This window comes from Rhinolophus ferrumequinum, chromosome 18 (assembly GCF_004115265.2).
Source record: "Rhinolophus ferrumequinum isolate MPI-CBG mRhiFer1 chromosome 18, mRhiFer1_v1.p, whole genome shotgun sequence".
Lineage (NCBI taxonomy): Eukaryota > Metazoa > Chordata > Mammalia > Chiroptera > Rhinolophidae > Rhinolophus > Rhinolophus ferrumequinum.
Window position 1 is genome coordinate 60,592,741 of NC_046301.1, and position 126,366 is coordinate 60,719,106.

Consider the following 126,366-nt stretch of genomic DNA (forward strand, 5'->3'; position numbering starts at 1 on the left):
TCCCCACCCCACTTATTTTATTTACAAACAATGAAAAAAAATTACGGTTTGCAAAAAGTATTACCCTTTTGTAAAAAATTATCCTTTTGTAAAAAATAGTGCTTAGCGGATTAGCATGTATAAAAGAGGCTTCCCATTAAAAATGTATTACTCTTATTTATAAAGTATTTTAAAATATAGCTATTTTGGTTTTCTAAAATGAATGGCATTTTAAAAAAATCAGCCTGAGCCTTAGAAGTCTGCCTTAAAACTCACTCCTAGCATATCGTCTAGCATTCATGTCCACTTGCCCCATGCACCCCTAAATTCCAATTATATTTGTTTTTTGTACATAAGGTTAGTATTTATGTAGAGAAGCAATTTCAATTCCGTATTTTTCTTTTTTCTCTTTGACATATAAAAAGGTAACATTGTTTACACATTGATATGCACTTTGATTTTTTTGTTCACTTAGAAATAAATCCTGGGTGGCCGGTTGGCTCAGTTTGTTAGAGCACAGTGCTCATAACACCAAGGTGGCCGGTTCAATTCCCACATGGGCCGGTGAGCTGCGCCTTCCACAACTATATCGGGAAAAAAAAAAAAAAACGACTTGACTTGGAACTGAGCTGCGCCCTCCACAACTAGATTGAAAACAACGACTTGACTTGGAGCTGATGGGTCCTGGAAAAAAACACACTGTTCCCTAAAATACTGTTCCCTAATATTCCCCAATAAAAAAGAAATTTTTGTTTAAAGAAAAGAAATATGTCCTGTAGCTCTTCTCATACAATAGCTGACTTCCATAATTTTTATAAGGGTGTACATGATGAAATTTTTATGTGACCAACTCCATCTAAATAGACACTGGATTCATTCCCAATCTTTTGCTACTCAAATCCTGCTCAAATTAATACAAATTTAATAGATCCAGTATAAAAGACTAGAGAATCCCTTCCAAAACTGAAATCAAAACAGTGTAGGTGATCAGATAATGTGGTAAAATAAATATTTTTAAATTGTACATTTTTTCACGTGTAAATAATTCTGTAAATGTTTGTGGTGAGGTATATCATACTTAGAAAACATTGTATGAAATGTTTTATATTAGGGGACAGCTTGTTAGCTCAGTTGGTTAGAGTGCGCTGCTCTTACAACAAGGTTGCTGGTTCGATCCTCACATGGGCCACTGTGAGCTGAGTCCTCCACAACTAGATTGAAACAACTACTTGACTTGGAGCTGATGGGTCCTGGAAAAACACACTTAAATAAATAAAAATTTTAAAAATGTTTTATATTGATTTCAAATAATATTATACAAGTACAAACTTGTAAGCTGGGCACAAACAATAATCAGAAGACTTTGGGCAGATACTAGACACCCCTGTGTCCACTCTGACTTCATTTCTCTCCTACTTCCAGATGTGAACACTATTGGGAATTTTACAGTTATTTTTCATAGCTTTACCATCAATTATCACAAAGTAGTGTTTTGTTTAACTTTTCCTCTTGAGATTTTTATAAAAGGATGTTAATAGAATTACCCTAACCATGGTCATCAGTGGTTTCTTTGCCTCAGTCTGTTTCACACATGCTGGGGTCTGAGGTTGTGGGTCAGCCAATTTATTCATACATTCCAGCTCTTATGGTTTTGGGCTGTTTCAAGTTTGGGGAGATTTTTTGCTCCTGTGAAAAATACTTCTCCTATCATCCTGTTTCAGTTTCCAAGTGCCCATGCATAACCAATTCTTTACACACTGGAGAAAAGTTGCTTAGTTGTAAATTATGCCAATTTCAAATTTCCAGGAAATGCCCTGGAGAATGTGAATTTACCTTCCCACCATTCCTGCACAAGTTTATTTATCCACAAGATTGATATTGGAATTGTTCAACTGATTAATTTTTGATTAATGTATGTGAAATGGAATTGCCTTGTTATTGTATAATAGCAAAGATACTGAGCACTTTTCATAAATGTCTTTCATCTCCTATGAAATTTTTATCATTTAACTTCATTTTTGTATGCTTACTGGTTTCATCTGATTTCTTTGTATTCTCTGGACATGAATCTTTTTCAGTTGTAGGTACTGCAAATAATTTCTCTCAGACTGTGGTTTATCTTTGTAGTCCCCTTATTCTATATTTCATTGTACTATTCTTAGTTTTAAGAGTTGAATTTCTCAGTTCCTTCCTTTTTGTTATTGCTTTTTCTTTTCTCCCTATTTTGAAGTCATAAAACACTTGCTGTAGCTTTTAAGACTGTTCTAGTTTCCTCCTTTGCATGTAAATCTTCATTCAATAAGTTGATTATCATACATGGAGCTGACAGGAAGAAGATGCATTATTCCCTGTAGCTAACCATTTGTTACTGTCCATGTGTTAACATATTCATCATTTCTACCACTGCTCAGTAATGCCTGCTGCCATCTTCTTGGTGGAATATGGCGATATTTGTATTTCATAACATGGAAACATTTTTATCCCTGAAATGAGCTCCACTCTTTGATAGGTGTCCAATATATTGGGAATTCTACTGTCCAATATTCCATTTATGACTTATTCGTTATTCAAAAATGAGATTGGTCTTTCATTATGATCACAGGGATGGTTTCATGGACCTATAACTTACATATCTGTATTTTATTATTTCAGTTATTACTCAATAAGTTAGCTTGATCCCAACCTATTTCATACAGTATCAAATTCATACAAACTTACTAAACATAACTGTGAAGCATTTAGTTTTTTTCATATATACTGGAAGAATTTAGTAATATGATAATTGTGTGCCTCTTGAAGATTAAGTACAACTCAGTTGTAAATCTGAGACTGCCACGCCCTAATATTTTATTACACAAATACTGGGAAACACACACATAGACACAAAAACACCACAGTTGTGCAGTGAAACACACTCTTACCTGGACACAGGTACCACCACTAGGACACATGTAGCCTCACAGACATACTGTGTCTCCACAAACATACATGTAGGATCACCCAGACTTTTGTTACTGGGAAATATAGGTGGACATTCAGACACACATCAAAGACACACCCTCAGAAATAATAGTCCCAGAGGCAGTAAGAGACTCTCCCACAGACACACATACTGTGTTTCCCCGAAAATAAGACCTAGCCAGACCATCAGCTCTAATGCATCTTTTGGAGCAAAAATTAATATAAGAACTGGTATATTACATTATATTATATTATACCCATTCTTATATTAAAATAAGACTGGGTCTGATACTCATTTTTGCTCCAAAAGACGCATTAGAGCTGATGGTCCGGCTAGGTCTTATTTTTGGGGAAACATGGTATATAACTTGTTTGTTGTATCCTAGAACATCAGCTTCAAGGGAAGTGATCTTTGGTTTTTCTGTTCACTGCAGAACCTAGAACATAATGTGTTCCACAGAATATCAAGAAATACTTACTGAATGTCTGGACTCAACAGATACACACATACAGGAGTTTGTCCACAAACATCATCATAGAGCCACATTCACTGGAACTTCAGAGAATGAATTGTTTTCGCAATGAATTGTTTTCGCACCCAACCCATGTGGCAGAAGGCTAATCCCATGCTCCAAGCCCCAAACGAAGGTCGTTCAGCCGTCCTGGTGGAGAAAGGCCTTACTGAGCTGTCATCAACTACACAAGAACTACAAAACAGGGATTCTGAGCCCCTGAGAGTCAGGAGTCAGACATGACAAGAGTTATGATGCCCCAGTCTTCACAGTACTTTTGGATCTCTTGTGTCTGTCCCTTTACTCAGCCACCATATTCTGCGTGGTCACCTCTGACGCCATCATCTCCGCTAGTCTCATCTACCTGCCATGGAGACTTTGTTGAACCGTCAGGGCCTTCCCCCTAAGTTGCTGCTGCTGGAACACAGAAGAATGTGGGAGGCCTCAAGAGCTCGGCCCACCGAGCTAAGGCAGCAGTGAGAAGGCGGGGCTTCCAACACTTCCGTTACCGCTCCCGCCATGTACCCCTTCTCACGGCCTCCACCTCGTGTTTGTGCGCCCGTGCACTTCAGCGAAGGAACAAGCTCCCAGGTGTCTCCTGGGCACAGCTAATTTAGACGCAGGCCCTTGTTGGATGCTGAGAACAATCACGCCTGGGAGTCCCAGCGACTGAGGGGCTTCTCTTCGGAACTACATTTCCCACAGGCCAATGGGCTGGGCTCTGCGCTGGGTCTCCACCCAGGAAGAAGCGCACATGCGTAGCGGCTGGCGGCTCGGAAGACCGGTCCTGGAGCGTGCGGTTGAGGAAGGCACTGAAGTCAAGTATCTGGCGCGCGGTTGACGTCACAAAACTGGGTTCAGAGTTTCGCGCCTGAGCGTGCTGGCAAGTCGGTCGCGTGAGTCGGTCGCAGAACAGTGGTTGGCAGTGACAGTAGGCGTTTTTGCATCGTCAAAAGCTGTTTTGAGAGTCTTTGGGGTATGATTGTGCAGAGCAGATGCTTGTGCGACAGAAGTTGCTATAGCTGAGGGCCCTAAGTTCCCATGACATGGGTTCTACCACCGCTGTGTCTGCGCTCACCTCACAGCCACGTGGGGCTGCCACAATGTTCCCAACAGCGGAAGGGGTTGTTGGCATCCATAATGACATTCCCCGCAAGAAAGCAGAGGACGGGGCTTTCTGGAACTTTAGAGCTGGAAATGCCCTCAAGACAGGCACTGGAAAGACAATGTTGACCCCAAAGGATTAGGACGCCCCAAGGAAGAGTCCACCTGTAGGTTTCAGAACCAAGGCGTTGCTAAAAGTCTGACCTGAAGAACCTGGTGGAAAATCAAAGATTCCAGAAGAGGTCTCACTTCCCTCCAAGTATGCGAGGTGAGGGCGATAGAGGGTGTTTCTGACTACGAACGGGCTTCCAAAAAGGGTGTTCTAGGGCACAGGTCTTTCCCAAGCCCTGTAATTCTTTAAGAATTATCCCAACGTGATGGGAAGAAGTCTTGTTGCACACTGAGACATCAATGCTCAGGAGAGTTTTAAATTTCCTTAACATGAAAGGGTTTTGGTGGTTGTTTGTATTCTATGAATTCATTTTTAATGTACATAGATAAAAATTCATTATTCTAAGTGTTCTATCAGTTTTCACAAATGCATAATTGTACCATCAGTCAACATCCAGAACACTTGATCACCCCCCAAAAACATTCATGGTGCCCATTTATAGTCAACCCCCGACCCTTAACCCCTAATTTGTTCTAAATCTCTACCTTTGTCTTTTCCAAAGAATGTCATGCAAATGGAACACTATGTTGTCTTTTGAGTCCTGTGTGCAAATTTTGATGCCATATTTGCAAAATTGTGTGTACTTACTTTGCAGTGTTACTCTTAGTTTGAAATTTTTTGACAATGTCCAACACTGGTGGTGGCCCACATTAGGTCTTCAAACTGACAAAGTCCATTATTATTATTGTGAGCCACATGAGCTTAGAAAAGACTCTGCTCCCTTTGCTTAACTTTCTTCATTTGTATGATGAAAGAGATGGTGGGGGGAATCAAATAATGTACTAATGAATATCAAATGACATTAATTTCTACACCATTGTGAATAAATAAGTTAACATGGGGCAAATGGACAAAGATTAGACTTTATTTATTCCTTAAGTAAGCAAGATGCTATTACATTTTTTCTTTTCCCTAAGATGTGCTGGAAATCTGTGTATATGGAAATGATACCTGAACAAAGTAAAATGGCATTTTTTAGACTTTGTCAATTAAAACAAAAAGTTTCCACCTTGTCCTCCTATAAAAAATATTATAATTTTCCCTGTTTAAGAATGTTAAATATACCTTCTTTTTTCCTAAATTGGAGTGCTACTCAAAATGGTACCCTCTGTCTGCAGCTCATCTCAGTTATTCCTTAGAAAACTGCCCCTCCGCTATAACTCACCTTGCTTCTAATAGAAGATTACATTTGACTTGCATTGACTCACTATACTCATAAGAAAAGACCATGATGGGGTAGAACTGTGCAGATGACCATAATGCTTCATAAAATTAGGTGCAAACCTGTGGTTTTCTGCCATACAAATTGTCAATAAGTCTGTAGCAGAAGCAAAAATATGTCAAATATATAAAACAGTTGACCATTTTTTCACAAGAACATTAAACAGCCACAGCCTATAGTCCAAATCATTGAGAAGGATCTATTTTGACACCCATGTCCAAATTCATGGAAACATGTCACATGCCCTAAAATAGTAAACATTACAAACATGAAGCTGAACCATGCCTATACTGTTATTACTTATTTTATTTATTTATTTATTAACTCCATGAATGCAGGACTGTCACCCCCACAATTTACAAATACCCTTGAGCAGTTCCTGAAACTGCTTATTAAAAACATATTAGATGATGATAATATAAACAAATTATTGATGAGGATAGCTTCACTGAAGTTCCCTAGCCTCCACAGAAAACAAGTATACGCTGGACTACCTGCATTCTCCATTATCTCCCTTGTAATTGTTGACTTTCCTCCAAAACCTTTATTCCCATCTTATAAGCCTGGTTTACCATTTGTTAACAATTACTTTTACCCCCACAAAAACGAGCACGACTGCAATGACCTGTATGTTTTATGTCTCTTTATTCAACATAACACAGCATAGAGTACATTGGTTACGTTTGACCATAATTAAGTTTTGAACCTAAAGTGCATGGCATCTCTGGATGCTCAAAATTAGCATCAATTAAATAATTTGCTCTCTGAACAGTAAGGGCTTGATTTGAAATCTGACTATATTTTTCCCTCGCTATCTTTGTGATCTCTGACAATTTATATAAACTTATATCCCTCAGGTAACTCACAAAAGGATATAATAAATCCCCTATCTTATAGAGTTTGAAGATTGACTGAATTTATATGTATAAAATTAGGAAACCACTAAAAACAGTGTTTGATGAATATTTCAGCATCTACATAAGCAGCCCCAGAGAAACCAGAGTTGGCCTGACACTCATTGCGAGGCTTAGTGTTCTGTTATGGAAAAGAAACAATTTCACACAACACCTGCATGAGATAATGCTACCTGGTGACCAGGATTAATCAAGATAAAAACAAGAGTACTCTAAAGACATCTAAAAAAACAAAGTCCAACAACTCCCCCTCTTCTTGCTAATCTGACTGACTGCTGCTTTAACAATTAGTATGATCACCACTCCATTCTACTTGCCTTCTAGATAAAAGCTGTTAAGATTCCCAATCATACAATTACATTCAATTCCTGATAGCACAGTAGAGAGCAAATCTCAATTTTCTTGAACACAACCCAAATCAACTAACACAAGCACAAATCGTGTATTTTTGAACGTGGTTTAACCCACAATCATTAATGGGGTGTTGCTAGAACTCAATCCACCCAACATCTACAGGTGTGATACTGGTGGTCTTTCTCTAGAGGCTGCACAAACCATTAACTTTTTACTATTATTAATGACTAAGAAGTTATCTTAATGACAAAAACTCAATGTATATAAAAATAAAATTTACCTGGAAGAAAAATGCCTAAACTTGTACGCATCTGGTAATACTGACTAGAACTTACAACGCTTAATTTGACAAAATCTTCAACAAAAATTCTGGCAAACTAAATCCAGCAACATCTAAAAAGGATTCTACACGTTACCAATGGGATTTACCCCCAGAGTGCAAGACTGGTTTAACATTGAAAAATAATGTAATACACCAGATCAACAGAATAAGAAAAAAAAAACACTACATGATCTTATCAATGGTCATGGAAAAACACATTGGATAAAATCTAATAACCCTTGATTAAAAAACTAAACGACCTAAGAAGGGAACTTATTCAATCTAATAAAGAAAAGTCCAAACCTAACATCATACCTAATGCTGAAAGACTGTTATCCATCTAACATCAGAAATATGTCTGCTCTTGCCACTTCTATTCATCATTGTAATGGAAGTCCTAGCCAGGAAAGACAGGAAAGGAAATAAAAGGCATCCAGATTAGAAAGGAAGGATTAAAACTGTGTCTATTTTGAGGTGGCAGGTTCTTGTAGGTGGAAAATCTTGTATATTAAAATAATTAGAACTCATATACGACTTCAGCAAAGTTTTGGGATACAAGATCAAAAGTCAAAAATCAGTTGTATTTTTCTATTCCCTTGTAAACCACATAAATCAGGGTTTGGAAATAAGTGTTCCTATTTACAGTCAACTGATTTTTTTTACAAAATTAGTGTCAAAGTAATTCAATAAAGAAAGCATAGTCTTTCCAACAAATGGTGCTGATCAATCAGATAGCCATATGTAAAAACAAAACAAAGCAAAAAAACTCTTATTCTGTTGCCTCACACTATTCACAGAAATTAACTCAAAATTTATAATAGACTTAAATGTAAGGCAAAAACAATGAAACTTCTGGATGAAACAAAGGGGAAAATTTCTTAGAGACCTTATCAGATCAGATTTATAGGAGATGACACCAAAAGCTTGGAATTCATCTAAATTAAAAACTATTTCCCCAAAGACAACATTAAGAATATAAAAGACAAGCCACAGAGCCCAACAAGCTATTCTCAAATTGTATATCTGATAAAATATTATGTTCAGAATGCATGAACTTTGGCAAAACAATAATGACAAACACTCCAAAAAGTGTTTGTGAGCCACATATTTGGAAATAGGATCTTTACAGATGTAATCTGCCATTGGAGTGGGTCCTAATCCAATAGGAATTGTGTCCTTATAAAGAGAGGATCGTTTCAAGTAACAACAAAGACACACAAGGAGTCCATGACAGAGGCAGAGATGGGAGTGAGGCAGCACCGAGCCAAGGGGTGCCAAGGACTGAGGACCCCACCAGAGGCAGGAAGTGGCAAGGAAGGGCTCTACCCAGTCTCAGGGGGAGCATGGCCTTGCTGTCACAGACTTCAAGCCTCTAGCCTCCAAATCTGTGAATAAATTTAAGCCACCAACTTCTTGGTTTGCCTCACAATCTGGAAATACATGCCCTCTTTTTCATGTAACTCTTCACAAGCGTTATTAATTCTTCAGATAATGGTCATCAAGGCTGACTTACACAAAAGGATATTCCACCTCCTTTTTGAGATTTTGGGCTTGACACAGGAAAAAGACATGAGCACAGTTGGCAGTAGCACACCTGAGCTTTATTCAGGCAACCCTTTGACAGGTTGGCATACTGGGGAAGTCCCTCATAGCATGAGACCGTCCAGAAGCAAAGGCAAGAGGGCCACACTACCCAAAAGGAGGTGGTAGTGCAGGGAACTTCCAGGGGAGAGGGGAATCAGAGAGGGACTTACGTGTGTAGGGGATGTTCCCCTGCAGCCCAGAGGGAAGTCTTTGGATCAGAGAGCTCCCAAGGGCAGCGGCAGCCTGCATCTTTTATAGCCACAGGGATTATTTTATTTATGGCTAGCAGCTGCTGGGCAGTTTCACGGGGTATGGAAACCAAGCAGGCTCTAAATAGCTATAAACCTGCTCACTTGGGCTATGTTTAAAACAACTAGATGGACAAAAATTTGAGTTTGGCGCCAGTGGGCTTTTGAACCCATGGTTTATGGTGAAGAAGAGAACCACACCGGGCCAATATACAGAGGCTGTCTTTGTCTCATGCATATAACACCTCCAGATTCTTTATGCCTCCTGCAGGAATATACAAACAACCGCTGAATTATTCTCATCAAAATATCGGACCTGGATATAGTCACACTTCTAGATCTAATTTGCAATTATCAGGTTGGTGCAAAAGTAACTGTGGTTTTTGCAATTATTTTTAACCTTTTTAAACCGCAATTACTTATGCACTAACCTAATACCTGCAAATAATAGGGAACAGAAAGATGTTAAATAAGAGCATGAAGAGTCAATTAGAAAATCTATGAACATTTCTGTGATTTAATATATTCTACATTACAAAGAAAAATACATTAACTATAGATTAAGTTAGATACAAAAGAGAAAATAAATTGAAATGTATCAATATTATTGGATCCTAATATGTACAACCCAACAGCAAAGATTTTAAAATTATGTAGACCTTTAGGGAAATTGGCCACTGCCTATATATTTGAATATGTTAAGGGATAATTGTTAGGTGTAAAGATAGCATTGGTTATGGTTATGTTAAGCAAATAATATATTCCAAAATATTCAAAGATGAAATGATTTGCTGAGAACTGCTTCAAAATTATTTAGAGAGAACTGGGTGTTGTAGAGAAGATAGCTGGTGGAAAATTTTTGAAGGCAGGTAATGGGTATATGAGATTTTCTTAAATCATTCTATTTATACAAAGTTTGAATTTTCCCAAAATAAAATATTAAACATAAACAATGGAGAACTACTTATGGATTTTTAAGTACATTCTCTATAATTACTCATATGCTGTGTAATGCAGTCTTTCCTAAAAGGGTATTCAGATGGTGTGGAAGATTGCATTATTGACTCAAAATTTTCAATCACCTGTGAAACAATATAGCAATGTCTCATGGTAGCAAGACTGTAATTCTCCCCCTTAATTATGAGCCACGTGACTTGCTTAAGTCAGTGCTATGTGACCAAATATTGTGGGAAAGACCCTGAAATGTGTTTTCTATACCTAAACTGATACGTCATGAGGAACCTTCCCCAAAGTGCTATTTATTCAGTTTCAGCCCCAGAATGGACAGACTTGGATCAGAGACAATTCAGCTTCCAGAATGGACTTGAAGACCCACCACTTGTAACAACCTACCCAAGCCAACCACCAGACCAGCGAGCATACAAATAAATGCTTATTGCAGCATGTAATGTAATAAGAAAATCTAATAGTTATTTACACAATTAGAATAAATTTAACAATTAACAACTTAATGTCAGACAAAATACGCCACTTATTAAGTAGAAATTATCTGTGCTCTGTGCTCTTCTACAGCTCTGATAAGTCAGAGAAAGAAGAGAATTTATAAGATTGACAAAGGATCAAGAAAGTCTTCATGCAGAGGGTTAGTGGGTGTTTGCATTTATTTATTTTATGCAAATGAGATGTAAATTTAAATATTTGGAAACTATTGAAATGATAAAAATTAAACTAATTTTTCAAAAATTGAATAAATTCAAACTGAAATGTAAATTGTGTTAATACCCTTGCCACATAGCAGTTTCTCTTTGGTGTTATACAGAAAAACCAACTAACAAGATAGCATTGTGTCAACCACATTACATTATATACACTTTGGAGAGCCTCTTTTTTTTTTAATTGGGGAATATTGGGAAACAGTGTGTTTTTCCAGGACCCATCAGCTCCATGTCAAGTCACTGTTTTCAATCTAGTTGTGGGGCGTGGAGAGCCATTTTGATGTCATCCATTCTTTTACTTTAACAGTTATCACAATCTAAAATATTAAACCATATGACAGTTATCATTCAAGAGTTTATCTGGTGGAACCAGTGTTGGTGTTAGAAAACTAGTAAACAATAAATATACAGAGGATGCCAAAAAAAATGTATACACATTTTAAGAAAGGAAAAAACTGTATTAAAGTTGTAATACTCAATATATACTGATAGCAAATGAATGAATACTAGTCACGTTTGACTTCTGCAATTACAAGAGGTGCTCAAAGTGGTTACCATTAGCGTAATTTTAATACAGTTTTTTCCTTTCTTAAAATGTGTATATATTTTTTCTGACACCTTCTATATCTGGAAAGAAATTTAAATGTGAGAAATTACAGAGGTCCAGATAACTGCTAGTGTGTGCCATGCTGTTACTGTAGGAGTGAGCATTCTGTGAAATGTTGGAGCTCATGAAAACCTACAAAAATAATTGTGAAGCTTTCCCCTTTATAATATTTCATTAGAATTTCATATTACAATAACTACTAGCCTCGAAAGTTAAATACAAGTCACTTGTAAATCCATCTTGGCTTACTGTTTTCTGGGCTTTCAGTAAACACTGGGGAAACACTACCACCCTGTAGTGAGACACATGAACAATCACAAACACTCCTGCCATGACAAGGGAATCACCACTCAAACACCTGAACTCTCCCAGACAGACACACGGGGTAGTGTGACACAAACTTTGTCACTGGGACACACATGTGGACACACTCAGACACAAACTCAGACTCACTGACCAAGATGAGGTCTCCAGACAATAATAAACTCCCAGAGACACAGAGCCAAGCCCTCTGCAACATCCCAACCCCCTCGCCCCTTAACAGCTCTATCTGCTTGGGACTAACCAATATCATATACGTTGTATATTTTACTTCTCCACATTTACATCTCCACTCCTGGAATGGGGATGTCACACTTCCTGAACCTGTGTAGTTCAAAAAGCCTCTCTCCTTAAGAACCACAACAGGCAGATCTGAGCAAGAAGTATCAGGGGCACAATGTAGCTGGGGTTGTGATGTTTCCACCACCTCCCACCCACCCACAGCTTTAGGACTCTTCCAGGAACTCACTCATCACTACTTCGACTCTTTGTCACTTTGCTTGCCAATTGGAAGCTAACTGAGCGCAGCGATGGTGTCCACCTTCTCAATTGGCGGTCTCCTCGGCAGCTCTCTCTGCAGCTGGTCTCATGTGCCCAAAGTCCCCACTCCGTCATCCCCAAGTGACCCCAAAGTCCTCACGGAGGCCTGAGGCTGGCCACCTCGGGAGCTGGGCCACAGAGATGGCTCTTGCAGGACCCGGGGTACAACAGGCAGCTGTCGAGAGTGGTGGGGGCTGAGCTTGCACATTTCCCTTGGTAGCCGCTTCTCTGAGTCTCAAGCGGCCCATGTGCACCTACGTAATTCCAGGAAGGCTGAGCTCCCAGGTGTCTCCAGGCATTTCTTAACAGGCGGCTGGGCATCTGCAGAGACTCTGAGGTGGAGTCTATGCACAGTCGCCACTGGGGTGGAGACTATGCAAAGCACAGGCCTTGGTAGAAGTATACATGCACAGTGGCAGGGTGCCTCTGGAGACTCAGATGGGCCATGTGGCGGAAATAGAGTTGTTGTAGGTACAGTTAAGATACATACAAGATTACGTCACAGAAATGGCAGCATGAGGAGTGCTTCTTGAAATGTCCCCTGGAAGTTACAACAAATTGAACAGCTATAATTCAAAAAAGGATAACTGAAGCAACACACAAGCATGTCTGAAAGATCCACAAATCACCTGAAGGTGAGAAAATCGGGTAAGCAGCGGAGGAGGGAAGTGGGAAGTGCAGAGACGTGGGCCATGGGCCACAGGACTCGAGAGAGGGAAGAATCCAGGCTTCAGGCACACTCCCTGTGGCCCACAGTCATGCCTGAGAGATCAGCATATAATATGGCTGAATACAGCATTCGGGGCAGAGACCTTGGGTCAGAACTGTGGTTTAAGCCCTCACTGCTAGGCAGAAAACAGAAAACAAAGACACAGAGCCTGGCCGACTCACCCCGCAACTTCCCAGAGCTTGCCCCACCTCCACTCTCCCACTGTTAGAAGTGAGCTCCAGTATCTGACTAAAGAAAACAATAAAAAAAATGTTAAAAGAAAGAAAAAAAAGAAGAAAAAGACAACTTGCTATTGCAACTCAGAAGTCAACTCACAGCATAAGTAGGGATAATTTGTGACAACAAAAACATAAAAGAGAAGAGAACAAAGGTCTGAATCTATGAAGTGGAATGGAGATAAGCATGTTGAAGAAAAATGACTACTGTATATATGAAACTTTCTTTTACATAAACTTAATGGTAACCACTCAAAAAAAAAAATCCATAACTGAGATATAACATACAAAAAGAAGAAACAGAGGGAAAAGAATCATAGAATATTACCACACTAAAATAACAGACAAACAAAAAAGCAAAGAAACAATGGAGACACCAAGATACCAGAAAACAAAAGACAAAATGGATATAGAAAATCCTCATATATCAATAATCACCTTAAATGTAAATGGACTGAACTCACCAATAAAAAGGCACAAAGCAGCAGATTGGATCAAAAAACAAAACTCAACTATATGCTGCCTCCAAGAAACACATCTCAGCTACGAGGACAAATATGGATTTAAAGTGAAAGGGTGGAAATCTATACTCCAAGCAAATAGTGTCCAGAGAAAAGCTGGTGTATCCATACTTATAGCACACAAAACAGACTTCAGAATAAAAAAGGTAGATAACAAGAGACAACGATTAACATTTCATAATGATAAAGGGGACAATACAACAAGAAGACATAACACTTATCAATATATATGCCCCCAATCAGGGAGCACTAAAATATACAAAGCAACTACCAACAGAACTAAAGGGAGAAATTGACAAAAACACAGTTATAGTAGGGGACCTAACTACATCATTGATAGCTATGGCTAGATCATCCAAACAGAAAATAAGTAAGGAAATATCAGCCCTAAATGACACGTTAGACCAACTGGGCATAACAGACGTTTATGGAGCACTTCATCCTAGAACAGCAGACTATGTATTTTCTAGTGTACATGAAACATTCTCAAGGATAGACCATATGTTGGAACATAAAACTAGCCCAGTATATTTAAGAAGACTGAAATCATACCAAGCATATTCTCTAACCACAAGGCTTTGAAATTGGATATCAGCTGCAAAAAGAAAGCAGAAAACACAAGTATGTGGAGATTAAACAACATGTTTTTAAAAGAATGACTGGGTCAAAGAAGAAATAAGAGAGATCAAAAGATACATAGGAACAAATGAGAATGAAAACACATACTATTTAAAATTATTGGGATGCAACGAAAGCAGTAATAAGAGGGAAATTTGGGGCGGCCTGGTGGCTCAGGCGGTTGGAGCTCCATACTCCTAACTCCGAAGGCTGCCAGTTCGATTCCCACATGGGCCAGTGGGCTCTCAACCACAAGGTTTGCCAGTTCAATTCCTCCAGTCCCACAAGGGATGGTGGGCTCCGCCCCCTGCAAGTAAGATTGAACACGGCACCTTGAGCTGAGCTGCCTCCCGGATGGCTCAGTTGGTTGGAGCCCGTCCTCTCAACCACAAGATTGCCGGTTCGACGCCTGCAAGGGATGGTGGGCTGCGCCCCCTGCAACTAGCAATGGCAACTGGACCTGGAGCTGAGCTGCGCCCTCCACAACTATGACTGAAAGAACAACTTGACTTGGAAAAAATCCTGGAAGTACACATTGTTCCCCAATAAAGTCCTGTTCCCCTTCCCCAACAAAATCTTTAAAAAAAAAAAAAAAAAAAAGAGGGAAATTTGTCTCATTACAGGTCTACCTCAAGGAAGAAGAAAAATCCCAGATAAATAACCTCATGTTACACCTTAAAGAACTAGAAAAAGAACAAATGAAACCCAAAGTCAGCAGAAGGAGGAAATAATAAAATTCAGAGCAGAACTAAATGAAATAGAGAAAAAGACAATAGAGCAAAAAATTAATGCAACAAAGAGCTGGTCCTTTGAAAAGACTAATAAAACTGACAAACCCTTGGCAAGACTAAGATAAAAAAAGACACAAACAAAATCAGAAATGAAAAAGAAATTACCACAGAAATACAAAGGATTATCCAAGAATACCACAAGGGACTACATGCTACCAAATTCAATAACCCAGAAGAAATGGACAAGTTCTTAGAAACATATAGCCTTCCTAGACTGAATCACGAAGACATGGAAAATCTAAATAGACTGATCACCAGTAAGGAAATTGAATCAGTCATCCGAAACCTTCCCAAAAGGAAAAGCCCAATACCAGATGGCTTCACTAGTGAATTCTGCCAAGCATTCAAAGAGAATCTAATACCTGTCCTACTCAAACTCTTCCAAAAAATTGAAGAGAGAATGTTTCCTAATTCATTTTATGAGGCCAACATAACCCTGATACCAACACCTGGTAAGGGTAACGCACACACAAAAAATTACAGACCAATGTCCCTGATGAATACAGATGCAAAAATCCTAACAAAATTCTAGCAAATCGAATGCAACAATGCATTAAAAAGATTATTCATCACAATCAAGTGGGGTTTTTCCCAGGGGCACAAGGATAGTTCAACATACGCAAATCCATCAATATGATACACCACATGGACAAAATAAAAGATAAAAATCATATGATTATATCAATAGATGCAGAAAAAGCATTTGGCAAAATACAACATCCATTTATGATTAAAGCACTTAATAAAATGGGTATAGAAGGAAAATACCTTAACATAATAAAAGCCATATATGACAACCACTCAGCTAATATCATAATTAACGGTGAAAAACTGAAGTCTTTTGCTTCAGGGTTGTCCCCTATCACCAGTTATTCAACATAGTCTTGGAAGTTCTAGTCAGGCAAGAGAAAGAAATAAAAGGCATCCAAATTGGGAATGAAGAAGTTAAACTGTCACTTTTTGCAGATGATTCTTTATATAGAAAACCCTAACGACTCCACCAAAAAGGTATTAGAAACAATAAACAAATACAGTAAAATTGCCAGCTACAAGATCAACATACAAAAATCCATTGCATTCCTGTATACTAACAACGAAATTTCGGGGGGAAAAAATCCTTTTGCAATTGCACCAAAAAGAATAAAATACTTAAGGATAAACTTTAACCAAGGATGTGATGGACCTATATACTAAAAACAATAAGATATTTGTAAAAGAAATTGAAGAACACACAAAGAAATGGAAAGACATTCTGTGTTCATGGATTGGAAGACTCAACATAGTTAAAATGGCCATGTTACCCAAATTAATATACAGATTTAATGCAATCCCTATCAAAATCCCAATGGCATATTTTAAAGAAATCGAACAAAAAATCATCAGATTTGCACAGAATCGCAAAAGACCCCAAAGAGCCAAAGCAATTCTAAGAAAAAAAAAAAAATAAGGCTGCAGGTGTCACACTCCCTGACTTCAGTTTGTAGTACAGAGCAACAAAAATCAAAACAGCATGGTATTGGCAGAAAAACTCATAGACCAATGGAATAGAATTGAGAACCCAGAAATAAACCCACATAAATATGGACAGATAATTTTCGACAAAGGAGCCAAAAACATACAATGGAGAAAAGAATGTCTCTTCAAATACTGCTAGGGAAATTGGACAGCCATGTGCAAAAGAATGAAACAAGACTGCTGTCACCGTGTACCAAAATTATCTCAGAATGGATCAAAGACTTAAACATAAGACCTGAAATAACAAACTGCATAGAAGAAAGCATAGGTACTAAACGTATGGACCTTGGGTTCAAAGAGGATTTGATGAATTTGACATCAAAAGCAAGGGAAGTAAAAGCTGAAATAAATGAATGGGACTATATCAAACTGAAAAGCTTCTGCACAGCAAAAGAAACCATCAACAAAACAAAAACGCAACCAAACAAATGGGAGAAGATTTGAAGGGCAAACAATGCCTCCAGTAAGGGGCTATATATGGAACTCATACAACTCAATAATAATAATAAAAAAAACAAAGTCCAATTAAAAAGTGGGCAGAGGACATGAACAGGAACTCCTCCCAAGACATACAAACGGCCAACAGCTATATGAAAAAATGCTCAGCTTCACTAGTTATAAGGGAAATGCAAATCAAAACCACAATGATATATCACCTCACCCCAGTTAGAATGGCTATCATCAACAAGGCAAATAATAACAAGCGTTTGAGAGGCTGTGGAGAAAAAGGAACCCTCATACACTGTTGGTGGGAATGCAGATTGGAGCAGCAACTATGGAAGGCAGTGTGGAAGTTCCTCAAAAAATTGTAGAATGTAATTACCATAGGACCCAGCAATCCCTCTCCTGGGTATCTACCCAAAAAACCTGAAATCATTTATCTGTAAAGATACATCTGCTCTAACGTTCACTGCAGCATTATTTACAGTGGCCAAGACATGGAAACCAAAGTGTCCTTTGATAGTTGACTGGATAAAGAAGATGTGGTACACGGCGGCCAGATGGCTCAGTTGGTTAGTGTGAGCTCTGAACAAGAGTTGCCAGTTCGATTCCCACATGGGCCAGTGAGCTGCACCCTCCCCAACTAGATTGAAGACACCGAGCTGCTGCTGAGCTTCCAGGGGGGCAGCCAGATGGCTCAGTTGGTTAGAGCACGAGCTCTCAACAGGGCTGCCGGTTCAATTCTCACATGGGATGGTGGGCTGCATCCCCTGCAACTAAAGATTGAAAATGGCAACTGGACTTGGAGCTGAGCTGCATCCTCCACAACTAGATTGAAGAACAACTTGGAGGTGATGGGCTCTGGAGAAACACACTGTTCCCCAATATTCCCCAATTAAAAAAAAAATGTTTACACACACTGAAATAAAAAAAAAAAAGATGTGGTATATATACACAATGGAATATAACTACCATTAGAAAAAATAAAATACTGTCATTTGCGATAACATGGATGGATCTTGAGATTACTATGCTAAACAAAATAAGTCAGACAGAAAAAGTCAAGAACCACATGACTTCATTCATATGTGGGATATAAAACTGAAAGCAACAAAGGAACAAGACAAACAAAAACTCATAGACACAGATAATAGTTTAGTGGTTACCAGAAGGAAAGGGTGAAGGGCAGATGGTAAAAGGAGGTAAAAGCGGGGTCAAATATATGGTGATGGAATAAGTGACTCTGGGTGGTGAGCATACAATGTCATATATAAATGATGTATTATAGAACTGTACACTTGAAACCCATGTACTTACTAACTATGTACACTTACTAACCATTGTCACCCCAATAAATTTAACTAAAAAAATAAATTAATACCAAGAAGAAAAAAAGATGAGGTCACGCTGGAGTAGGGTAGGACCTAACCCAATAGGAAGATGTCATTATAAAAAGAATGCCATATGAAGACAGGCATGGGCCAGCCCGGTGGCTCAGGTGGTTGAAGCGCCAAGCTCCTAACACCAAGGTTGCCAGTTCGATTCCCACCTGGGCCAGTGAACTGCACCCTCCACAGCTAAGATTGTGAACAACAGCTCTCCCTGGAGCTGGGCTGCCATGAGCAGCTGGAAGTTGGCGTAAACTGCTGAGTGCTGCCACAGGCTGCTGTGTGCTGCCCTGAGTGGCCAGCAACCATCGTGAGCTGCCGTGGGCTGCTGTGTGTGGCCATGGATAGCCGGTGGCCAGTGTGAGGGGCCAGCAGCCATCGTGATTGGCTGGCAGCCAGCAAGAGCTGCCGTGAGCTGCTGGGTGCAGCTGACCAGACGACTGGTGACCAACTGCCTCAGCCTGGGGGAACACAAGGCTCATGATATCAGCATGGGCCAGGGAGCTGTCCTATACAACTAGGTTGAGAGATTTACAGCTTAAACCGGAGTGGGGGGTAAGTGGAAAAAAGGAGAAAAACACACAGATTAGTTATGATGCCATAAGCCAATTTAGAATTTAGGACAGATCTGGCACAGATCCTTCCCTACCTAGCACTTTCAGAGGAAGTTGGTCCTGTCAACACCTTGATTTTGGACTTCTGCCTCCAGAACTATGACATAAAATTTTCTGTTGTCTTAAGCCCACCTAGTTGTGGTACTTTGTTACAGCAGCCCTAGGAAACAAATAATATACAAGTGATTTGAAAACACAGTAAATAGGATATTTCTAAGAAATATCTACAGATTTTCCTTGAAAATAAAATATAATGTTTTTAATGACACATAATCAAATACAATTAAACCCATGTCAAAAAACTGTATTTAGCTCTGAGTAACAGAAGTCTCCCAAAATCTAATATGTGAGGAAGGTATTTGTTCTCACATAGGACTGGGTCAGCACACTTATAAATGCAATAGATTAACAAAGTCCCATTTGTTGTTTTATTTTGCTACATTATAGTTTTTGTGGTGCGGTCAGGATCACAGTCACTGAAAGTACTGAGAACAAAGTGTTCACTACACACAGGAGACCTTTGAAAGTACGTTAACATCTAGATGAATCATAGCATCAGAGAACACTAACCACGAGTATGAAGTAGTGGTCTGGAGGACACCTTAGGTTTTGTAGGAAAATCCAAATTATGAGCACCTGACCACACAAGTGGATCTTTGATACCAAGCCCAAGGAAGTACCTGTGGAAGCCTATACCTCTGAGAAAAATGGAAATCAAGCACTTGGTGTTTCCTTTACTGATACCCTTGATTGATTGGTAGAGCAAAGAATCAGGAAAACGAGCTGAAAGCTGATGTCCAGAAGCACCTATGAATCCTTCTGTCAAACTTTAAAGTGATTCCTAAAACTTAGTAATGGCTTCTTCATTTCTGTCTTCCAAATCTCATGCCAAGTTAGGCTACTGGTAAATGTGAACACAAAATCACAAAGGGAAGGGATTCTGGGAAATATAGTTCCCAAATTTACCCAGGTTCACATAAACAGAAGCCAGAAAAACAATCTCCAACTCTGTATCACACAGTCACATCGTAAGTGTCTCTTAAGTAAATGCCTATTGTCTAATTCCCAATCACAAGCAAGAACAGTGATGGGCAAAAGTTGAAAACAATTCACACTGACTATACACTTTGAAGTACATAATTACAAATGTCTGCCAACTATTTGTAAGAAAAATGGAGCAAGTCTCCTCTGGTCAAAAATAAATACCCCTTCAATAAGAAAGGTAAAAAATATATGATGACTGATGGCCAGTATGTGCCACACTAAGCCAGTAAGAAAAATCCAACAGATACCAAAGGGTCATTGTTCCAATAACTCTGTAAAGAACAACTGAAAGAAATTAAAAGCTACTTACATGTTGAAAATACATTTCAAATCATCCGTTGAGTCCAACAAACTAATGGTATAAGTTTTATTTACTGAAATAAGAAAAAACACTACATGCAAATTTTACGTAGTATAGCTAAGAGTACTTAGTTACTTTCAGCTGCAATGTTTATTTGCAAAACAACTGGAAATACACTCCCTATGGGTCCACTTTAATGTGAGGTACTCATAAAGACAATACCGTATTTGCAACTTTTGTAAGATTCCTCTCCTGGTGTGAATTTTCTGAAGCACTATGCATGAATTCATTTGCAGGATTTCCCACAGTATATATGTAGTGTTTTTCTATACTATGCGTTCTCATATGTCTTCTTAAGGATGAGGAACAACTGAAGGCTTTCCCACAGTGCTTACACTCATAAGGTTTCTCTCCAGTGTGCATTCTCATATGTATTGGTAAAGATGATGGCCATTTGAAGACTTTCCCACATTCCTTACATTCATAGGGTTTCTCTGCGGTATGTGTTCTCACGTGCTGTTGCAAAAGTTCAGGCCAACTGAAGGCTTTCCCACATTGCTTGCATTCAAAAAGTTTCTCGGCAGTGTGCCTTCTCATATGTTTTTGTAAGGATATGTGGCAATAGAAAGCTTTTCCACATAGTTTGCATTCATATGCTTTATCTCCTGGATGCATTCTCACATGTTCTCGAAAGCAAGCAGACAAATTAAAAGCTTTCCCGCATTGTTTACATTCATAGGGTTTCTCTTTTGTGTGTGTTCTCATGTGTTTTCGTAAGGATATGGGCCAGTTGAAAGTTTTACCACATTGAGTGCATTCATAAGGTTTCTCTCCAGTGTGCACTCTCATATGTCCTCGAAACGATGAGGGATGGCTGAAGGCTTTCCCACACTGGTTACATTCATAGGGTTTCTCTCCACCATGAGTCCTTTCATGTCTTCGAAAGGACTGGGGATAAATAAACGTTTTCCCACACTGTTTGCATTCATAAGGCTTCTCTCCAGTATGAATCCTTTCATGTCTTCTAAAGGATTGGAGATAAATGAAGGTTTTCCCACACTGTTTACATTCGTAAGGTTTCTCTCCAGTGTGTGCTATCATGTGTCTTCGAAAAGCTGAGAAGTAACTAAAAGCTTCTCCACATTCATTACATTTATGTGGTGTCTCTCCAGTGTGTGATATCATGTGTCTTTGAAAAGTTGAGGAATAGCTGAAGGCTTCCCCACAGTCTTTACATTTATAGGGCTTCTCTCCAGTGTGTGTTATCATGTGTCTTCGAAAAGTTGAAGAATAACTGAAGGCTTTCCCACATTCCTTACATTTATAGGGCTTCTCTCCAGTGTGCGTTCTCACATGACTAGTAAGACTTGAAAAATCAATGAAGGCTTTCCCACACTGCTGACATTCATAGGCTTTCTCAGCAGTATGAATCCTGATATGCCGGTTGAGGGAAGAAGTACGAGGAAAGGTTTTTCCACATAATTTACATACGTAGGGCCTCTCTCCTTTGTGGGTTCTCACATGCATTTTTAGATGTGAATGACAACCATAGGCCCGCCCACATTCCTGACATTGATAGGGTTTGTGTCCAGTGTGAATGGTGACGTGACTCTTGAGGGATGAATGATGCATGAAGACTTTTTCATTCCCACTGCATTCATACTGTTTCACCCCAGTAAGAGTTTTCTGGTACAGATTAAGATTTGGAATCTGACTGAAGCTTTCTGCACATTGATCATTCCTTTCACAGAGTTTCTCCACTGCATGATTTCTGTTAAAAACGAAAAAAAATAAAGTTAATCATAGTATGATAATTTCTTAATAAGTATTAGAATTACATTTTTACCAATTTCAGTGAATGTGTAGGTTTTCTACCCTGACTTGTTCTAAAGCAGAATGAACTGAATGGCTCAAACACAGCCATTATGAAAAGCGTTTCTTAAACATGGGCTTTCCTCCCAATTGTTTAACTGTTTCTAACACTCAACATTTATGTCACATTTAAGGAAATTTTGTGGTGAACATCTCTGTGAATAAACAAACTTGATCTAGGCTTATGTGGGTTGTTGGTTTGTTTGCTTTATAGATTTCATGACATACTGATCCCTCCTGGAATACCACTTTCTCTTGTGGGTACAACTCACCTCACATGTCTGCCCTGGTTTGTGTGCTGATCTTCAGTGCTTAGTTGTTCCCACACTTTCCCTAAGATGGAGATGCAAGGGTCATTTCCAGAGAACTCTATTTTGTCTTCCTTGGATATTTTATTCCCATAAATATCCCGCTGAGAAACTGACCCATTGGCCTTAAATTGAGTCTCGTCATCTGAAAACAGAAAGGGAACAGATCTTGTAAGAAAGAAAGTGCCATTTAGCAAAAAAAAAAAAGACACTGAGGAGGGTGGCTGTGTTGGGATTTCACCAATAACAAGCACAAGAGGTCAAAATGGGAAGCAATTTAATAAACACAGTAAAATTCTCACAAAGTTACAAAAACAAACTTCACTGGGTCCTTAATAACCCATGAAACCTATATCCACTGATACCAAGGGAGCTTTCTTTACAAAAAGAAAAACTCAGTTTAATACACAAGATTCTTCTTCTCACAGAGAAACTGTTAAGCTGTGACCATGTCTTATTAATTAAGGTATTCCTTTTCCACATTCCAAATGTGGGAACAGGTTTGCTATGTAAGAAATGCATGTTCTTTTAATGACTAAATGAAGAAATGAAGCCGTCCTCACCCACTGAGGCCAGGTTTCTGAAATTTTCCAGCATCACTTCTCTGTAGAGCTTCCTCTGAGCACCATCCAGCAAAGCCCACTCTTCCCGGGTGAAGTTCACAGCCACATCCGCAAAGACCACCGTGTCCTGAAACATCCCACATGTTCTATTTCAGCAAGGCCGATGTGTGAGGAGGATGGGGGAGACAGCACTGAGTAACTGGACTTTATTCACAGGAAATTCAACGAGGTCCTGTGGTCGCCTAACATCTACTCTATGACTCAGTCATGAGAAGCTCTTACTCCATGTCCACACTCACGTCCTCATAGACTTATAGCACCGCTAACACACTGAACTTACCTCCACGGTTTTACTGTGACCATATCAAGTCTTATCTTTCTCTAACCAAAGAGTTTAGACCATATTAGAGAAATTAAAGAAATGCTACCAAATGAAACAAATAGTTGCACTTAAAGACACACCAATCCCTCATGACAAAAACTACTTTAGCTCTTTTCCTACTGTGCACATGAAACCCAAAGTCAAAGCTGGATGAGGTTTTGTTGTGTTTTTTTTTTAAATAATCTTCATTTTTTAATTACAGTTGACATACTCATACGGTATTATATTAGTTTCAGGTGCACAGCATAGTGGTTAGACATTTATATAATTTAAGTGACCCCCCCTGATAAGTCTAGTACACACCTGACACCATAGTTACTACAATATTCATTAGATTCCCTATGCAGTACTTACATCCCAATGACCTTTTTGTAACTGTCAATTTGTGCTTCTTAAGTCCTTCACCTTTTCAACCAGCCCTCCATCCACCCCTGCCCTCTAGCAACCATCAGTCTGTTCTCTGTGTTGATGATTCTGTTTCTGTTTGGTTTGTTCATTTATTTTGTTTTTCAGATTCTACATATAAGTAAAATCATATGGTATTTGTTATTCTCTGTCTAACTTATTTCACTCAACACAATACCCTCTAGGTCCATCCACACTGTTGTAAATGGCAAGATTTAATTCTTTTTATGGTCAAGTAATGTTCCACTGTATATATACACCACATCTTCTTTATCCATCGTCTATTGATGGACGCCTAGGTTGCTTCCACATCTTGGCTATTGCAAGTAATACTGCAATGAATGCAGGGGTGTGTGTGTGTGTGTGTGTGTGTGTGTGTGTGTTTAATATGCAAGCAGGGTTTATTAGTGAGGGACGAGAATGGGCCTGGCCGAGGTGGGGGAGAGGGAGAAAAAGAGGAAGGAGGAGGAGGAAAGAGAAAGAGAGAGAGAAAGAAAGGGGGAGAGAGAAAAAGGGAGAGAGAGAGAGAGGGAGAGAGGGCCAGAGCAAGGGGTCTTTTTGAATTAGTGTTTTGGATTTCTCATAAAAGCACCCTGAGGAAAAGGTTAAGAATCACTTTTTGCTACAGACGTAACTGAAGTCAAAAACATCTGATGGTGAACCTGCCCTTAATTTAAAAACACATAAGATTCGGCAGTACCTTCCTACAAAGGAAACAACCCATCTCAAATTCCAGGAGAAAGTGATTCCCCCAAAATCACCCCAGAGGCTGCACTGTCACCATCTCTCATTTCCATGTCCCTCTCCTGTTGGGCCCATGAGCATGTCAGGCCAACCCCTAAGCACACAAATCACTGGGCTGCACACTTCCCTAAGCCTAAGTTTTTAAAAAAAGAGTATCAAACCACTGACATCCATGAGCAAGGAACAGAGGAAATAGTCTCAGTCAACAATCTTGCTGCCAAAATTTAGTTATTCAACAGAGTGAGAGCACAACAGGACGATCCCTAGTCTCGGTACAGGGAACGACAGAGGCCCCGAGTCAGCTGAACTGCTGTTAGGACAACCGTCTGTAGTATTTCCTCTAGTCAAGTTCCCTTACCCAGCGTGCAGAAGAGTTCACACTGCAGGCCTGGGCTTTACCCTTAGAAATGACTGGCAGGGCTGCCTGTGGCTGGTGTCTGGGACCCTGGATACTCCTCCCGTGTCCAAACTGACTGTGCAGACAACAGTGTTGGTGCTTTCCTTCCGGGTCTGGGGTTTGAATACAGGCTGGGCAGGCGATGCTCTCGTCATCGCTGTCAGTGAAAACCCTGGGCACGGGGTCTCTAATGAGCCTCCCAAGTAGACAACATTTCACGTGTTGTCATCACTCACTGCTGTGTGTGCTCCGTGTAATGGCACCTCTTAACAGCTGGGCCCTGGTTTCCTGCAGATTTCTCTACATGCGTCTTTTCCCTTTGCTGATTTGTCCATGTCCTTTTAATAAATCATACTCATGAGTACAACTATATGCTGAATCATGAGAGTCCTACCAGCAGGACTTGTGGGTGGTCTTGGAGGCACCAGAAGTGGATTTGCTAGGACACCCGACTCACTTAAATATGGCAAAAGCACTGTCTGGGGAAGAAGGATGAAGGGAGAGGGGCTGGTGACTCTGGTGCCTGGGTGGCTATGGAGCTGGCCTGAAAAGGGCACCTGAGATGCTGTCTGGTGGGAGGTAAAGTTGACAGTGGTAAAAATGATAGATCTAACTCCAGGAGGGCTGGCTCACTGCACGGACAGGCTGATTCTGACCGTGCTGCTACGTGGAGAAGAAAAGCACAGCCCTGGTGAGACCTTTGAGCTTTGTTCTCTCCTCCACTCAGGAGGAAAAAAGGCGCCCAAGTTCCCAAAGGTAAGCTCTGGACGGGCAAAAAGTGCTAAAAGTTTGCATTGCATCAGCAGAAAATCGTTAAATCAGTTCTGAGGGCTGGAGCAAAACTCTAGAAAAAGCAGGGGGGTGGTGTGGGGAGAGACTCCAGCCAGCTGGGGCTGCTGTGGCCTCCTGACCCACCCTTGCATTCCAGCCACGACATTCCTTGGCAGCTTCAATTTTATCCTGGTAAATGCAGAATTTACAACTCGGGCCTTGTAAGGGGTTGAACTGTGTCCCCTAAAAAGATACGCGTATGTTGAAGTCCTAACTCCAGGTACCTATAAATGTGACCTCACTTGGAAATAGGGTCTTTGCAGGTGTAATCAAGTTATAATGAGGTCATTAGATATGGGCCGGATTCCAGTGTGACTGGTGTCCTTATAAGAAGAGCAAAATGCCCTGTGAAGACAGAGACATGCAGTGAAGATGGCTACCTGAAGATGGACGCAGACATTGGAACTGTGGGGCCACACATAACAATGTTCCCAGGACCCTAGAGGATTCTGAGGGAGCACAATCCTGCCAACATTGTGATGTCAGATTCCAGCTTCCAGAACTGTGAGAGAACAAAATTCTAAGCTCCCCACATATGGTAATAAATTATGGCAGCCCTAGGAAACTAATTCAGTGCTTCAGTGAATCTACAATGAGAAAAAAGGGAAGGAGATTTTTACTTAAAATGATTGTGATTTTTGGCTACTGCATCTGCATGTATGATAGAAACTGATACAAATGGTACATTGTTATAATTTTATAAATGCTAGCAGGATCATACCAATCTGGGCGAAGAAAAAAGCGTCAGTGAGACACAACTTCCTTGTTTTTTGCCACTGTTGCACGGGTTGGAATTTAAACTCTAAGTATTAGAAACAATATCAGGTCTCCATAACTGATGACTTCTTGCTATGATTTTTACCTTTTAGAGATTCAAAACAAGAGGGAAATAAAATGAAAAGACTGGCCAAAAAAAAAAATAGGGAAACAAAATGAAAAGACTGGCAATCTCTAAATGGGAGGTAGGCTTTTGGAATTTTAAGTAGAAGTTTCCAGTTTGCTAAAGAGCTCTGATGAAGACCTACTCCTGATGACCAGTGGAGGCTGACGATTGACCAGCCGTGTGAACCCTACGACAGACAGGACAAAAGGGCCTTACGACACTCTTACTTGCTACTTGCACTTGGAACACAGCTGTCTGCCCCTGCAGTGTCTTAACTTTGCTGCTGAGAAGAAAAGGCCCTACTGTTTGACGGCATTCTGAATTCACATAAGTTCCATTTACAAGGTTGGACAATTAAGTTTCCGAACGCATCCGAGAAAAAGTGATGAATACCTCACTGCTGAATATCACTATGGTCACCTTCAAAAAATATCACTATGGCCACTCCCCTTGGGAAGCTATGCACTGATGCCAGCACCTAGTCCACCCCTCAAAGCAATTTGGGAACTCTTTTTCTGGAATGGCCATCAGAGCTGTCGTCATATTACCCTCGATGTCCTGAATGTCCTCAAAATCTCTTCCTTTCAATATTTCCTTTATCTTTGGGTAAAGAAAGACGTCATTAGGGGCCAGATCGGGTGAGTGGGAGGGTGTTCCAACAGTTATTTGTTTACAGGCTAAAAACTCCCTCACATATGGTGCCGTGTGAGCTGGTGCATTGTCGTGATGCAAGAGCCATGAATTGTTGGTGAAAAGTTCAAGTCTTCTAACTTTTTCACGCAGCCTTTTCAGCACTTCCAATTAGTAAACTTGGTTAACTGTTTGTCCAGTTGGTACAAATTCATAATGAATAATCCCTCTGATATCAAAAAAGGTTAGCAATATCATTGCAACAAGTTTGCGAGCTTAATTGTCAGACATCATATACTTCCTGGACATGACTGTGAGCTGAAACCCAACAATATCCACTGTGGTGACAAGAAAGCAGGTGTGAGCCCCACGAACAGGACTTCGATTTAGAATGTGGCAGGCTGAGATCAGCTTCTGTGAAGCCCTAGACTGAGAAAGCCTCATGGATGCCAGCGGGTCCAGTGTGGCCACTTAATTACCCATGATGAAGGCCTATTCTCCGATGGGACCATCTTGAAATCAAGCTGATCATTTCACAGCTGTCACCTTCCATGCAGATCACCTCCAGATGTCATCCACACTGGTGAGGTGGGCGAACTGGTGTCGTAGATAAACAGAACTGAAGCTGACTGTCTCTGGCAGTCCCTCTGAAACAAGGACTAGGCTGAATTATTAGGTCTGCACTGAGAACACAGGCCACAGCAGGATCCCTGCTGACCTGGCTGCCTCATTAATGCACGTCCACTCTGGATACCCCAACTACTGTAAACTCTATGTCTCCAGGGGAACCAAGTGTGCCCTCTGGGGCTGTACTTGTCAGGTGTGTGTCATATCAGGACACTGTCTTATCCATGGAAGGCACGCACATCAGCTTCAACGTACTGGCCAGAGTTGTGCTGTGTGGGAATTGACACCTGAGGCCAGGTGAAGAAGAACAGTATAAAGAAAAACAAGAATACCTAAATTTGAAAAGAACCACCCCCACTGGCTTTCGAAGACCTTTATGGTGAATGGGATCTACTTAAACTGTCTAAGTTCAGGACCCTACAGGGTATAACCAAAACCAATACTCACCCTACTATACTGGGTCCTGCTGATAATTGTACTGTACAGATGCCTGGCCACAGCCAAGGGCATGAGCTGTGCAGAAGGTTAGCCGAGTAGGCCTGAGAATCCTTGTCCTTTCACTCCTGCCTGCAAGGTTCCCACCACCCTAGTGGGAGTGGCTCCCTCTGCTTGTTTATGCAAATACGGCTTCTGCCAAAGACAGGCTTTCCTTCTCAGAGTCTGGATTCTTGGTTTGGGCCAGGCAGAAGGTGTCTAAGTGACCAGCCCTCAATAAAAACCCTGTAACTGAGTCTCTCATTAGCTTCCAATAGATACTTCACAGGTGTTCTCACACATGGCTGCTGTGTGATGTCACAAGAGAGGACCCTGTGCCTGGTCCCCTCAGAACTTGGCCCCAGGCACCTTTTCCCTGAGCTGACTCTCTTTCTTCTCACACTGCAATACATCACGGCCACGAACACGACTCAGGCTGAGCCCTGGCGGTCCTCCTAGTCGACCTCTGAACCTACGAGTGGTCTTTGGGGACTGCTATAGACTGAAGGTTTGTGCCCCCTCAAATTCATGATTCCAGATATGATGGTATTTGGAGGTGGAGCCTGAGAGGAGATTAGATCATGAATGTGGGGCCCTCATGAACGGGATTAGCACCCTTGTGACAGACACCCCGGAGAGCTCCCTGAACCCTTCCCCATGAGGACAAAGCTATGAACTGGGAAACAATCTGCCAGCACCGTGATCTTGGAATACCACCCTCCAAAACTGGGAGAAATAAATGTCTGCTGTTTATAAGCCACCCAGTCTGTGGTATTTTCATATAGCAGCCAGAATGGACTAAGACAGGGACGCCCAACACACCAGCTTGAAGCCATCAAATAACACTCTATAACATTCATTTTTAAATGTGCCTTTGAGCCTCTATTATATGCAAAATACTGCAGAGTTTTCGCGTATGGTACACATTAGCTCATATGTTCATGTAATAATAACTCTGTAAAGCAGATATTGTTAAAACTGGTTCACACCAGAGGACTGTAAACAGTCCATGAGCAACATCAGGCAAACTCCTACCCCCGCTCGTCATTCACCTACACCTTACAGTTGTTTTGCTACTGTGACTGTTATTGCCCAGTGAGATCAAGACAGAAGCTAGGCTCTGCCCGGCATTATGGAGAAGAGCCAACAGAAGCAACCTGTTCCATGCTTACATCTTTATGCTCCTTTCCTGGCAAAGCCCTGCGTCTCTTGCAAGACTGCTTTGTTTGAAGATCTCTCCTCTTGTCTTTCATTCAGTAAAACTGATTTAGGTTACAGTGACACGGGTCCTAGTACTTGCCCACACTCAGGCTGCAGCACTGAACCAGAAAAAAATTCTTAATCACGTGTATCTAATTTCTTTTAGAGGAAAATAATAAAAGAGCAAATCAAATATAAGTACTAGGGAAAATGCAGCACAGCAAGGGGGTTGGGAGGAGATACATATGTTTACATGTGTATATGTGTATGTTTGTATATATCTATGTTGATATATTGACAATGCTATGATATATCTGAACCACTGGCTGAATGGCAGAGTAAAGGAGAACAGTAAAATAACCCTGAGATAACACTGCAAACTGATACCTACATTGCTTTAAAAAACATACACACATATATGCATACCTATACATACCTATACATATAAATATATATGTGTGTATATGTATACACACACACACACACACACACGTCTTTATATAATTCAACTCATTGGTTACACCCATCAGAGTGAGAGGGGGCCTGCTGCACTGGGGTTCATTTCAAGTGGGGTGTCTGGTGTGAAAGCTTGTTCTACATTTAGGGCTGAATTTCATTTCACAGAAGATTATTTTTTAATATTTCTGTTGGCTCTACACATGTCATATGCATTTTCCTGCACTGATGTTAATTATATAACAGAAAATTCTAAAATCAATTTATCTGATTTACCTGTAATCATCTTAGGAGTTGCTGAGAACTATTTTATAATATTCAACAGTCATACATCTTACCATTAGGGAATAGATGGTAACATGCATAATCTGATAAAGGAAAACTGATAATACAATGTTCAAAAAGCACAAGAAACATAAACGGTATGACACTGTTTTCTCCGAAACAATTAGATGCAAATCAGGTATGCTCAGTACCTCCCTCCTGGTCAACTTCATACTGAGAGCCAGCCCAGAACCAACAAGACAAACAAATGTACAAGAACTAGAAAAGAAAAGAAAAGAAAACACACCTTATCTTCATGCCTAACTCCAGCAACTGTATGTATAGGACACCGACAGAACAAAAAGATAATCATAGGATAAGATTTTTAATAAGAATCCGGGATAAAAATTCAGTATAAAAATACATTTCATCACCTTTCTAATTAACAGCAACAGCGAGTTGGAAAGCTCATTTTAAAAAGATAACACATACTATGGTAAAAAGCAAACTTAATTAGTACTAAACAAGTCTAATGAAGGCTATAAAATGAAACAAATGGAAAAAATTAAAAAATTTTAAAGATTAAGGATAGTAACAAAGTAAAATGAAATAAATGGAAAGATGGTACATGCTCTTCAGTAGAACTCAGTGTTACCAATATCAACCCTCCCAAGGGAGACCTAAAGTCTTCATAAAACTCCATTAAATCCCCAAACCAGATTTATTTTATTTTATTTTATTTTTTTAAGATTTGACAAATACTAATTTTACAAACCTAACAGGAAGAACAAATTCCAAAAACAGCCAGAATGTTCTGAAGAACAAGGCAGGGGCCTGCTTATCACACAGCAAGGATTGTATAGCAATAGTAATGCTGACATGACGGAATCAGCAGAGTAACGGGCAACTACAGCCACTGAAAGGGACAACTCCGGCAGCTGGCCCCCGTCTATTGATTCACCACGGAGCACAGTGGTGGCAGAAACGACAAACACTTTAATACCTGAGACAGCAGAGTAACGGGCAACTAACAGCCACTGAAAGGGACAACTCCGGCAGCTGGTCCCCATCTATTGATTCACCACGGAGCACAGTGGTGGCAGAAACGACAAACACTTTAATACCTGAGACAGGGACAAACTTATCTAAACAACGAAGATGCTTGTACTCCCACCTCTTCCATGAACAATAATCAACTCACTGTGGATTACAAATAAGTGTGTAACCAATAACAGCAAACAACAGTGTAACTTTGGTCACAAGTTCTCCACCCTGCCAAGGAAAAGAACTGGTAGTTTGGCGAATCTTTATAATTTACCTACGACACTTCACTTCTCTGCTGCCAATTTGGAAGGGAGACTGTCTGTTTCTCTAACATTCTTTTCCCCAGTGGGACTTTCAAGGCTAAGCCCTGGAATTCCATTCACAATTTTTATTTCTTGCAATCAACTTTTGTATCTTTCAAAGTCAGTTTGTCTTTTTAAAAAATTAATACTTCTTGCTCATCATACAATCCACCCCCTACCCCCAAGGAAAACAAACCCAGGGAAGGAGTAATTTAGGGGGCAGTTGAAATAGGTACTCTAGGCTCCTGACAAAGGGGACAAAGGCTGCTCGGCCCACCATCCTATACATATACAACAAAATGGCAGCACTCAAGTTCACCTGCATGAAGTCCCAAATTCCAGCCAGTGGTGCAAGTGAATGCCACAGGCTTAGAATTCCATTTCTTATCATGCAAAGGAACAGACCTGTGAAACTACTACACACTGGAGAGGATTTAAAAAGGTTTAACAAGTGGAATGAAAGTCATTTTCTTTTCTTTTCCTGAAATTCACTCTCTAGGAAATATTTTATCTTTCCTTTTCTATTAATTAAACATATTTTGTATCTGCTGAAAAACTGAGGTTCCAATAAGAGAATACATCTTTTCAAAGTGACGAACCCTGGGAAGGTCAGTGCTGAACTGGAACTAGATGACTCAAGGGTCAAGTGCAGCCATCCTACCACGTGGGACACCCCTCCCCCACTGCTCCCCGTCGAGATCCCTGAACAAAGGACACAGGCTGGTGTCCTGCTGAGTCCAAGTGCATGAGGCTTTGCAAGTGTCTGCCCCACCTCACTGGGTGGGCTTTCCCTGTCCTTTGGGTTAGTTTCTCTCCCTTCAGGGCACCCAAATCATTTTCATCTTTTCTCCTCAATACCAGCGTCCGGTCAGCTGACAACTGTGTCCCTCCGGTGCATGAGAACTGGGGTCTGGGTCAGTTAGGGACCGAACACTTACCAGGAGATACCTCCTAGCCCGGGGGCCCCAGGCAGGTCTCCCCAGTTCTCCACCCGCCCCGCAGGTTGTCCGCTGGGAGGAGTGGACCAGGGGCCGGTATTCCCCGACACCCGGACGGATGCAACTGTGCGCATCTGGGTCACCACAGGCCGTCCTCAGACCCCGGACCCAGCGCGGGCCGGACAGGACGCCGGGTCCCCATCCCGCAGACGAGGGCAGATACCCGGGCCCGGACCCGGGGGTGAGGCGCAGGGAGACCCGGCCCGCAGCCGGTTCTAGCCAGTTCCAACCAGACCTCAGCCCCAGCCCCCATGCACTCACCATCTCCGAGCTCTCAGGGCGTCTTCCTCCAGGATGGGGCCGGTGAGAGCGACCGGGACACGACACTTGTAGCCGCACAGGGCAGGTGTGCACGAACGCTTTGGCCGCTCTAGAGCGACGTCCAAGCTCACTCCCTTCCACGAGACCTCTGATTGGACGTTGCTCGGGACTTCTGCATTGTGATTGGACAGTGTTTCGGGCACTCCCACGTCAGGGGGTCATCTGATTGGACAGTTACCTAAGACCCGCCCCCTACACCTCTGATTGGGCAATGCTCCGGCTCCACGTGCCTGATTGGACAGCGCTCCGGACCCCGCCCATATTGTCCTGATTGTTCCCCACGCCCCGCCCCTGGCGCCGCGATTGAACCGTTCTCCCAGGCTCCTCCCCCCTGTTTTCTGAATGACAGGCCATCGGGACACTTATAGCTGACCCGCGCCTAGGATATTGGCTCAGAGTAGAACCCGCCCCAAGCCGGGCTGACCTGCATTTGTCCGCAGCTGCGCAGCCCGCCCGCGTCCTCTGGCCTGGGAAATCTTGACTCAGTTTCCCGCGGAGCGCCCTCATTGCCCAGGCCGGGCAGGACAAGAGGGCCTCGTGACCTCCAGGGTCAGGGGTAAGCCCAGGGAGAAGTCACAGTTGATCTGTGCCCTTTAAGAACAAAGACACTCAACAGTGCTGTCTCCGCGTTCAAGGCAGGGTCCGCCTTGGTTTTGACATGTGACCTTTGACATCAGGAGTTCGCCCTCCTTCCCGCCCCACCTTAGGGCTTGAGGTCAGCTACCCCGGCCCCCGTTCCTTTGCCGCCTTGAGAAGTGGGACCCTGAGGCCCCAGACTACCCACAGGACTCCTCTCAGCACAGCCACAGGAGTGACATGGAATTCTCAGTGTGCATGTTATACTGCAAGGACATTTATGTCAGCTCAGGTTTTCAGTCGTCCCCAGAGGAGTTTGAAAATGAAAAGGCTGATATTGCAAACAGTATGAATGTACCTAAACTGAACTGTACTGTTTAAAAATGGTTAAGATTATAAACGTTATCTTATGTGTATTTTACCACAATATAGAAAAAGGTTTTACTTTTTTAAAAGCTATAATATCCCTAAGGCAATTGAATTCCTATTTTAACTGGTACAAAACAACAAAAAGCTTATATAAATTTAGGATAGACCTGAAAACTCTTAATACACTTAATAGATGGGGGCTAATGCATTTAATATGCCTGCTCCTTTCATTAGAAAATGTTCTCTCAGGCCGGCTGGTGGTTCAGGCGTTGGAGCTCCGTGCTCGTAACTCTGAGGGCTGCAGGTTCAATTCCCCCATGGGCCAGTGGGCTCTCAACCACAAGGTTGCCGGTTCAACAAGTCGAGTCCGGCAAGGGATGGTGGGCAGCAACCCTGCAACTAAGATTGAATAGGGCACCTTGAGCTGAGCTGCCTCCTGGATGGCTCAGTTGGTTGGAGCGCGTCCTCTCAACCACAAGGCTGCCAGTTCGACTCCCACAAGGGATGGTGGGCTGTGCCCCCTGCAACTAGCAACAGCAACTGGACCTGGAGCTGAGCTGCGCCCTCCACAACTAAGATTACAACTTGACTTGGGGGAAAAAAAAGTCCTGGTAGTACACACTGTTCCCCAATAAAGTCCTGTTCCCCTTCCCCAATAAAAAAATTAAAAAATAAAAAATAAAAATAAACTACTCATTGGATTTATAAACTATTACAAAATAACATATGGTTATACGCATTTTTTGTTTAATATGAATTAATCATGATTGCCAACTTTCAAAAACTCAGCACAGAATTTAGAAGTCAGCCTTCAGACCGGGTCTGGCATTCCTGTCTGCTTGCCATAATGTGTTTAGAGATCTATCCTAGGACCATCACTCTTAAAGAACATCATTCCATTCATTAAAGAGAAAAATGAGGCTGGTCTCTGAATTCTTGACAAAACATTCATTGACACAAGAGAGGAGACTAACAACTATGGAGATCTGAGGGGGAAAGAGTATGATTCAAGATCCTCCGGCCACGCAGGGATGTCATTCATGCCCGGGGAAAAGAAAGTCAGTCTCAAACATGCAAGGAGTGAAAGGCCAGGAAGAACAAATCCCCTCTCCCTCCTCCAGCGTCCTCCCTCCAACGTCTCCCCTTAGCAGAGCCTAATGGGAAGCTGCTGGCAATGTCAAAATATGTTTTACAGCATTTCCATCCCACGTCACAAAGCAACTATAAAAGGATAAGCGTGCCAGCAGAATAACAGCCCCCTAAAGGTGTGCATATCTTAATTACTGGAATCTGTGACTATGTAACCTTCCATAGCAAAAGAGACTTTGCAGAAAGGACTGAGTCAAGGCCCCTGAGATGGGTACAACCCTGGATTCCAGGGGGCCCAATGTCATCACAGGGTCCTCATAAGAGGGAGGCAGGAGGCTCAGAGTCAGAGACATGGAAGAGGCTGCCCTGCTGGCTATAATGATGAAGGGGCCATGTGCCAGGGATCCCACGCCTCTATAAGCTGGAAAAGGTCAAAACAGTTTTCCCTGGGGCCTCCAAAAAGAACATAGCTCTTCCAAACACCTTGATTTTAGGTTCTGACCTCCAGAACCGTTATAAGAATAAACTGGTTAAGTCACTAAATGTATGGTAATCGGTTACAGTGACAACGGGAAACTCTACAGTTGGTCTCACGCAGAGAAACAAGAACTTAGTAAGTGGCACAAATAACTCCTGTCCCAGTCTCATCTTTCATGAGACAACTCTGAACATTCCATGTGCTCCTTCAACCTGATTCTGCTTCTACTACCGTACATCTCAGAGTGATATGACTATTTCTTCAGAGAACAAAATCTTTGTGTCTGAAACATAGGACTTTTTGGATAGATGATGTTTGACTAGAAATTTTATCCCAAATCAGAAGTATCCATTTGCAAAACATGAGAGCAGATTTTTGCATTCCTCATGGAAGCATATATTGGTAACCACAACACAACATGAAGGGAGGGGTCACTTTTAAACTATTATGAAACCTTTCAATCATGCAAAATATACTAGGAATAACATTTTGAATACTCATGTACCTACTGCTAAGCTCTATTACATCCTATCAGGTCACCATATTCTGTCAGATTTCATGAAATAACAAAAACATTATAGAGGTGACATGCCCCGTTTATCACCTCCAGGATCCTATTCTCCTCCATCTCCTCTCAGGGGAAACCATAATCACAAACGTGATATCCATTATTGCCATACCAAACATATGGGTCTACAAAGTATATATAACATTACTGTCTCTATATTCAAATTTATAAATATACCATTTTCTTATACATACTCCGTAATTTGACTTTTACACCCTTCAAAAACTGCTTAGTGTTGATAAATCACAATATAAAAGTTTAATATGTTTAATGTAACAAAATAAAATGCCAAAAAAGTTAAAGCAGGAAATACACCTTCCAAATTATCAGAAAAGAAATACACTCTTCCAATACAGATAATAGAGTAAAAAATAGAGAAAAAAACTTCAAAGATAAGAAAAATGACATAAAGTATGTTAGCAGAATTAAAGCCAACAACATTTATTACAGCAGTAATTGGAATAAAGGTAAGAATTCTAAAACAAAATCCATCTATGTGTTTAAAATGAGAGCTACAGGGGATTTAAAAAGTAGAAATTCAAAGGAGATGAAAAATTACACCAAAATCAAACAGACTGATTTTGTTTAAAAAACAGAGGTGGTGCTATTAATTAAAGCAAAGAGATCACTTCAAAGTGATAAAGGGTATAATTCATAATGAAGATCTATCATAAATTAATTTACCCCAAATAAAACAAAAACAATTTTTTTAAAAATGAAGCAAAATAACAGAAAACACTGAGGGAAATTCAGCACAATAGCAGTAGGAAACTGTAACTTAATTGTCTTGAGCTAATTATCTTTGAATCAGCAATCCAAGGACAATTAAGGACAAGCAACATTTCTCAAACTGTAATTAAAAGAGGAAATCACCTGGTGCCTTCAAAATGCATATTACTGGGCTCCAACTCTCGCTTATTAAATCCAAACCTCCTGACATGAAATTTGAGAGCCACTGATTAATCAGATTGATTTAAGATACAAGCCAGATTCCTAATCATAAAAGCAGAGAATACAGCTGCTTCTCAAGATCTATGAAATACTTCTAAAACTCAATCACATAGTAAACCTCAATAAATTTCAAAGATTTACAACAGTAGACACATTCTCAGACTGTAGCATAATTAAAGCAGATATTTAATAAAAAAGTAAGGATGAAGGGCATCTATGAAAAATCCCAGTTAACATCACACTCTCTGGTAGAAGACTGAATGCTTTTCCCTAAGATCAGGAACAAAGCAAGGAAATCTGTTCTCAACACTCTCAATCAACACGCTACTAGAGGAGTGAGCCAGTGCAATAAAACAAGAAAAAGAATTCATATTTAAACAGAGGTAACGTATTTAAATACCCAGAAATTTAAAAAATGTATTTTCTCTCAAAATACTTTTGAGTCTGAGAAATCAAAATAAAATTGTGAGTATTTTTTTAAAGTGATCATAAAACTATAGTGTGAAAACAGCTAAACCGAAGCCCTCCTTTGGTTAAATTCCTCATCTTGGTTGCTCCAATCATGCACATCTCAACTTAAATGCAGACCCTGAGAAAGGCCCTGTCTGAGCTTTGTCTCTCTCTTATTGTCTATTACAGCAATATCATTTTTTTGTGTCCAAAGAATCTACCAAAATCTGTAGTTATTTCAAGTATTTGGTTACTTGTTTAACATCTGCTCCTGCCCCTCCTCTATCATAGTTCTGGCTACACAACATACAGGGCTTACTGCAAAATGAGAATGCAGGGGGAACCCTTTGTTCAAAATTATTAAGAATATTGGGATGGATACTGCAGACTGTTAAAACCAATCAAAGGACCTTTCTGAGAGCAGAGTCTTGGGTGACCACACAGATCTCCTGCCCATGAAGCCACACTGCGTCTTCACCACTGGAATATATGTCTGTCTTACATACAGCCACCTGTCACCACAGAGAGTTCAGGTTCTATATAAATAATTGTTGGAGGGAAGGAGAGATCAAGACTGAAAAACAGTGCACTCATAACACCTCTAAGTCAACTATTCCTAAGAATATGGTGAAAGCACATCTATGCCCCAAAACACATTTTGCATCCAGCTCAAGGCTTACAGAGCCCTCAAAGAAAGCCATCCATCAACCCAGTGGGGTCTACACAGACCCCAGATAAGGGATCTCTACTTTAGGGTAAGGCAACCATATTCACGTGATCAGGTCCCACTCAGGTGAAAGATCTGAAAGGCAACTTTCCTTCTTAGCTTGTTAGGGAAAGGGGAAGACTCAGATGGAAGTTAGATGTCTTCTGAGAGAGAATTTAGAAAACACAGCTGTTTCCCTCCTTGCAAATGCCGTATTGTCTTTGTACAGGTTGCTCAAATCCTTTTTTTAAATTTTTTTATTGAGGAATATTGGGGAACACAGTGTTTTTCCAGGACCCATCAGCTCCAAGTCACTGTTTTTCAATCTAGTTGTGGAGGGCGCAGCTCAGCTCCAAGTCAAGTCGTTGTTTTCAACCTAGTTAGGGAGGGTGCAGTTAACTGGCCCATGTGGGACTTGAACCAGTGACTTTGGTGTTATGAGCATTGCACTCTAACAACTGAGCCAACCGGCCACCAACCAGAGGCTCAGTTCCAAACTCAAGCCGTTGCTTCTCACTGGTCCATGTGGGACTCAAACTGGCAACCTTGTTGCCACAAGAACCTGCTCTCCAACTACTGAGCCAACTGGCTGCCTGCTGGCAGCTCAGCTCCAAGCTCAAGCCGTTGTTTCTCACTGGTCCATGTAGGAATTGAATAGGCGGCCTTGGTATTATGAGCACCACGCTCTGTAGGTTGCTCAAATTCAAATCCAGATTCCACTACATTCTAGTTGTGTGACTTTGGGCACTTTATTTCTGTTTCCCCTTCTGTAATATGGAGATAGGAAAAGCTACTGTCTCACGGGGTTGTTGGGAAGGTTAAATGCAGACACGGACACAAGGGCTGGAGTGGTGCCAGTAATACAGTAAGCACCAATAAATGGGAATGGTGAGGACGATGACGAGGGTGTCAGCACTCTTGGCCTCTACTCTGGGAAGGACACCTTACAGTTGGGGCTTTTCCCAGGCCACCAAAGGCTGCTCCACCTCACCGTGTCCCGAGTCCTCCTGCACTCTATTCCCATCATCTTGGTATCCACGATCCTCCTTGACTGATTAATAAAACTCGGTATCCCTTGGCGTTGATTTTTAATTACTGTCAAGATGATTCCCACAACAGCAAATGAAATGGCAAAAGGCAGAAAAATCCCAATCAGACAACCCTGACTTCACTGGACAGAACGCACAGGCCACTCTGCACCCTATTTTTCATGTCACACCCGACGCACTTTCTTTCTTAGCATATGCTCCACACCACCATAGTAATGCACGTCAGGGCAAGTGAGGACCTTGCTAAGTAACCAACAGGGGTGGGAGTATTAAGAAAATATTGAAACAGATTATTGAAATGAAAATATTGGCGATTGAAACAAAAAGTTGAAACAGCACACCTTTTGATTCAACAACTCAATTAATGTGATAATTCTTAGCAAAATCCCATTCCGTATTAGTGTTCCCATTTACTGATCTTTTCCAAGAGGGTGGAGCTTCTCAGATCTAGACTTCAGTGTTTTCCTTCAAGAATGGGGCATAAGCCTACTTCTTTTCAAGCAGGACATCAGAGGAGCAAAGTCTAACATACTCATGGTAGAGTGCTAAAAAGTATTTTATAGGACAGCAAGCAAGCTCTAAAATGCAATAAAGTGGGAGCTCTGATAAAAAGCTTTCCCACAGTCAATGATTTTATAGGTTTTTTGACTAGTGTGAGTTTTCTGGTGTGTGATAAGGGAAGAACTCTGGCTGAATGCTTTCCCACATTCATTACAGTTATATGGTTTCTCTCCAGTGTGAGTTCTCTCATGCCTAACCAGGGAGGACCTCTGGCTGAAGGCTCTTCCACACTGATTACATTCATAGGGATTCTCGCCAGTGTGAGTTCGCTCGTGCTGGTTAAGTGATGAGCGGTCACTGAAGGCCTTCCCACATTCATTACACTCATAGGGCTTCTCACCGGTATGCGTTCGCTTGTGCAATATCAGGTAAGAACTCTGGCAGAAGGATTTGCCACAGTCCTTGCATTTATAGGGCTTTTCCCCTGTATGAGTCCTCTGATGTTGGGTAAGAGACGAAACCCTGTTGAAGGCTTTCCGACATTCATTGCATGTGTAGGGCTTCTCTCCAGTATGAGTTCTCAAGTGCCGCGTGAGGGTGGAGCTGTGTGTGAAGGCCCTCCCACATTCCTTACATTCGTATGGTCTCTCTCCCGTATGAATCCTCTGATGTTCACTCAGGGAATGCCTCCGGTTAAACACTTTCCCACACTGGGGACACTCATAGGGTTTCTCCACCTTATTAATTTTGTTGTGTATCGTAAGAGCCGTGCTGTGATTAAATGACCTCCCACTTTCTACATATGCAGAAGTTCGTGTTCTTTTGTGTTGAATAAGGAGACTGTTTTGGCTGAGGTCTTTCCCACGTTCATTACTCTCACTGGGTCTCTGGTCTGTACATCCCATCTGATGATGGTTTAAGAATGGATCAGCTACCAAACTCTCAATATCAAGGTCACAGTCACAGAAGTGTTTTCCTACAGCACCTCCCTGTGATGAAACAAAGTCTGAGCTCAGATTACAGTTTTCCCCAAATTCCTGCCAAGCAGTAGCCTTCTCTCGAGCAAATGCCTTTACTTGGAGGTATGTCATTTGACTCAGAAGTTTCTGGGGGTCTTCACGTTTCTCGTCAAATTGACCATATCCACAGTCTTCTCCGGGGAGCTTTATAATATTCATACCACTGGATGGTTCTTCCCTCAAAACCACCTTCTTATAAAGTGATTCTTGGCTTTTCAGTTTAGTCTCCCAGTCTGAAATAAATTAAGAGGGGGAAAAAAAATGAGTAAAACTTCTAACTTTCAAAGTGCCACCAAGGACCTCGGTCTTCTCCTTATACAGGGGGGACAGAAGTCCTTCCAACAGATACAAGGCACCTGTGGATTCATGTTCAAATGTCAGCTTTCAACATGGGGGAAGGATGAGAAAACAAGAGATGTATCAGTAAGCTGGTGTGCTGAGGACAGGATGACAATCCTGTTGATGCATACAACGTTTGACAATTCTGGAAAATGAGAAAATGTAAATGTAGAAGGAATTGCTCTACAAAGAAGGGGGAACAAGAATAGCAAAAAGGAGACAGGGAAAAAATATAACTAGAAACACAGGTAGAATGGCTTCAAGAAGGAAATGGAGTGCTCTTTTCTCTGCACCTAAAGAGGGGTAGGAGAAGGTTGCTGGAGGATGAACAGAAGGTATCTGAAAAAGTGCCACCAAGGACCTGGGCCTTCTTCTTATACAACTGGGGCCAACTGGGGAGAGATGTCTGACCCACAGTTCCCAAGACACTGCCCCCATCCCAATGGCTCACGTCTTCCTGGTCCTCACCTGAACGAGAGGCTTGGGGAATTCCTTTTCCCCCATTCCTCATGGCTTCTCCTTGCTCCAAGTGGAAAGACACCACTGGCCAAAAGAGTGAACACCCTGTCCATGGGGAAAGACTGGTGTGCTGAGAGGTTTGTGCCAGGGAAAAATGTACCATCTTCAATAACCATATTAGTACTTTGCTTCTTCAAGGGTTCTGAAAGAGACAAGGGCATGCTGACCAAACTAAAGACTTTATTTTCCTAATTAAAAAATGTGGGTCTTACATTTCCCCAAAGACATACAAGTGGCTAACAAGCCCATGAAAAGATGCTAATAGTCGTTAGTCACTAGGGAAATACAAATAGGACCACAGTGAGTACCACTGTGTGCCTACTGGAACGACTGCAACTGTTTTAAAGAAGAACAAAATATAGAAAACTACTATTGGAGAGGATGTGGAGAAATTGGAATCCTCACACATTACTGGTGGGAATGTGAAATGGGCAGCTGCAACGGAAAATAGTCTGGAGTGTCCTCAGAAAGCTAACCAGAGTCACAATATGACCCAGCAATTCTACTTCCGGGTATAGACTCAACACAATTGAAAGCGGGGATTCGAAGAGATGTTTGCACATCCATGTTCACAGCAACGTTAGTCACAACAGCCAAACATAGAAGCAACCCAAGTTTCCATGAACAGATGAACGAATAAATACAATGTGTTCATCCACACACCGGAATAGAACTCGGCCATAAAAAGGAAATTCCGACACCTGCTACAACATGGACAAACCTGGAGGACACGATGCTCAGTGAGAGAAGCCAGTCACAGAAGGACACACACTGTGTGATTCCACTCACAGGAGGTCCCAGAGGGGTCAGAGTCATAGAGACAGGAAGTAGGTGGTGGGGCCAGGGGCTGGGGGAGGGGCGGGGAGTGTGTGTTTAATGTAAAGAGAGTGTCAGTTTGGGGAGCTGGAAAGTTCTGGAGATGATGGTGGGGACGGCTGCACAACAATGTGAGTGCACTTAATGCCACTGAGCTGTGCACTTAGAAATGGTTAAGATTGCAAATTTTACGATTTATGTATTTTACCACACAAACTTTCTTTTTATCTGGCTCTTCACTTGGGCAGAAAAAGTATAAATGCCCTGACTCTGCATTCAGGAGGGATGTGGTAAGACTGCTTGTATTATTCGTTGTTTTGCCGCAGTTCCAAGAACCTATCCATGATGTTAAGTGAGGACTGACTGTACAGAAGAAATCAGGTTACTCACTGTGTTGGAGAAACCAGCAACTGTGAACCCCCAGATGAGCAGAACCATGGCTGTCTCGTCACCAGTAAAGTCCCACTTCCTAACACAGCTCTTGACACACAGATGCTCAGCAAGTGTGAACTGCCGAGCTTGTAAATGAATGATGCTCGTCTCACCCACGGAGGCCAGGTTCCGGCAGGTCTCCAGCATCACTTCTCTGTAGAGCTTCCTCTGAGCACCATCCAGCAAAGCCCACTCTTCCCGGGTGAAGTTCACAGCCACATCCTGGAAGGTCACTGACTCCTAAAAGATGACATCGGTTCTGCTCAACAAGAGACACCCCTATCACATTCATAGAAGGGAGTTGAGGGTGGTGGCACCAGAGAGGTAGATGGAGGAGGGCGGGAAGTCCAGAAGCCAGACTCTACTAGTGCCTGTGGGTCCCTGTCTTTGGCTTCAGGTCACAGGCACACACAGACCCTGTGTTAACACAGCATGCATGTCCGACAGAAATAATATGCCCATTTCTTATTGAACTGGATTCTAACTTCTAAATCTGAGTCTGACATTTCCCCTTGAGAATCTTCCTCTGCTGCTTATTCCAAAACTCTGTAGCCCCGTGGCTACGGTACTCCACGGTTATGGGACGGCAGCTATATCACTGGCCATCCCAGGGCACAGCCTCCTCATCTGGTCAATGGAGAGAACCATTTCTACCTCGGAGGGTGGTAGCGAGTTCATGTCGGTGAGGCATCTGCTCTTGACAGGGTCAGAGAAACTCGAAGCCACACCTAGCAATCCTGTGTGACCAAAGGGGCCCTCATCCCAAACCTGAGGTTGGGGAAGACCGGTTCTCTTTGCTGTCATGACTTGGAGTTGCATGTTGCTAGACACAGATGAAACAAGCAGTGGGATTTGCTGCCCTGCCCCTCACTGGATAATATGGCCAGAGCACTGCTTCGGAAAAGGAGGGACGAAGGGCTGGGTTATGACCGATGTCTGGTGCCTGGCTGGCTATCATGGCATCCGTGGTATGAACTGGCTGCTGGGCTGCGGTCTGTCGTGAAAGGTAAAAACTACCTATGGAATTTGAAAATAAGCAACCCAACTCCAACTCCAGGAAAGTGGGTGTGCTCGATCTGATCACGGCTGGTTTTGGCCATTAAGGGAAAAAAAAAAAAAAAGTGCCACCTCTTCTCCAGTGGGAAGAGAAAGGTCTCAAACATTCCCAAAGGTGAGCTTTGAAGTGGACCAAAAATATTCACCATTTCTGTTGCTCATTCCCCAGAGGGAGGAAAAAAGATTAACTTAGTACCCCGGGGTGGCAGCACGTTTTAGAAACAGCAGAAAAAGAGCAGCCTTTCCTAGAGGCCAGCAGCAGCTGCAAGCTCCATCCTAGGCAGGCCACCTAGCTCCACCAGTTTCTTCCCAGGCGCTTTGGTGTTAACCCTGTAATTGCTAAACTCACTCACTGCAAGGGTTTGAGTAAATGTGCAAGTAAATGAAAAGGGAAACAATTTTAATGGTTTTGTATTTTGTGGCTATTACACATGATGTATAATAAAATTACTATAACTATTATGGTTTTATAGTTATTATGTATAACATTTATAATTGTAATGATATAAATATATATTATTTCTTAATAGTGAGATCATTGCATTCAAGGAAAGCTGGGGAAAAAAAGTGTAGTGAAACACAACTTCTTTGCTCTTAGCTGCCCGGTGGGCAGGTTAAAATCAAAACTCTTGGGCTGGCCCGGTGGCTCAGGCGGTGAGAGCTCCATGCTCCTAACTCTGAAGGCTGCCGGTTTGATTCCCACATGGGCCAGTGGGCTCTCAACCACAAGGTTGCCAGTTCAATTCTTCAAGTCCCGCAAGTGATGGTGGGCTCCGCCCCCTGCAACTAAGATTGAACACAGCACCTTGAGCTGAGCTGCCTCCCAGATGGCTCAGTTGGTTGGAGCATGGGCTCTCAACCACAAGGTTGCCAGTTCGATTCCTCGACTCCCGCAAGGGATGGTGGGCAGCATCCCCTGCAACTAAGATTGAACATGGCACCTTGAGCTGAGCTGCCGCTGAGCTCCCGGATGGCTCAGTTGGTTGGAGCGCATCCTCTCAACAAAGTTGCTGGTTTGACTCCCGCAAGGGATGGTGGGCTGTGCCCCCTGCAACTAGCAACAGCAACTGGACCTGGAGCTGAGCTGCGCCCGACACAACTAAGACTGAAAGGACAACAATTTGAAGCTGAACGGCACCCTCCACAACTAAGATTGAAAGGACAACAACTTGACTTGGAAAAACAGGCCTGGAAGTACACACTGTTCCCCAATAAAGTCCTGTTCCCCTTCCCCAATAAAATCTTTAAAAAAAAAATCAAAACTCTCTAAATATTAAAACGAAATGAGTCTCTGTCACGTGACTTTTACTGTGATTCACACCTGCTGGAACCCCAGACGACAATATGAAAAGAGATGGAGACATGCATTTGGTGCTCTAAAGACACGGATCCGAGCTGCTAATGGGCTCTCCGGTGTGTGCCGCAGAGAGGCGGTGGCTTCCTGTGCTTCTGGGGTGGGTCCTACGTGGTCACTGAGACAGACACGAGCCTGCTGCCTGGCTTTGCTGCTGCTGAAAGACAGTGTGGGCTGTTTGGAATCCTGAATTCAGAGCCTCACTGCCTGCAGCAGCTCCAGGACGGAACCGGACAGTGTTGCACAGGCTGCTTCAGCCTCAGCAGCCACGCTGACCCAACAGCAGGTACAGGCGCGATGGCCAGGACCTTGACTTGAGGGACAGTGCAGATCTAAGACACCTGTCTGGGGGACCTGAACTGACAACATCACGGAGGCTGGCTGGTCCACCTGGGTCACCTACAAATGCCCACGCGGAAGGGCTTGTTCTCAGAGGGGACTGCCTGAAACCCAGCTGTCAATGAGCTCTGTATTTCTGACGCAGACCAATTGCGTTCCTGAGCTGCTGCCCAAAGCTGACAGACCTGATGTCCCAACCTGATAGCTGCTACTCCCCTCACCCTTCTCCTGATAGACACACCTTAGTAAGGCAGTTTCAGCCTTAACAAGGAAGGACATTCTGACACCTGTTATAACGTGGACAAACCTGAAGGACGTTATGCCGAGTAAAATAAACCAGACACAGAGGGACAAATACAGTATGATTCCACTCACGGGAGGTCCCCAGAGGGGTCAAAATCATAGAGACAGAGAGTAGATGGTGGTACCAGGGACTGGGGGTGTGTTTAATGGGGACAGAGTGTCAGTTTGGGGAGATGGAAAATTCCAGAGACGATGGTGGGGACGTAATGCCACTGAACGGTACACTCAAAAGTGGTTGAGAGGGTGAATTTAGTGATGTGCATTTTACCACACTTAAAAAATACCTTTTAAGAAGATGGTGCTTTCCTGGGTACCCCCCAACCCCCACTCCGTGGGGAAAGGTGCCAGGTTCTCAGGCCTCAGAAGGAAGCACAAGCATGGGGCCCTTGGAGGGAAAGGCATCTCTCCCTCCGCTTACAGATGCAGGAGGGCCTGGACCCAGATGCTCCTAAAGAATTCTCCCTCGTTTCCCACAACGCAAGGGGATCCCTTCTCTACCAGGGACCATGTTTCTGGGATGTATGTTCCCTCCAGACACACTGGGTGTCTTTCAGGAAAGGAGAAAGTCCCCACTCACCTGGGGCCAGGAGCGCAGGCAGCCAGCAGCCATCCTCGCCTCTTGGGAAAACGCAGGTTTCTGGGCAGACAGAACTGCGGGAGGAGAGAGGCTAAGTGAAAACCAGACCCAGGCCTGTCCTCAAACTCCAGAACCTGTGCCAGCCCTTTGCACAGTTGAAAATCTGCGTATAACATTTGACTCCCCCAAAACTTAACTACTAATAGCCCACTGTTGACCAGAAGCCTTACTGACAATGCAGTCGATGAACCCATACTTTGTGTGTTATATGGATTATATATCGTAGCTTTACAATAAATTAGAGCAAAGAAAACATTATTAAGAAAATCAGGAAGAGATTTTTCTGGAGGAAGAGAAAATACTTTTACAGTACTGCACGCATTTACTTTTAAATCCCGTGTATAAGTGGCCCCATGCAGTTCACCCCGTGCAGTTCATTCCATGGAAAGAGCTGACTCGGGGCCTCTGCTTGGTGACAGGGCGCCCTCCTTGAGCAAACTTTAGTCAGGCTTCTCTGAGCCATGGTCTCAACTAGGCCTCACCCTCTGGGCTTCCGAGTCCGTCTCTGCATGGCTCTGTTTAAGCAACAACCTGGCTACGTCACTTCAGCGAGAACCCCCCCACACACACTGGTCTTCAAATCTGACCCCTGGATATCTGAACAAATTCCTCATAACCCCCCGCTGTCCCTCAGGTGATGTCACCGGCCGCCACAGCAGGAATCCTGTTAGCTGGGATAGCCAGAACCCCCTGACGTGTCCTCTTAGCGACTTCCCATCCACTGACCCCGCTGCTCCTCGGCTGTAAGCCCCGCTGGTGCACCCTGTACTCAGAGGTGGGCCCAGATCTATACCAGCTTTCTTTTCCCCATTGCAGGAGCTCTTGATTTAAATCTGTTCCTACCGCTCTGACAACTGTCCGGCTCTGGTTCTCTGAGAAAACCCGAGGTTCAGTCCTCAGTCACCACGCAGGAGACGCCTGCACTGTAAAGTCCCTTGTAAACGGTTAACCTTCCACCTTATAGAGGAGACTCCTGGCAGGCCACACCTTCACCAGGCGACCAGGGTTAACATCACCAGTGACCTGTGACGGAGTCAGGTGCCCTCTGATGGCACTCAGAACCTCCGGGTAACCATAAGAAAACATCGAACACAATCCCTGGCCACTGCTCTACAAAAGTGTCAAGGTCATGAAAGACAAGGGGAGACAGAAAAACCCTCACAGGTTGGAGAAGCCTGAGGAGACGTGACAACTAAATGTCCAGTGGGATCCTGGATGGGGTCCTGGGCCAGAAAAAGGACATGGGTGGGAAATCTGGTGAGATCTGAGTAACGTTTGTAGTCTAGCTAATAGTACAGAATCCATGTTAGTGCCTTAGTAGTAGTTTTTCCAACGTTATCGTGACAGGAATGCCTCATAGCAAGTTGTTAAGTGGACGATACACTATTGCTGCATGTAGGTACAATGTTGGCCAGCAGATCTCATGGGCTTTTCACGACACTTTAGGCCTGTGGATAGACAACTCCCCGTCCCCAGCCCCCAGTTCCTGGCAACCACCATTCCAGTTAATATGTTAGTTTTGATAAATGTTCCATGATAAGATATTGACCTTTACAAATGTTACTACCTTACAGACAGCCAACAGACGTATGAAAAGATGCTCAACGTCACTACTCATCATGGAAATGCAAATTAAAACCACAAGGAGGTACCACCTCACTCCTGTCAGAATGGCATTATCAATAAATCACTGAACACAAGTGTTGGCGAGGATGTGGAGAAAAGGAAACCCTCGTGCACTGCTGGTGGGATTGCAGATTGTGCAGCCACTATGGAAAACAGTATGGAGGTTCCTCAAAAAATTAAAAATAGAACTACCTTATGACCCAGCATCTGGTTATTTATTCGAAGAAATCTAAAACACTGAAAAGATATCTGCAGCCCTATGTTCACCGCAGCATTACTTACAATAGCCATGATATGGAAGCAACCTCAGTGCCCATCAGTAAACAACTGGATAAAGAAGATGTGGTATATATACAGTGAAATATTACTTGGCCGTAAAAAAGAATGAAATTCTTGCCATTTGCGACACCATGGATGGACCTACAGTGTACCATGCCAAGTGAAATAAGTCTGACAGAGAAAGACAAATACCATATGATTTCACTTATATGTGGAATCTAAAGAACAAAACAAATGAACAAACAAAACAGAAACAGACCCATAGATGGCAGAGAACAAGCTGATGGTTGCCCAAGGGGAGGGGGTAGGGAATGGGAATAAAAAATATAAATGTTAACATTTGGGGATGCATTCCCCAGAGGGTACTACAAATGTGTTCTTGGAGAGTAAGAAAGAGGAAAATATAACTTGCTCTTTTTATGTGTAAAGCACAGATATACTTCACAGATATACTGTATATAAGCAGATACACAGTATTTCTATTATGGGCTAAATTGTGCTCCCCCACACACCAAAAACTCACATGTTGAAGCCCTGACCCCCCAGGACCTCAGAATATGGCTGTGTTTGGACATGGAGGTCTTTAAAGAGATAATTAAGGTAAAATGAGGTCATTGAGGTGGTCCCTAATCCGGTATGACTGGTGTCCTTATCAGAGATTAGGACACATACATACACACACAGAGGGACAACCACGTGAGGACAGGGAGAAGACAGCCATCTGCACACCAGGAGCGAGGCCTCAGGGGAAGCAGCCTTTGATCTCCGACTTCGGGCCTGCAGATATGAGTAAATGTCTGTTGTTTTAAGCCCCCCAGTCTGTGGTCTTTGTTCGGCTGCCCCAGGAAACAACAGGCAAGTAGAGAGGCAGCTCCTTGTTCTCCCCTTAGCTTGTTGCCCAGGGGCTCATTCAGGGGATTGTGTGAAGCTCCGGGGGTGGGGTGTTACAACCTGACCCCATACTGCAAGGGGCTCCCTCTCTGCTCTTGGGACTTCACCTTGCAACTCATGGCAATGGATCCAGGACCTCCAGCCCCTTCCTAGCATTTCCAGACCAACTCCCTCCCATTCTCGCGTGGCTCATGGGACCCTCCTCCCTGGTGGTTGATGTCAGCGACACCCTCAGCGCCCCTTATTCACCCAAGCCTGTGGCAACCGGCTCATGATCTTCCCTTTCAGTGTTCAAACCACGGAAACTCATCCTTTGCCCACAAGACAGGCCCGATGAGGAAGGACTTCCTCCCCCGGAAGGGGAGAGAATGGTGAGCTCCGTGTCAGCTCTATCTGGCCGAACGGTCAGCTGCTTCCTGCTGCGTTAGTCGGCGTGTCTGGGCATAAGTGGAGTGGTCCCTGGAGAGCACCAGACTCGCGATGCTGAGGTGTAAGGCACGGTCTCCTCCTGGGCACCGTGGGTGCTGAGCAGCACCCCAGCCCCCACACACTCGATGCCAGGGGCACCCCCAGTCGTGACAAGCACAGGTGTCGCCCAGAGGCAGCATCACCCTCACTTGCAAACCCCTGGCCTTGCTCAAGGAGCCCGAGGGAGTCTACCTTCTGAAGTCTGGGCGTCCCAGCCCCTCTCTGCCTTTAGAGGAAATGGGTTTCCATTTCCCTTTACTGTTCTGCCTCTGGGAGTTCCATGCACTTCATGCTAGGGTTTGCCCTCACGTCTGTCATCCAGGGGCTTTTCTCAGGCTGAAGGCCAGACTTTGCCATTCTGAGAGCTGGGCGGCCTTGGGCAAACTGCCCGGCATGACTCTCCTCTGCCCCTCCAGAGTGACAGGAGGCGCACGCACCCAGGGCCTCTCTTCCGACCCCCCATCCCGTCCACCTAACGTCCCACGCGGCGCCCGGCTCGAGGTCCGAGTAGCCGCCGGCCACTTACGGCTGCGTGGCCCGCTCGCGGGTATGCCGGCGCTGGGGCCCCAGGTGTGGGTGTAGGTGGCACTTATTGCGCAGCGATCGGGCGCCACCCGGTTCTGCCGATCCCACCGCGGGGAAGTCTGTGCAGCGAGTTCTGGGGACCCGTCACCTCCCGGCCCCTCAGCGCCGGAGGCGCACGCCCCCAGCCGACCGCTAGTTGACAACTCCCGCCGCAGCTGTCCCCGGACGCGCGCCCAGCACGTACTCGCAGGACGCCTGCGCACCACGAGGCGGCGAACTACAATTCCCGGAGGCTCCCGCGCGGGGCTGTTTTGCGTCGCGGCGCCCTCTCAGGGCGGGCGGTGTCACCGCAGGCCTGAGACGCCTTCTGCGGCTGCGCACATCCCCCGGCCCCAAGTTCAGGCACCGCCTATGCTTAAGAGGGACAAAATACGAGAAAATACCGGCAGTATTTGGCATGATGCCTGAGATATAAAGATTTGCCATTAAAATAATCATTATTATTACTATTTAAAAATTATAAAACCATGTAATCCATTTTATACTCAGTAAAATTGTTTTGATGATTATTACTAACATTAATGTATTTATATTAATAATGTTCTATTAAAGTTATGAAACTACCATAATTAGTATATTAACATATTATATATAAAATAATATATATTCTTAATATAATGATAATATATGATATAATTAAATACAATATAGTAAAATGTAATCATCTAACAAGTTATTGATAAATTATAAGTATATAATAAATTATATATTATTTATCCAAACCATATATGTTCTCTCTCTCCGTATACTATTTATCTTTCTCACTCTTTTTTCTATAATAGCCCAAGCCCTCTGCTACGTTTTCTATTAGACAAGAAATGGGGTCCTCCTGGGACAATGCTGACAATGCATCCTCCATTACAACAGAGGACCTCTTGGCACCTGAGATGGTGTTTTATGTGATATATAATTATAAATGTCATGATTGTGACTTTGCCATATGATCAACAGGTGCTCAGGCAAAATGGACTAGGATCTTTCTCCAGAGCTACCTCTGACTTGTTTCAAGCCTAGATTGGGAGTCACGTCCTCAAAGGGCTCTGTTAAATAGGATAAACATCAGGTAGAAGTTTCGGAGGGTTGGATGAAGTTGGGTACCGTATGGCCCAAGCCAGCTCAACAATAAACATGATGTGTGTGTGGACTGAATGTCTGTGCTCCCCTCAAATCCTAAATTGAACTCCTAATCTCCAATGGGATGGTGTTCGGAGGTGGCGCGTTGGGGGTGATTAGGTCATGAGGGTGGGGCCCCGTGACAGGATAGCATTCTTATAAATAGGACCCTGGGAGGCTCCCTCTCCCCTTTTACTGTGTGAGAATGCAGTGAGAAGTCAGCTGTTTGCAACCTGGAAAAAGGTTCCCACCAGAACCTGGTCATGCTGGTGCCCTGATTTGGGACTTCCAGCCTCCAGCACTGTGAGGAACAAATTGTGTTGATTAAGCTGCCCGGTCTACGGTAATTTGTTAGACTGGCCCAAAAAGGCTAAGACAATGTGTTGAGCAATTTTCCAAAACAACTGTTTCGGTCTGATTTTTTCAGCCCATGACATGGAAGATGTGTGGTGCTGCCCAGATTCGTCGTCCAGGACTGAAGGACTTTTTGTCCTACTGGTAACTGCCAGTCCTCAGTTCTCAGCCTCACACAATCAGAAATAACATCAGTGTATTGAGGGATCCGTAACAAGGCATGACAATAATAGCATAGAAAAGTAAAGGCTGTTAGGGGAGACATGGAAATGTACTATTGTGAGGTTCTTATACTCTACGCGGAGTCCTGTAATATCATGTGAAGGTAGACTGTGACAGTTACATGTATACTATAATCCCTAACGTGGCTAACTAGATAGCAAAACAAAGGGTTATAGCTAATGTATCAACAAGGAACTTGAATCATAAAAAATACTCGATTATCCCAAAGGAAGGCAGAAAAAGAGGGAAACAAGTAAACTGGAGTGAATAGAAAATAAAGTGGAATAGACTCAAACATAATCCTATTAAAAATCACATTAAACATTTCGTTTTGTTCTTTTAATTTTGTGTATGGTGATCTTTGCCAAAGAAAAGTTTTTAATTTTTATGTAGACGAAAGAGGGAGGATGGGAAGGGGTAAGAATCTGAAGTAAGACAGTAGCATCAGAAATGAAAAGAAACAGTGCATTTAAATATTTCTCTAACACAGACAGAAAAGGACAAGAACCATGATTGCAGTTATAGGTGGGATATGAAACAGAACGCATCAAATCAACAAACTCATAGACACAGACAACAGAAGGGTGGTTACCGCAGGCAAAGGGGGTGGGAGGAGGAGGAAGAGGGTAAAGGGGGTCAATACATGGTGATGGAGGAAGACTAGACTTTGGGTGGTGAGCACACAATGCAATGTGCAGGTCTGTTTCTGGGCTTCTTTCTTTTGCTCCATCCTTGTGCCGAAAGCACATACTTAATTGCTGAGGTTTTCTACAAGTCTTGTTATCTAGTAATACATGTCCTCTAAATGTACTCTTCTTCAAGGTTGCCTTGGCTATTCTAGCTTCTTTGCATTTTAATATAAATTTTGAGTTTCAGTGAAGAGTAGCTGTACATATTTTGTCCAGTGTATTCCTAGGTGCTTGATGTTTCTGATGCTGTTTTAAGTGGTGTTTAAACATATAAATATTTACTTTCCACGTACTTTCTGCTACTATATAGAAATGGATAAGAGCATGAACACTCCACCAAAGACACATGGACGGTAAATAAACACGTGAAAAGATGCTCAACATCACTTGTCATTAGGCAAAAGCAAAGTAAACTCACACGAGATGCCACCTCACACTGATTAGAGTAGCTAAACCACACTTCTAGGTCTTTATCCAATAAAGACAAAAGCATGTGTCCACACAAAGGTCCAAAATAGCCCCAAACTGGAAGCAGCCCCAAAGCGAACCAGATGAATGAAAAAAACACGTAGATCCATATAATGGAATACAGTTGAGAAAAAGGGACCCTACATGGACGCATCTAAAAATAATTATCCTCAGCATAAGAAATCAGACCCAAACCAACAAATAAAGAGGCCATCCTGTGACTTCATTTCTATGAAGAGAAAATTCCAACGAATCTATAGTGACAGAAGCGGATGGACAGGTGTGTGTGTTGCGGGGAGAACTGCAGACAGGCACAGGGAACAGGGAGTGACAAGCACGTACCCTCGCTTATGCTGATGGTTTCATGAATATATACGAATGTCAAACTTATCATGTGGTATCCTTTAAATAGGTGTCATTTTATGGAAATTTTACCTCAATAAAGCTGTTAAAAAAAAAAATCTACGCACCCGCTTCCAGACCTGGTCATTGTTCCCAGATCCTTCGACTCAGCATGAATGAGGGGCCCTGGGCTCCCAGCCCAGCCTAGATCCTGACTGTCACAGTCCTGTCCTGTGTCCCCTGGCTGAGGGAGGTGAGGGCCTACCCGACCACTAAGACCCTCCTAGACCAGAACACCACCGTCCCCAGTACTCCTGTACCCTCCCCCAGCCCTGATTACCTCAACGTCACCCCAATCCAAGATAGTCACCCCAGGGAAAGCCCTTGGAGGCTCCGAGAGAGCAGTTTGTCCTAACAAGCCTGCTTTCAGCTCCCGCCTATCTCCGCTGGGGTCGGCAGGGACAAGGTCAAGGGCAGAACTCCGGTTGCTGCTCAGTCTTGAGCAGAAAAGGGAATCTGCGGGCTCCTAACTGTGCCGTCCTGGGACGTGGGTCAGGTGCACACAGCGCCCGGGAGGCCGCGTGCAGCTCCGTCTCCTCTGGCCTGACTGGCCTCCCTCCGTGGGTGGCTGTGTTTGCCTGCCAGTTTATATGCCCCAGTTTGAAGTCTGGGAAAAAAAAACTTCTTTTCCTGAAGTTGCAACAGAAGTCACAGGCCCGACAGTGCCGGCCAAGAATACACTATTTGTCCACTTGTGAACTGAACTCTTGTGGCCAGGGAGACGGCCCCCACCATCTGCCATAACCTGGGCACACGACCTCCTCTGGGACTGAGTGGAACCCGGGCCTGGTGGGCTGCAGAAGGCAGGATGGGATGCAATGCTCAGGGAAGATCGGGATGTGGGGACGACAGCATGGCACTGCTCCACGGCCCTACGAGGCCAAGGTGAGCTCGGTGCCGCAGGAAGCCACGTAGGCTCCCACTTGGCCCACCCAGCTCCTGCTGGAAGCCCATCCCAAGGCCCCAACAGTGCACCCTGAGGCTTGAACCCAGACCCCTGCCACTCAGGCCTGGCTGAACCCACTCCTCAGTCCACCTGATAACATCTGGATTGATCTCAAGTCTCACAAGACGACGTCCCCATGCCAGGGGCAGAGCTGTCCTCACCAGGGAGGCCCCATCTGACCATCTCCTGCCAGGCTGCTGGCTGGAGCGGGCACTGTTGGATGAGGACACTGGGAAGAAGTAAATGCTGGCCCTGATCCTGAAGTGGACCACCTGTGACAACCCCACAGGGAGAGTGAGGATGAAATGGTGTGTGCCAAACCCCGAGCGCTGGGGGCCCCCCTCAGCCTGTTAGTCCCGTAATGTCCCACTGGCCTACCCCCTTCAGGGGTGACAAGTGAGGCTGCTCAAGGCCACCAGTGTCCTGACCGTCATGGGGCTGGATGCTGAGCAGACATGAGTGAGGAGTGGGCAAGACTGGCACAGATAGGGGCACAGAGGTGTGCAGTCAGCAGCCGAGCCCCTGGAGGAGCCCCATGGGGCTGCACAAGTGCCCCCCACCCCTCTGCATTCAGGTTTCATCAAAACCCAATGAGCAAGTTTGTACAGAAATGTCACAAACATCTCAAAACACACACACTCCGCCCTTTTATCTTTAGAATGTTCCTATTTTCCTTCACCGGGGAGCAACAGGGGGTGGGAGGGGAATGGTAACTCGGGTTGGCAGGGACCCTAACTCTAGGCTGTCCTCCCAGCCATCACAACACCAGTGGAGACGGGGTGGGGGATCCAAGACACCAGCAGTGCAACAGGCCCCAGGGGGTCCCCCCTCAGCCTCAGGGCGACAATGGCGACAGCTGTATGGCTGTTCCCTTCCTGCTCCAGGCACAGGCCAGTGTCCCTGGGATCAGAGCCATCAGTTCAGTCTCCGGGACCAAACATTTACAGGCACCGGAGTGGCTGGGAGAAGTAAGGGCATTCTGGGAGAAATAAGAGCATTCTAGGTGAGGCCATGGCTGTTCTGGTTGCCAGGGCAACCAGACACCAGCAGAGGTCCCCATGCTCACTGCCCCTGCCACCCTCTGGGGGCTCAGGGAATGACAGTCTCTGTGGGGAAAGGGGCCTTGACCCAGAACCTGTGCCCTTACTTCAAGTCTTTGGATAACCAGAGAAGCAGGACATGGGGGCCGGGGAGCCTGAGCTCAGCGCAGGCCTCTGGGGACTTACGTGAGGGCTGGGGCAGGGCCTTCAGCAGGGCACTTGGTCTGGGCCAGAGGCCCACTCAGGGCTCCCCTGACTGCCTAGTGCACAGCTGAGGGGGCCCAAACACCTCTATATTGCATGGGGACCAGGCAGCAGCCACCTGGGAGCCCAGTGCAGGGGAAGGAACCCCCAGCCCCCAACACAGCCCCTTTATCCATCAAGAAGTGCCCGGATGGAAGCCCAGGTGGTTTGTTCTGTCGTTTTTGCCTTTTAATTCCCAGGTATTTCAAGCATAAGCAGCAGCTGCCCAGATGCCGGTCTCAACCTCTGCCTTCTAGGCACTGCCCTCCCGGCCACATGGTGCCCACCAACTCTGGACAAGACCAGCCATGAGAATACTCGCCCCCTTGCCTCAGAGTTTAAAAGACACAGACATGGCGCAGGGAGCTCTGAGCTGGGTCTGCGTAAGGGGTCCTCACAGCCAGGCCCACAGCAGGACTGGCCCAAGGCTGGTGAGGACAGGCTGGTGAAGGGTGGGCAGCTGTGCCCACTGAGGACAGGCCACCTGGCCCTCAGGGAGAAGGATCAGGGTTCTGTTCGGTCCTTCGCTCCACTGACTCGGCAGGGACACACTGGAGGGAGCGATTCAGGGCAGGAAGCAGGCCCCCAAGGAGCTCAAAGCCCAGGGAGGAGAAGGGACTGTCCAGACCAAATGAAGGAGTCACGCACCCATCCTGCTCAAGTAGCAGAGGACGACCTTTTCCAAAAAACACTACCAGAGGGCCCAGGAATGCTGTCCCTCTGCCGTGGCCCAGACTTTGCCACATTGCCAGAGGGAATTGAGCTCCAAGCAGGACAGACTCCATCTGCCTTTGGTCTCCAAGGTCACAAGGACAAGCAAGTTCCCAGTGGGCTCCCAGCAGCTCCCTAGTCAGAACCTAGCTCTCGTCAAACTGCATTCCCAGACTTTGGCCAGGGAACCAGGAGGCCCGCACTGACCCCTGGACAGAGGGTAGGCGGCCTTGGCCTCACATCGGCCAGTGCTGCACAGGGATGAGATTTTCCCAGAATCCTGGGTGAGGCGTTGGCAGGAAAGACCTCTTGGTGAAAGACCGCAGCACCCCAGTTGCAGTGACTCGAACAGCTCAGCCGTCTCCCAGCAACCCCCACGGGTCACAGTCCAGAATGCTCCATCACCTCAGAGAACATGCCTGCGTCCCCAGCCTGAGGGCTCATGGCCAAGTTCAGGGCTCAATGGGAGCATCAGAACCCGAGCCCAAATGTGACAACCAGCCTTCGACTATCCTGCGGCAGAAGGGACAGGCGTCAGAGACCAGGCCAGCCGTCTCTCTCTTCTTTTCCTTGTTTTTTAATGGCTGCATTTCAAAGACATACCTGTCCCTTACCAAGACAACTCCCCAGGAAGGGGTTATGTTAGTGCAACAGAGAGGCAGCCCTGACAGGACACAAGTGCTCTCCAGACATCTCGAGGACGAGCTCTCTTCAGTCCAGGCCGACCACCAGCTGAGAAATGATCAGGGAGAGCAGCCCGTCCTCACCCCGTCCCACCCTCCCTGGATGCAGAGCTGGAGGCTGCCATCTCCTGCGCCGTTTCCAGGCTGGGAGCTAAGGCACCAGGGCACGGGAGCCGGAGCCCCCATCCAGGGCCGTCACAACCACGGCGCATCAGCAGGCCAGCGGCTCACTGCTCTCCACCTGCAGGCCTTTACTCAGGAGGAAGGCGTCCTGCTTGGGGTCGCGGCCCAGGAAGAGCTTCAGCATGACACTGGCATCCTGGGAGCCACCGGGTTTCAGGATGCAGCTTCTGTAGTCCATGCCAACCTGCCAAGGAGCAGAGGCGGGGCTGGGCGAGGGTCTATCCGCCCCTCCAGAAGGCTCGAGTGTCCCTCCCACTCCCAGAGGGCACCTGCATCAGCATCACAAGGGACGGGGTCTCAGAGTGAGCGTGTGTTCAGGAACCCCGTCCTGAAGGACGGGGCGGCCGAGCCTCTGCTGTGACTGAACAAAGGGCTGGGAAGCTGACTGAGCCCAGCATGGGGTGTTGGGGTGTTGGGTGGAGGCTGAAGGGCTGAGGGAGGCGAAGGGCGGCTGTTCCTGGTGCTGGGCAGTGGGGAGCACCCCTCGAAGGCCAGGACTAGCTCACCTTGCCGTTAAGGACGCCCTCCTGCTTAAAACGCGTGTGGAACATGTCCATGGAGAACACCTCGCTCCACAGGTAGCCATAGTACTGTGCATCGTAGCCGCCCGCCAGGTGGCCGAAGGTCGCAGGCATGTTGGTCCCTGGGCAGACACGGAAGGCTCTCGCTGCACCCTGGCCTGGCCTCTCGGTCTCTGCCTCATAAGGGGGCTTCGAAGCAGCCCCATCAGACACCCCCACCCGGAAGGGGGGAACTGGCCCAACACTTCCAGAAAGCAGGGCCGGGAGGCTCCATCAGCCTTTGCCTGTGACCTGCTTAGGGTTCACACTAAACATTTTCAACAACGCTGCTGCCCCCTCAGCACCAGGGTCCCACGTTGGGTGACCCCAAGTCAAGGCTCGCCCACACGACAACACGCATCGGTTAACGCACTTTTTGAAGGGTTTTTCAAATGCTCATGAAATAGTAAATCAGTGCGACACGACCCGTGTTGAATCCTGATCACCTTCACGCACACGTACCAATCGTGTCTGTGCCGATGTGCGCACGTGCACATTCAGAGGCCACACGTCAAAACCTCATGTACTTGTCATCTGCAGGGTACGAGATCACTCCTTCTGTGCCTCCCAGGCTTCTCACAAAGCAAAGTGTGGGAGGGCGCCCCGCGGAAGGGTGTGAGGCTAGGCGTGGAAGTGACATGCGCAGCCCTGCAAGTGGTAGGCCTGCCGGCAGGGGTGGAACCACCCACACCAACCAACGCCCAACTGCCCGGTGGCTCCGCAGCCAGAGCCAAGGGCCTGGGTCCCCAAAGTGAGGCCAGAGGCTGCCGGGTCCTCAGGTCAGCCAAACCCATGCACTGGCCCAACTCCCTTCACATGGCACTAGGTCTTTTGACCCAGAGAATGACAGAGACCCCCCCCCCCACTTCTAGGGGGCCCAGAACGTGAGCAGCTACCTGGTGTGGCCGGGACGCCAAGGACCTCCTGGCAGAGGCGGGCATACTCCTCAGCCGGGTCTGCAGCCGTCTGTGTGTGCAGAGCCTGATCCACCTTGGCCAGAACAATCTGACGCAGGTTGAAGAGACCTGGGCGGGGGGGGGAAGGAGATGGGAGCTGGCTCTGCAGCCAAGAGGGCCAGAGATCCCCGAGGGCACACAAGGCAGCATGGGCACCAGGGACCCCCTTCCTTCCCGGCCTCACAGAGACTCCCTGGCAGGGCAGGGCAGGGATCCACCTGTGTTAGCCTGCCGGGACCTGATGAGCTTCTCGAGCAGCTCCTGGGGGATGGCACTGCCCGTCCTGTAGTGCTGGGACATTCTGAGCAGCGGCTCCGTCTCCCACACCCAGTTCTCCAGCATCTGCGAAGGCGCCTCCACGAAGTCACGCTCCACATGCGTCCCACTGAACATGGCGAACTCCGCCTGCGGGAGTGCGGCAGAACCCAGGATGCCAGGTCCGCCTGGCCAGCTCCTGCCCACCCAGCCTTACCTGGCCACACAGGTCCAAGACACACACGCAGACAGGTGGGTAACACCCTGGGCTTGGGCCCTTCCTCCCCCCAGACCATGACACCTGGTCGCTGATGGGGACAATTAAGGCTCCTTGGACAGCTGATGGACAGGCTGTCTCAGCCCAGGACACACTGGGAGGCAGAGAGCATCCGTGTCCCGCTGGTCAACCACATTCCCCTCCCCCAGCCATGAAGCCAACACTCTCAAAAAGCGCCACACCCCGAAAGGCTAAGGCCTGGAAACGGTGGAATATGGATGACAGACGTTGGAATATGCACTACATTTTGTCCACTTTGGTGTGTCTAAAAGTTTCCTGAAAACAGCACAGCTAGAACCCAGGTCTGGCAGCTAGCCAGCCAAGCAGGCTGCATCGTAACCTCAGGCTAGTCCTTTAGGGCCAGAGTAAAGTGCGGGAGCTGGGGGGGGGCACACAGCCAGTTCTCCTTATTCGTAGACTCCGTATTTGTGAACTGCGATGCGCTAAAACTTATTTGTAAGCCCTGATCCAACCTCTGCGGCGCTCCCCTGGTCCTCCAACATCCTGCCTCCTGGTCTCAGCTCGGACTGTAACAGGTAGCCTTCACATAGTCTATTGAGTGCCCTGGGTTTTTTTTTGCACATTTGTGGTTTTGCGGGTAATTTTGCTGTTCAAAGTGGCCCCCAAGCGTGGTGCTGAGATGCTGGCTGGTACCTCCGAGCACTAGAAGGCTGAGATGTGCCTCACGGAGCAAATACGTGTTAGAGAAGCTTCATTCAGACCTGAGTTAAGTGCTGTTGGACATGAAGCAACGTTTATCACACAAGGGGGCTAAACAGAATATGACACACAATGTACTGCTCGGTTAAGGGAAGTGTTGGGAGCAGAGGCTCACAGGGATCACACCCTGCATTTCTCCCAGGAGCAGGGGCGCAGTGCCCGCTAACGGTGTTCTTGGCGACTTCATAAAACAGAAGTGCTACAAATAATGAGAATCTGCTGTATCAGGAAAGACCTGAAGAGGGCCAGCCTGGTGGCTCAGGCGGTTAGAGCTCCATGCTCCTAACTCCGAAGGTTGCCGGTTCGATTCCCACATGGGCCAGTGGGCTCTCAACCACAAGGTTGCCTTTTCGATTCCCGCAAGGGATGGTGGGCAGCGCCCCCTGCAACTAGCAACGGCAACTGGACCTGGAGCTGAGCTGTGCCCTCCACAACTAAGATTGAAAGGACAACAACTTGACTTGGAAAAAGTCCTGGAAGTGCACACTGTTCCCCAATAAAGTCCTGTTCTCCTTCCCCAATAAAATCTTTAAGAAAAAGAAGACCTGAAGAAACTTGGATGAAGCTGTGACAGTCCCTAGCAGAAGAACGTTTCAGACATGGGAAATAATCCGTGAGCATACTACACAGAGAGGTGACATGAAAGGACTGACGAGGTGGTCAGAAGTGGATGGGGGCACAAATGGCTTTGCCCTGAGCTGCGTGAGGTTGGCGGCTGAGTGGCTGACCCTTCCCTCACACCACAGACATTTAACTCACAACGGATGACAGACTAAAATGAAGAGCTAAAACTTCCAGAAAAAGAAATTAGGAGAAAACCTTAGTGCCCTGGCTTAGGAAACGATTTCTCCAACAGGACACAAGAAAGTGCAAACTATGAAACATAAGTTTCAATAGACTGAACTTCATCAAAGTCAAAAACTTCTCATCAAAAAACACCTCTAAGTGGCCTGTCCACACACGGGAGTGTCACTCGGCCGAGAAAAGGAGGGAGGCGCTGACACTCGCCACAACGAGGATGGACCTCGAACACACGGTGCTGAGAGAAGCCGGACACACAAGGCCACACAGTGTGTGATTCCACTTATGGGAAACGTCCAGAAGAGGCATGTGCACAGACAGGATGTGGGTTAGTGGTTTTGGGGTCTGGGGAGGAGGTAGAGAGAGTAAGGAGTGACAGCTAAGGGGCAGGAAGAATTTTTAGGAGGTGACGGAATATTCCAGAATTGGAGAGTGGTGACAGCTGCCCAGCGTGGCGAACTGACTAAAAATCACTGAGCACCCAGTTTCCACAAGCTCCCATTCAGCCTCTAGGCACATCCTCACCATCAGGACAAAGGGTTGGCCGTGTGTGAGAAAGAGGCCAGAGAATGAATGTTCTTGTACAGCTGGGCTCCTGTGGCCTGGACACCGGGCTGGGGGCCTACAGAACCCGGCTGAATCCTGTCTCTGCCACTGAGGCCTGCCTGGGGAAGTGGCTTCAACTTCCTGAGTCTCTGTATCTCCAGAGGGACAGCACCCTCGACCTCCTCACTATGCTCAGTGAGTGCTCCCTGGATCCAGAGCCGGGACCTATGTCTGTGCTCTGGCCGCCATCACTGGCTTTCATTGGATCGCACAGCATTTCTTACCATGAGCTAACAGGTGGGGGCCTGCACAAGCTCCTTTCTAAGCACGTTACACACACGTCACCTTCACTAATCCAACAGCTCTCTGAGAACTATTATGGGCTGAACTGTGTCCCCCCAGATCCCCATGTTGCAGCCCTGATCCTCAGGACCTGAGAATGTACTGGATTTGGAGACGGGATCTGGATCCGTAAGAGTGGATTAAATGAGGTCACAGGGTGGGTCCTAATCCAATCTGACTGGTGTCCTCATGAGAGATTAGGACACAGACATGCACAGAGGAACAACCCTGTGAGGACACAGGGAGAAGACAGTGTCTCCAGGTCAAGGAGAGGCCACAGGATAAACCAGCCCTGCCAGCACCTGGAGCCTGGATTTCAGCCTCCAGAACTTGGAGATAGAAGTATCTGTTGTTTAAGCACCCAGTCTGCGGAACTTTGTGATGGAAACTGATATGAGTGTTCTGTATCCATGGTAACGTCACGTGAAGAATCCAACGTGGAGGAACCTGCCTCCAGACCCACTGACCACCAGGCGGCGGGTGGGGCACCCCACCCTCCCTCCCAGCCAGCCACCACGCCCACCTGAGAGCAGAGCTGGTGCATCACGTGTCCAAACTCATGGAAGTAGGTCTCCACCTCATCGTGCTGCAGCAGCGAGGGGGCATCTGGGGTGGGCTTGGTGAAGTTGGCCACCATGGCTGCGATGGCCATCTGGCGGCTCCCGTCCTGCCGCAGGCAGCCCGGCTGCAGGCCGAAGCAGGCCGCATGCCCGTACTTGCCTTCCCTGGGGGGAGGGAGGCAGGTCAGGCCTGGCTGGGAGTTCACATTGCTTGTTGACTGGCACAGAGTGATACTGCCACTGACTGACCCAGCGTCCCTCAACCAACCATCTGCCAACCGAGGCACCTGGACACACTGGTTCTGAGCGAGGAACGAGCACCCACGTCCCCAAATGCTGTGGCGACTCCTGGCCCCTCACCCTGCCCTGTGCAGTGCCTGACACACATTCCCATTTCACAGGGAGAAGGCTGAGGCTCAGAGATGGGCTCCCCTCCCCCCCAGCTCCCACGCACCGGGGGTACAGGTCCAGGTAGAACTTCCCAATGACCGTCCCCGAGGCTGCGTCCCTCACTGAGTACAGCTTCACGTCTTCGTGCCACACGGCGGCGTGCTCCTCCAGGTCGAAGGTCAGCCCCAGCAGCTCCTGGTAGATGCCCAGAAGCCCCCGGGTGACCACCTGCATGGGGAAGTACTCCTTGAGCAGGTTCTGGTCCACGCTGTAGCGCGTCTCTTCCACCTGGTTCATGTAGTAGCGCATGTCCCAGGCGTTGATGCGGCCGTCGAAGTCCAGGCCCCGTGCCTCACACTCGGCCTTCTTCAGCTCCAGGATCACTGCCCGCTCCTGCTCCCCCAGGGGCTTCAGCTTCTGGGCCAGCTCGTCTGGGAGGACAGAGGGGACAGAAAAGGCTACCTCCCGCAGCGGGCACCCCAAAGCCACTGTGCTCACCCCCACCACGGCCAACCCCGACACGGTGGCCTTGGCTTTCTCCGGCCATGCACATCTGGGCTCCGGTGCCCCATGTGGGAAGGACAGGACTGAGCTGACGGCCTGACCGAGGCCAGCGCTGTGTCAACTCACAGCAACCCCGGGAGGCATCATCGGTCTCGTTTTCACCAAGAGGAAATGAAAGCCAGACATGGAGATGCTTGACCAGAGCCTCAGGCCGGGTAGTGCAGCCTGGGCCAGTCTCGGGCCTCGCCCCGGAGCCCTAACGCTCAGCCATTAGATTAGAGTCCCTCAGGCCAAAAAAAGGGGACAGGGGAGGCATGAGGATGCCCACCTGAGGGTGGACAGAACAGGGCCCCCACAGGTACCAGCACGTCAGTCAAGAACAGCCCCGTAACTGCTCCCGGAACCCAGGAGGTGGAGGTGGAGGAAGGCTGGGCTACCTAGGAAAGTGGCCACCGCCTGGCTGGTCTTGGCCATGTTCATCTCCAGGACGTAGTCGGCGTGCGTGCTGAATCCCAGCAGGCGGGACTTCTGGGCCCGCAGGGTCACCAGCTCCCTGAGGATGGCACAGTTCTCCTGGAACCGACGAGCGACCAGGCTTGTGGGTGACAGGTGCTACCGCCCACCCACCCCCGGCTCCCAAGCCAGCAGCCGCTCCCTCACGGGTCTCAGCAGCTGCGGGGCTGCTCGGGCCCTGTTGCCAGTTCTGGAAAGTCAGGACGCAGCCAGCTGCATCTGCTTTCCCTCCCTCCAGCTCGTGGCCCGGATTTCTACGCACTTAGTCCTATATGTGGGGCTTTATAAGCCCTCATGTCCTTTCTGGAACCACAAAGGGTGTGAATCATGAAGGGTTCGGAGGCCGAGTGGAACGCAGTGAGGGAGTAGGGGCTGTCCAGGACGGCCTCAGGGGGCACTGTGCACTGGGTTGCCCCTACCTCGCAGGGCCTGGCCCGGGCTCAAGACTGTACCCCGTCACCACAGGCACCTCTGAGCAGTCGACTCAGCCAACCAAGCTCACGGGGCCAGCACAAAATGAAACCCACTGGATTTATTTACAAGGAGACAGGCCAGTTCAGAGCAAAACAGAGCACTCCCTCCGGCACAACTGGTCCACAGGAAACCAAATTACAACTGGACGTCAAGTGAAGAGTTTTCACTGAGACCGAGAGCTTGGGGCTGGTGGCTGGCAGTGCTAACCACCGCACCGTGTGCCCGGGGACCTGGAATATGCCCAGCCCCGCTCTGCCCAGGGGTCAAGTCTGGGGCCAGGACAGGAGCGAGGACAAGGGGATGACGAGGTAGAGGCTCCAACCCCCACTCTGCGTGGTCCCGGGACAGAGCCAGACCCGATGAGGAGATCTCCAGGGGCAACCATGCTCGTGGGGGCCAGTCACTGGACCTGAGCCAGCAGACACGGGGTGACTCACACCAGCACTCAGCACACAGGACAGGCCTGACACCTCCGAGTTCCAGGCAAGACAGTTCCATGGGTGGACCCCCAACAGACCCAGCCTTCTCACCTCCTTGCAGCGACAATTGAATGCCTCCTCCACCTTCCTTCTGGTCTCGGGCACGTGGCATTTCTTCAGGAGGGGAAAATAGTGAGGGTACTTGAGGGTGACTTTGAACTTCTCATCCTCAGTCTTTTCCAGAGAGTTCAGGAAGTCCTCGGGGAGACCTCCTGTGGGAACGAAATCAGGGGGGCTTTTAAAGACCAACACACAGACGAGGCAGCGGGGGTGGGCTAGGAACAAGAGCTGGCAGGGAATGACAGGTGCGGCCTCCCCTCCATACTCTGGGACTCCGGCCTCTCACCACCCCCATGAACCCCAAAGGAAAGATATCAAGGACTGTCCCATCTCAGAAATCTGCTACCATCTGCATCAGGACTCTCGCAGGGAGGAAAAGCTACATTTGCTGGACGCTTGAATGACATGGGCTTCCCGGGGCTGCCGTCTCCTCCTACATCCTTTCTCGGAAAATGGCACCACGGCAGACACACCCCCACCCGGCAGCTGACTGCGCCCCCGCTGGGCAGCACCCTGCCCCATCCCAGCAGCCCCCACTACTGTGACGGCCTCCCACCTGGTCCCCTGCTCCTGACCCGTCCTCCCATAACAGAGATCTGGGTGCATCGCATTGGAGAGCACATCCGGGGGTTCCTGCCTCATGGGGAAAAGGACGGAATGGACCTGGAGCATCCTGTGTCAAAAAGAAGGAGCTCAAAGACTAACAGGGACACGTCAAGCTTCAAGGAACCCCTCAAGGTCAATTGGGCACAATCTGACCTTCAAAATAAATGACAGCAGTGGTCTATACCCACTGAATAAAATAGAATCTCTGGTCCACACTGATATAAATAGACAAATCAATCAATAAATAAACTGACTTACGAGAGAAAAACAACTAACAAATGTACAAAGAATGGCGTTAGTCATGCATGGGCGCTATAACTCGTGGGTGGAGATGTGATGAGCCAGGTCTCAAAGCTGCTCTAGAGCTACTATTGATCAGGAAGGGAAACCTGGTGACGTTACAGTGGAGACGCCTGGCGGAGGAGACTCACCCAGCCAACTGGTTAAGATTCAGGAAAAAAGATACATATAAACAGAGAGGTACACTGTCTATGTTTATGTAAAATAACACCAAGTATTTCTTCTGCAACCAGAAAAAAGTCAAGTGCCGCAATCTTGTTTAGCAGGACCTCCAGACAGGTCCCGGCCACTGCCACCACAGCCACCCCAGCGAGACGCAGCTAGGCCGGCCAGGGCTCTGCACGGTCATCCACTTCACATGCTGGGGATTCAAGCTGCCCACACGGGACGCCAGGCCGACATAGAAGGCCCTCAGGCTGGACAAACGGACCGCAAAGCAGGTCCATAGACAGTGAGGGTGAGCAGATTCTTCCGCTGATTCCAGACACCCAGGATCCCCCTTTAGCCAGGAAACATAGCAACTGTCCTTAAATGTTGAGAGCCACGTAGTGGGACTTGCTGCCCAGGACACGGGGGGACTGAACGAGAATGGGGGCAGCAGAGCATGCGGTGAGGAATTTGTAAGCACTTGCTCATGAAAACGCATGTCTGTGGATATCGCCGTGGTGCAGCCACCCTCAAAGGCCTCAGTGACAAGGGCCCTGCATCCCTGCATCCTGGCTGCCCCCGAGGCAAAGGCTATTGGAGTCTCGGAGCCTATGTCACGTAACAGGACCCCGCACTGCCTTACACAGGCTGGGGAAAACATGCAGCCTCAGTGGAGCCCCTCACAGCCTGCAGCACAGACACTGGCCTGGAGTTTTCAAAACTGTCAGTGTCAGGGGCCGGCCCGGTGGCTCAGGCGGTTAGAGCCCCGTGCTCCTAATGCCAAAGGCTGCCAGTTCGATTCCCACATGGGCCAGTGGGCTCTCAACCACAAGGTTGCCAGTTCGATTCGCGTCCCACAAGGGATGGTGGGCTCCGCCCCCTGCAACTAACAACGGCAACTGGACCTGGAGCTGAGCTGCGCCCCCCACAACTAAGACTGAAAGGACAATAACTTGACTTGGAAAAAAGTCCTGGAAGTACACACTGTTCCCCAATAAAGTCCTGTTCCCCTTCCCCAATTTAAAAAAAAAAAAAAAAAAAATTATATTAACCAAAAAAACTGTGTCAGGAAAGAAGGGAAATTTTGTGAAAGGCCAAGGAACCGTTCGACAGGAAAGGAGCCTGCCAAGCAAGACACGGAAACTGAATGTGACTGTGATCCCTAATTGAATCCGGGCTTGCAGGGCACCTTGGGGACAGGTGACATGGGAAAACCTATCTGCACTCTGGACCATGGCTCCTGAATTCGCTGCCCTGCTTCGAGAGTGTGAAATCTGTACTGAGGATGCAGAACGTCCCAATCCTAGCACCATTCACGCAACGTTCCTACAGATGTGAAACTTCAGAATAAAGGGGAAAAGAGAAGTAGGGAAACGAGAAAGGACGCCTAGGCCCTAACTCTTCAAAATGCCTGGGAACCGCTGATTCAGTCTCTCCCCTTCATTTTATAAGCTTTTAAAAAATAAGAAAGCATTGTGGGGGTGGGTATGGATCTGGGGGATGTCCGGCTGACTCGGGGGAACTGCGGCTGTGCCACAGCGCCCACATCCTTGCCCAGACTCCTGCCAGTGACCCAGGACATCTCCCGTCGGGGCAGCATCTCAGTGCAGAGTACAGCCCTCCCCAAGAAGGATCTAGAACCTCAGGCTCCAAAACGCCGAGCAGGCCAAATGCAAAATCGCCCCGGCCCAGGGTGGTAGGATACAATGCCTGGCCTCCGCAGGGGACGCAGGGCCAGGGTCCCCTTCCCGCAGAGCCACCACGTACCTAGCTGCTCCCGTGTAAAGGGCAGGAAGGTTGTGTCCTCGTTCAAGTTCTTATTGAAGTCGATGCACAGCAGACTCAGCTTCTTCTTGATGCCTTTGATTTTCTGCAGGAGAGAGGAGTCCTGAGGAGGGGAGCACTGCCGGTGAGACCCCTGGGGTTGGGGTCCCCCACAGAAGAGGAGCAAGGTGGGAAGAGCAGGTCTGTGGCCCGAGCGTCTGCTTGCCTGCTGTGCTGAGCAGCCTCACGGTCCGGGGTCCCCAGCCCAGAGCTTTGTGGAGTCACCCCCAAGTCTGCAGCCTAAGTTTTTGGACATCCTAACGGAGCTCTATTTCGTCCTTTCAGGGTCAATCTGGCTTTTAGAAAGGGTTAAAGATCGACCCAAGACTGGGTGAGGGGGTGACGTGGGAGCGCAAAGGAAGAGAGCACCTGGGTGCACCGAGGGAGAGTCGGGCAGGAGCCCGGGGGCTGCCTGGTACAGCAGGCTGGGCAGGCCCCACACTTGTGAAACACAGCACCCAGAGGCGGCACCCTGCCAGCCTCAGTTCCCCACTAGAAGACAGGGCGCTATCTGTGATTCTGTGACACAGTAAGAAATGTGTATTTCGTCTTGGCCCCCATTCCCGGCACACAGCTCCTAAAGCCCTTGGAATCTGCTAAGTGCAAAAGCAACTGAAGCAGTTCCAGGGGGACAAAGGTGACAAGAGCACCTGGTAACCACATCTGTATCTGTGTGAATGAGGCGGCTTTTGGAAAGCCCTAGACCCACAGGGTGGGGGGAATTTTCAGCCCCAGCCCCCACCCACCTCCAGCGAGAGGAGCGGGTACAGGGTGGACACTGAATCAGTTCCCAATGACCAGTGATTTAATCAGTGCGCCCATGTAATGAAGCCTCCCCAAAAGGCAAAGCTGGGTCTGGGCAGCTTCTGGGGTTGGTGAACACGTGCAGATGTGGGGAGAGGGGCACCACGGAGGGCACAGAAGCTCCAGGCCCCTCCCATGCCTTGTCCCCCATCTCTTCCATCTGCTGTTCCTGACTTACAACCTTTTACACTAAATGGGTGACCTAGTGAGTAACACGTGTCTCTGAGCTTGCGCCCGTCCAGCCAATTAATTGACCCGAGGAGAAGGGGTCGTGGGAACGTGTGACTTGGAGCCAGTTGGTCAGAAGCACAGAAGCCACCCTGGACTTGGAGTATGAAGTGGGGACAGCCTTTAGCAGCTGAGCCCTGGGCCTGTAGAGCTGGTGCCATCCCCAGGGAGATGGTGTCAGAACTGAACTAAAGTGCAGGCCAGCCCGTGGCAGAGTCCATTTATGTGGAGCCGACACGTGTGGTGTCAGAAGGAAGCCGGGGCACAGCACAGCACAGCACTGTGGGTGGGGACACAGGAGTGCTGATGTTTCCTTAATGCTATCGCACCAAGTCATGGGGACGACAGAAGGAACAGGGACATGAGGGTGCCTGAATGTCCTGCACTCTCCTCAGCTGAGGGAGCACTGGGGCCCTGAGGATGGAGGGCCGAGCAGGTGTGGAAAGCAAGCGGCTCTGGACAGACCTCCTGTCACAGGGTCAGCGGACAGACGGCATCAGGCCAAAGGCCGGGCCGCCCCAAGAGCCCGCACTCACTTCCTGCGTTTCCTCGGGCAGGTGCAGCCCGTTCCTTCGGCCGAGCTTAATTAGTCGCTCCAGGTACCGTGTTGCCTCAGGTCTCAGTGAGTCCTTCTGAACTTTCTCCTGGAATAAGAAAACCCAAGTTCTGTTTAGAGTGAAGAGCCATGACACTGCCGAACGCTGGGAGGCGGCGCAGAGTAGATCACTCAGACGTCGCTGAGGGTAAAATGGTACAGCAGCGCTGGAAAGCAGCTTGGTGCTTTCTTTAAAAAGTGAACCATACAACAGCTGTCTGACTCAGCACTCGCCCTCCTGGGCATCTATCCCAGAGAATGAAGATTTGCATCCACAGAAGCTGTCCCCAAACTTTTGCTTACTGGCGGAGCCCGCGGGGGTCAGGCCAGAGGGCCTGCAGCAGCCAACGCTTCCCAGAGAACCAAGTGGGTGTAAGGCTGACTTTGCTTGTGCCAAAACGTTCCAGTGGGGAAATCAGGCAAAGTGTAGACGGGACCTCTGAATCATTTCTCACACCACACGTGAAACTATAATCGTCTCCATAACAATTTGAGTTAAAAACAATACAATACTGCCTGAGCCAAAGCACACAGAGCGTGTGTCTCAGCCAGAGGCAGACACAGCAGCACATTCGAAGGAATGAACAAGAGGCACGAGAGCGTCTTCATCCGCTCCATGAGCCCTCCATCTTCAGCAGCAAAGGTCCCCACTCACCCCGACGAGCATCAACTAGGGGCGGGACCCACACTGGTGCTGTGTCACCCAGCGCGGCCACTCAATCGAGCTCGCCTCACACAGGAGGCAGGACATGATCCCTCGGTAACACCCAGCAAGGGTGGGAAAGAGAAATGGCATGGTGGGTGTGGAAAAACACAAGGCTTCTCATTCCTCTCCATTGATCTTTGTCATTTTTAAAAATAACTTTTTGTGGTAAAACAGACATACCACAACATTTTCTCCCTGAACCACTGCCAAGTGCACAGCTCAGTAGCGTCAAGTGCTATTCTCACTGCTGCGCAGCAATCCCGCCGCCCAATCCCACAACTCTCTCCAGCTTTCTGCCGTTTAGTCTGGGGGACAGAATGGCCCTGTCCGCAAAGGTGCCCATGCAGAGACCGCTATGCCCGGCTTCCTCCCTCCCGTGGGCCTGGGGCTGTGTCCTCGCTGCGTCCTCACCTGCAGCCACACGACCCTCCGGTACACGTCCTGCCTCATGCTCATCTCCACGTCAAACTCAGACAGCTTCTTGTCTGCCTCCGTGCTGGCTGTCCGGATGGCCTTCGACGGAGACACGTGCTGGGGGAAGTCAAGGATGTTCCTCTGGACTGAAACGAGACCGCGGGACACGGGTGAAAAGGAGCCCTGCGTGGACAGTGGCCAGTGCCGATCTCACACCCAGGCTGAGAACTCATCCACACTTATTGATTCATTCAGTGAACATCCTCCACGCTGGACCCTGGGCTGGGCACCGGCATAAAGAAATGAGCACTATCACCTCTTCCTTGGGGACCTCAGTCCAAATGGAAACAGATTTAGCTCATAACACTGTAAGCTAAGAAGGACCGTAACAGAGAAGTATAACAAGACCCAGACAAGCTAAAGGGACTCCACTCTAGAGAAAGAGCCACGGCTGCTGATGGCTATATTTTAAATTGCTACGCAATTTTGTGATCGACAAAGCACATCCACTTTGTTAAATAGAGGAAGAGGGAGAGGCTGTACGAGCATAAGCTTTAACACAGACCCACGTGACCCAGCAACTCCACTCCCCGCGTCCACCCATGCAAACATGCAAAATGAAAACACACGTCCACAAAGAAACCTGAGGACACATGTTCACAGTAGCAGGATTCGTAATAACCACATAGCGGAAACAACCCAAACGTCCACTGACAGATGACGGATACACAAACGTGTGCAGCCACACACTGGAGTGTTCCTTAGCCATGACAGGAGTGAGGCACTGACACTCGTTACAACGTGGACGAACCTGGAGGACATGGCGCTCGGCGACACAAACCAGACACAGGAGGATGCACACTGTGTGATCGCACTCACAGGAGGTCCCCAGAGGGGTCAGATTCAGAGACAGAGAGTAGGTGGTGGGGCCAGGGGCCGGGGGAAGGGAGGGCAGTGAGTGTCTAACAGGGACAGTGTCAATATGGGGAGATGGAAAGTTCTAGAGATGATGGTGGGGACGGCAGCACAACGATGTGAATGTACTTAATGCACTGAGCTGTGCACTCAAAATGCTTAAAATGATAAAATTTTATGTTATACTTATTTACCACAATGTGAAAAAATAAATTATTTTAAAAAGGAGTGAGGCATAGGGGGGCGGATAGGTGGCTCAGTTGGTTAGAGCGCGAGCTCTGGGCAACAGGGCAGCTAATTCGATTCCCACTTGGGCCAGCGAGCTGCGCCCTCCGCAAAGAGAATGAAGACAATGAGCTGCCGCCGAGCTCCCGGACGGCTCAGTTGGTTGGAGCGCGTCCTCTCAACCACAAGGCTGTCGGTTCTACTTCCACGAGGGATGTTGGGCTGCGCCCCCCTGCAACTAAGATTGAACAACAGCAACTGGACTTGGAGGTGAGCTGCGCCCTCCACAACTAAGATTGAAAAGGCCAACAACTTGATTTGGAGCTGATGGGTCCTGGGAAAAACATACTGTTCCCCAATAAAGTCCTGTTCCCCTTCCCCAATAAAAATAAAAATAAAAATCTTTAAAAAAAAAAAAAAAAGAGTGAGGCACAGACACTTGCTGCAATGTGGATAGACCTTGAAAATGTGACGCTGAGTGAGAAACACTAGACACAAAAGGCCATATAGTGTGTGATTCCATTTAGATGAAATGTCCAGAACAGGTACTTCCACAGACAGGAAGTGGGTTCATGGTTGTGGGTGGCATGGGGCTTCTTTTTGGGGTGAAAAAATATTCTAAAATTAGATAATGGTGCCAGTTGGACAATACTGCGAATATAATAAAAACCACTGGAACCTATGCTGTAAGCGGATGAATCGCAGGTATGTGAATTATACCTCAACAAAGAGGTTTAAAAAAAGGATATGCTTTGCATCGGGAGACCTAAATTCAAACTGCACTTCCGTGGTTCTGGGCCAATGAAATGTCCCCAGCTCTGGGTGTGTCTAACTATACACTGTCACCCTACTGAAAGAGGGACAAGGACGGACCCGCTCAGCGGACTTGTATTACACACAGTGGGGCTCTGGGCTGGCCTCATGCTGGCTGCCCAAGGAGAGCAGCGAAAAGGCCAGAACCACCCTCTGGGTTTGGGATTTGCAGGCTGACAAGCAGTGGTAACTGCCCTGAGTATGACGTCAAAACAGTTTGGGATGAGGGTTTAATCCAGGCAGCTGGCATGGGAAGAGGGGGCCCTGGGAGGGGCTCCTATGATCACACAGCAGCCTGACATCCAGCAAAGCAGAGGGTGAGAAGAACTCCAGGCTGAGAGAGGAAGGAGTGAGCAAGTGCAAAGTCACATGGCCGGGCAGACAGCCCAGGGAGGGTGAGGGAGGCCAGAAGTACAGAGACCGAAGGCCACGTCCAGGAGTCTGGCTGAAGGCCTGGCAGAGGGAAGGACCATAAGCCAATTTTAGTTTCCTTTAAAATCGCCCGGGCTACTGAACAGAGATAGAAAAAAAGGCTGCAGGAGCAGATGTGGGGGTGGGAGTTATGCCTGAGAAGTGGGAATTAGCATCCCTCAACCTCGAGAGCCTGTGAGAGAGAAGAGGGGCATCTGAGGCCCACCTGCCTGAAGCCGGGGAGGGAGAGGCAGAGGCGGGGTGTGGAACCCAGTCCTCAGCACCAGCCACGCTGGCATGGGGAGGCCTCAGGGACACACAACAATCCCACAGCGGGAATGCACGGAGTCTCGATGGTTCCCAGGAAAATGACTTTTGCTAGAGATCCGGGGTCAGGGGGTTTCCTCGGCTTGGGGTGCTCTGCCATGCGACCTCTCAGTCTCTTGTCCCTATGCCAGCAACCTCTACAGAGGGGGCTCCGGAAAGCAGGTTTTCCATCTATTTGATCGAGCACCTCACTCCTCCGAAAGGGAGCAAACAGACCCCAAGGAGGAGAGGATTCAGCTGGGAGGCAATGAGGACACGGGACAGCATCAGGTTACCCAAAGCACGGGGGGAGCCCACGGGGAGAAGAAAAGCAAAGGGGCCAAGTTCAGTTCTCAGACAGAAAACAAATATCCCCTGGGACACAGAAAGGGGTGAGAGGGGCTCCAGTTTCAAGGCCGGCACCTGAGCTGGCTCTTGAAGAGGGATGCCATTAGACACGCTGTCCCCTCTGGGTCCTCAGATGACACACCGTGAGTACCAAACGTGTCAGGTGGCCAAGTGAAGCAGGGCACATGGGCACCGGCGCCCCATCACTGGGGAGGCCTTCATCTACCGCGGCCCCCAGCGGGGTGGGTGTCAGGGTCCCCGCCCGGATCCTGTCCTGGACTTACCTGTGTAGGACACCTCCACGTCGGCCAGTGCCTTGAGCGTACTCTCATAGGACACGTCCTCAAACTTCTGGGAGCCGACCTGGTCATACACGCGCTTGGTCTGCTCCATGAGCTCCATCGTGAGCTCCCCTATTTGCTGGGCGCTCAGGTCCCATCTCAGGTAGTTCACCACGGAGCAGGGGGCCGCCGTGTCCAGCGCATCTCCTGCACAGGCTGCACAGGAGACAAAACCCCACGCCAGTGTCTGCTTCACGTCCAAAATTAGGGTCAGAGTAAGGGGAGAGCAGAGGGAGAGGACCACCATGTCCCCCAACAGATGGGCAGGTGACTCTGCTCCCCATGGGACACTGGATGATGTCTGGGGAAGTGGTCGTCACAACTGGGGAGTGACGCTACTGCACTGAGGAGGCGGGGTCAGGGATGCTGGTGAGCACCCCAGTGCCCAGGACGCTTCCGCTCCGCTCACCCGAGATGACCCGGCCCCAGTGTGTGTCAGCAGTGACAGGTGGACATTTGATGTATACCTGCTTTTCACTCAAAGGATGTGATGACAGGGGGCAACCCCTGACTTCCCTGGATGTGACAGGACATTTGTATTGTATTACCTTTCTAAAATAGGGGGACATCCTGATGACTGAAACATCCCTAGACCCGAGAGCTTTCGGACAAGAGATTGTGATCCATACTATGCGGTCCCTTGACAATTTCCATGTGGGGTTCAGAGCATAAGATGTTTTGTGCTCGTCCCCTCACTGAATTCTCAAACTGGTCTGTACTCTGCATCCGTTTGCCTGTTTTGTAGGAGGGAATCCTGAGATTGGGAGCGTTCAAGTCTCCCGCCACGATGATCCCACAGCCAGCAAGGGGCAGAAGTGGGGCTCACGCCCAGTCTGCGTCCACCCCCCCGCTATGAAGTGGTGTACTGTCCTCACCCCACCTTTGTAAATCTGCACGTCTGCTTGTCAGGTCTTCCTATCTCCTTCCCAGGCCTCCACCCTGCACTGACGAGTCAAGTTCAAAGCCTTCATCAGTCTACACCACGGGTTGGCAAACCATCGCCTGTTTTTGTATAGCCATGAGCTAAAAGTAACTTCACATGGGCGGTGGCGTGTGGCCACCAAGTCTAAACCATGTGGCCCCTTACTGACCAGTTTGCTGATTCCTCATCTACATTGTCTAGACTCTACTGGGTCCTGTACGGCAGGTTTGGCCAGCTGGTTTTGCCAGTTGCTCTGTGCCCAGTCACACTGGCCTGTTTCAGTCTCCCGAGCCCTCCTGCAGTTTATTCCCTCTGCCCTGAGGCCTTACCCCGCCAGTCTTTCTTTCCACATTCCTTTCTCAGAAGCCCACCCTTCCACAGCGTTCCTATAGCACCTGGAGGCCTGGAATGGGTACACCTACCTTGAGCTAGGTGGGCTGACTTGAGTTAACTTAATGAACGGAGTGGTGTAGAACGCGTAATAAAGAAGAAGGGGCTGCTTCAGGAAACACCCAGCTATACCTCCCTTCCTCCTTCTGGCACGGCAGGAGTTGAGCAGAGCCAAAGGAGTTCTGGCCTCCTCCTCTTGTGAACACGGAAGGTGTCTGCAAGGTGCTGCTGCCTCGGACCTGTCTGTGGTGTCTCCAGGGCAGAGGTGTTTACCAGCATTATCAACACTGGGGGCTGGCGGGGTGGGTGCTGAGCACCATCCCTGTCCCTCCCCAGTGGTGACAACCACAGATGTGCCCAGGCAGGGCCCCATGTCCCCTGGGGTGGCACAATCACCCCGGCTGAGGACCGCTAATATACACTAAAGCGGGGGGGAAAAGGCTTTCAAGTCGGCACAGGTCAGATTTTCTGGCCAAATGGCTGCTGCAAACTTAGAGAAAAATCTTTTGTTTGCAGAGTATTTTGGATTTCAGAACTGACGAAAAGGGACTGCGGGTCTGTATCTCGTGGTAAAGAAGGGTTCCAGGGGCTCAGAAAGGTGATAGATCCATGAGTCGCAAGTGTCAGAAAAACCATCTGGAGGAGCTAGGATTTGAAAAATTGGAGCAGACCTATTCATTCCATAAACACTTACTGACTGATTACCACCTATGTGCTGGGTCTCCAAGCTAACAATCTTGCAGCAAACAAGGCAGACAACATTCCTGCCTTCCTGAGTCCTCCATAACCCTAGTTGTAATTACTATTATTAATACAATTATCATCATGACAATGGGCTGGAGAAAGAACTGGGGGAGGACAGGCGGGCAAGAGAACATTCCAGGAGACACCACACAACAACCTGAGCGATTTCCTAAAATACAGTAAACAAGTCACATCGCTCTCCTAATGAAAACCCTTCCTTAGCACACATTTGCCTTTAAAAGTTGTGGTCTAGCCAGAATGACTTACTCTCCAAACGCGTTACCGGTTCCTGCCTACTACCAGCCTTTGCCCTCACGGTTACCACCACCCGGACGCTCCTCCCCGAGGTCTTGGCGGGACAGTTGCATTTCCCCATCGAGTCCAGGCTGAAATGCCACCTCCTCCCAGAAGCCCTCCAGGACTGCCCTCTCTAAAGAAGAGCCACCAGCCCTGGCACCGACCACTCTCTAAAGCTCTCCCTTTCTTCTTTGCTTGTTGAACGTCTGTCTCTGGCTCTGGAACTTCGTCTAGAACTCATGGTCTCCCCCTGAATCCCCCCCAGGGCCCGACCCGTCCTTAGCAGAAGCGACGTGCAGTTGGCAGAATGAGTGAAACGCTGGAAAAGCTAGTTCATTCATTCTGCTGTGGAGAAGACGGGGCCCCGGGATAGCCAATTCCTGCCCCCGCCAGGGTCCCGTTCACCCCCCAGTCACACTTGGCTCCGCTCTTAGCTCCAAGTCGCGACTCCGAGAGGCACGAGGGTGCAAGGGGCGCCGCGGTCCGGAGAGCGGGAATGTACCGAGGGGCAGCCGGTACCTGCGGGGGGTTTCATGGCGGGCGGGTGTGCACCAGCGGCCACTCCTTCCACCTGGTGCGCGTCGGGTCGCCTCAGCTGCCGCGACCAGCGGCCTCCGTCCGCTCGGTAGCCGTAGGGGATGCCTTCGCTACCGAGGCGCCCGCCGCCCGCGTGCCCACTGAATGCTGGGAGGGCGCGTGCACTCGCGACCGAGCGCAGGGCGCACGCGCGCGTCAACATTCACACTCGGCACGCCGCAGCCCTCCCTGACTGTCATTGGTCGCAGCGTCATGGGGGAGGAGACTTGGGGGGAGGGGCGTTTCCGTGGAAACCTACGCATACGGCTAGTCCCGCCCAACCTCCGAATCTTTGTGGTTTTGTCTGTCAGTCCTCCGCCTGGGCTTCTAGTCCCCGTATTGATTTGTATTTGTCTCCTCTCTACCCTAAAAAAAAACAAAACAAAAAACAGAAACGTAAGCAATTAAGTATGCTCGAGAAAGCTTCAGTAAACGGATCCAGAACTTCAAACAACAGGTGTTTCGAAACAACGCTGTTAAAACAAACAAAATCTTAAACCGTCTAAAGTACCCAGAAAGAAAAATTTACTAGAACTAAACTTCAAAAACAAACCCACCTCCTTCATTTCTGCAAAAGAAATTAAAATAATCCAGGGCGTTAAACGTGCATACGTTTTAAATATAGAAACGAATCGGCAGAACTCTTCTGGCAACTTTAACATCAGTGGTAGGCAGTTCTGAGTCATCCTAGGGTATTTCTCATCACTTACCCTCTATTAAGTATACCAAGCTTAATTCTATGTTAGTCTTCATTTCCACTGTTCCCTGTACGTGGAGTGTTTGTCCTCATTCTTCAAATCCAGTTAAAAGGCCCTCCCTGACGATCCCAGCCAACTTACCTCCCCAATCACAAGCACAACACCCCATTTTTTCTTCACAGCGCTTGCCCATTAAGTGAAATTTATTCATTTATATACTAGTGTACTATACTATAATCCGTCTACCCCAATACAAGGTAATGAGAGTGAACACTGCTGGTCTTTATACTTGGTTTGCAATACCTGTTTGTTGACTATTAGGGACCTGCAGTGAACAATCTCTGTATTCCTTTACAATTTATGGCTTGAAAGAATGAATGAATGCATTCGTGGGTAAATGGGTGGATGAATAAATGAACAAAGATAGTGGATATCAGTTGCTCGCATTCACAGAGCGCCTGCGTCCAATTAGGCGCCCGAGACCCAAATGCTGCTGTACCACGTGGCCAGCTCGGCGCCTCGTGACCCGCTCCGCTATCACGGAGAAATCCGCCACTGTCCCACCATGCACCGCTCTCTTCCCGCTGTAGAGGACGAATCAGTCTTGATTTCCGGCCTTCACTCGGTCGCAGAGGTCAGTTGCCCTAACGACCAGCTCGTTCCCGCCTCTAACCTTCGTCACTTCCCCCCACGCCCACCTGAATAATTGACGCGCTTGCGCAAAATGACAGCCAGCGCGCGAGGAGGCTCTTTCCGCGCAGGCGTCGCGCCTGGGGGGGCGGGGTTGGGCGCCGCCGCGGTGCGCAGGCGCAGCCGTCGGTGGGTCGGGGTTCGGCGGCCTGAGCGGTGAGTAGGTGGGCACGGCGCTGAGCCGGGCGGGCCTGGGGTCCGCGGCTCGGGGCTCTCGGGGCCTTGGGGTCCGTAAGGGGAGATCGGGCTGAGGCTGGGGTCGCCGCGATCCACAACAGTGTGCTGTGTGAGTGGGCGGCACGGAGGGGAAACTGAGGCTGGGTGGCGTCGGGCAGGCCCTTGCCAGCTCTGGCCTTCCTCCTCCGCACCCCAGGCCCGGGAAATGCTAGTTCTCAGGCCCGTGGGTAGACAACGGGAAGTAAGAGCGCCCACATGTAGTTATACCGCTATGGGTGTCCGCTGCTGTCGGGAAACAGCCCCTTTCAATTGGGGGGCCCCCATTCGTGAGGCTCAGGTCGGGGCTCCTGTCCCAGCGCCGCCGCTCTCCATCTGGGTGACCTTGGCCACCCTCTTGACTTCTCAGAGTCTCAGTTTTCCACTCTGTAAAACGGGCGTCGTCACAGTCACTGCCTTGGGGGGGTTCGGGACGGGGGGTGGTGGTTTTAAAGCCACAGAGCGCAGCGCAGAGTGAGAGCACAGAGGGATCAGCAGTTAGTCTTATTTCACTCTTAGACTCTTCTGCATGCTGTACGCGAGGCGGGAGAAATCTGGGCTTGAGGACCAGCTCCACCACCTCCCGCTGGCTGTGTAAGCTTGGGCAAGTCGCTTTCTCTCTCTGAGCAGCACCATTCTTCTGCTAGAGAGACTGTAGAAATATATGCCTGCTAGGGTTATTGTGAGGTTAAATATACCTAGAACATTTTTTAATCAGATTCCTGGTGCTTGTTAAGAGCTCACTGGAGAATGACCAGTCTGTTTTTCCTCTCTCTAGACCAGTGGTTTTGTCCACCAGAGAGGACACTGGGCAATGGGGACATCTATGGTTGTCATGACTGGGGTGTTGCTGGCACTGAATGGGTGGCGGCCAGGGGTGCTGCTCAACACCCCCACAGTGCCCAGGACGGCCCCCCAGAGAATGGTCAGCCCCAAATGTCAGCAGTCCCAAAGTTAAACCCTACCATTATACCACTGGTTCTTCACCAGCAAGAGCTTGAGGAGGAGGGTTTTGAGCGGGGAGGCACAAGAAATCATGTGCAAGGTTTTGTGTGTGCACCCATTTTTGTGGGGACAGGAAAGGGTACTTTGGCGTTTAAGCTCTGGAGTCAGACTGCCTGGGTTCAAAACTGATTTGTGACTTAGCTGGGTGACCTTGAGAGGCAACCTATCCATCTAAGCCTCAGTTTTCCTTTCTGTGGGATGGGGATTAGACAAAGCAACCCAGGCATCCAGCAAACTGGTCAGGGGAGCAAGTCCAGCTGCAGCTTGTTTTTGTAAATGAAGTTTTATGGATAGAGCCACACCAATCGCATAGGCTTTATCTGTGGCTGCTTTTACATTGTATTAGTAGTGTTGAATCGTTGCCACAGAGACCCTGTGGCCTGGGAAGTTGAAGGAATTTACTCTGGCCCTTTTCTGAAAATGTTTACTAACCTCCGAAATAAGCCATTGCATGTACAGCACTTAGCTCAGTGCCTGGAAGGTCCTTGGGACTCCAAGGATTTCACCTGAGGTTTACAATTCAGTCTTCTGGAAGGATGAGTGACTGTAAATGGAGTTAACCTCGGCCCCAGGTCGAGAGCTGTAGTCTTACTCTATCCTGCATTTTTTCTGCCAAATCCCAATGCTGGCTGAGGTAGGAAATGCTCAGTGAGGACTGAAGGAATAAAGGGGATTGTGAGTAGGTAGGTGAGACTGAAGATCTAATGAGCAAACCAAGTCCCAAAGAGAATGACCTCCACAGGGAACCTGGTTGTGTGGTTCTGAATTTAACAGTGACCTTATGTTGTCTTGAGTCCATATGGATCAAACGCCCCCAAGTGCTGGGGTTCAAGGGCAGATGATCTATCCAATGGCCCACAGTCCACTGGGGTAAGACAGGCCAGGAAAGTGTCCTACAGCCTTTTAGGAGGTGCTGGACCAGAGGTGGGAATCGTACTTGGTCTTTGCTGGAAAAAGAAGGTGTCCAGACTCTGTCTGAGGCAGTGACTTTGAAGCTTAGTGTGGAAGATAGAGTAAGAGTTTCCCCAGTGGGTCAGAGGAAAGGCGAGCAGTCGGTTTGCGTGGAGCACAGAGGGTTCAGATTAGGCCCAGCGGGTGACACACCCATGGTGACGGGTCATGTGTGCGCCCACGTGACGTTTCAGGGAGCTGTTGAGGATTTGTTGAGTGTGCAGGACATCCTGGTGGCATTTTTGAAGAAAACAGGGCTGGGCTGGAACCCGAGTTCTAGTTTGGGGGCAGCCCTTCTTGGATACAAGAGGGGTTCTAGGATAGGAGGGAGGAACATGGTACCAGCTTGCAGACACCTGTGTCTGTGACAGGAGCTGTGGAATGCCTGCTGGAGGGGCAGAGCGCCCACGGAAGTGGTGGGCCTCCTTCCGAAAACAGGTGCTTCTTCCTGCAGCGTGAGGGTCTGGTTGCTCGTTTTCAGTAAGATGTGCCCTTTTCCCCTTTCAGTCCTGGGCAGGGAAATGAATGGAGGCTGGTGGTGTTTTGTTTGTTTTTTTGTTTTTCAATGATAAAATGAAAAGGTGGGCCGACAGCTGGAAGGGATTCTGAAGGCGCCAAAGAGGGACTGGGCCCAGGACCCCTGCTCCCACCCCCAGCATCCGTGCACACTCACCAGGCTCCTTCATGCACCCCACGCCGCGGGGGGCCTTCTGAGAGCTCATACAGGCCTCACTGTTCAGAGAGAGAGTAGGCCTTGACAGTGTTGTCCAGCAGCCAAAGCCGTACAAGTTGTGATTGTTCCAGAGACACCGGGTGCCTAGCAGCCAGCAAGCAAAAGAGCTGTCACGGTGTCAGGCTGGGCCCAGCTCTGAGCAGCAGAAAGTTTGTCGTCTCAAAAGCCGTGCATTGAAGTCAGATGGGCAAACTGTTCCCTGTCCTACCCTCTCGGTCAGGAGAGAGGAGAAGCAGCAGTTTTGAAGGATCACCTGTGTCAGACACTGTTCCGGACCCTCTGCTCTGGACCCACAGGCCCTTTCCTGCACTTCTCAAACCAAAGGCTCAGCAAACAGATCTGCGAGTTTGCAGCAAAGGCATTTGACCAGAAAATCTGACTTATGCTGACCTAGAGCCTTTATTTTTCCACTTAGCGTCTATCAGTGATTTTCAGCTAGGGGAGTTTTGGCCATGTCTAGGGACATCTGTGATTGTCACCACTGGAGGGGTGCTCCTGGCGTCTAGTGGCTGTGGCCAGGGATGCTGCCCAGCCCCCCACAGTGCCCATGATGGCCCCCCACAGACAGTGACCCAGCCCCAGCATTAGCAGGGGTGAAGGGAGAGATGCTGCATTAATTATTTGGAAAAATACTGAATTTGATCCCTGCTCACAGGAGACAGCAAAATAAGTCCCCCATGGTCACGTGGTGTAAACCAGGGTGACCCCAGTGTCTTTGAGTCACCCCTCCCTCCTCCCGCTCAGGCTGTGTATTAAGGGTGAGCAGCCTCCTAGGACCTCAATCAGGTGGTCCTGGGGATCAGTGGAATCCCTTAACCCACGGGGTCTCATGGGGGGTGATCCTGCCTCCCACCCCCTGCTCCCAGGGGACATTAGGCGGCTGCCAGGGATGATGTTAAACACCCTGCGGTACACAGGACAGTCCTCACACAGAAGAGAAAAGAGCCACACGTCAACAGTCTGGGTGGGGAAACCCTGCATTAGGTCACTGAATTTTCACAACAGCCTGTAAAGACGCCTCTGTAACCCATTTTATAGAAGAGGAGAGTGAGGGTATCAACTTGGATTCTTTCAGATGTGACACAGGGACAAGGAAGGTGACATGTAGCTGGCCTCAGGCAGAAATGGCTAGATCTAAGGCATTATGACTTCAGACCTTGCCCTCCCTGGCTGGGGGTTGGGGGGCAGGCTTCAGGGGGGCCCTGACTTGTTGACACTCAGTATGTCACATTGGGGAGGCTGACACTTGGGAGGAGAGCACATCCATAGACCAGGAGAAACCTACAAGGCAGGCAGTGACAGCTTATACCAGGGAAGGCACACGAGAGTTGCCTTAAATTAGTTCAGTGCGGTTAGGAGAGGTGGGGGCAGCATGAGCAAAGGTCCTGAGGTACAAAGGGCCGGGGGCATTGGAAGAACTGAAGGCATGCCAGAAAGGAGTGTGATTTTGTCTTTCTGTTTCCTAAATCCTCAGTGAACCCCTCGGTGGTCACCCCTTCCAGTGCCAGCTTCGTCCCAGGGGGCAGGAAAGTTATGCTAAAGGTCAGATTTCCCGGGAGAAGCAGACCCCTTACATACACACACACATGCACCACAAAGCCCAGTGGGAACCTCACGTGAACCAATGCTGACTCCAGAAGGTCCAGAGTGGTGTCTGGAACGCCGAGGCGGAGGCCAGCTGCTCGGCCTATGAACTTGCCTTGCACCTGTCTGAACCTCTGACCCTTCCGTACGGCCCTGGCACGTCTCCGTCCAGCTTGCCACCACAGTGATGTAAGGGGAAGGTGTCAGCAAACATAAAGGCCAAGGAGGCAAAATGAAAGATGTCATGCAGGCACTTGCATAACAGAAGAATGCAGAAGCCATTCTGGGCTAAGCAGGTGGCTGCCCTGACGTGACATTTGACCCCTGATTTAGAACAGACTGTAAAACAATCCAGGTCCCAGGATCTCAGAGGTTTACATTCCAAAGGGAGGAAAAGAAGGGTCTTTAATTTTAGTAGAATACACGTGAAATTCATCCTAACCGTTGTTTAGTGCACAGTTTAGTGGCATTAAGTGCACTCACAATGTCATACCACCATCACCACCATCATCTCCAGAACTTCCCATCTCCCCAAACTGACACCCTGTCCCCGTTAAACACTCACTCCCCGCCCCTCCCCCAGCCCCTGGCCCCACCATCTACTCTCTGTCTCTGAATCTGACTCCTCTGGGACCTCCTGCGAGTGGGATCACAGTGTTTGTCCTTCTGTGTCTGGCTTACTTCAGAGTATAATGTCCTCCGGGTTCGTCCACGTTGTAGCGGGTGTCAGTGTCTATCCTTTCTGAGGCTGAATGCTATTGCAGCGTGTGGATGGACCAGATTTCATTTATCCTCTCACCTGTCGATGGGCATTGCCCGGGTGTATCCACGTTTTGGCTTCTCTGAGTCATGCTGTTCTCTGTCAGAACAAATATACCTGTAAAGCAAAAACACTGTGGACATTTTGGGCGTATGTGCCTGTCTCCTTGGGTTTGGGGGCCAGCAGACTGGCCTGGCCAGCTCGCTGTTGGTACCCTCTAGCTGGAAGGATGATTCACATGTTGGGGCCTCACTGTCTTCGAAATAAGTTTATTGCAGTGTTTGATCTCTGTGGGCCCCCGTGTCGCCCACAAGGTCTCCTGGCCAGTCCTGGTCCCAGACCATTTGGCATAAGTGGCATCACACACTGTGTGGCCTTGTGTGTCTGGCTTCTCTGACTCCTTTTTTTAAGAAGCAGTTGATAGATGTTGTTTTCCATGAACCAGAAACAGCTCGGAGCGCGGCCAGCCTCGCACACCCTGACTGCTCTTGCCCCGCGAGCGGCTGTGAGGCGCCAAGTGCTGGCAGCAGCCCAGCCTGCGGCCGGCCAGCTTGGGAAGCCTGGGGCTGGGAAGCCTGGGGCCGAATGGCCAGGGGCGATGGGTTAATGATAGTGGGGTCAGGACGCCTGCTCCTCAAGTTCCAGGACAAGTCGCCCCATTGGGGGTGTTTCAGGGGGGCCAGAACGCTTCACTCGTGGCTCCCAGCCATGCCAGGTGGGCGTGAGGGACCTTGGGCAGCATGTGGGTCCCCATCCCACGCCTGTGTCCTCTACCTGGGAGCAACAGTGAACGTGGGAGGTCGCTGTATGGTGGGAGTGAGACGTGCTACGTGAGGTGCCTGACGCGTCACAGGCCCTCGGGTAGCAGAACCCGTACTCGTTTATTGTTCTCCCAGCACTCGGGACACTGAAGCCTGTCACTGCCTATGGGGGGCCTTCAGCAACACCCCGGTCCCCACCCCCTCGATGCCAGGAGCACCCCAGTCTCGACAACCACAGACGTCCCCATACGTGCCCAGTGTCCGTTGGGGCAGGGTCGCTCCTGGCCTGAGAGTACAGAACGTTGCAGAGGAACCCAGAGGAGGCCCTCAGGCAGCCTGGAAGGGGATCTGTGCCCCGTGATACCTGTCTGACTCCTCGGGTCCCTTGCAGGCATCAGGACTTGGAAACTTGGGGTTCACAGAACTGCAGGGCTCCAGCCATGCAAGGTGGCTCTCCAAATCCCTGGGGAGACCCCGTGTGTTCCCCATCTAGCCGGTGAAAGGATGATGACAGAGGCCCAGGGCCACGTCACCCTCTGGTGAGAGCAAGGAGGCCGGACTGTGAAGGGTGCTCCCCCGGCCTGTACCCCCAAGATCAGGGGCTCTGGGCCCCACGGCCTCAGTGTCTCATCTGTGAAATGGGACGGTTAACTTTTTACCTCGCAGATAGAATTAGCCAATGTGCCTGAGAGGGGGACAACTGCAGGGTCCTGTCTGGGCAGCCCCAGCCCTCATGCTCTTGGCTGGGGTCTGCAGCTCCTGAAAACCTCCGGGCATCGTCTCTTCCTGTCTCAAGATGGATAACAAGAAGCGCCTGGCCTTCGCCATCATCCGCTTCCTGCACGACCAGCTGCGGCACGGGGGACTCTCGTCCGATGCCCAGGAGAGCTTGGAAGGTACTCATGGGCCTCCTTCCCCAGGAAGAGAGTCCCCAGTCCCCAGCTTCCTGCCCCCACCCCTCCTCCTGCTCCCACTTCTCTCCTCCCTGTCCTTCCTCCCTCTTTTCCCTCTTTCTCCTCCCCTCCTCCTTCCCCCCTCCTTTTCCCGTCCTCCTCTTCCCCCTTCCTCTCCTCCCCTCCCCCTCCTCTTTCCTCCGCCCCCCTTGTGCCCTCCTCCCTCCCACCACAGGGTGGGTATGGTAGGTCAGGGCACTTGCCCAGCCATGGACACAGGTCCCCATCCTCATTTCATAGGCAAGACCACTGAGCCCCCGGCAGGTGCAGGACTGAGTTCTAGCCAGGGCTCCTCCCCCACCACACAGTGCTGTCCCTCCATTGATTAGGCCAGGCCTCCTTCAGGTAGAGGCAGGCACTGGGGGCAGAGGCACTGGGGGCAGAGGGCAGGCAGGGAGCCCTGCACAGGTGGCTGTCCCTGTCCCACATGTGATCGTGCAGCCCCTAGAAGGAACCCAGTCACAAAGATTCAGGGCAAGGGGTTGACCTCAAGCTCCGGGTTCCAGCCAGAATCCCAAGAGGCCTGACAGAGTGTCCCTAGCACCTTGCCCCCCACATGGCATTCCAGGCTGGTCTCGGCACCCCAGCACCCCAGCCGGGTAGCCCCAGCATTGTGACCCCACCAAGAACCTCATGTCACCAATGAGCCCCGCTGGGCAGGAACAGTGTCTTTCCTGCACTTCCCGCTTGCTGGGCTAGAGATGTGTTCGTCTGTCCTGCGGAAATGGTCAGAGTCCCAGCAGGGCCCCGGGGCATGCGCTGCACGATATGCCCAGGTCTCTGCCAGCACACTCCACGACAACTGAGCGCGAGCCCCCCGGGCCCCAAGTCGTAAATGTGGGTGCGCTCAGAAGAAAATGCCCATCTCCCTCACAGTGGCAATCCAGTGCTTGGAGACCGCTTTCGGGGTGACAGTGGAAGACAGTGACCTCGCACTCCCTCAGACTCTTCCAGAAATATTTGAAGCTGCTGCCGCTGCGTGCAAGGTGAGCCGCTAGGCTGCCCCATCCCCCGCCAGGGCAGTAAGAGCAGCACGGGTAGCGAGCAGCTGCGGAAGCCCTCCTTTCTGGGCACCTGGGCTGCCCCACTTCTTTGCCCTCAGAGCTCAGTGGTCCTAGGGCGGCCCCTGACAGGGAGGGAGGCTCAAGGTGCAGGTTTGGAGGGTGAGGAGGACAGCGGGACTACCATCTTTGCTTTGGGAGCAGGAGATGCCACAGAGCCTGAGCCCCGAGCAAACCCCGCCTTCTGAGGAGGACGTGGCCGAGGCAGAGCGCCTCAAAACCGAAGGTAAGAAAGAATTCTCCATCCCCACCAGGCAGCTTGCCCGCTGGACTCTGGGGCTGCGGGGCGGGTGAGGCCTGCTGGTCCCTGGCTGGCTCTGCCGCTGAGGGGGGGTGCTGTTGAGTAGCGGGTGGCAAAGCAGCCTTTGGAGACGGGGCCTGGGTGGGAGGCGGCTTTTAAGAACATGGACACAATGACATGAAGAAATCAGATCCTCGCACATGATGGGTGGGAATGTAAGTGGTGCAGCTGCTGTGGGAAGTGGTCACCACCTCAAGAAACAGTTAAACACAGTGACCACATGACCCAGTAGTTCCACTCGTAGATGTGTGCTCAGGAGACGTGCAAACACGTCCACAAGGTGCTCGTACACGGATGCGCACAGCGGCACAATTCCCAGCATCCAACGGTATAAACTGCCCAGGTGTCCATCAGTAGATGGTGGACATGCACAGTGTTTCCCGTCCACACATGGAATGTTACTCGGCCATGGAAAGGAGGGAGGCGCTGACACTCGCCACAGTGTGGATGGACCTGAACACACGGGGCTCATGAGAGAAGCCGGACACACAAGGCCACACCGTGTGTGATTCCATGTATGTGATATGTCCAAACAGGCATATCCACAGACACGAAGTGGGTTCATGGTTGTCGGGCTGGGGGAGGGGCTGGGGGTCACTGCTGATGGAGACAGGATTGCTTTTTGGGGTGATGGAATGTTCTAGAATTAGAAGTGATGGTTGCACAACTCCAAATATACTAAAACACCACTCAGTTGTATAATTTCAAAGGCTGCTTTTTGTAGTATGTGAATTACTTCTCATTAAAACTTGGCTATTTCTGAAGGGTGACAAAAAAATGACAGTATTTGAGATTTATGTTCCCGAACATCACAACCAAAGCAGTGTCACCATTGGCTCAAGCGCTCAACACAAACAGCACCCTTGCGCTCGTGCCTGAGTGTTGCATCCTGCCCCCCAAAATCTCAGACCTGCAGTTCGGAGGCTGGTAGGAAGAGCTGGGAACACCGCCTCAGACCCTTTGGGTCCCATGTGAACAGCAGGTGTGCGTTCTTTTCTTTCTCTAGGAAACGAGCAGATGAAAGTGGAGAACTTCGAGGCCGCCGTGCACTTCTACGGGAAAGCCATTGAGCTCAACCCCGCCAACGCTGTCTACTTCTGTAACAGGTAGCGGCCTGCACGGAATGGGCGTGAGTGCAGCATGGCAGTCCCACGTGCACCAGGTGTCAGGCGGCCAGTGAGGGGTCATCCAGAGTCGCTAGTGACATTAAAATTATGTGGCACCATTCTCTGCACAGATGTGGAGTCTAGAAAATAACCCAAAATTTGGATAATGTTTCATGCACCTGCTCAGAGCAGCACTAACAGTTGTGAGGAGCTATGTTGGGCCTATACTTTTTTCTTTTTTTTTTTGTTTAATTTATTGCGGTAATATTGGTTAACAACATTGTATACATTTCAGGTGTGCAAGTATAATGCGACGTCTGTACTCTCCATTGTGTGCTTATCAGCCGAAGTCTAGTCTCCTTCCATCACCTTGTATTTGGTATTTGACCCTGGCCTGTGCTCTTAAAGAAAAGCCATGTTAGCTCTCACATAGCCTCGCTGTACAGAATATTGTACTTACAAGAGGGACTGAGGGGGCAGTGGGAGGAGAGGGACTGGGGACAGCAGGCCGTCACATGGTGCCCCCAGTGTGGAAGGCAGGAACATGGTGCAGAGAAGACATCAGAAGGGTGCATGCCTCCGGGCCAAACGTGCTTTTTTTTTTGGTTTCTTTCTAACTCTTTTTGGGGAAATAGCTCTAGATTTACAGAGAAATTTCACAGGTGGCACAGACTTCTTGAATACTCTTTGTGTGGCCTTGCCGCATTCCAACTTGTATTTCCACCTGACGCCCTTCTGTGCTTCAAAACCAGAAGAGCGTGAAGTGGAAACACTAAAACCTAAGATGGTGAGAAAAGAACCCTGCCTCATAGCCAAGAGCTTGGACGGCGGTCTTGTGAGGGGTCTGGGGTGTTTTTTAACAATCCTGGCATATTTGGCAATGGGAAGAGTCTAGACAGTAGAGTCTGGTGACTGTGGGTTCAGAACCACGTCCCACCACGGCCTGTCTACTGTGCAGTGTTGGGCCACACCCCTCTGCCTCCTTCAGCCTCGGTTTCCCCCCTGGTGAGGGGGGGCAGTGCAGCCCCCCAGCAAGCGGATTCCCATGATAGCCTGCATTTATCTAACCATGTAGTACACACATATGTATGTAAGTGCATACGTACGTGCGGTTAAATGGGTAAACCGAGGCCTGCCCCCAAACGGCTCCTCCTGGGCAGCCAGCCAGGGATGTAGCTCTCTGACCGCCCTGATTTGTCTCCCCAGAGCTGCGGCCTACAGCAAACTCGGCAACTATGCCGGGGCCGTGCAGGACTGCGAGCGAGCCATCTGCATAGACCCGTCCTACAGCAAAGCCTACGGCAGGATGGGGTAAGTGCTGGGCGGGTGCCCGGGCCCGGGGGCCAGGTCTCTGTCCGGGCCCAGGCTGCCCCTCTCCCCCGCACATTCCGTCTCCCAATTGTGTAGAAGTTTTTCCACCCCACAGCCAGCTCTCCAACACTAGCAGGTGTCCAGCAATTTGGCTCAGTCCTGAGATCACCTGCCTGGAGTTGGTGCAGACCCCACAGGCGCAGGGCTCAGCCCCACAAGACCACTCCCACCTCAAATGCCAGTCACAGGGCCAGGCCGTCACCTGTGCTTCTGACCAGCCAGCTCTAAGTCAGGCTTTCCCGCAACCATTCCTCAGGTTTGTTAATTCTCTAGAACAGGTCACAGGACACCGGGACATGCTTTATCTACATTCACCAGCTTGTTAGAAAGGATACAGACGGCCCAGTGCAAGGCCCAGAAGGGGCCTGGGCCCAGGGTCCCAGGCCCTGTGGAGTTGGGGCTGCACCACCCTCCTGGCACAGGCACATGGTCACCTTCTTTAGGTGTGATCTAAGGAGGTTCATTATGAAGAACAAAGGACACACCTGTGACTCACGCCGTTCCAGGGATTTTGGAGCTCGATGCCAGGATCAGGCACAAGGACCAAGTAGACATCTTTGTCTGCTCAGCCCCTGCCCGCCTCCTCAGAGCTCCTCCTCGGTCGCAGAGCCCTTGGTGTTGGGTACCACTATCCACCAGCACTAGGAAGTCTTAGCGTCTGCCTTATGAGCCCCGCCCACCTCCTCTTGTGTCCTCTCCACTGAGCCCAGGCTAGACAAGCAGTGGCATCAACCTGCAGACAGTCTGGGGGCGGGGCCACAGGAGAGACAGGACTCCCGGCATTTCTCCCCGCAGCCTGGCGCTCTCCAGTTTGAACAAGCACACGAAGGCCGTGGCCTACTATAGGAAGGCCCTAGAGCTGGACCCCGACAACGAGACGTACAAGTCTAACCTCAAGATCGCAGAAGTGAAGCTCAGGGAGGCACCCAGTCCCGTGAGTCGCCCCGGGGAGCGAGGGCTGTGATTCTGGTGGAGTGGCCGGGCAGGTGCCCTCACAGCTCACAGGCTGAGGCTGGGCTTGGCCTCTGTGCAAAGAACGTCTGTGCTGTTGGGGGACCTGGCATTTGCTTAGTCAGGTGTAAGACACACGTGGAAATGCCTGTCAGGACGGAAGATGTTTTGATCCTCGCAGGTCCACAGAAGCAGGAGGGTACAGGCCTCAGGGCCACATGGGGAAGGACCAGGGTGGGCCGGGAGGCAGAGGGAGGGGGAATCACGGACCAGACCTTTGTGGTTTCTCTAGGAGGAAATGGTGAGGCAGGGGAAATGGGCTGTGGAACATGGGGTGGCCCTCGTAGTCTGGCACCTGGCCCTGGGGTGATTAGGGCAGAAGGACAGTGGCCTAGAGTGTGACAGCCCCTGTAGAGGAGGGGCCCGGGGGATGGGCTCCGAGGTGACTGTCTCTAGGAATTGGTCACCCCAGGGAGAGGCTGTCCCTCCAGGGGCTGCCAGGCCCCAGGTGTCAGAGCATCAGAAAATGAAAGACGAGCTAACACACTGCTTTTCCCTAGTGATGGACGGCGGGCTTCATCTTCTGAAGCACTCCTGGCCGCAGGGCCTGGCTGCTCAGGCTGAGAGCATGCCTGTCTGAGCTGCACACCTGTCTTAGAGCTCCAAACAGGCCCCGCGTGGGCTTACTTCTCAGTTCCCGGGGCTAATGGCATGGTCCTGGGTCCACATGCCACTAACCGATGCTTTCTTCTTCCCCACAGACAGGAGGGGTCGGCAGCTTCGACATTGCGGGCCTGCTGAACAATCCCGGCTTCATGAGCATGGTAAGTGCTCTCGCCCTCCCGGCCGCGTCCTCACCCACCACCCGGGCTGCCAGGGTGCTGCCTGCCGTAGCCCAGGGACACTGGGGCCGGGGCGTGCTCCCTGGGGCCGTCCTGGGCACAGCAGTGCTGAGCGGTATCCCTGGCCCCACCCACTCGATTCCAGGAGCACCCCCAGATGTCATGTGTCCCCGGGGGGCAGCATGGAGTCAAGTGAGACACACACACCCGTATTAAGCACAAAAAACAAACTGAATCCTACCTCTCCCGACTGATTAATCTGGGAAAACTACATCCCTATGGCATGGTGCCCTCCTGGCAGGGGCACAGTGACAGTGACAGGGTTGCCCCAGGTTCAGATGCAACGCCAGAGTGGGAGGTGCCCCAGAGACGCTTCTGCTGTCCTGTGAGAGCGGGCTCCCAGCGATGACCCTTTGGGACGGATCCCCACACACACGTGTCCATCCCTGAGTGGTCTCACTGGGCCTGAGGCTGCAGTGTTGGCTCACGGGGCCTCGGGGTACAGGGCTTCAGACTGTCAGGGAGAGAAAATTCCAGAACCCACTGGCAGTTAGAAAAACATCCTCACTATAGCAAGGCGCATCTCGCCTACATGGGCAGAGGTCACGCTTTTGGTGTAGGTAGAGGCCGCCGCGAAAGCGTGGGTCTCCGTCGATGCATGGGGTGAGCAGGCACCAGTTGTCCACAGGCTGTCCTGGCGGGAGCACTTGGCCTGACGGCAGTCACTCCTTTCCACCTCATTCACCCGCAGTGGGCAGGTTCCACCCACTGCTGGGTTTTGTACTTTTATTGGCATGGCCACACCCACACATTTCCATGTTGATGACTAATAAACCGTGCTGTAGGTTTTATCTAGTCAGTGTTTCTATAGGTTCTAAGATTAAAGGTCATATAACTTCCCTCAGATATGTCAACTATGGCATAATTTTGCCAGCTGGATGAGAGAATATTGGCTGGCGTGTTGATAATTAAACTCTAGGTCTCTGGCAGTGAATTCAGTTTATGCCATGTAGTGTCATCATGGAATAGATAATTACGTACAAAGTGACATAGAAAGACTGGCGGCTTTCAGCAAGGCTGAGTGGTTGGGACACAGCGGTGGCCCCAAAAGCCAACAGTACTTACCCTCCAGTCCTTGACAGAAAGGCAAGCAGCCCATGAGCCACTCTGGCAGGCAGCGTTTTCAGTCCCTACCCGTCCACGCCCTGACCTGGGTCCTAAGGAGGTGTCCTCAGTGGGCAGGTGACTGCACAGAAGCGCTCAGTGCATCACTTGTGCTGGAGCGAAACTGGGGACTGACTGGCTCTCCTAACGTGTTCAGTGGCCAGAAAAAAGATCCAAGATGCATCCACATGGCAAAACCTAAGCAGCGAGCAGAAAAATGATGTGCCCTGGAATATCTTAAAGTAAAGGTCCCAGGCGGGATTACAGTGGTGAAATGGGAGGTTACCATGGGAGTGGAGGGGAGTGCAGGGGGAAATGGGACCTCGAATGACACCAGGAGACCAAATGCCGGTGCGATTGGCCTGGTGCTTGGGCAGGAGAGCCCAGGGCGCTCGCTCACGAGGATGTGTGTCCTCAGTTAAGACATGTTGGAAGCTGTCTTGTGACAATCTGTTCTTTTCTTCAGGCATCAAACCTGATGAACAACCCTCAAGTTCAGCAGCTGTAAGTGATAGCCATTCTCCTCTGGGTCTTAGGTTAAATCTCTTTTTTTATTGTGGTAAAATATACATACCGTTTTAACCGTTTTAGCTTACAACTTAGAGGCCTTAAGTGCATTCGCAGTATTGTGCAGCCATCACCACCATCTAATTCCAGAACGTTCCTTCACCCCAAAAAGATTCCCCGTCCCCTTCACTCCCACCCCCTCCCCCAGACCCTGACAACCGCTAACCCACTTCCTGTCTGTGGCTCTGCCAGTTCTGGATATTTACATAAATGGAGTCTCATACTCTGTGGCCTTTTGTGTCACAGACATCTCCCAGTGTCACTTGGCCAGAATTGCCCCGCTGAGAATCATTGTCTTGAAGGCAAAAAGCTGTGCCTGGGAAAGCTGATGGGATTCGCAAGGGCTGCCATCAGGGAGAAGGTTGGGCCCTGAGGGCCTGCCATGTGGGCGAGTAACTTGCTAGCGGAGGGGACGGGCTGATGGGAGCCACCCGGAGGTGCAAGTCATGGGCTCTCCTTGCAGCATGTCTGGGATGATTTCTGGAGGCCACAACCCCCTGGGGACTCCCGGCACCAGCCCCTCGCAGAATGACCTGGCCAGTCTCATCCAGGCGTGAGTAAACCTGCTCAGTGGGGACTCAGGCGGGCAGGAGTGCATCACGAAACGGGGGAAGGGACACGTCAGCTGTGTCCCCGGCGCTCTATGTCCCGTGTCCTGTAGTGAGTGGCCACACTGCCCTCGAGGGGCGCAGCTGGGGACGTGACTGTGCCCGGGCTTCCCAGCCCCGCTGAGCCTGTCACCTCCCCTCAGGGGTCAGCAGTTCGCTCAGCAGATGCAGCAGCAGAACCCAGAGCTGATCGAGCAGCTTCGAAGTCAGATCCGAAGTCGGACGCCTAGTGCCAGCAACGATGAACAGCAGGAGTGACCACCCACGTAAGTTCCCTCGGGCTGCCGGTCCGGGCTCTCAAGGTCTGGAGGATCACCCCCGATCACTAAGGCCAGGCAGGAGGAATCTCGGGTCCCTGGCGCCCTTCCAGGTGTTCCTCCCCCTGCCCGCTTTCCCGGAGGGAGGGATGAGGGCTGAAACCCACTGCTCCTGGGAAGGGCTGCTTCCTGAGTGGACCCAGGTGACAAGCGTGCCTCTGTGCATGCGCAGAGTGTGCAAGCAGCCACCGCAAGGTCGCCTGGGTGCGGGGAGGACAGGCAGCACCTGCCTCTCCTTCCTGCCCAGCTGCTCTGCCTGGTTTCATGGGGCTTTCGTTTCTTTGAGTGTTTGTTGGTGTGAGCAGATGTTACATGTATGATTGCTCAAAAATGCACTTGGGTGTTCCCAAAGGGTCCCTGGTGGCCTTGGCTGGCTCAGTTAACCGTTTCCAGGGCCCCTGACCTCTGCCCGGTCCTCTCCAGTGACTCCACTCCCTGGGTGCACACCCGCAGGCGGCTTTCTTCCCCAGGATGTTGGCATTATGCTGCGGTGTGACCTCTCTGTTGCCATTTTCCTTCTCACCATGATTTTTTGTAGAAAAATGTGAAGAAAAACCAAAAAGGCAGAAAAAACGATTTTAATCGTTCCACCCAGAGCAACTAATGTTAATATTTGGGTCCCTTTTTCTTCTCGTTTTTTGCCTTAATTTTAAGAAAAAACATAGCTGAGGTTAATTTTGTATTCGTTATTTGTTGGATATCCCCAAAGTTATCCCCAAAGTACTTTCACCGATGTTTTCACCTCTGGGTCCCCAGAACCACCTGCAACAATGGCCGCGCTCTGTTTCTGTGCTAACCCAGCCGCCACCAGCCACGTGGAGGTGGGGGGATTTAGATTTCAGCAATGGCGGCCCCCAGCAGTGCCCTCCCCGAGTCTGGGCAGCCACCTGACTGACCGCCCTCGTGTCCTGTTCCTCCAGCCATCCCAACGCCATCAGGTCCTTCCCAGCCGACTAGAAGCCTCCGCGCATTCTGCCCTTTTCTCCTATTGGACTGCCTGAGAGAGAAAAAGAAAAAGAAATTGGACCTGCATGTTCAGAGGATTTTTACGATTTTTTTCCCCCCCTCGCCCTCCCTTCCCTTTTTGTACTCACGGCTCCCAGACCCTTCTCGAAACAGAACCAGCAAGCTGTGAACACAGACCAGCACCAATCTCCCCGCTGGCCCCCCAAAAAGTATTTTCTAGAATATTCTGGAGTGGGAATGGGCCTCGAGCCGCTTTCTGACAAGCAGCCAGTTTTATGTCCAGCCACATCCAGAGCGCCTTCCTTGGCCCCCACCCCCTTGGTCTGTCTTCAAGGGGCCTCCCCAGCCGGTGAGAAGCCACTTTCTGAGTTGACCTTGGCTACCTGGCCATGCCCTGCTCAGACGAGCTCACTGCCAGCCTTGGTCTGGGTGCCCGCACCCGCCAGGCCCTTGGACCCAAGTTCTTGCATGAGGGACTCCAGATGCAGACTCCTGGAAGACATGTTCATTGCCCTGTGCCCGGCAGGAGCGAGAGTGGGACCGTGGGACCGTCCCGGAGTGCAGGACCAGCTCCGGGGACTGCTTCCCATCAAGCGTCTGGATGGACGCACATCTCACCCTCCATTCGTCCTTCCCTGGTATTCACGCTCCACAGCCCATGAGGAGCGTGATTGTGACCTTCGGGCCTGGCCTCCACGCCATCCTGGCCTGCCTGTGTGTCCAGCCCCAGTGGGCACCCCTGCTGTTCTGGGGCCCTGGTGCCACCCGCTTCGGCCTTCAATTGCTGAGCAGCCAAGAGCTGCCTCCTGGGAGGGCAAGCACTCAAGCCCAGGCCAGGCAGCCTGCCCAGGACTCGAGTCCTCCGTGGATGTCCACACAGCCCCTGCTTGGACAGGAGCTTGGTGGGGAGATTGGCCAGCCCCCCGTACCGGCAGCAGTGTTGGAGGCTCCCTGATGGTCTGCGAGGTCGACCCCGTGCTATGTGTGTTATAGGAAACTAGTAGGAAGGGCCACCACCAGCAGTGATCACTGGCCAGGGAGGTGGCCCTGACTCTTGAGTGCTAGTCGTGGTGATGAGCGTAACGTGGGGAATAAACAGACATCGTGACCTCTGCCTGTCTGTGTTGGCCTCTGGGTGCCACCCCTCCCCCTCCCTGCCCACATTTCCAGAAACTTCCCAGCCTGGATTTTCTTGATCGCTCACTCGTCCCCGCTTGACACAACACTGTAAGCACTTTGTGTGCCAGGGTTGCGGATGGTTCAAGAAACAGCAAATCTGGGCTGTCCCCATGTTTCTTCCTTTCCTCATCTTTGACTCCAGTCCCCCCCTGTGTAAAGAATGACCCTACGGATCAAGCCAGACTTACAGGATTTGGGGGGCAGGACAGTAAGGTTACTGTATGTTCTAACAGCACATAAATTTTTCATTCCATAATCCAAAGACCCAAACTTCTATAACCAACTGCTGTAGGGGAGAGATGTGGTCTCAGGAAGGAGCCCAAAGAACCTTCTGGACTTGTCTCAGCCCTGATCTAGGGTGCTGTGTGGGCTCTGTGGACATAGAAAGCACTCCATGGTCATTTTGTAAACCGTATGTGGGCTCTTGATTCCTATTTGCAATGTCCCACGGACGGCACCATCGTACTCATTTCATAGGTGAAGAAACAGCTTCGACTGTCTTTCTGGAGCAGCCTGACCCCCAGTTGCAGTGCCTGTTCCGGGAGGGGCTGACTGAGGACCCCACCTCCGTGTGAGGGCTGCCCGCTTCATCTATAGATGAAGAAAGGAGATTTCCAGGCTCAGCAGTTACCCTCCCACAAATCACAAAATACCACTGGGAGTCAGCTGCCCTAGGAGGCACTCAGGCTAGTGTGGGTGGTAGATGTGGGCAAGAGTGAGGTGTGTGTCTCCTGATAGGGTTTACACCACGGGCGATTCTGTCCCCAGGGAGCGGTGGACAGTGGGGACATCTGTGGTCATGACCGGAGGTGCTCCTGCCGTCGAGTGGGCGGGGCCGGGGATGCTGCACAGCACCCCACAGCACCCCACAGCACCCCACAGCACCCGGTGGCCCCACAGGGAGTGACTCGGCCCGATGTCAGCAGTGCCGAGGGCGAGGCCCTGCTTTAGGACTGGCTGTCGGCGTGTGACACCCCCCTCTTCCAGCCCAGCAGCATCAGCTTGGAGCTTGGTAGACGTGCAAATTCTTGGCCCCCCACCCCCAGACCTACTGGATCAGAAATGGGGTGGGGCCCAGTCATCTGTGTTTGTTTTATTTTTCAATTCAATTCAATTTTATTTTTCAAAATAAAATACAAGGAATTTTATCTATTGTGCAAAGAGAGGGTCATCTGGCTCCCCAGAACATTCTGAGCTCCATTAAGACGGTCCATTTCACAACTCGCACTCCAGTTCTTAGAGGTTAAAAGAGCTCCAAAGACCTCTGATCGTGAGCTCTGATGAGAGCCAGGCATCCTTTGGCTCCCTGGTGTTGGAGCTGTGCGTGGGTTGGAGATGCTTGCTTCCTGGTCTGGCCGCAGCCCCTGAAGTAGCTAACTGAGCATGAGGTTGCTGCCTGCAAGGCGCTGTGTACTAATCACTGCCATCTTGGCCTGAGGAGGCTCGTTCTGATTTGGGATGTGCAGCATTCGTGTGTAGCCCCCATTCTGACCCTGCTGCCGAGGGGCCAGTCCTGGAAACAGCTTTGGGAGCACGTCTTTCTCTGTGAGCCGGGAGTCGGCCATGCACACAGCTCCTTTGTTGGTGTCTCCCAGCTTCCCACAGTCGATGAGCCACTCGGCGCAGCCCCTCATCTCGTCCACGCGCACCCGATGCCTCGATATGTTAGTGTCGCACTAGTCACGTAAGCAACAGGTCGATGTGGGATTTGGGACCAAAGCCCAGCGGGTGGAATACACTGCCATGGGAGGAGGTGGCAACGACCGACAGCTGCGTGTTCCCTGCAGTCATGTTTTAATGACCCCTCCAGGTGACTCTGACACCCACCAAGCTTTTAAGAACCACTGGTCAGGTCTGTCTTCTAAATGCACTTAGTCAGCCCCCAATGGGTTCTGCATTTTAAGCAGCCCAGGAGATCCGCACCGCGTGTTTAGAGAACCTCTTTGAGAAACACTGGTGGGCACTGGAAGGTGAGCCATGCGTTCGAGAAGCATCTACGTGTGCTGCTTAGGTCTTCCCGGATGGTCTCCAGGCCCTCCCTCTCCTGTGTGTGCATCGCTGGGAGGCCCTGCACAGCCTCTAACAAATGTACCCCAAGCTCAGCCTAACTGTTCAGGAAAGATCCAGAAACTTTCTGGTTTGGAACCACTAGTAGAGTAGGGAAGAAAAAAAAATGAGGAACTGTCAATATCTCACCCTAGAAGCCGATGGCTTCTTTGTGTGACTTGATGAGAAGTGTGTCGTGATAATTACTCCATCCCACATGGTTTAGGAATAGGATATTTCTGAATATTCCTGTCAGAGGTGCATTGAGGGGAAAAAAAGGCAATTATGGATTTAGCATAAGTCGTGACTTGGAAAAAGCTTCCAGGAGTAGGTTGAGCCTCACAGAAGACAGCAGAGTGGAGATGGAGTTATGAAGGCTTTGTTTTCTCCATCTCCACACGCTTGGCACATAATTCCTGGGGGCTAGATGGCAAACCTCACCCAGATTAAGTCCCAGGAAGCAACGAGTGAGAAACAAAGTGTGCCTCTCTCTTTCACAGAAGCAGGGTTCTCAACCATGGGCAGTTTTGCTTCCCAGGGAACGCTGGGCAATGTCTGGGGACATCTGTGGTTGTCACGACTGGGGGTGTCTCTGGCATCGAGTGGATGGAGGCAGGGATACTGTTCAGCACCCCACAGTGCCCAGGACGGCCCCCCACAGATAAGATCCAGCCCCAGTGTCAGCAGTGCCAAGACTGAGAACCCCCACCTGCAGTATGTCCAGCACACAGCCCAAGGCAAATGTGTCAAACAAATATCCCATGCTATTTTGCCTCCAGTAAAATTAATTTGTTCACTGGCTCTAGAGTGCTCCTGTATCATTGCAGCAAAGATTTCACCCCAACCCGAGTAACTTGAAAACCCAAAGCTGAGTCACCCCACTCCTCCCTTTTGCAAAATCAATGATTTCAAAGTGGGAGCAAAGGCCAAACGCTCTAGTGTGGCCCTCGTACATGAAAAGCTGAGGCCACCAGGGGGCGTGCCAGCACCACAGCCTACCGGCGGCCTCCATCCCTGTTGGGGCTGCATCAAAACCCAAAGGGAAGAGGCCGCATCTACTCTGAAAGCAGCTGAGTTTGAGCCCAAAAATGGCTCCAGTCCTAGAGACTGGGGTTTTGCTTTCAGAGCTGCTTCTTAGAAGTGTAACTCCTCTGACCAGGGACACTCTGCTGAGCCTGGTGCTGCGATGGGGCCACCATCCTGCGCTCCCTGATGCGACACAGGGTCAGATAACATGACTCCTTTCAGCAGTGAGGCTGGAGGGTGCAAACCACAAATTCTGCTCAGCTCGTGGCTGTTCCCAGGTCTTTGTAAGGTCAGGTAGACTGGGGAAGTCCATTCTATATTCTCTCTTTTGTATTTGTGCTTCTTAAACTTACCAAAGTGTAATCTACATACACAAAAGCGCACACATTATAAGCAAAGAGCTCAATGAATTTTCCCAAAGGGGACACAGCTGTGTCATTGGCACCCAGAACAAGAACCGCACCTGACCAGGACCCCGTCGTGCCCCTTCCACTCATCACCACCCCAAAGAGTTACGCTGCCCCAGCATTCGGTGCCATTGGGCTAGTTTTACCTGTTTTAGAAATGTATACAAATGGGAGCTATAAGGTCTGACAACTAAGTTCGTGAACTTATTGCATCGATGTTGCTAACCTTTTTTGATATAAGAGGGATTATGCATTATGAATCTGTATCAACTGGACAGTTAACCAAGTTTACTACTTGGAAGTGCTAAAAAGGCTGTGTGAAAAAGTTGGATGACCTGAACTTTTTGCCAACAATTCATGGCTCTTGTATCACGACAGTGCACCGGCTCACACAGCACTGTCTGTGAGGGAGTTTTCAGCCAGAAAACAAATAACTGTATTGGAACACCCTCCCTACTCACCTGATCTGGCCCCCAATGACTTCTTTCGTTACCCGAACATAAAGGAAATATTGAAAGGAAGACTTTTGATGACATTCAGGGCATCAAGGGTAATCTGACGACAGCTCTGATGGCCATTCCAGAAAGAAGAGTTCCAAAATCGCTTTGAAGGGTGGACTAGGCACTGACATTGAAGCATAGCTTCCCAAGGGGAGTACTTCAAAGGTGACCGTAGTGATACTCAGCAATGAGGTATGTAGGACTTTTCTCGGATGAGTTCATGAACTTAATTGTCTGACCTCATCCAATTCATAAAGATTGTAGAAGAAAATATAGATAGAGTATGGTTTGGGGTAAGCAAAACTTTCTTAAAGAGAACACAAAAAGTGCTGTGATGGATAATTTTATATGACCACTTGGCTAGGCCACAGTACCCAGATATTTGGTCAAACACCTGTCTCGATGTTCCTGGAAAGGTGATTTTTAGATGAGATTAACATTTAAATCAGTCAGCTTTGAGTAGAGCAGATCAGCCTCTACAATGTGGGTGGGCCGCACCTAATCAGTTGAAAGTCTTAAGAGCCGAGACTGAAGTTTCCCCAAAGAGAGAATTCTGCCTCCAGATGGCCTTGGGGTCAAGCTACAAGTCAATTCTTCCCTGGGTCTCCAGCCTGCCGGTCCATCCTGCAGACTTCAAACTTGCCAGCCCCCACGGTCACGTGAGCCAATTCCTTAAAATCTACCTACCTACCTATCTCCTCTATTGGTTTTCCCCTCCTCTGGAGACCCTGACTAACGCAAGCTCGAACCGTAAAAATTGTTTTTAATCAACAAATTGTACTGCATTAAAAGAGAGGGAAAAAATGAGCCATTGACTGGGTGAAAGCATTTGCAACATATATTTGACAAAAAATATAAAATACTCTTACAAATCAATGAGAAAAAGAGAAATAACCCAATTTTTTAAATGGGCAAAACACTTAGAAAGGCATTTCAAAAAACAGGATATACAACTGGCCTCGATTTCAGTACACATCAGGAGAACACTAATTAAAACCATAATATGAGATGACTATACCAGAATGGCTAAAATGAAAAGACAAAAGCAAATGCTGTTAATTACAAAAATGTATCAGCGTCCCCAGGACCACCCTAGGTGTGGGGATTCGTGGGGAGGACCCCAGGACTCAGCAGTGGTTGTCCTCACGGCCAGGATTTGTACAGAATCAGGAAAGAGCAAGATGAGCTGAGGGAGAAGGCAGGTGGGGCGGGGCCCAGAGACCAGGCGCAAACTTCAAGTCCTCTCCCGGTGGGGTCACCAGGATGCACTTAATTCCCCCAAAACGAGATGTGACAGCACGTGTGAGGTGTGGTCCACAGGGGGCTCACAGAGACCCAGTGCCCAGGGTTCTCACCGGGGGCCTGGCATGTGCGAGATCCCAGACTCCAGGAGGAGGGTGGGTGGTCAGCATAAACCACGTGTTTGCACAGACCGTTTAGGGCCAGGGAGCCCCCCTGTCAGTGAGGGTGGCGGGAGCCCCCAGAGTCCAGTTCCAAATGCCACTGAGGGCGATCCTTGCAAGCTGGCCTTTCCCAGGACAGATGTTAGGCCTGCTGTGTTAACTCTTTTCTGCACATAAGGGGGAAAGTTAGCTACACATTAAGTTTTAAGCTGAGCACTGGCATACCCTAGGACCCCTAGATGTACAATTCTACTCTGCAGATGTATGCTGACAGCAACATGTATGAATGGCAACCCAAAGGCGGGCCAAGGACTGTTCAGCAGTGTTGTTAGCAACAGCCAACACCAGAAACTACCCTAAAGAGCAACTATGGCAGAATGGTGGCTGATTGGAAGTCGGGGGTAGAGGAGCAGGAGGACATTTTTTCCCCAAAATAAAGTCTTTATTGATTTTATTAGTTTCAGGTGTACAAAACAATGTAATAGTTAGATATTTACACCCCTCCCAAAGTGATAACCCCCCTTTCCCCAACCCACTACCCCTCTGACATCGTATATAGCTGTTACAATTCCATTGAGTCTATTCCCTATGGTGTACTCCACATCCTGTGGGCGTCTACACCATCCATGAAGTGGTCTCTCTAATAAGACAAGTGTCCATAGGATATCCTACCAAATCTTTACATTATTGATTATATTCCCCAAACTGTCTTTTGTATCCCCATGGCTATATTGTGGTTACCAATTTGTACTTTCTAATCCCCTCACCTTCTCTCTCATCCCCACACCCCTCCCATCTAGCAACCCTCAGCTTTTTCTCTGTATCTCTGGGACTGTTTCTGATTAGTTTGTTCAGTTATTCTATTCTGTAGATTCCACATATAAGTGAGATCATATGGTATTTGTCTTTCTCCATCCTGACTCATTTCACTCAGTATAATGTTCTCTAGGTCCATCCATATCGTTGCAGTTAAGATTTCATTCTTCTTTATGGCTGCGTAATACTCCATTGTATAAATGTGCCACAGTTTCTTAGTCCAGTCATCTACCGATGGGCATTTCGGTTGTTTCCATGTCTTGGCTATTGTGAATAGCACTGCAATAAACATAGGAGTGCATATATTGTTTCAAATTAGCATTTTGGATTTCTCTGGATAGATACCTAAGAGTGGAATTGCTGGATCATAAGGTAGTTCCATTTCCAGTTTTTTGAGATACCTCCATACTGATTTCCATAGTGGCTGCACCAATCTGCAATCCCACCAACAGTGCACAAGGGTTCCCTTTTCTCCACATCCTCACCAGCACTTGTTGTTTGTTGATTTATTGATGATGCCCATTCTGACTAGAGTGAGGAGGTATCTCATTGTGGTTTTTTTATTTGCATTTCTCTATGATTAGTGAGGTTGAGGATTTTTTCGCCTGTTGGCCATCTGTATGTCCTCTTTAGAAAAATGTCTCTTCATGTCCTCTGCCCATTTTTTTGTTTGTTTGTTTTTTTGTTTTTTTTGTTTTTTAATTAATTAATTTATTTATTTTTATTTATTTATTTTTTTAATTTATTGGAGTGACAATTGTTAGTAAAATTACATAGATTTCAGGTGTGCAATTCTGTATCACATCATCTATAAATTACATTGTGTGTTCACCACTCAGAGTCAGTTCTCCTTCCATCACCATATATTTGATCCCCCTTACCCTCATCTCCCACCCCCCAACCCCCTTACCCTCTGGTAACCACTAAATTACGTTCCCCAGATTAATTTTAAAACCCCGTGGCCATCTTGTGGTTACTGATTGTTTTCTAATCCCCTCACCTTCCCCCTTACCCCCACCCCCCCCGCCCATCTAGCAACCCTCAGTTTTTCCTCTTTGTCTCCAAAACTGTTTCTGATTAGTTCATTCACTTATTCTTTTCTTTAGATTCCGCAAATAAGTGAGATCATATGGTACTTATCTTTCTCTGTCTGACTTATTTCACTTAACATAATGTTCTCTAGGTCCATCCACGTTGTTGCAAATGGTAAGATTTCTTTCTTCTTTGTGGCTGCGTAATACTCCATTGTATAAATGTACCACAGTTTCTTAATCCAGTCATCTACCGATGGGCATTTCGGTTGTTTCCATGTCTTAGCTATTGTGGATAGTGCTGCAATAAACATAGGAGTGCATAAAGATTTTTGAATTGAAGTTTTGGATTTCTCCAGATAGATACCTAGGAGTGGAATTACTGGATCATAGGGTAGTTCCATTTTCAGATTTTTGAGATACCTCCATACCGTTTTCCATAGTGGCTGCACCAATCTGCAATCCCACCAACAGTGCACAAGCGTTCCCTTTTCTCCACATCTGCGCCAGCACTTGTTGTTTATTGATTTATTGATGATAGCCATTTTGACTGGGGTGAGGTGGTATCTCATTGTGGTTTTTATTTGCATTTCTCTGATGGTTAGTGAGGTTGAGCATTTCTTCATATGTCTGTTTGCCATCTGTATGTCCTTTTTAGAAAAATGTCTCTTCAAGTCCTCTGCCCATTTTTTAATTGGGTCGTTTGTTTTTCTGGAGTTGAGTTGAGTGAGTTTTTCATAGATTTGTGATATCAATCCCTTATCAGAGATATCATTGGCAAATATTTTTTCCCATTCAGTAGGATCCCTTTTTGTTTTATTGATGGTTTCCTTTGCTGTGAAAAAACTTTTTAGTTTGATATAATCCCACATGTTTATTTTTTCTCTTACTTCCCTCACGCGAGGGGATATATCAGTAAAAATCTTACTCCGGGTAATGTCTGTGAAGTTTCTTCCTATATTTTCTTCTAGGTATTTTATGGTTTCAGATCTTACATTTAAGTCTTTAAGCCATTTTGAATTTATTTTTGTATACGGTGTACGGAGGTGGTCCAGCTTCACTGTTTTGCATGTGTCTGTCCAGGTTTCCCAGCACCATTTATTGAATAGACTGTCTTTACCCCATCGTACATTCTTGCTTCCATTGTCGTAGATTAAATGGCTATATAGGCATGGATTTATTTCTGGACTCTCTATTCTGTTCCATTGATCTATGTGTCTGTTTTTATGCCAGTACCATGCTGTTTTGATTACTGTAGCCTTGTAGTATAATTTGAAGTCAGGTATTGTTATACCTCCCACTTTGTTCTTATTTCTCAAGATTGCCTTGGCTATTCGGGGTCTTTTATGGTCCCATATAAATTTTAGGATTATATGTTCTATTTCTGTGAAAAACGTCGTTGGTAGTTTGATAGGAATTGCGTTGAATATGTATATTGCCTTAGGCAGTATGGACATTTTAACTATATTAATTCTTCCTATCCATGAACATGATATGTGTTTCCATCTATTTATATCTTCCTTCATTCCTTTCTTCAGTGTCTTATAATTTTCTGAGTACAGATCTTTTACTTCTTTGGTTAAATTTATTCCCAGGTATTTTATAGTCTTTGGAGCAATTGTAAATGGGATTGTTTTTCTAATTTCTCCTTCTGATGTTTTATTATTGGTATATACAAATGCAACTGATTTCTGAATATTAATTTTGTATCCTGCTACTTTACTAAATTCATCTATCAGCTCTAATAGCTTCTTGGTGGAGTCTTTAGGGTTCTCTATGTATGGTATCATATCATCTGCATATAATGATAATTTTACTTCCTCCTTACCAATTTGGATGCCTTTTATTTCTTTTTCTTGTCTGATTGCTGTGGCTAGAACTTCCAGCACTATGTTGAATAGAAGCAGAGATAGTGGGCAACCTTGCCTTGTTCCTGATCTTAGGGGGAATGGTTTTAGCTTTTCCCCATTGAGTATGATGTTAGCTGTGGGTTTGTCATATATGGCCTTTATTATGTTGAGATATGATCCCTCTATTCCCACTTTCTTAAGGGTTTTTATCATAAATGGCTGTTGGACTTTATCAAATGCTTTTTCTGCATCTATTGATATGATCATGTGATTTTTATTTTTCATTTTGTTAATGTGGTGTATCACATTAATTGATTTGCGGATGTTGAACCACCCTTGCATAACAGGGATGAATCCCACTTGATCATGGTGTATGATCTTTTTAATGTATTGCTGAATTCTGTTCGCTAATATTTTGTTGAGGATTTTTGCATCTATGTTCATTAGAGATATCGGCCTGTAGTTTTCTTTTTTTGTGGTGTCTTTGTCTGATTTTGGGATCAGGGTGATAGTGGCTTCGTAAAAATTGTTTGGGAGTCTTCCCTCCTTCTGGATTTTTTGGAAGAGCTTGAGGAGAATAGGTGATAATTCTTTTTTGAACGTTTTGTCTGGACCTGTAAAGCCATCTGGTCCAGGGCTTTTGTTTGTTGGGAGATTGTTGATTACTGATTCAATTTCCGTGGTGGTAATCAGTCTACTCAGGTTTTCTGTTTCTTGAGTTAGCCTTGGAAGGTTGTACGCCTCTAGAAAATTGTCCATTTCTTCCAGATTGTCAAATTTGTTGGCATATAGTTGCTCATAATAACTTCTTAAAACTTTTTGTATTTCTGCGGTGTCCGTTGTCACTTCTCCTCTTTCATTTCTGATTTTATTAATTTGGGTCCTCTCTCTCTTTTTTTTAATGAGTCTGGCTAAAGGTTTGTCGATTTTGTTTATCTTCTCTAAGAACCAACTCTTGGATTCATTGATCTTTTGTATTGTTTTTCTGGTTTCTATTTCATTTATTTCTGCTCTGATCTTTATTATCTCCTTCCTTGTGCTCCCTTTGGGCTTATTTTGCTGTTCTTTTTCCAAATCCCTTAAGTGTGAAGATAAACTGTTGATTAGTGATGTTTCTTGTTTCTTTAGGAAGGCCTGCAAAGCTATGAATTTCCCTCTTAGGACTGCTTTCGCGGCACCCCATAGATTTTGGGTCGTTGTGTTTTCCTTTTCGTTTGTCTCGAGATATCTTTTGATTTCTTCCTTGATCTCCTGCTTGACCCATTCATTATTTAGTAATAAGTTATTCAGCCTCCATGAATTGGCGTGTCTTCCAGTTTTTTTCCTGTAGTTCATTTCTAATTTCATAGCATTGTGATCAGAGAAGACAATTGGTATGATTTCAATGTTCTTAAATTTATCAAGACTTGTTTTGTGGCCTAACATATGGTCTATCTTGGAAAATGTTCCATGTGCGCTTGAGAAAAACGTGTATTTTGCAGCATTGGAGTGAAACGTTCTGAAAATATCGATTAAATCCAAGTGGTCCAATGTATCATTTAAGGCTGTTGTTTCCATATTGATTTTCTGTCTGGAAGACCTGTCCCTTGTTGTCAGAGGTGTGTTGAAGTCCCCTACTATGATAGTGTTACTGTTGATCTCTGTCTTTATGTCAGTCAGTACCTGTTTTATATATTTAGGTGCTCCTATGTTGGGTGCATAGATGTTTACTAGGGTTATGTCCTCTTGTCGGATCGATCCCTTTATTATTATATAGTGCCCATCTTTATCTTTTAATATGTTCTTCATTTTAAAGTCTATTTTGTCAGATATAAGTATTGCAACTCCAGCTTTTTTCTTGTTTCCATTTGCATGAAATATCTTACTCCAACCCTTCACTTTCAGCCTGTGTGTGTCTTTTGTTCTGAGGTGAGTCTCTTGTATACAGCATATACAAGAGTCTTGCTTTCTTATCCAGTCAGCCACCCTATGTCTCTTGATTGGAGCATTTAATCCATTTACATTTAAAGTGATTATTGATAGGTACATAGTTATTGCCATTTTTAAATTTGTAGTTAGGTTGTTTTGATCTTTCTTCTATTTACAGAAGTCCTTTTAGTATTTCTTGCAATGCTGGCTTGGTGGTAATAAACTCCTTTAGCTTATTTTTTTCTGGAAAGCTCTTTATCTCTCCTTCAATTTTAAATGATAGCCTTGCTGGATAAAGCAATCTAGGTTGTAGGCCTTTGTTTTCCATCACTTTGAGTATCTCCTGCCACTCCCTCCTGGCCTTCAATGTTTCTGTAGAAAAGTCATTTGATAGTCTTATGGGAGTTCCCTTGTATGTAACCCTCCGTCTTTCTCTTGCTGCTTTTAGGATTCTCTCTTTGCCATTTTAACTATAATGTGTCTTGGTGTGGACCTGTTTGGGTTTATCCTGGTTGGAACTCTCTGCACTTCCTGGGCTTGTATGTTGGTTTCCTTCATCAGGTTGGGGAAGTTTTCGGACATTATTACTTCAAATATGTTCTCAATCCCTTGCTTCCTCTCTTCACCTTCTGGTATTCCTATGATGCGCATGTTGTTGCGCTTGATGTTATCCCAGAGGTCTCTTAAGCCATCCTCATTGTTTTTTATTCTTTTTTCTTTCTGTTGTTCCGTTTGGGTGATCTCTGCTACCTTGTCTTCTAAGTCGCTGATTCGATCCTCTGCTTCATCTAACCTGCTGGTAATTCCTTCAAGTGAGTTCTTAATTTCGGTAATTGTGTTCTTTAGTTCTAACTGGTTGTTCGTTATGATTTCTACATCCTTCTTTATGTCTTCTCTAAGCTCCTTAAACATTCTTATCACCAGTGTTCTGAACTCTGTCTCTGAAAGGTTGGTTACGTCTGCTTCATTTGGTTCCAGTTGTGGAGGTTTCTTCTGTTCTTTTTTTTGGGACGTGTATCTTTGTTTCCCCATTCTGGCTGACTCTCTGTGTTTGTTTTGATGTATTAGGTAGATCCCCTAGAGTTCTTAGTTCTTGCTAGGTTACCTTATGTAGTATGTGTCCTTTATATTTGACTTGCACTACGTCGTTCTTCTCCTCTGCGTGTGCTCCAAAGGTGACTCTTGTGTTGTGCACACTGTCCTGTTCAAGAAGATCTTTAATTGCTTTTTGCTTGTGAGTAGGTGGGGTTAACTCCTGGGCTGACTCTTTGTGAGACTTGGCTCTGCCCGCCGCAGGGCGTTCTGCTGCGTGAGGATTGACCACTTAAATGTGGTTTGGCCTCTATGGGCTCTAGTGCCTGCAGAGAATTACCTCTGGGTGTATGACTTGTAGGTCAAACCCGGTAGTACTCTGGTTTGGTCTGGAGTTGGCCTCTGGATATGTTGAATCTTGTGCCTCTTAAGCTGGGCCCTCCTGGTCTCTGTGCTCTCCGTTCCGCCCTGGGATCCTGTGCGTGCCCAGAACTGCGGGTGCCACCGCGGTTTTCGCCGCCGCCGGCTGAGACTCCGCCTCGGGCCAGGACCCTGCGCAGGCCGCGCGTTTTCACTCCGCTCCCTTCCTTCTTTCCCCTGCTTGCCCAATTAGCGCATCTTCAAGTAATCCTTAGCTTCAAGTAATCCACGAGTCTCTTAGCTGTTCATGAATGGAGCTTGCAGGTTTGGAAGTCGCTCCAGGGGAGTCAGTGAGTGAATGGTGAGCATGAAGGCTGCCCATTTTTTAATTGTTTGTTTTTTTGGTGTTGAATTGAATGAGCTTTTTATAAATTTTGAATATTAACCCCTTGTCAGATGTATCATTGACAAATATCTTCTCCCATTCAGTAGGATGCCTTTTTATTTTATTGATGGTTTCCTTTGCTTTGAAAAAACCTTTTGGTTTGGTGTAATCCCATATGTTTATTTATTCTCTTATTTCCCTTGCCTGAGGCGATATAGCAGTAAAAATATTACTAAGGGTAATGTCTGCAAATTTTCCTCCATATATTTTCTTCTACGAGTTTTATAGTTTCAGATCTTACATTAAAGTCTTTAATCAATTTTGAATTTATTCTTGTATATGGCATAAGGAGGTGGTCCAGCTTCATTTTTTGCATGTGTCTGTCCAGATTTCCCAGCACTATTTATTGAATAGACTGTCTTTACCCCAATGTAAATTCTTACTTCCATTGTCATAGATTTAATGACCATATAGGTATGGATTTATTTCTGTTCCATTGATCTATGTGTCTGTTTTTATGCCAGTACCATGCTGTTTTGATTACTCTATCCTGGTATGATTTGATGTCAGGTAGCGTGATACCTCCCATTTTGTTTTTATTTCTCAAGATTGCCATGGCTATTCAGGATCTTTTATGGTTCCATGTAAATTTTAGGATTGTATGTTCTATTTCTGTGAAAAATGTCATTGGTAGTTTGATAGGAATTGTGTTGAATCTATATATTGCCTGAGGCAGTATGGACATTTTAACTGTATTAATTCTTCCTATCCATGAGCATGGTATGTGTTTCCATTTATTTGTATCTTCTTTAATTTCTCTCTTCAGTGTCTTATAATTTTCTGAGTACAGGTCTTTTACTTTTTGCTTGAATTTATTCCTAAGTATTTTATAATTTTTGAAGCAATGCTAATTGGGACTGTTTTCTTAATTTCTGCTTCTGATAGTTTATTATTGGTGTATACAAATGCAACTGATTTCTGAATATTAATTTTGTCTTGCTAGTTTACTAAATTTATTTATCAGTTCTAATAGTTTTTTGGTGGAATCTTTGGGGTTCTCTCTATATAGTATGATGTCATCTGCATATAATGACAATTTTATTTCCTCCTTTCCAATTTGGATGCCTTTTATTTATTTTTCTTTTCTGATTGCTGTGGCTGGAATTTTCAGCACTATGTTGAATGAAAGTGGGCAAACTTGTCTTGTTCCTGATCTTGAGGGGAATGGTTTTAGCTTTTCCCCATTAGGTATGATGTTAGCTGTGGGTTTATCATATATGACCTTTATTATGTTGAGATATGATCCCTCTATTTCCACTTTGCTAAGAGTTTTTTTTTTTTATCATAAATGGCTGCTGGATTTTGTCAAATGCTTTTTCTATTGATATGACCATATGATTTTTATTTTTCATTTTGTCAATGTGGTGTATCACATTAATTGATTTGCGGATATTGAACCAACCTTGTATACCAGGAATGAATCCCACTTTATCGTGGTGTATGATCTTTGTTAACATATTGCTGAATTCTGCTTGCTAATATTTTGTTGAGGATTTTTGCATCTATTCTCATTAGGGATATCGGCCTGTAGTTTTCTTTTTTTGTAATGTCTTTGTCTGATTTGGGGATTGGGCTGATAGTGGCCTTGTAAAAAAGAATTTGGGAGCCTTCCCTCTTTCTGGATTTTTTGGAATAGTTTCAGGAGAATAGGTGATAATTCTTTTTTGAATGTTTGGTAAAATTCACCTGTAAAGTCATCTGGTCAAGGGCTTTTGTTTGTTGAGAGCTTGCTGATTACTGATTCAATTTCACTGGTAGTAATCAGTCTATTCAGATTTTCTGTTTCTTCTTGAGTTAGCTTTGGAAGATTGTATGCTCCTAGAAAATTACCCATTTTTTCCAGATTGTCTAATTTGTTGCTTGTAGTATTTTCTCAATTTTTTTTTATATCTCTTTGGTGTCTGTTGTCACTTCTCTACTTTTGTTTCTGATTTTATTAATTTGGGTCCTCTCTCTTTTTCTTGATGAATGTGGGTAAAGGTTTGTCAATTTTGTTTGTGTCTTTTGATCTGAGGTGAGTCTCTTGTATAAAGCATATACATGGGTCTTGTTTTCTTATCCACTCAGCCACCCTGTGTCTTTTGATTGGAGCATTTAATCCATTTATATTTAAAGTGATTATTGGTAGGTGCATAGTTATTGCCATTTTGTTATTTGTATTTCTGGTCTTCATTAATTAGATTATTTTCCTCTTTCTTCTGCTTAAAGAAGCCCTTTTAACGTTTACTTCAATGCTGGCTTGGTGGTAATGAATACCTTTAGCTTATTCTTTTCTGAGAAGCTCTTTATCTCTCCTTCAATTTTATATGATAGCCTTGCTGGGTAGAGCAATCTAGGTTGTAGGCCTTTGTTTTTCATCACTTTGAATATCTCCTGCCACTCCCTTCTGGCCTACAAAGTTTTTGTAGAGAAGTCAGGTGATAGTCTTATGGAATCACCCTTGTAAGTAACTTGCTGTCTATCTCTTGCTGCTTTTAGGATTCTCTCTTTGTCTTTAACGTTTGCCATTTTAACTATAATGTGTCTATGTGTGGGCCTGTTTGGGTTCATCTTGGTTGGAACTCTCTGTGCTTCCTGGGCTTGTATGTTGATTTCCTTCATCAGGTTAGGAAAGTTTTCAGTCATTATTTCTTTAAATATGTTCTGGATCCCTTGCTCCCTCTCTTTTCCCTCTGATATTCGTGTGATGCGCATGTTGTTGAGCTTGATGTTATGCCACAGGTCTCTTAAACTATTTTCATTGTTTTTTTATTCTTTTTTGTTGTTGTTGTTCCAATTGGGTGATTTCTGCTAACTTGTCTTCTAAATTGCTGATTTGGTCCTCTGCTTCATGTAATATAATGGTTATTTCAGTTATTGTATTTTTTACTTCTAACTGGTTATTTTTTATGATTTCTGTATCCTTCTTTATGTTCTCACTAAGTTCCTTAAACATTCTTATAATCAGTGTTCTAAACTCTGTCTCTGATAGGTTGGTTACCTCTGTTTCATTTAGTTCCAATTAGGAGGAAATTTTTGAGGGGTGCAGGTTATTGCACTACCTTGATTGTCAGGATGATTCCACGGGTATATACATATGTCAACACTTATCAAATTGTATGCTTTAAATATGTGTAGTTCATTGTATGTCAGATAAATCTGTTAAAATGGTTTAATTTCATATTTCTATGATTACCTATATGAATCGAGCATCTTTTTTTATACTTATTCACCTTTTATGTTTGTTCTCTTGTGAATTGTCTGTCTCCCTTCCCATTTTATTTATCAAATAAATAAAAGCCCAAAGCTTATGCAGCTCCTCTGAGCAGCCTCAGTCTCTAATTGTGAATAAATACTGCATGTGATGTTGGGGTTATCACTTTGTGAGGTATATAAATGTCTAATCACTATGTTGTTCAGTACACCTGAAACTAATTAATAAAATAATAATAATAATAATAATAATAATAATAATAATAAAGTACTGCACATGATGAATTCTTCTATAGGAATGAGTCATCCTGTGAGCATTTACCTGGTGTGCTATTATTACAAGTGATCATTTTTGTTGTTATCGTGGTGAATTATGGAAACCAGAAAAAAAAAGTCAAGCCACTTTGTGTCTAACAATAATAAAAAAGCCATCACCTATTGTGTGCTTCTCATGAAGCAGGCAGAAACTGGCATTCAATATTAAGAACTCTTAGACATGTCATGCTTAACCTCTGCCAAACCAAACTCAGTCTTTCAACACCTCCAAGCTCTGTGCTTCCTCCAGTCTTTCCTATTTTAGTGAACAACACCAGTAGTCATCCCCAACACCTCCTCCTCCTGCAACCCACCCAGACAAACCAGTGCCAAGTTCTGTCACCCTCAGAGATATTTCTCAAATTTATCCAGCCCCCTCCATCACCCTTGCCAATGCTCTCATCTAACCTACCTTCAGTTCTTGACCAAATGACTCTTAACTAGTCTCCATTCTTCCACTCTGGCTCCCCTACAGTTCAGTCTTTCTTTACACAGGAATCAGAATAACCTTAAAACAGAAATTGGATCACAACCCTCACTTGCTTAAAACGCTTCAGTGAGTCAGCTGACATTTCTGGTAAGATCCAAATTCCTTAACACAGTCCATAGGACTGCCCCAATCTCTCATCTTCCCATTGCTCACTGACCATTAGCCAGACTGGATCTGCAGTTCCTCAAACATGGCCAACTCTTTCTTACTGTTGCATCAAATACCCTCTCTGTCTCCTACTTCTCACTACTCTTTACTTGGTTAATTTACACACAGAGCCCTCTTTCTCTTTTTTCTGCGTAGCACTTATTACAACCTGTAGTTTTTTCCTTTATGTATGTATATTACTTATGTTTTGCTCCATAAGAAACTACCCCAAAACTGAGTGGCTTGAAACAACATTTATCATTACACAGATTCTGTGGGTCAAGAATTCAGGCGCACTTAGCTGGTTCCTCAGCTTCAGGGTCTCTGAAGGGCTGCAATCCAGGTGTCTGCTGGGCAGCAGTCATTTGAAGGCCCAACTGGGTCAAGACCTCCTTCCAAGATCACTCATGGGGTTGTTAGCAGGATTCAGTTCCTTACAGCCTCTTATACAGAAGGTCTCAGTCCCTTGCTGACTATTGGTGGGAGGTCACCCTCAGTTCCTTGCCACATGGGCTTCTCCAACATCTCAGCTTGCTTCATCAAAGCATGCAAGCTGAAAAGGCAATAGAGAGAGTCGTGCTAGCAAGACAATAGTCATGACATCCCATTGCTTTGCCATATTCTGTTTATTAGAATTAAGTCACCAGGTGCAGCCCACATTCAAGGAGGAGTGACACCAGGGCATGAATATGAGGATATGGGGTCATTTGGAATCACCTTAAAGTCTGCCTACTGCAGTATATAATTTCATTAATACTTATATCTCCCACTAGATTGTTAAACGTCAGCACATGGATTTTGCTTTTTTACTTCATTGTATTAAAAAAAATTTTTTAATTGTGGTGAAAGAGCAACATTAAATTTACCATTTTAACAATTTTTAAGCAAACAGCTCAATGGCATTAAGCACATTCACACTGTCATGCAGCGGTCCCTACCATCCATCTCCAGAACTTTCTCACCTTCCCAAATGGAAACTCTGCCCCATTTAACACTAACTCCTGTCCCCCTTCCCCAGCCCCTGATCCTCACCATCTACTCTCTGTCTCTATGAATTTGACTTCTCTAGGGACCTCCTATAAGTGGAATCATACAGTATTTGTGTTTTTGTGACTTGCTTATTTCACTGAGCATAATGTCTTCAAAGTTCATCCATGTTTGAAGCCGTTCAGCTTCAAATTGTTGTCCTTTCAGTCTTAGTTGTGGAGGGTGCAGCTCAGCCCCAAGTCCAGTTGCCCTTGCTAGTTGCAGGGGGCGCAGCCCACCATCCCCTGCGGGAGTCGAACCAGCAACCCAGCATTGAGAGGATGTGCTCCAACCAACTGAGCCATTGGGGAGCTCAGCAGCTCTTCAGCTCAAGGTGCCATGTTCAATCCCAGCCGCAGGGGGTGTTGCCCACCATCCCTTGAGGGACTCAAGGAATCGAACTGGCAACCTTGTGGTTGAGAGCCCGCGCTCCAACCAACTGAGCCATCCGGGAGGCAGCTCAGCTCAAGGTGCTGTGTTCAGTCCCCGTTGCAGGGGGCGGAGCCCACCATCCCTTGCGGGACTTGATGAGTTGAACCAGCAACACTGTGGTTGAGAGCCCACTGGCCTATGTGGGAATCCAACCAGCAGCCCTCGGAGCCAGGAGCACGGAGCTCCAACCGCCTGAGCCACCGGGCTGGCCCTCTCCACATTATTCTTAGCATTTCTCCCCATGCCTGGCTCATGGTAGTATGACAATAAGATTTTAGTTAACAAATGAATAGTCTTTTCGTTCATAAATCTGGTTGCTTTTATAGGGCAGTAGAGAAAGCTATTTTTTTCAGTGTTCCCTTCTCCCATCTAAAGATATCAATAGTCAGTTTTCAGTCTTCATCTTACTTGACCTATCAGCAGCATTGACAAAATAACCACATGATTCTGTTAAAATATGTTGGATCTGTCACACCTCTGATCAAAATTCTGCCCTGGCTCCCCATTTCCTTCAAAGTCCTTTCAGTTCCCTCTAAGGCCTCTCCTTATCTCCAAATAAGGGCTTCCTCCCCTCACTGTGTTTTGGCCACACAGGCATTCTTGTACACTCCTACCTCAGGACCTTCATACTCCCAGTTCTTTCTGCACTGAATGCTTTGCCTCCAGATAGCCACCTGACTACCTTATCTGTGTTCAAGTTTTTGCTTAAATCTCTTTCTAATAAGGTCTATCAAGGCATCTTATTTAAAATAGAAACCCACCACCCTTACTGGGCTCAATTATTCCAGAGTACTTGTTCCCTTCTGACATAATTCCATTACTTTTGATATTTATCCATTATTTTCTGTGTCTTCTCCTAGAACGTAAGCTCCAGGAATCAGCAGCAAGGACGCTCAGAGAGGGACAGTCTCCCGAAGGAAATGGTTCCCTGTGAATTGGATGGAGGTTCCCAAGCCTCCATCCGAGCGGGATTCAGCACCAGGAGCCCCTGGACAGCTCTGGAAGGCAAACCTCGCGGGAACCCTTTCACTAAGGTTGGAGTTTCCGGCCGGAGCCGCCCTCTCGCTGTACCTAGCCCTTTGCAGGAGGAAACTACTTTTGCGTGCCGGTAGGAGAGGTGGTGTCGCAGGATGAGTGGCACCTGCAGCAGCCGATGGCATGGTGCGCTGGGCCCGCCGCGCTTGGGGAAGCCAATGGGCAGGGGCGTGGGCGGGGTTTAGGCAGCGGCGCGCCGAGCTAGGGCTCCGACCGGAGCGCTGCTGTGGAGTCGAGACCGCGCGGCGGTTGAGCGGCGGGCAGCGCCGGTGGGCGGGCAAGGAGCTCGGCGGAGGTACGTGCGGGCAGGGACTGGGGTCCGGCCAGGGTTCGGGAGCGAGCGCGGGGCGGTCCGGGGCCTGGAGAACTCTGCCGCCCATAGCCCAGGCTCGGCCGCGGCGTCCTCCCTGGCTTCACCTTTATCGGCGAGATGTGTGTGATTTGCGTCCGGTTCCCCCAGCAGAGCGCGAGTTGTCCCCTCTCTGGCGGGGCCACGTCGGCCTCGCCCTCGCTAGGCGTCCTGTGCCGCGCGGCCACACAGAAGGCGCTCGATAACTGCGGGATGAATGAATAAATGAATGAATGAGCCCAGCTCCATTAACCCCCGAGTTCAGAGCGTCCAGGCCACTCTCACCTCCACACTACAGACTGGGGCACATGGGCACCCAGCAAATATTTATTGGGCGTCTACTGTGTATCTGGCTTTGGACTAGGAAAGACGGATTCCCTGTTCCCTGTGAGAGACACTAGAGTAGCCTAGAGCAAATGAAGGTATTTCAGGGCTTTAAGTTATGTAGTTCCCTATATCACAAATAATGCCAGAAAAATGGCAAGGAAGGGGGTGGGAGATGCCTCCAACTGGTGTCATCTGAGCTGAGACCTGCAGAGCTCACTGAAGTGGGGGCGCAGGAGGTGAGAACTGGGAAGCTGGGCGGGGGAGGCAGCTGTGAGGACAGGGGAGCAACCGGGGTCCCTCATACTATCGGTGACATTTTCAGGTCCAAGGTGAAGTCTGCTCCATTTTGGCTCATTGAGTCATGTTAAGGAGGACTGCATGCTTCAGCCGTTGTTCAATCAGCCATTACTGAGCGCCTCTTCTGCGCCAGGTTTCACGGTGGGTACAAAAGATACAGTTTAGGGCAGGGGTCAGCCAGGGGAGGCCTTTCTGAGGGGTCCTGGAGGCAGTGACATGAAAGACAAGATGTCATTGGAAGGTCAGGGAGAGAAGTGTTCCAGGCCAAGAGAACAGCCCACAGCGAAGGCCCTGAGGCGGGACGGGTCCGGAGTATTCAGGGACCACAAAGGCCAGAGTGGGGGAGGGGCAGCAGGAGCTGATGGGCTACAGCCTTCGCCTCAGGGGAAGGTGTTTGGATTTTATGTGAAGGCAGTGGGAAGTCGGGGGAACACCACGCCCTGACGGAACATTCTATACTGATGGAAGTGTTCTCTGTCAGTGGTGGCTCCGAGACTCGCATGGCTGCCAAGCACTTGAAATACAGGTAGTGCCACTGAAGGGCTAAATTTTACATTTTATTTAATTTTCATTGACATAAACAGACATCCTAATGACTGCCATAGTGGACATGTAGCCGTGGAGAATGTTCTGTACGAGGCGGGGACCAGTGCCAGGCCTGGAATGCGGTGAAATACCGGGGTGGATGGGCTTGGTCACTAAAGCTGATCAGATATTCCAACAACTGACGTGGTTTCCCTGCCATTTACAGGGGCTGGACTGAAGCATGAGGCCCCGGTAGCACGTCGTGGGGCAGGAGTGCGCGCCCGCACATGGTTTGGCCCTGCAGTGACTGCAGCAGCTGGGGTCGCCATCATGGTGAAGCTGTTGGTGGCCAAAATCCTTTGCATGGTGGTTGTGTTCTTCTTCATGCTGCTGGGCTCCCTGCTCCCCGTGAAGATAATCGAGACAGATTTTGAGAAGGTCCACCGCTCGAAAAAGATCCTCTCTCTCTGCAACACCTTTGGAGGTGGGGTCTTTCTGGCCACCTGCTTCAATGCTTTACTGCCGGCCGTGAGAGAAAAGGTAAAGATTTCCTGGGTGGTCACAGCAGCCCTTGGCACCTATGGCTGGGGGTCTCTAACACTTTTTCAACTTTGACCCTGAGCTTGGTAGGGGCCTTGACACCACAGGGTGATAGGAAGTAGAAAATGAATTTGCTGTGTGACCGTGAGTTGGTTGCTTCTCCTGTTTAAGTCTTATCTGGTAAATAAGGGGTTTAAACTTGACCAGGGATTCGCAACCACTGGGCTCATCAGTCATTATCTGCCCGGACCACCTGTTCCTGGTAGCGTACGTTGTGTCCTGAAGCTGGCGACTATGGTCTTTCTTCAAGTCCTGTGTTAGTCAGCTACTGCTGAGTCACAAATTATGACAAACTTAGCACCTTAAGACAATGCATGTTTATTACCTCACAGTTTCTGTAGGTCAAGGGTCTGGGCACAGCTCAAGTGGGTCCTCTGCTCCAAGCTCTCAGGAGGCAGCGGTTGGAGTGTCCACTGGGCTGTGGTCTCATCTCAAGGTTCAATTGGGGATCGGTCAGCTCCTAAGCTCACGTGGTTGTCAGGTGGGTATAGTCTCCTCCTGGCTGTCAGACTGAGGGTCGCCTCAGTCCCTTGCCACATGGGCCTCCCCAATGTGGCCTTTTGCTTCATCTGCAAGTTGTATCCTGTGCCTGGATTTCTGACATTCAGATCTGTGAGATGACGCGTTTACGTTGCTTTATGCTGCTAAGCTTCTGCTCCTTCATTAGCACCACAGGACATTCATACAGTTGGCATCAACGAGGATAAAAGCTCAGTCCTCTCTGATGCCTTCTGCACTCCCAGTGCCATTTCCAGGCCCCCCCTCCATTTCCGCATCCCCACAGTGTCACCCCTTGTCGCCCTCCTACCTCAAGCCTGGCCTGTTGCAATGGCCTTCCTCCTCCCAGCCCCACTTCAGTGCAGGTGGCCCTCTCAGGGTCCTCCCAAAACCGCTCCCGTGCCGCACCCCTGTCCATAGGCTTTCCATACCACAGCAGGTCAGTGTCCCCCTCCTGGCTCCCATCTAGCTTCAGCTGCAGCGTCTGTGTCCCAGTCATCCCATGGAGAACGGCACCGCAGGCTGTTACCTTTGTGTGTCTGCCTGGTCTCTCCTGACCCATGTTTTTCCCTCTGGGGGTAGTTAGTGTCTCTAACTACCCAGTGTGTTACCCAGTGTGGCACATGCAGGCCTCCATGGGGCCTTTAGTAAATGAATGAATATTCGCCTTCTCTACAGAAACACAGCCATCTGCAGCAGAGTTGCCATCCAGGGTGATTCTGCCCCCAGGGGACATCTCTAGTTGTCATGACTGGGGAAGCTCCTGGCATTGAAGAAGTGCGAGCAGGGATGCTGTTCAGCACCCACAGTGTCCAGGACAGAGAGTGACAGCCCCAGTGTCAGCACTTCCCCCCATACGTCATAACAACCAGAATGTCTCCAGACACTGCACCTGTCCCCTGGAGGGCAGGACCGCCCCGGCTGAGAACTGTGTGTGTGTGTCGCACACATGTGCATGTGTTCACAGGTTGTAATGAAGGTTGTGATGGAAAAGAAGAGATTGGGGCAGTGAGCAGAGACTGGGGCACCTGGTTCAGGTAGAGTACTTGGAAATTAAACGTAAGCATGAGCATCTACTAGCCATGAGTAAAACCAAAGTGGAACGTCCTGGACAGAGCCAGTGGCATGGTCCCACAGCTGGAAAGAGCTTGGCGTATGCAAACATCCTTCCGAGTCCAGGGAAATTAACTCAGGCTCTGAGGAGCCCACTGTCCACCTTGCTGTCAGCATCCACATCTGTGCTGTCCAGCATGGCAGCCATGCCTAGCTAGTCAAGTTTCAGTGAATTAAAATGAAATATATACAATTCAACATACCAGCCATGTTTCAGGTCCTCATGGGCCATACATGGCGAGTGGCTTCTGTATGAGACAGCACAGACAGAACAGTTCTAATGGACCGTGTTGGCTCTGATGGGTGGCTGAATGCCAGTGAGGCGTCACCCAGGAGGTTGGAGTGCTGGGAAGAGCCTGGAAGCAGAGCCCCACCTGGGTATATGGAAGCAAGCCTCACACAGACATGAGGGCTGGAAAGGCTGGTCGGTGTCGGTGCTGGAGGCCGGAAGCCCCAGATCAAGGTGCTGGCAGGGCTGGGTCCCTCTGAGGCCCCCTCTTGCTGCCTGTCCATAGGGTGGTCCTGGTGTTTCTTCCTCTTAGAAGGACACCAGTCCTGATGGAATAGGGCCCATCCTAATGACCTCTTTTTAACTGAATCACCCCTGCCTCCTAATACGGTTAGTTTTGAGGTACAAGAGGCCGAAAGACTTGAATTTTAATTTTTGGAGGAGGACACAATTCAGGCCTTAACACCTTCATTATATCTACAAAGACCTTTCTTCCAAATAAGGTCACATTCCGAGGTTGTGGGCAGACGTATCTGTGGGGCCACAATGTAGCCCACTGGGGTGAGGCCTCAGGACTCTTTGTAATGGGATTTTTGTTTCCTTTGTCAAGGATGGGCCCCACGCCCCCTCCCTTTTCTTACCTTCTTGTGTGAATTGGGTATTACTGTGCTTTGCTAATTGAACAGTGACGTTGGACAAACCCTGTTGCATTAGTGGCAGGGGTCCCCGGCTCTGAACCCCTCTTGCCTCTCTTTTCCCCTCCCTCCCTGTCTCATGTCCTCCATTCCAGCTACAGAAAGTTCTGAGTCTCGGACACATCAGCACAGACTACCCGCTGGCGGAGACCATTGTCATGCTGGGCTTCTTCATGACCGTCTTCCTGGAGCAGCTCATCCTGACCTTCCGCAAGGAGAAGCCGTCCTTCATCGACCTAGAGACCTTCAACGCAGGCTCAGACGCTGGCAGCGACTCAGAGTACGAGAGCCCCTTCATGGGGGCCGCGCGGGGCCACGCGCTCTATGTGGAGCCCCACACCCACAGCCACGGGCTGAGCGTCCAGGAGCTGTCGCGCTCCAGCCCCCTGCGTCTCCTCAGCCTGGTCTTTGCACTGTCGGCCCACTCCGTCTTCGAGGGCCTGGCCCTGGGCCTGCAGGAGGAGGGGGAGAAGGTTGTGAGCCTGTTCGTGGGCGTGGCCATCCACGAGACGCTGGTGGCCGTGGCCCTGGGCATCAGCATGGCCCGGAGTTCCATGGCTCTGAGGGACTCGGCCAAGCTGGCCGTCACCGTGAGCGCCATGATCCCCCTGGGCATCAGCCTCGGCCTGGGCATCGAGAGTGCCCAGGGCGTGCCCAGCAGCGTGGCCTCAGTGCTACTGCAGGGCCTGGCGGGTGGCACTTTCCTGTTCGTCACCTTCTTCGAGATCCTGGGGAAGGAGCTGGAGGAGAAGAATGATCGCCTGCTCAAAGTTCTCTTCTTGGTGCTGGGCTACGCCGTGCTGGCCGGCATGGTCCTCCTCAAGTGGTGAACGTCCTGTGGCCGTCCTCGTGGTGGTCGTCCCGCCCCGCCCTGCCGGAGCCCTCGGGGAGCCCCAGGCCTCCATGGTGCACAGAGGGACCGCCCGGAACCAGGCCACACCCCAGATCTTGTACCCCAAGCCTCGGGGCACCGCTACTACTTGTAAAAATACTTAAAGATATTTACCAAAGCTATCTGGCCATGTCACCCTCGGCACTCACATGGGAGGCAGCGCTGGGCATCTGCATGGATGGGGTCAGGCGAGAACCTCCTCTCCTTGCAGACCCCAAAAGTGAAACAGGACAGGAGCTGTTGGAGGCTCCCAGGCCTCTGTCCTCTGCCCCCAGCTGGCTCTGTTGCTAACAGAAGAGGCCACCAGCAGGAAGTATCTGTTCCTCATTCAGACAATTCGACGGGTCTGGTCGGTGCTGTGACTCCTGTCACCTGAGGCTGTGCCTCCAAGCAGACGGGCGGGGTCCCAGGGTCCTCAGGACCGCCCTCTCCTTCCCTGCCTTCTTGTGCTGCCTCCTCCATGGGGAGATAGACCTCTAGGGGGCCGGGGCTGCTGGGCCAGGCTGAACATGTGGGTTCCCCAAGGGAACAGAAACCCATGGACTGAGACACGCAGGCAGTGCCAGGGGGCAGCTTGGCCATTGGTTCGCAGCCCCGTGTGCACCCAGGGTCTCTGGAGCAAGATGGACCAGGCTGTGGGGCAGAGGCCACCTGACATGATTTCCCCCACCAGACAAACGAAGCCAGTACCAGACAGTGTAGGAGAGCAGAGACTAACAGCCAAGTGTCAGGCTGCTACAAACCCTTGGTGCCATGGCAACCTCTCATTAGCCTGGACTGTCGTCCTGGCAACCTGGGGCATGCCTGGGGAGTGGGCGTCTCAGTGAGCCTTTCCTGGGGGATTTGCTAGGCCTGACTCGGAGGCGAGGCTGGAGGGAGCCTGAGCCTGGCATCCTGGGCTGGGTTCCCACAGCCTCAGCTTCTCCCTGCTCTGTCCTGGGCTGCTCGACCCGCTCGCTACTCATGCCGTTCCTGACACGTCAGCTCGGCTGCGGGGCCCAGGGCCCAGGTGTGCGCCTTTCTGGAGTCCCGAGTTTCCTTCCTGCACCTGCCAGTGCCAGGAATGGCTGCAACAGGGCCATTTAGGCTTCCTGACAAGGACAGGCCCCTCGCCCCTGGCCCTGAGCTCGGCAGGGCCTCCAGTTGTCACTGTAACCAGCTTGGGAGCTCCAGGAGCAGTTAGCTGCTTGTCTGAGCGTGGGTCCCCGGGGCTGGCCTACTGCTGCCCCCTTCGTCAGCCAGCCCGAGGTGCAAGAAGGCACGACTTTCACGTGGCCCCAGCCTCCTTCGCTGATGTTACATGAGTCTGGGGGCCTCCACTGTGTCGGCCCCCCGCCCCCGGCACTGTGGGAAGTATTGGACCCATTGTAGAAACACCTGTCTGAACCTGTTCCCAGGAACCCATTTCTGAATCCCGCATGGCCTGGCCTTGACCCTGAGCCAGGAAATGACCCCACGGGTGTGGGAACATCAACCTCCAAGTGCTAAATCTGGTGCTGCGACCTCCTCCTGGCCCCACTTCACTCCTCTAGGAATGATGGTTGGCCTTTGGCCTGGGTGGGCAGGTCACTGTGGAGCCACCAGATTCGACTCTGCCTTCAGTTTGGAGGACGGGGCTGGGCAGGGTATGGGGTGGAGGCATCAGGGCCTTCCATACAGGGAAGCTCAGGGGCCCCTGTCCCCCCAAATCCAGTAGGAACCCCATGTGGGGACAGCAGTCTGCTTCAGGGGTCCCCAGCTCTGTACCCCTTACCTCCATCACCAAAAGCGCACAGCAGGATGCCATCCATCGGCTCCTGGTGTGGCCTTGGGGACACCACCGCCTATCCCTCCACCAGTTCTCACACCCCCTGCCCGTCCTCCCATTGAAGCCTCCAACCCCCTCTGAGCTCGCTTCCAGACCGACAGGCGCAGAAAGGGTACCAGCACTCCAGTGAAGAGGGAGAGACCCTAGTGCCCCTCTGTCCGTCTCAGACGTCACCACCCCGGGGCCCAGCATCCTTGGGTCCCTGGCATGCTGCTGCCTGCCCTGTCTCTGCTGAGCTGGGGCTTCTCCCAGCTGCCCCTTTCTCCCTAGGATCCAACTAGCCCCAGCAAATCTGCTTCTAGGCCCCCCAGGCACACAGATCCTGAGAGGTTTGGGAGGTGGTATTGTAGGAGGACACAGACTGGCCCCCCAAGGCCATCCCTCCTGTCTGCTGTGGTTGGAGGAGCAGGGACAGCTCTGGGATCTGCTTCCAGGAATCACCCCGTGTTGGCGGTCCACAAGTGTCTCCTGGCCGGTTTGGGTCAGCTTTCCCCAGTTTGGCCAAGGATCAGAATGTCTCCATATTAGGGTAAGAAGAGTGATTGTCCCATCTGACAGAGGCTGGAGAAGCAACGCTCACTCCTGAGGTCCCCCAGCCAATGGTGGCCAAATGCTGCCAGACCAGGGCCTTCTGAGGCCAGGTCACAGGCTCCACCGCCCACTGATTCTGACAAGGGAGCACTACCTCGTGGTGACAAGAGCTTTGTCTTGAATAAGACTATGGGTTGGTCTCCACCTGGGGCAGTGGACCAGCCCCCACCACAAAACCAGATGTCAGCCACAAAAGCCTTCATCCATCTCAACATCAAGGAAATGTCCCATGGCCAGTGGAAGCAGAGATTCCTCCTTCTCAAGGGTCTTTGCAAACTGGGTTTTCAATCCAGGTGATTCTGCCCCTAGGGGACACTAGGTGACTTCTGGGGACATCTGTTGTCAGGACTGGGGGTGCTTTTGGGATGGAATGGGTGGGGCTAGGGATTCTGCTCAGCCCCCTACAGTGACCAGGATGGCCCCCTAGAGAGTACCTAGCCTGCCCCTCCGCCCTCTGCCCCCCAAGACCTGCCCCATGTGGGGACTCACGGCACAAGCCACAGCTGGATGGAGTCGACTGGGTTCTCTCCGATCTGCAGACAAAAGAGAAAATTAGAAGGCTGCACCAGGCCTTGAGGATTGAATCAACCATAATAACAGCGTGTTGGGGCCTCTGTTGTCTGCTGTTTGCGTTTCTTGTGGAGAAGTTATTAGCAGGGCGGGAAGGGGGGTGGGCGCAGTTCTGGGCCTGGCTGCATCTGCAGGCCGGAAAAGCAGGTGAGGTTTAGGATGGTGTCTCCCAGGACCTTCAGCCCCACCAGGAAGAGAGGGGCGTGCATCCTCCCTGTGCCAACCTGTGCCCGCCCTGAGCTGGCTGCCAGCTTCATGACAGAGCCAGTGACAAACCCATCTCACCTTCCCAGAGCCGCTTGCAGGAGGGAAGGAGGTGGACAGCAGACGGTGGCCGCTGCAGGGCATGTGGGTGGTTTTGTGAGGACCCCAGAACTCTTCTGGCTGTTGGGGTGCTGAGGTCAGACTGGGCTGGGTCGGGGTCCCTGCCACCGTCCAGCCCTCTGCAGCTCCCAGAGCAGGAACGGCTGCACTTTTCTGGCCGAGGGCCGAAGTGATTACTGCATGCTCAGCCTGGCAGGGGAAGACCAGTCGGGCAGGTGGGCGGTCCAGAGCCCCTGATTTTTGGGTGCAGGGTAGGCATGGCTGAGGAACTGCATTTGGCCACCATAGTTGGCTGCCTGGGTGCCCTCTGAGCTAGTTCAGGTCCAGCCACTCAAGCCCTACAATCTGGGACCCTATAGCAAGGTCTCCCCCTGGACACTATGGACATGGAGGCCAGGTCATTCTCTATGGGGGGCTATCTGGATACTAGGGGTGTTGAGCAGCTTCCCTGGCCCCCACCCATTCGATGCAGGAGCACCCCCAGTCATAATAACCACAGATGTCCCCAGACATGGCTCTGGGTGAGATCCATTGCCCTAGAATGGAAGGCAGCTCACATTCTAGGGAAGGGGACAGATGATATATTAACATGTGACCAATATCAGGGAGCAATAAAAGCCCTGAAGACAAAAAAGCAAAGTGACAGGAGGCAGGGACAATTTTAGCTGCGTGGTCAGGGAAGAAATCTCTGAAGGCCATGTGTGAGTAACAAGAAGATGGGGGAGAATTCCAGCAGGGGGAGTAGCCTGTGCAAAGGCCCTGAGGTCTTTCTGCACGTCACGGTCCTTTTTTCTGATTGACCAAAGCAGTCCTGGCTCTCTGTAAAAAGACCTGAGCGTTCTAGGGACTCATCCTGCCAGTGACGAATGCTTCGGTCACCCCACTCGTTAGAGTGGTGACAATAACACAACCTGTGTGCTGAGGGGTAATGCAGGCTGCCTCCAGGGGCCAGGCGGGTAGCTTTGGTGAGAACCCAGCGTCTTCCACCCTGGGTTGGGGTCCAGCTCCTGCAGATGCTGACCTACAGAACTCAGGCTCATAGATGCTAGCCCGTTCGTTTTTTCCAGGCAAACTGAGTTTTGACAAATGATCTCCTTATTTTAAAATGATGACACTAAACTTAAACAAAAAAACCTTGGTGGGCCAAACTGCATCTGTGAGAGGCCCTCGTCGTGGGGCCCAGCCTCTACTTTGACTGCATAATTGCATTAATCTGGGAGCACAGAAAGCAGAGAATTCGACCCAGCTGCCTACCTCCCACCAGGCAGCTGCAACTGGGCCGGATTTGGGGCAGGATAAGCGAGGCCGGTGTAGCCCCCTCCCAGAACACCAAGGCAGGGAGAAGTCCCATGGGCTGCAAGGCTGGACATACAGGGTCTGTGCAGGTGCACGGCCGTCCCTTGCAGTTGGGCTGATTCCCTTCTCTGGCCTCCATTTCCACAGAGGGCAGAGCTAGCGACTATCCCCGGCCCACGCACACACACTCCTACACTCATGAAAGCCAGGCCTATTCCTTCCGGCCACAGGGAAAGGGGTACCACCATTCTAGTTTGGGGTGTTGGAGTGGGGGTTGGGCCCCTGTGCCCTGGGAAGTACAAGGAGGGGACTCGGGGCCTGACCTCCCCTGGCTCCTGAGGCCGAGCCTGGCCTGGGAGCTATAAATAGCACCTGCAGAGTGGCACTGCTGCTGTGCCCACGCTCCTGCGTATGAGTCAGCCTGCCCCAGCCCGGGCTGGCGCCCGGAGGAGCCAGAGAGCTGCCAGAGGCCAGAGGCCTGGACCAGCACCGGACGGTCACTCGGGAGACAAAGGCAGGCAGGCATCTGGAGTAGCAGGGAGCGGGGCTGCCATGTCAGTGCCTGTGTGCCTAGCAGCCCCACGTAAGTGGGCATCATCCTGATTGCTCCCAACAACCCTGAGAGGCCAGACAGCAGTGAGCCTCATTCACAGATGGGGAAACTGAGGCTCAGAGGGGCACTTGGCAGGGACACAGCAACCCAGTCCAGAGGCCACGATCTGTCTACCCATGGGCTGTCTCCATGTCTGGTTGGTAGCACACCGAGATGAAGAGTGGGGGCCAGTCCTCCCTCTGAGGTGCCTCACGAGGCCA

The 126,366-nt window shown here is 48.2% G+C and overlaps 5 protein-coding genes across 11 annotated transcripts; 2 read left to right on the forward strand and 3 right to left on the reverse strand.

Moving 5' to 3' along the window:
* Positions 1-20,688: 20,688 nt before the first annotated feature.
* Positions 20,689-33,447, reverse strand: LOC117038168 (zinc finger protein 555). Of its 2 annotated transcripts, none has more exons than XM_033134865.1 (4): positions 33,336-33,447; positions 23,438-23,564; positions 22,839-23,019; positions 20,689-22,465 (listed from the first exon to the last, which is right to left on the reverse strand). In XM_033134865.1, the coding sequence occupies exons 1-4, from the start codon at positions 33,336-33,338 to the stop codon at positions 20,902-20,904; spliced, it is 1,875 nt and encodes a 624-aa protein (XP_032990756.1). In that variant the 5' UTR covers positions 33,339-33,447; the 3' UTR covers positions 20,689-20,901. The 2 variants fall into 2 exon arrangements, with proteins under 2 accessions (XP_032990756.1, XP_032990755.1); XM_033134864.1 differs by lacking the exon at positions 33,336-33,447 and adding an exon at positions 28,189-28,290.
* A 3,486-nt stretch (positions 33,448-36,933) lies between these two features.
* On the reverse strand, positions 36,934-50,870 carry LOC117038169 (zinc finger protein 554-like). The gene is given in 7 exon segments (XM_033134866.1): positions 36,934-41,384; positions 41,959-42,094; positions 42,096-42,151; positions 43,371-43,497; positions 46,887-46,960; positions 49,524-49,628; positions 50,737-50,870. Coding segments are annotated over 6 exon segments (1,617 nt in total). The 5' UTR covers positions 49,573-49,628; positions 50,737-50,870; the 3' UTR covers positions 36,934-40,209.
* Positions 50,871-56,460: 5,590 nt separating this feature from the next.
* THOP1 (thimet oligopeptidase 1) lies at positions 56,461-77,330 on the reverse strand. Of its 3 annotated transcripts, none has more exons than XM_033135162.1 (13): positions 77,142-77,329; positions 74,213-74,425; positions 70,908-71,056; positions 69,732-69,839; positions 68,107-68,209; positions 65,278-65,438; positions 64,198-64,333; positions 63,321-63,687; positions 62,830-63,031; positions 59,584-59,770; positions 59,306-59,434; positions 58,356-58,492; positions 56,461-58,033 (listed from the first exon to the last, which is right to left on the reverse strand). In XM_033135162.1, exons 1-13 carry the CDS (start codon positions 77,155-77,157, stop codon positions 57,878-57,880), a joined length of 2,064 nt encoding a protein of 687 aa, XP_032991053.1. In that variant the 5' UTR covers positions 77,158-77,329; the 3' UTR covers positions 56,461-57,877. The 3 variants fall into 3 exon arrangements, with proteins under 3 accessions (XP_032991053.1, XP_032991056.1, XP_032991055.1); XM_033135165.1 differs by lacking the exon at positions 77,142-77,329 and adding an exon at positions 75,145-75,188; XM_033135164.1 differs by lacking the exon at positions 56,461-58,033 and adding an exon at positions 58,872-58,943 and having other exon boundaries at positions 58,397-58,492; positions 77,142-77,330.
* Positions 77,331-78,620: 1,290 nt separating this feature from the next.
* SGTA (small glutamine rich tetratricopeptide repeat co-chaperone alpha) lies at positions 78,621-95,912 on the forward strand. Of its 3 annotated transcripts, none has more exons than XM_033134956.1 (12): positions 78,621-78,742; positions 85,350-85,489; positions 86,423-86,532; positions 86,752-86,833; positions 87,915-88,014; positions 89,221-89,325; positions 90,181-90,319; positions 91,098-91,160; positions 92,809-92,846; positions 93,373-93,462; positions 93,661-93,783; positions 94,755-95,912. In XM_033134956.1, the coding sequence occupies exons 2-11, from the start codon at positions 85,390-85,392 to the stop codon at positions 93,773-93,775; spliced, it is 942 nt and encodes a 313-aa protein (XP_032990847.1). In that variant the 5' UTR covers positions 78,621-78,742; positions 85,350-85,389; the 3' UTR covers positions 93,776-93,783; positions 94,755-95,912. The 3 variants fall into 3 exon arrangements, with proteins under 3 accessions (XP_032990847.1, XP_032990848.1, XP_032990849.1); XM_033134957.1 differs by having other exon boundaries at positions 78,664-78,742; positions 85,260-85,489; XM_033134958.1 differs by having other exon boundaries at positions 78,684-78,742; positions 85,390-85,489.
* Positions 95,913-115,615: 19,703 nt separating this feature from the next.
* On the forward strand, positions 115,616-125,598 carry SLC39A3 (solute carrier family 39 member 3). 2 transcript variants are annotated; one of them, XM_033135012.1, is made up of 4 exons: positions 115,616-115,735; positions 116,439-116,554; positions 117,165-117,478; positions 120,169-125,598. In XM_033135012.1, the coding sequence occupies exons 3-4, from the start codon at positions 117,269-117,271 to the stop codon at positions 120,901-120,903; spliced, it is 945 nt and encodes a 314-aa protein (XP_032990903.1). In that variant the 5' UTR covers positions 115,616-115,735; positions 116,439-116,554; positions 117,165-117,268; the 3' UTR covers positions 120,904-125,598. The 2 variants fall into 2 exon arrangements, with proteins under 2 accessions (XP_032990903.1, XP_032990904.1); XM_033135013.1 differs by lacking the exon at positions 116,439-116,554 and having other exon boundaries at positions 115,634-115,735.
* Positions 125,599-126,366: the final 768 nt, after the last annotated feature.

Excerpts from the sequence above, each read along its gene's own strand:
- SLC39A3 (XM_033135012.1), top strand. The coding sequence starts at position 117,269 with ATGGTGAAGCTGTTGGTGGCCAAAATCCTTTGCATGGTGGTTGTGTTC. Across the intron at positions 117,479-120,168 it reads TGCCGGCCGTGAGAGAAAAG|CTACAGAAAGTTCTGAGTCT; the intron begins GTAAAGATTTCC and ends CCTCCATTCCAG.
- SGTA (XM_033134956.1), top strand. The coding sequence starts at position 85,390 with ATGGATAACAAGAAGCGCCTGGCCTTCGCCATCATCCGCTTCCTGCAC. Across the intron at positions 86,533-86,751 it reads CTGCTGCCGCTGCGTGCAAG|GAGATGCCACAGAGCCTGAG; the intron begins GTGAGCCGCTAG and ends CTTTGGGAGCAG. Across the intron at positions 93,463-93,660 it reads CTGGCCAGTCTCATCCAGGC|GGGTCAGCAGTTCGCTCAGC; the intron begins GTGAGTAAACCT and ends ACCTCCCCTCAG.
- THOP1 (XM_033135162.1), bottom strand. Across the intron at positions 64,334-65,277 it reads TCAATTGTCGCTGCAAGGAG|GAGAACTGTGCCATCCTCAG; the intron begins GTGAGAAGGCTG and ends CGTCGGTTCCAG. Across the intron at positions 59,771-62,829 it reads TGCACCAGCTCTGCTCTCAG|GCGGAGTTCGCCATGTTCAG; the intron begins GTGGGCGTGGTG and ends GCACTCCCGCAG.
- LOC117038168 (XM_033134864.1), bottom strand. The coding sequence starts at position 28,221 with ATGGTCCCATCGGAGAATAGGCCTTCATCATGG. Across the intron at positions 23,020-23,437 it reads CAGAAACCTGGCCTCAGTGG|ATGACGAGACTCAATTTAAG; the intron begins GTGAGGACGGCT and ends TTCTGTTTTCAG. Across the intron at positions 22,466-22,838 it reads AACCAGGGCAGACATGTGAG|AAATCATGCAGTGGAGAAAC; the intron begins GTGAGTTGTACC and ends CGTTTTTAACAG.